The sequence below is a fragment of the Leptinotarsa decemlineata genome, unplaced genomic scaffold (assembly GCF_025532065.1).
Source record: "Leptinotarsa decemlineata unplaced genomic scaffold, Ldec_3_MD MMD2_tig00026282_RagTag_RagTag, whole genome shotgun sequence".
Classification (NCBI taxonomy): Eukaryota; Metazoa; Arthropoda; class Insecta; order Coleoptera; family Chrysomelidae; genus Leptinotarsa; species Leptinotarsa decemlineata.
The window spans coordinates 19,335,494-19,438,879 of NW_027412668.1; the positions used below are offsets into that span (position 1 = coordinate 19,335,494).

The 103,386-nt window shown below is 32.8% G+C and overlaps 5 protein-coding genes across 6 annotated transcripts; 3 read left to right on the top strand and 2 right to left on the bottom strand.

Moving 5' to 3' along the window:
* The first annotated feature begins 1,999 nt into the window (after positions 1 to 1,999).
* On the top strand, positions 2,000 to 5,066 carry LOC141484714 (uncharacterized). Its single transcript, XM_074179979.1, has 2 exons — positions 2,000 to 2,087; positions 2,147 to 5,066. Exon 2 carries the CDS (start codon positions 2,973 to 2,975, stop codon positions 3,537 to 3,539), a length of 567 nt encoding a protein of 188 aa, XP_074036080.1. The 5' UTR covers positions 2,000 to 2,087; positions 2,147 to 2,972; the 3' UTR covers positions 3,540 to 5,066.
* Positions 5,067 to 8,834: 3,768 nt separating this feature from the next.
* Rep (Rab escort protein) lies at positions 8,835 to 12,237 on the bottom strand. The gene has a single exon (XM_023169027.2). It carries the CDS (start codon positions 11,982 to 11,984, stop codon positions 10,422 to 10,424), a length of 1,563 nt encoding a protein of 520 aa, XP_023024795.2. The 5' UTR covers positions 11,985 to 12,237; the 3' UTR covers positions 8,835 to 10,421.
* A 2,479-nt stretch (positions 12,238 to 14,716) lies between these two features.
* Positions 14,717 to 49,607, top strand: LOC111515892 (ovarian-specific serine/threonine-protein kinase Lok). The gene is made up of 10 exons (XM_074179980.1): positions 14,717 to 14,979; positions 19,540 to 19,800; positions 23,096 to 23,236; positions 33,842 to 34,102; positions 34,151 to 34,278; positions 34,328 to 34,453; positions 36,026 to 36,229; positions 39,615 to 39,847; positions 39,903 to 40,080; positions 49,051 to 49,607. The coding sequence occupies exons 1-10, from the start codon at positions 14,886 to 14,888 to the stop codon at positions 49,195 to 49,197; spliced, it is 1,773 nt and encodes a 590-aa protein (XP_074036081.1). The 5' UTR covers positions 14,717 to 14,885; the 3' UTR covers positions 49,198 to 49,607.
* Positions 49,608 to 51,470: 1,863 nt separating this feature from the next.
* CycE (Cyclin E) lies at positions 51,471 to 65,915 on the bottom strand. Of its 2 annotated transcripts, none has more exons than XM_074179981.1 (4): positions 65,692 to 65,915; positions 58,187 to 58,708; positions 57,299 to 58,099; positions 51,471 to 56,073 (listed from the first exon to the last, which is right to left on the bottom strand). In XM_074179981.1, exons 2-4 carry the CDS (start codon positions 58,670 to 58,672, stop codon positions 55,618 to 55,620), a joined length of 1,743 nt encoding a protein of 580 aa, XP_074036082.1. In that variant the 5' UTR covers positions 58,673 to 58,708; positions 65,692 to 65,915; the 3' UTR covers positions 51,471 to 55,617. The 2 variants fall into 2 exon arrangements, with proteins under 2 accessions (XP_074036082.1, XP_074036083.1); XM_074179982.1 differs by lacking the exon at positions 65,692 to 65,915 and adding an exon at positions 65,246 to 65,659.
* Positions 65,916 to 71,656: 5,741 nt separating this feature from the next.
* Gart (trifunctional purine biosynthetic protein adenosine-3 Gart) lies at positions 71,657 to 102,584 on the top strand. The gene is made up of 14 exons (XM_074179983.1): positions 71,657 to 71,799; positions 74,960 to 75,555; positions 83,476 to 83,723; positions 83,774 to 83,954; positions 90,676 to 90,889; positions 91,818 to 92,072; positions 93,653 to 93,872; positions 95,350 to 95,572; positions 97,266 to 97,464; positions 97,592 to 97,843; positions 97,936 to 98,289; positions 100,659 to 100,924; positions 102,026 to 102,283; positions 102,383 to 102,584. The coding sequence occupies exons 2-14, from the start codon at positions 75,388 to 75,390 to the stop codon at positions 102,563 to 102,565; spliced, it is 3,021 nt and encodes a 1,006-aa protein (XP_074036084.1). The 5' UTR covers positions 71,657 to 71,799; positions 74,960 to 75,387; the 3' UTR covers positions 102,566 to 102,584.
* Positions 102,585 to 103,386: the final 802 nt, after the last annotated feature.

Sequence of the window (103,386 nt, forward strand, 5' to 3'; positions counted from 1 at the left end):
TACATATCCGAAACCGATATAATTTTATTCTTGTATCCATATACCTACGGTATCCAGATCCAAAATTTGATATCCATAACATCCCTGCAGTATATCAGTTTTGTGACACAGTTAACTTAAGTCTGTGGCATTATCTGCTACATCCAGCAACTCAAATACGTCTATCCTATCGCACACGCAGATTTCCAGCGAGCTACAATCTAGGAAAAATGAACCTGTTAAATTTGCAATGATCAAAATGATTATCGAACAAGTTCATCTCAATATCGGTGCTAAAATTGATATGAAGTTCTGACAGTTGCAAGCATCAATTGTTGGTTTGAGAAAATGATAACTAATGCAACTAACCTAACACGAATCGATCAGAGTCGATTATCTTTAACAATATTCTCGTAGATGCAATTTGAGGATTTTTGAAGGCTCAATTAAACCTGGATAGTCAGATTTGTAGTAGTCTGAATGAAAAATTCAAACTAATGATCTCTCCATCTGATGTGGAACTTACTTTCAAACTTTTTGATATCGTCTTTGTCAAGTTTACCTCGTTCTAATCTAAAAAAGGTGTTTAGTCTTGAAAGCATGCTGAAAGGGTCAGAAATTACCGTTAAAAAAATTAACACCTTTCAGCCATGAAGCCCAGGGCTTAGTTGTGAAAAAATACGGATACAAGAATGTATGGACAATTGATGGAAATATACGTGGACTGTTCAAAAAATAAGGTGAAAGTTCAAATTTTGCTGGCTACATACCTACATATTATTAGCGATTTTTTTATGTTGATACACTCGTCTCGAACATATGTTCACAATTTCAGCTATTTAGCCTGTTTAGTTTGTTAGTGAGAGGCATAAAAGTTACAAGTATTTTGATTGTTCGGCGATTTTCTGCTATCGAAAAAAAAAGGGTCAAAGAATGTGAATGACGACGCTAGCCCTGGACACCCTAGCACATCAACAACCAATGAAAGTGAAGAAAATTGTTATGTAGAATCAATTAATCTGTATTAAAGATGTTGCTGATAATGTCGGCATTTCGATTGGCTCATGCTATGCAATTTTTTTGGGAAATTTTGGACATGAAACTTGTGGCCGCGAAAGGTTGACCCGCGCACCGCCCCAAATATTGTATTGTATACCAAGTACGTATAAAAATTCGTAGATGAGGTATACCATACCTTTATCGATTGAAATAATGCAATTCAAATCTAACTTAGTACGTATTCTATTTCAAGTTGCCTAGTTAACCTGTTTTATCTACTACTGATAAGTTTCCTATCTAGCCTGTATGTGTGCGAATCAGACTGATGCGATTTAAATATTTTCAAATCTCTGTTATGCACACGAAACATCCATAGATTGAACTTCGTACCATTTTTTCGGAAATATGTGCAGGAGCATTCCACAGCGCACCGCGTAGGGGAGAACGGGGTTGGTTGGGCACATGGGTTGGTTGGTACATTCGTGAAATTTCGGAATCCGTTCGGTTAACACCAGCGTTGCTCGCATCTATCGGAAGTTGTTTAGTTTGAATCCGAGTTTGAATACGCGCCAGTTGAAGACAGTTATCGTTGATGTGTGGGCGTTTTTTTTTTAGTTTTACTTGGTGCACGTGGTTTTGTCACCCGTAAGTAAATATTTATGAGTTTGAAATATTTGTGATATCAGTTTTATTGCTTTTTCGATAACAACAGAGTATATATATTAAGAAAATTTGCACTTTTGTCAATACTTACCAAATATAAAACTTTGATTTATAATGTTTTAACATTTAGTTTTGACATTTCTAACGTAAAAAAATTCATTGGGGATGGTTGTTACAAACTGCAAGGGGCTGGTTGGTACAGTGTACCAAACAACCCCGAGGACATTTAAATGCGTACGTTTAAAAGAAGATCGGAAAGAGGCAAAACACCCCTGATATTATGCTAAGGGCGGTCAGAGCCGTAAAATTGGATGGGCAATCTCTAAGATCTGCTGCCAGTGAATTCGAAATTCCATTCAACAGATTGCTTCAAGTTTACGCTAGAGGAACTGCAATCAGAAAGAGAAATGCCTTCAACAGTTGTTGGATACTTTAAAAATAGACAGGTAGGTTTTATAAAAAATATACTTGATGATCTAGTTTCTAGTAAAATTTTCGGTTTTAGATTTTCACCGAGCTTCAAGAGTCCAATCTCACAGATTACATAAAAAAAGATGCCGATATTTACTATGGTCTTACGCCCAAAGAAGTGAAAAGATTAGCTTATTTATAAGCAACTTCTTTGCACATGACGGTTCCAAATAACTGGAAGAAAAATGAGATGGCAGGCCCCGACTGGTTTACATAATTTTTAAAGCGAAATACTGGATTGGCTATAAGGACACCTGAAGCCACTAGATTGTCTAGAGCCACGAGCTTCAATAAAACAAATGTAGACAGATTTTTCAGCAATCTAGAAATTGTTCTTGAAAGGTATAACTTTAGTCCTGTGGGCATCTGGAATATGGACGAAACAGGAATTACTACAGTTCAGAGACCTGACCGAATTGTGGGTAGACGTGGTGTCAAACAAGTGGGAAGAGTTACTTCGGCAGAACGCGGTACGCTTGTAACTTTGGCGTGTGCTGTTTCTGCTGCTGGAATTACTGTGCCTTCTTTCTTTATATTTCCTCGTGTTCATTTCAAGCCCCATTTTCTCAGAGATGCCCCGTCTGGAAGCAATGGAAGTGCCAATCTATCAGGCTGGATGAAAGAAGTTCATTTTATACAATATATCCAGCATTTTATTCAATACTCCAATGCGTCTAAAGAAAACCCTCTCCTGCTTTTGATAGACAACCACGATTCGCATTCATCTTCCGAAGCACTAAACATCTGCAAAGATCACGGCGTAACATTGCTATCCTTTCCGCCTCACTGTAGCCATAAGCTCCAACCTCTGGATCGCAGTGTGTATGGACCGTTAAAGAAGTAGTGCTTGTGATTCTTGGATGATTCCGGGTGCAACGATGACCATTTATGACATACCCAGTATTGTTCGTACTGCACTACTATTAGCGGCAACTCCAAACAACATTACAGCTGGATTCCAGGTTTCCGGAATTTATCCATTCAATAGGGATATTTTTCCGGACAGTGAATTTATGGCTGCTTATGTTACAGATAGACCAGATCCTGAACAAGATTTGCAAGATATTGAGCAAAACGTAAATCCTGGTGAAGTATTGGGAGTTAAAGTAAATCTACCAGAACTTGGTCAAATTACACCCGTCGAAGAGGCTTTAAACCGTGTCGACAACCCCTTGCCAGACCAAGAGACTAATCCCAATGAAGACGTGCAACAAGCTGGACCAAGCAGAATTGCAGAAAGTAAGACGCCCACGCCCCAGAATTCTCAGTGTCTCCAGTCATCTAACAAGGTAGCAACATGTAGTTTTACAGATCTCGAAAATTTGAAGCCGTTTCCAAAGGCCGCAGAAAGGAAAGTGCAACGGGGTCGCACAAAAAGAAAATCTGAAATCTTGACAGATACGCCTATTAAAGATGCATTAGAATAAGAAAAAAAGAAAAAAGAAAATAAAACGAGAACGATAAAAAACAGGTATTTGGCAAAACCAAAAAGAACACAAAAAAACAAGCAAATGCGAAGAATTCAAAAATTAAAGACGATTCAAGCAGTGATGAAGAAACCTTCTGCCTGCTTTGCGTTGAACCCTGGTCGAATAGTTTGCCTAACGAGAAATGGATTCAGTGCACCCAATGCAAATTGTGGGCACATGAAAAATGCGCAGATGCGGGCTTGTTCTACGTTTTTTTTTTGTATTATAATTTTTTTTGCAAGCTGATTCTTACATAAAAAAATAAAAACAATAATTATTTTCTTAGTTTTTGCCTTGACCAACCAACCCCAAGGTATGTACCAACCATCCCCAAATACGGGGTTGCTTGGTACACTTGCATCCTTAAGAAAAAAATTAAATTGTGGATTTAGGATAGGTCCGAACATTATGTAATTTGAAATTTATATAAACAAAACAACACTTATCTGGAAATCAAATGTATTTTCTCACTATCTATCAATAAAAAAATTAGAGGGGCTTCAATTTGAAAAGCGTACCAACCAGCCCCGGTCTCCCTTACTTACCTTACTTCAGCGTGCTTGCTCCTGTTTTGTTTTGTTGAAACAAGCACGAGCGCGTATCGAAATCGATAGTGGGGGAGTGGGAAAGCACTGAAAGCAGACTGCCAGTCATCAGACGCAGCACAAACAATGGAGTTACCGGACATTTGTTTTATGATTACTGTCGTTTTCGTTCGTTTGATAAAAAATCTTTCTATACCTACGTTGATATGGATCCTAAAAAACTAAATGTCGACAGTGAAAATAGAAGGTTTTTGGCAGAATGGATTGAACAAAATACTGTTTTACGCTGCCTGATAGGCTTCAAGCGGTTCCAGTGTGCCTTATATACAATAAAACTCTCGCTATTGTTAAAATTGAAAATTTGAAGCGACACTACGAAACAACTCATCAGCAATTCCACAAAAACTTCACTCTTGGCAATCAGGTTCGTAAAGAAAAAACTCAGACATATCTCAGTTCTTACGAAAAGAGTATAAAATTACTAGTTCGTTGCATAAGCGACCAAGAAAAATCCACAGAAGCAGCGTTACGTGTGTGCTGGACGCTTAATAAACACCAGAAACCATTTTCAGATTCTGAGATGGTGAAAGAATGTATGTGATCCGATACAAAGCGTGTGTGCTTTTCGTCGTAAGCTGGATATCTTCGTAATTTTTTGGCCAAAAACAACAGCCTCAGTCACCGTATTCATCAGATTTGGCCTCCTGCGACTTTTTCCTGATCCCAAGATTGAAAAGGTCCATTAAAGTACGCGTTTTGCGAAAATTGAGAAGATAAAAACCAAATCGCTGAGAGACCACAAGGACATACCCAGTGACGGCTCGTGCATTGGAGAACAGGGGAGGCTAAAGTCATAAAGACTATATACACACAGAAAAGCCCGCCGAAGGCTCGAAAATTTTTATGTTGTTGCAGTCTTTGCTTAATACTAAAGTTAGGGTATGGGCATGACAATGCGTAAAAAGTGCATGAGGAACTATGGATTTTATTTTAGTTTGTAAACCATTCAAATGGCCGGTCATGACTGCAGCTCCATCATAGGTTTGCACAATTAACTTTTGCCTAAAATTATAGGTGGCACACGTATGAATTAAAAAATTGAACAAGTCGTCAGCTGTGCGCCCAGATGAAACATCATGAAAACCCATAAAACGTTCTACCACATTACCATCTTTGACATATCTTAAAACGATTCAAAGTTGGGATGTACAGGTAATATAGGTAGTTTTATCAATTTCCTATGCAAAAAAAGAAACACTTTCAATCTCCTTGCTTATAATTTCCTTAATAATATACGCCACACTGTCTATAAGCTCATTTTGGATGGTTTTTGAAGTGCCCGAAAAAACGCTACTGTTTAAAAAGTGCCAAATTGTGAATCATATTTGCCCCATAACATTAAAAGTTCCTTGTAATTGCTGCGATTAATCGAATCTTCGATTTAATCGTGTCCACGAAAAAGCTAATTCTTGGGAACCCAAATGAATCGTAATATCGATAAGTTTTTCCCTAACCTGATTATTAAAAGAAATTATGGCCTCTTTTTGTGCTGTGTCTAGAGCTGTTGCTATATTTTGTTTGCTAAACAATTTTAATTTACAAGACGAAAATATATGCTCCTTAGATTTATAAAATGTCTTTCTATAGAACGAGGTAAATTTTTTAAATCGGAGTATCCTATTTTAGACCACGTTTTGTATTCGGTTTGTACGGAAAATAAAACACAGGGCCAACAAAAAAGTTTTTCTCGTTTAATGGAGCCGATTAACCAATCTCATTTATTGTACCAACCAATATTAAATCCTCGATTTTGTCGATTACCTGACGTTTTAATTGAAATCAAATTTGGTTGAGGACTTCCCAGAGTTTTAATAATGTAAAATTTATCATCATAAGATAAAGACTTAAAATTATTTGTCAGCAACCAATCGTCTATATCGTTAGATTTTTTAATTTCGTCCAACTTATCCAAAATAAATGAAAAAAAAACTTAACGGAAAGTGAAAACCTGAAAACATCTTGAAATTGAAAGAAAACACTTTAAAAACACATTAAAAATATTACCAAAAAGCACTGCTATAATACAATACTGCCTGTTTTATACACAAATAACAACACGGCATCCCGTCCGAATAATTAAATAAAAAACAAACGCAGTCGTACACTAACGGAGACCAACTGGAGGCTAGCCTCCTCTAACGCTATAATTTCTGCAACAGAAATTAAAAATCGCGACGTATGTCGCTGGTTGGATCGATCTCGTGGAGCCTGTGTTTTTTAAAGCGGTCGGAGGCTTGGCACCCTTGCAACGTATGACATTTATTATTTCGGGTTGATGGTTTTCTCGTTATTCGTTCATGGGCGGTGCTTCTGAGTTTTGTTGATGCAGGATACAGTGTGGTACGTACTACGTAGTGAGTGATGTTGTTTTTTCGGGCATATTATGTATTTATATTAAAAATTAATGGTAAAGTAACGATAACCAAGCAATTTTAGAAAAAAATAATCATAATTATTTGTCAATATCTTTTAATTTATTGCGATAAATAGCCTCAAATTTTATGGGGAGTCTAAGCTTCCCTTGCCTCCTCTGACGAGCCGCCGCTGGACATACCAAAAAGTGCATATCAGAACTGCTTCGAGGATTGGAAAAAAAGCTAGCACATGTATATTATATCTGGGAGGGGGGCTACTTTGAAGGGGACAAAATAGAAATTGATGAATAAATAAATATTTTTTGAGAAAAATTAAAATTCATTTTATTTTCATTAGGGATGATCGCAAAATCGCAAGAGCGGGAAGGGGGTATAGTTTTTTATTAAAAATCCAATTTAAAATTAAAAACGATCAACATATATCAGACTCACGATTCAGTTGAACAATTATTGGCAACTTTCAAAATAAATAATGAAATAATAAACCATAGGCGTAGGTGGTATCTATAATTTTAACACCGATATGTAATTACTATTTTTTCTCGACTTTCTTTTTGAACTCCGAACGCATTTCAAATTTTTTCAACAATAAAATGTTCAGTCCTCATTATTAAAGTGAAAGATATATTAAAAGTAAAAGTTTGGTTTATGAATTAACCAACACTGTTGTTTATGAAGAATGAAAGAACCAAGTAGACTTACAGTATACTCGTATATACAGTTCATAACAGATAATCGCAAATTATAATTAATATAAACTAAAAAATAGTTTACTAATCCTCAACTCGCCTACCATGATGATAGTCATATAGACCGAAATGGTTGATAATACATTAAGTGTGATACATGGTTAAATGCAGGATATGATCAATGGCTTCAAAATGGCGGATAACAACGCAGCTGACTTGTGACCAGTCAGACAAAAACGTGTTGTACAGCGATAAAACCACCAACTATTGTGAATATCGGTTCAATCTCAACTCTAGGCCGATGGATATTTATTTTACTCATGTTTGGTTTATAGTGGCCACAATCGTGGATCGTTTCAGTAAGTAGGCTCTTTAGCTATAGGTAAGTCTCTCATGAGCGTCTCGTGTATAATCTAGGACTAATTCCTTCCTAATGATGACTTCCTTTTTGTACTCGCCAATAAACAATCACGTGGCCCCTTTCACCAATGTGGGACTTTCCACATTCACAATATATTCCTTGGAACCTCTGTTTTTGTCCGGCTAGGTCTTCATGACATTGCTGTGCTTTGGGTATACGAATCTGAAACAGGTTAGATCTAAGTTTTCTGATCTTCTTCAATAGTCTTTTCATAACACTGAATCCCACGCCTTTTTTTTCTTGGTCAGTCCCCTGTAGTCTTCTGATCAATTTTTGTTCTACCAACTTATTTCATTTTCCTGGAGACCTCTCTTGATATAGTCCTCTTTCTTATTGGGACCTTACTTTTTGTTGCAAAAACCAAATGCAAGATCAATCATTGTCTTAGTGATTCAACTCTTCCCAGATGGGCAGCTGTTGGATTCATAAGTCTCTCTTTATGTACTCTATTGGTGATCTTATACTGTTAAGTGGTGCAACAAGTGACAATGACGTTTCTGTTGGCCAAATAATATGAAGAAATTAGTTCTCAGGAGAAAGCAGTCATTTTGATTACAAGATATTCATCCTTCAATAGCCACTTCCTTTCGTGTTGTTAGATTACTTTGCATATTCTTGACGATTCAGTTATTGCAATATTTTTTTCAACTAATTCATTTTCATTTACAGTATTATTTTTCAACGATTATGTCCCGATACTATACCAAATTTAATTGAGATGTATTTGCTACAAATCAGGACTGAATGGTTTGAACTCTATCTTTGAAAAAAGTTCATTTTGAACTTGATTGCTATCTTCCTTCCTTTAGAAGTTTTACACATATTTTGTATAAAGATGTTGTTGAAAACAATATTTAGATAATATGAAACAATTTTTGGCCTGGAGTTAAGTTTCAGAGGTGGTCAGAGTTGAAATTATATTTATATTTCATTACTAATTTGAATACCTCTCAAGATATTTTGGAAGATTTTGAATAAATTCACCAAATAATTTTTTATATAAAAAATGGTCAGGGTGTTTTTCCCAGAATAGATTTTTGAATATAACTTACTCAAGCAAAAAACATACAGATTGGGTCAGAAACGAAGTGAGACACATTGTATATACAAATTATTCAAATGGACAATGAGTTGCAGATTGAAGGAAAAAAAACAGTGAAGTGTATAATTATATAAGGATATAATCTATAGAGCGAAATTGGAATATGAATATCATAAATAAACAGGTGAACTTACATTAAATTAAAATTACAACTAGCATCACATGAAAGTTACAAGATAATCTAAGAAATGTCGTATACTTTTAAAATGAAAAAATATTTCCAATATAATAAAAACTATACTGTCAAGAGATAGAAGCTGGTGTAATCCAAGCATGTAGCATACTTTGAAATAAACTAGTCATTATGTTATCACTCTACCAAATAGTATTTTTTTGTAACTTTTGTTTATAAATTAGGGAAATGCTTTTTCCCTGTATAACGTAACTTTTAATGAAGTATCTTTTTCTCATTTCAGTTCTAAATTTCAGTTTTCATAACCACTAGAGCTGATACACAACAAACTAAATAATAGAATGAAAAAATGTATCTCATTTGAAATATTTCCAAAATTGGCAATCTTCACAAAGTCAGGTGATTTAATATTCAATTGAATAAATTCAAAAATATATTGAAAATAAATAAACTTGAATTTTGAAAATTTTTATTCAGGATGTTTCTGGTAATGTTTTTCAAAATCAGTATTGAATATGAAAGTAGCATATAACAATAGAAAGATGAATTTGTCAACCATATTCTGCAAAATATTCATCAGGTTTGTGGGAGTTCTGAAACCTTTCAATTTGAATGAAGTAAAAAGACAATTAACTGGATTCTAGTATTTTATTTCATTTCTGTCAATTATTAATGAGTTGATAATAAAAGTTTATATATTTAATATCACCTTATATTCAAAAATCATCGATTCCGTAAACCGATAACAGTTTAACCATTTTTTTTTGGAATTGTGGGAGTGTTCATCGTGAAATTTTCATATTTACGCTTGAATATTCAATGGAAAAAATTGATCTATTTTAAATAATTACTCAAAATTTGTGAAGTTTTCTTCCAGTTGTTGAAACTGATTTTTGCCAGTCTCTTTGAGGAGTGCAGCTTGTCTTTTCAACTTTCAGCAAATGCCAAAATTAACATAAATTGGTTATATCTCATAAATAATTACTTAGAATGTTAGCTCTTGACTTTTGAAATATTGTCTTATATTCCTATTAATAATTAATAAGAATATAAGAGAAAAGGGCCTTCAAACACATAAGAATATTGAAACGTCAAGAACACAAAAATGCTAACTGAAATATTTATATACCAGAGGCATAAGCAGACATTTATAGCTCACTTTCCTACAATGTGTATATGATTAGTAGCGACTAACCTATTTTTTCTGTAAAATTTGGAGTTTACCTGCCCTTCTTAACAAAGTTTGGGAGAAATCAAAATATAATGAGATAAGATCTACTGAACATAACCCAAATTTGATCTTCTATTCAAACTTATAACCAGGAAGTGAGATGATGAACAAAGTAAAATGCAATTATTTCAAAAAACTGTGATTGACTGAATCACAAAGTGGAAAATCATCAGGAAAGAGGTGGTACTTCATGTCCATTAAAGTTGAATTTACTAATTGTGCATGTGCTTTTTGGAATCCTCTAGACATAATAAATATAAATGACTTTCTCTCAACATTTATACTTATTCTTGGGTGTTATCTTCTCCCTCAATTATAATTTCTTCTGGATCTGGAGCTCTAGGCAAAAATTCTAAATCCGGGTATATTTGTCTGAATATTTCTTTGGCTTTATCAACAGACATGTCATAATCTAAATCAAGATCTGGTCCAGGACACAAAAACACATTTTCAGGTACTCCCACCCTCAAATTACAATTGCTTGTATCTGAGAGTGAAAAATACGAGGACCATAGGACAACTGGTTTCTGATCAACTTCTAGGCTTTCTTTTTGATTATGAAACACAAATAAATTTTCGATAACATGTTTGAAGTCTTCTTCTGGAGAAGTATTCTGTTTAGAAATCAAATGAACAACAAATAATTTTTTTGGGCAGGTACCCGTTAAGCTTCCCATTTCAATAAGAGTAACAGTGCTCTTATTTTTTTCAGGAGGGTAAAATAATAGTGTTAAATGCTCCTTTTCACTCTTCATAATTGATCTATCAGTTATAAAAACTCCCCTTGAAATATATTCTTTTTTTATGGAGTTGACAAATTTTTCAGGGGCCTTCTCTATACCCATCACCAGATAATCAGCCTCAATATGTTGTGTGCCAACTACTAGTGACTTGAATTTATCATCAGATGTTATGAAACCTGATAGAGGTTGACTTAGAGCAAACGTACCTCCAAATACTGCACTTAATCTACAGAAAGCTTGTGTTATTTCACCACTTCCATACATAGAAAACAAAAAGGGTGTTTTACCAAATCGTCCAATACTATTCAAAAATCTCTTTGCATTTTCAACTCCCTGATAACAAGGTGTCTCATCAGAACTCATTGAAATTGCATAGAGGACGTAATGAATCAAGTTTGGAGTCAAACCCTTATCACTCAAAAAATCTTTGAAAGTTTTATTTTCATACTGCTTCACTTCCTCTTCGGCTTCGTTCAGGGATGTCAGCAACTTCATTAGTATTCTTTTTTCAACAACGGTGACCTTGGTGTTGGAGAACACATCAGATCGGGAACATGGAACAGCTTCCAACTGACCATTGTACCAAATAAGGATTCTGCTGACACTTCTATATTCAGAATATCTAGCAACATTTGAGGATATAAGCAAATCTACAAATTTCCCTCGAGCATATTGTAGTTTTGGTGAAAGATCAAGATTGAACTTTCGGGCCTCTTTCAGTAGATTTTCCTGACACCAGTCCTCACTTGAATCAAGTTCTACATCAGAACCTTTTTCATTTTTATCTTCACTGGATATAGGTGTCAATTTATCTGGTATATGCCATTCTATTTTGAAATTTTCAATATTGAACATTTGGTTACCAAATGATAGCATGTCTTGATTTTGACTTGTTTCATCGGGATTTTTTTCTGCACCAGAAATGTTTCCAATTTTTGTGAAAGCATCCAAATTGAAAGAGGCCCATTGTCCCCCATAATAATCATTTTTGTCAATCTGTAGTACTTTCTTTCCTACCCGACTTGCAGCTGCAGACAAAATCGATTCAATAACGCCAGTTCCCACAATTATTATATCAAAATTTTTAGGAAATTCGTAATCCATCTTGGCACAACTTTTCTTGACAGTTTCTTATTTTACCTTTAGGGTTTTACACAATTTCAACATATTTTGTGAACATATGTTAATGACAACTTCTACGGAAACTTCTTTGAATACTTTTAACGGCAATATTGCAAAATAGATTACGTTGTAAAAGTAAAAAAGCAAGGCAAATAATGTATGTCTGCAAATCCCATTAAAAATTGATTAGGAAAATCGGAATTACAGACCGAATCGAATTCACATCACAGAACTCAATCAAGTTCTGCGATTAACATTTGGCGTATGACAGTCGATAAATGTGTCAATTGTACCAAACTTTGGCTGCTTTGGCGTAAAGTTATTCGAATTTTTTCGAAAATATTCTATGTATTTAGTGCGTTCATGTATATTAGTGCCTTCATGGGCATAAGAATTTGATCAATATTTGAGCAATGGTATTAATCGAAGTTATATGTCAATATTTAGCTTCACAAGAGGTAGTAAGAAGTAGTCAGAACATATGTACTCAGAAAACATAACATCAGTTGTCAACAATGCTAGGATGCTGTGATGTGATGTGATGTTTTCGGTAGCCTAGTGGTTCGACGTGGGTATTCTGTTCACTCAGTCAATCAGCCGATGTGTGAGTCGATGGTTCAAGCCCCAGGCTGAGCGCTTGATTTTCACTTGCTATCGTCCAACCCGTGTTAGCGATTACACGTTCAAAGGTAAGACCTCGTTAGTCCTTGGGTCGCACAAGTTTCGACTTCTGAGGGTTGTCGTTCGTACGGGTGCGATAGCTGGTTAACGGAAAAACATATCTTCAACATATTTTTTTAATTTGAAGAAATCGACTACAATAAAACAAAACATGAAAAGTGAGCACACACAATTATCAAAATTTCTTATTCATAAAAGGTCCCAAAATATCCAAGTGTAACCTGCTCCATGGTTGAGTAGGCCATGGCCACGGGTTCGAAACTCCTTTTTCAGGCGACTTTTCAATAAACAATTTTTGCAAGGTTCACAAGTCACTTCAATCCTGGAAAATAAAAATAGCAGCGCACAAGACTCTCCATTTCTTCTACATCCGAACTTTCCAGTATTTTTCTATATAATTCATTATGCATGGCGATTCTTTTATAACATATTCAAAAATCTGACTTGATAGTCAAACCATTCCGTATTTTACATGAATTGCGGAAATTTTCATCTTAGATAAACCTGAAAGCCAACCATATCTAACAAAATTTAGGTTTATGTTTTCTTGAGAAATTTCCTCTAAAGTTTGTGGTAAGCGTGACAACATATCGGCTGGATTATTTTTTGAGTTGACCACTTCAGTGTGTCAACTGGAAAGAATTATCGCCTATCTACGTAATCTACATGCAGAAAACTGCGGGATATTTCATTTGTAGGCTTGTTGTCCGTTACCGATGTGAAATGTCAGCTATATGAAAAGGTATGGAACTTAATTGATCCGAAAATTAACCGCTAGTCCTACTTTCTCTGACAAAATTCGTGAAGCATGAAATATTACTTTTTCTATACCTTCTGAAATTATATGTGCTAACCGCACCTATCCTGTATTCAGTCGGCGTCCGTAACCAATCGTAATCGTTGTAAACAAAATTCATGAATGCAAGTTACTGACTAATTGAACTCTTCACTAATTTACATTACGCAGTAACTTTTTGGGGTGAGCTTTTTCAGTTTGCCTTTTTTACGCTTCAGCAAATTCTCTATTGATTTAGCTTCGTTAATTTTTCAAATTGTGGATTATGAACTTTACTTCATGATTTATTTAATTTTTAAGATAATAATCACATTCAAGGACGAGCATTTCACAAAGTAGTAGCCTTACAAAAATAATTTGCAAGAAATTTATAATTTGCAAGAAATTTGAACATCTTTATTTCAATTTCAATCTGACTTTCGAAGAAATAGATTTTCTACGATTTACAAAATCAACTAATAACTGTTTTTAAAAAAACCTGTTTATAATCTGTTTTTCCGGTAATCAGCTGTCGCCCCCATACGAACAACTCTCAGAAGTTGAAAAACTTGTGCGAGCTGAGAACTAACGAAGTCTTACCTTTAACCGTGTGATGCCTAACTGATATTAAAAAATGGTGTCCAGAGTGGGTTTCAGTTCCATTTGAATTCAATAGAAATTATTGATGTTTCATGTTCTACACGAAAATATTTATCATATACATGTGAATGCATACCAAAATTCGATATCAATAATTTTTATTATGATTCGAAAGGTCGTAAGAACGATTACCACACCAACCAGATATTTTTCTCGTGAGAATGTATTTTGTTGAAGTTGGGATGATTCTGCAACGTTATATGGCTGATGGACTGTGAATATCCACGATGCTTCTTAGGTGGCTCAGGGAGATATTGACATTGCGTTCTCAGCACACGAGGTTAATGACCAAAGTGGACGATGTCATTACACAAAAAAATGATGGAAAAGAAGTATGAGTGTCAAAATATTTGACATTTCTCTCTAAGCATTCACGGCCTTTGCTTCCATATAGGCGCGTTAGGCACGTTTGTTCAGAATTAGACATTTTAAAAATGTTTCTTTATTATTTTATAAACGTGAGATTATTTTTTGGTATTGAAATATATGAGTGTGAAACATTCGTTCAATGGCCAATAAAACGTACTTACATTAGATATGCCCTGTTCGGAGAAAAATAAAGTTAACACTGGCAACGCCTACTTCGATTCTGTATTGTTTGGCGCTATTATGTTTTTTTGATTCGTAGAAATTGCACGTGTTTTAGTATTGACATTTTGCCTATTATATTATATCTTTGTTGTGTTACTTTAAGCACAGATTAAGAATCCTTTAAACTATTCTAAACGAGAAACATTAGTTTATTATTTCACCCAGTTAGTTTAGTTATGACTGACAATAACGAAAATCTTCCCAACTCCTCACAAGATCTTCCTGAATTGGGAAGACTTGTTTCTTGTATTTCTACTTTGGAAACAGTTGGTAAGCATTTCATATGTTTTTAATGTTGAAAGACGTCATTGAGAAAATTTGATGATTTTGGTTTGATATTGAAGAAAATTGAAGGTCAAGGAATTCAAATTGCTTCTTATATTTTGAACCTGGATATATCTACGGGGATGTGAGTGTTTTCCTATTATTACAAATATAAACACTCACAATATTGAATTTCATAATAGGCTCCCATGAATTTGATAAATACAATAAATTTAATAAATTCCTGTGGGAGTACCTAGTAACAATCATTTTGCATGCATTCATATTTTTCAAGTTATCTTGAAGATATTTTCCTGTTGAGTATCTAGTGATGAATCAGATATTGGTATTTAGATACGTACCTACAGTGTGTCAATTTGAAGACTTCCCACCCTCAATATCTCCCTTCCAGTACATAATATGAAAAAATGGTCAGACAGGTCAACTTTATTTGCAAGGGGGACACTCTGAATGAATATTTTCAACCCTCGGGGTTCAACCCCCTAGGAGGGGTGGATGTTACCCTCAGAATTTCAAATGGAAAGGGGGGTCAAGTGGCACATCATTTTGAAGGGCATTCAATTCTCTTGCCAATGATACCTTTTTCATTAGTTTTTGATGAGCAGTTTTTGAAAAATAACGTTCCAAACGAACGGTGATTAGAAGTGAATAAGAATAAATGATTAAAACTCGCCCGCACTAGATGTTTGGTATTCAGGTTGGTATTCAAAACAAATGATTGTAATGGACTATTGGAAAAGGTGAGCATCGTACTAGGTAGCATCGTTCCAACCCTTGAGTAATATTCGAATTCGTGGATGTGAGAGGAATGTAGAACTACTTAGTTAACGAAATACGCATCGAGTGCAAACAAAAAATACTAAATTGCAAAAAACAAATTTCAACCATCTTGTTACGCTTTATCTGATAATATGTTCAAAATGTTGTCCATTCTGCTCTAAACAGTAATACAGTCTGTTTTCGAACTCCTCTCGAACATTTTGGAAAACTTCACCACTAATTGACTGGCATGCTGCTGTAATTCGTCCTTTGAGGTCATCCATATCAGTGGGCTGTGTTTTATAAACGACAGATTTGAGATATCCCCAAAGAAAAAAATCTAATGGAGTCAAATCCGGTGATCTCGGTGGCCACTCAATTGATCCCCTTCTGCCAATCCATCTCTCCCGGAATCGCTCGTTCAACCATTGTCGGACGGGGCGAAAATAATGAGGTGGCGCACCGTCCTGTTGGAAATGTAACAAATCTTCCTGCAACAGTAAATTACCGTGTGCATCAATTTGAGTTTCGAGCTCGTGAGTTATAAGTGGATCGATAGGTGCTTGAAGCATATCTAGGTACAGATCACCATTCAAGTTTTCTTCAAAAAATAAAGGTCCGATAATGGCATTTCCAAGAATACCAGCCCAAACATTAACTTTTTGTGGGTGTTGTGTATGTCCTTCTCGAAAATTGTGAGGGTTTTCGTCACTCCAATAGCGACAATTTTGCCTATTAACATTGCCATTCAGGAAAAATGAACATTCATCACTGAAACAGATATTGAACAGAAGATTAGGTAAAGCATTGATTCGAAGAGTCATGATTTCACAGAATTCTATTCTTCTGTCATAATCATCCTCATGGAGCTCGTGGAGAATCTGCATTTTATATGGATGAAATTTGTGCATTTTCAGTGCTTTCCTTACAGTCTCGTGTGACATTCCCGTCTGTTCTGCTACTGATCGTAAGGAGCTAGTCCGCTCTGCAGCAAATGTTCCCAACACCTCAATTTGAGCATCCTCATTCAGTACTCTGGGGTTATTCCTTTTTTTATTCTTCACCGAACCAGTTTCGGAAAACTTTGTCACCAAATCAAGCACATACCGGTGACTTATATTAAGATTTGGATTTCTTTCATTAAAAAGAGATGCCGCCCTTCGTGCGCACTTGCCCACCTCTCCATAAATAAAAATTATTTCAATTCGGTCTTGGATAGTGTAAACCATTCTTACAATTTATACACTTTCTAAGGTATCGCTGATCAGCTCAACAAATGAAACTGAAATGATAGTACTACCAAATGGCTTGAATGCGATGAACACCTTTTTTGCTCAAAAAACGATACTTTTTATAGCAGAAGTAACAAAAAAGGGATAAGAGTTTTAAATCCGATAATAAACCCAAATGAAAGTCACCGAAATCAGATAACTAATTAATGTAAATTTTTTGAGGCTTGTCTAATTTTACCCCTGATGGAAAGTTGAAAAGCTGACCCGTCATCACAAGTTTTACTTATAAGAGAGTCAATAAATTGTATTTCTTTGCATACTAACTTGATAACCAGGCATTTTAGTATAGGCCAATTCTAATTACTTCTATTAGTTTAGAACTACATTTTCGGATACTGCTGATCGGAAAATAATAAATGAGGGCACCGTCGGCAAGCGAATTGAATGCCCTTCAAAATGATGTGCCACTTGACCCCCCTTTCCATTTGAAATTCTGAGGGTAACATCCACCCCTCCTAGGGGGTTGAACCCCGAGGGTTGAAAATATTCATTCAGAGTGTCCCCCTTGCAAATAAAGTTGACCTGTCTGACCATTTTTTCATATTATGTACTGGAAGGGAGATATTGAGGGTGGGAAGTTTTCAAATTGACACACTGTATATCTCAAGGAATGACATTTCTGCATTATTTACCTTTATTTCTTATAATTTAAAACTTGTTGCTGGTGCTCAATAATTGTTATTAGGTATGTCAGTCAACAGAACCTTGCTTTGTTTTTTATAATCTCTTCAGTTTGAAAATAACTCTGAACTCTGAAACATGATAATAAAAGAGAATAATGAAGAAAAGGGTATTGAAATATTCTATTTTTTTTACCACTTTAATTTGTAACTAACTAGTTACAAATAAAAGTGGTAAAAAACATAGAAAGTTTCAATTCTCTTTTCTTCATTATGATTTCCTACAATGTAGTAACGGCTACATCCATCAATTTATTAAAAGAGAAAAATAAATTGAAACTTGACATAAAAATCAACAATAATAATTTACGTAACAAGTCCAGAAAATACTGTTTCTTGGACAGGTAGACAAAATTCTAGTACGAGCCATAGGCGAGTTCTGGAAGTCTGCGAGTCCAAAAACCTTCCAGCCACCCTGTGTCTTCAAATTCATAATGTTTCTACCATTATCAGCAAGTAATGTCACTGAAGTTCGACTAATGCTATGGCCTGTGTAGTTTTTAGAATTTGATAAATTTGAAAATTCTGTCATTCTTAATAGAAGATTGCCAAAACTGTGGATAGCAACAGGCAGAGTCAAACATTATTCTTTTTTGAAATTCACAAATGATCTGGTATGTCGAGTATGGGATGACCTAAAGATAAATATTCCCTATACAACAAGCAGGTTTTCTTGCTCGAAAACAACAACAGTTCTCTTAATATGTGTTTTGGAATTTGGTAGTTTCACAAGCAACTTGTCTTCTTTGCCGTTTATTAGATCAATTAACACTTTTGTTAGTTCTTCTTGTCTACAATACCTACTGACTTTATAATTGTTGTTACCTGAAAAGAAAGCAAATTAGCTTGATACTTTTATATCCTATAATTGTAATAAGTATTTTGTTAAAGTTACCTTCAGCATTAGATATGTTTAATAGGTATTTGCTTCTCTAATGAATTTGTTGATCCGCTCTTTATTTAAGACTTCTGATTTCTTTACTCTATAACCAACATTCTTCTTTTGAAGAAATGCAATAACCTTTGGGAAAGTTGCTATTTTCTCATGTTTTTTCACTCAAATGGTACTTTTTAATTATGGTACATGCTCCACAAGGTAGAGGATTTGACAGTTTCAGATTTTTCCTCCAAATAAGCTAAAATTATATCCATCTATTTTGAGAAAAAATCATAAACGTTTTCATACCTGGACTTTGATTTTTCAGACAATAATTGTGTTATGGCAGCAGATGATGCATTAGAAATTTCAAATGCATATTTTCAAACTCACTATCGCTGCTGCTTTCTATAGTTTATTGCGATTATTGCAAACAAAATCATGCCAACTTTCAAAAATCAAAATGTCGAATAGCTGCCAGTTATTATTCTGTTGCTATTGTAATGTTCAACTGAATTTATCAAAACCATACCTTCTAAGATTTTCATATTTACAGAGACAACAACAAAAAATACTACTTTCTCCAAAAAAAAAGTGTCCGAAAAGTGGGTACCTCCTGGAGGTTTGGCAAACCTCCACTAAGCACCAGATGTAACAAGATTACAATCATCTCTAAAAACTATACACGTTTAATATATCTGAGGAATAGTAACCTATCAAAGCAGTATACCTGCATTTATTAAGGAAAACATACTGCCGTAATTTCTACGATATTTCAAACATCTTATAGTAAAACTAAACTTATAATTAAACTAATACACATGTACAAGGTATAATTTTAAACATAATGAAGATTTAAATTTTATCACTCCTAGATAGATATTTCATCTTTTTATTTGAGCCCTTCCTATTTTACTTACTATTCATTTTTTTTCAGTCATCAGGAAAGAACCATTCAAAGTTGGTAGATCATTACATTGTGATTTAATGATCGAAAAACAAAATGTTGAGGGGAATATTCTGAATAATATCAGCAAAGTGCATTTTGTCATCACTAAAAATCCAAACAGTTCTGTTTTATTTATAACGGACCTCAGTAAGAACGGAACATATATATGTGGTACACGTTTGAAGAAGTCTGAAAAGAAAGAATTGAAAGATGGAGATGCAATTGCTATTGGTCAAAAAAGTTATAACGGTATGTATCAATACAAAGAATAGAATAGAATAGGTTATTTTTTTAGAATAGAATAGTTTATTAACTACGTTACATTTTCATGTTTGTAGCAAGTCAGGTGTATAGGCATTATTAAATAAACATATAAAACAAAGAAGTAAATTGTAAAAATGTAAAAATATTAAGCAATGCAGTGGTTGCCTATGTACATATATGAACAAATAAATATTCACCTATGAAAATAGATGTATTTACAAACTCTGTCTGTTCTGTCTGTTTTTTCCGTTAACCAGCTGTCGCACAGTACAATCGATACCGGTGCGTATGTTTCATCTCGAGTAGACATAGCTGACGTGAACTTGCCTAAAATGATCGTAGTATCCCGAGACTGAATAGAAACATTTGTTGAGTAGCATTTCCTTGATGGCTCTTTTGAATTTGGTGATACTATAAGCTCTTTAAAGTTGATTAGCAGAGAGTTGAAAAGATTGTAATCAACAGAATTCATTTTTGATCTGGTCAAACGATAACGGCATGTTCTTACCTTGTCTGCATTTCTCGTGAAGTGTTGATGTATGTCAGACTGTTTCTCTAGCAACTGAGCATTTTTTCTGATTTCCAGTAGCGTCTGATAAATATATAATGTTGGTAACGGCATTATATGTAATTTTTTGAATAATGGTCTACGGTGCTCCCGGAAACCTGCACTTGCCAGTATTCTTACAGTTTTTTTCTGTAGTTCGAAAATTCTCATCGAACTAGGAGAGTTTCCATAAAGAACAACACCATAGCTGATGTGTGAGTGGAATAATACAAAATACGTCATTTTTAGAATCTCACCGCATGTGATGTTTTGCAGTTGTCGAAGGATATATATTGCACTAGATAGTTTATTTGCGAGAAGATCTGTATGTTGATGCCAAGAAAAAGTATAAAACAAAGTCGCTTTCCGCTGTCTGTCCCTATGTATGCTTAGATTTTGAAAACTATTCAACGGATTTTGATACGAGTTTTTCAAATAGAATGATTCAAGAGGAAGGTTTATATGTATATAACATGTATAAAATAATAGAGAAACACAAATATTTTTAGAGGTTTCTAATGTCATAAATAAACACATTTTTTTGCGCTTACATTGCAAACGCTGGCTGAACCATAGATGAGAAAATCTTAACAATAATAAGAACACATGATGAAAAAGGAGAATGGTTCAGATACGTTGACGATGGACTGTACATATCACAAAACAATGGAATAAGAATAGAACAAATAACAAAAGAAATTAACGAAATAAATCAAAAACTATGTTTCAGCATTGAGGAAGAACACAACTCAAAACTTAACTACCTGGAGATAACCATAGGATATAACCACAACAAAACACAATTTCAAATGGCAATATACAGGAAACCTACACAAACAAGCTCCACCATACCCGTGAGTTCAAACCATCCACCATCACACAAAATGGCTGCCTATAACGCATTCATATATAGAATGTTAAGGATACCACTCAGCAATGGAGCCCGAAACAAAATACGGAAAATCATATACCAAATAGCGAACGAAAACGGGTACACCCAAAAGACAATAGATAAACTAGAAAACAGAATCATACGAAAAATACAGAACAAGGATCAAGCTACCCCAACAGACAAAACAACACAACGATGGACAGCATTTACGTACTTAGGACACCAAACCAAGATACTAACAAACATCTTCAAACCACTGAACATCAACATCACATACAAGCCGAACACGAAGATAACACAAAAAATAAACAACTATGAAAAAGAAGAAGGCAAAGACCACAACGGGATATACAGTATACAATGCTCGGACTGCAACAAATTCTATATCGGCCAAACCAAGAAAAAACGGATCTAAAGGTACAATGAACACAAAAAGGCATACATAAATCCAACAGTATATAAATCAAACCTTGCAACACACGCCATACAAAATAAACATAATTTCCCCCCACCAGAGAACGTAAAACTAATAAAACAAATCAACAAGGGAAACCGCATGGACATTTGGGAAAACTTGAACATCCATAAATTAAACAGTCATAAATCACTTATCGAGGAACAAGTACAAATCAAAACACAACAAGATCTCACATTCAATATATTAAACAAAACCATACACATTCCTAGAGAAGATCTAACACGAAGAAGAGTACCTGATGCAGAACAAATACAGGCAAATTTACCTAAAGTACCTGAAATACCTGAGTTAAGACGCTCTGACCGTATAAAGAGACAGACAACAGGATGACCAGTTCAGTTTGAGGAGTGCCAGATGATGACAGTACTACCAACTGTCGAAAGCGCTCGCAGATAATTAATAGAAAATATTAAGCTTCAAATCCTTTTTAAAATAAAGGAAAATTAGTTGCATCAATCAAAGATATATATATATATATATATATATATATATATATATATATATATATATATATATATATATATATATATATATACTGGTACAGGTTGATTCCAATTTGAAATGGATAGAACATACTGATAATGTGAGCAATGAACAAAGTAAGTCAGACAGTTCAATAATCTGTTAACAAAAAATCTCAAATCTGCATTTTACAGAAAATCTATATTTTACAAAGGAATAATTGCATATTATTGAATTACCAAAAGACGTTAAACAATTTTCCAACACAGAAAAATTCGAAATAGCATTAAATAACTATTTGTTTTATTAATTTATATTTGTTTTTTTTTTTTGTTATTAATGAGACCAATTCTGAAATCGCTTCCTCTGAAGTTATATATTTATGTATGAATATTTCTTGTCCAAACCATCGTAGTTTTTTGAGAATAATTAAACGAATAAGAAAATAATCACCCTATCATTTGCTTCTTGTTCAACATAACTCGGAGAATGTACACCAGCATACGAGAAATAAATCAAACCTTGTTTCTACAGCTAATAGGCTGAAGATAACAGATTATATAGGAATTAGGCTATAAAATGCATTGCATGTTGAGTTTGCCTTGCCATTCAGAAAATTCGAAAGATAGTTATAATCCTCCTGAACATTTAGTAAGAGTGCCCCATTAGCTTAAATTCAAGGCGCGTTACCTCAAAATATGCTAAGCAAATATTTTAAAATGTTGAGCAAACATTCTAAAATAGGATAATTGAATATAGTTTCTTTCTTCTTTCCGAATCAATAGCATGAATTTTGATAAACCTTTTCAAGTGTAATTTTCCTGTTTTGTTGATGTGAAACATGTTTGACATGAACAAAATTATGGTAATTATATTTCAAGATTCAAGTATTGCATTTCAGTATTCACATTTCGATCAATCGAAGATCTTCCTGACACTGCAACTCCTTTGAAGTTGTCGGATTCTCTAACTCCCGAGGAGCCAACGAGAGTATTACCATGGGGCCGCCTTATTTCCTATATCATGTATCTGGATTCATTCGGTAAGAACAACAAGCATTTATATATACGTATTGATCTCGGAGACATGTTATAATTAATAAATGTATTTGTAATTATTGAATTTTCTGCCTCCAAATTGTTAGTATACAGAATAACATCTTTCAGTGCCCTGTAAATGAATGACTGATCATTTTATTGTACTAGTGGAAATTTTCACTATACTTTATTATTTTGCTCAAGTAATCGGGAAATAAGTTATCATGCATTTTATATGTATATATAAGTGTCATTAAATGGTACTTTGCCTTTATTCGCCGTATACCAGTAAGCGAAGGTTAAGGGGTAAGCTCGCTTAACGCTTCAGTTTTGTATGCACTGTGTCCACAAACGCCTTTAAGTTCGCTTAAATGTAATCAGCCAAATTCGGTGGCTTTATATGTAAAGCCAAGCTTATGTAGACATCAGAACCTCACTTTTTATTCTTTAGTTTTGAAAATAATCTATGTGTCGTTTTGCTGAAACGTTTCAGTAAACGGGCCTTGTGAAATTGAAATCAGGATGATGGATCTAGAAGATGAAATAATGCTGGAAGCCGATAATAGCATTTTACATATTATGGATTTTGGATATCCACGAAGAATTTTTAGGAGGCCCAACTATTTCGAGGTGATAGATGATATGGCCTTCTATAGAAGATTCGGACAGACCAAGCTGACAACACTATATGTGCTGGAGCTATCCACTAGGACTATACACATCCGTCTTTCAGTCCGAAGTGTATGCCATCTTGCAGTGTGCAAGGCTTATTAAATTGAGACCTCAAAGAAATGAGCGGATCAATATTTTTACAGACAGCAAGAGCGCACTAGGGGCTCTGACAAACCCGAAGGTGACATCAAAACTGGTCTGGGAATGTCATGAAGAACTGAATGAACTTGCAAACAGGAACAAATTAACTTTGTACTGGGTGCCAGGGTATTCAGGAATCACAGGTAATGATCAAGCTGATGAATGCGCTAGACACGTATTATCAACTTCATATATAGGTCCTGAACTAAAATCATTTGTACGAAACCAGATTAGGACATGGACCAATAAGAAGCCCACAGAGTACTGGACAAAAGTACCTGGCAACACACACAGTAGAACCTTCATTAGGGAACCGTCCGAGAAAATAACCGAAGAACTACTTCAATATAAAAGGTATCGGCTCAGAATAATTACAGGGTTACTAACCGGTCATTGTCCGCTTAGAGGACACCTGAATAAAATGGGGCTGTACAACAGAGACCTCAGCTGCAGATTATTATGCAACGAAGGGATAAAAACAGCTCTACACATCTTATGCGAATGTGGGGCACTGAATCACAGGAGGCAGGTAATATTTGGACGTACAAAATTACGCCCAGAAGAATATGACGAACATCCAACACGGAACCTGTACAAACTAGTACTGGAATGGGTGTTATGAGACAGCTGCTAGTGATTCCAATCTGGAAATGGTACGTCGTTTAACAGGAGACACTCTACACTAGGCTTGTACGAGTTGTACATTCACGCCATTGCATGTTTCAGATCTCATAAATATGGCTGTAGCGCAGGCAACTCAACTTCCATCTCAGAAAACATGCAAACTATAGTGATTCTTTTCTTCAATGGAATGAAATAACCATCGAAAAGAATTGGAATTTCTTTGGACCATTTCAAAAATCTTCTTTGATGTCTTTTTGTACCTCAGTATCCTATCCTGTTTTCAATTCCCATGTCTTCTGCAATAATATCTTGGGATAAAGAGAAACTGGGCATGAAAATCCAATGGGATCGAATATTCGGTGAACTATTGACAAAATAACCCATTTTGTTATCGTTTCAGTATGAATATCTCGAAACCATGCAATGTATCAGAGTTTCTATTCCAAGAAAGTCCCAAAACCGAAGAAAAACTGTTGTCATCAGCTGAAGAACCATCGAAGGTAGAATGCTCCCACCCTCTCAGATCAAACTTGGCATCGACAAAGAGCCTTGTGGAAACTTCAATGAAATTCTGGATTTCTTCTGTAGTGTCTAAGCTGACAAAGCAATTATCTACGTAAAAACCCTTTAGTAACTTAGTTATGATGTCACTATTTTCGGAATTTTCGAGGCAACTTTTCAAATGGTATTCTATTACAGCTCCTAACAGAAACGGGCTACAGGAAACCCCGAATACAACCGTTGTATGTCGATATGTTTTCAGCAATCCTGTATCATCTAGCCAAAGGAAACGCAAAAAATCTCTTTCTTTGGGATTCAAGCTTATTTGCAAGAAAGCTTTATTTATGTCAGCTATGAGTCCAAATCATGAAAAACGAAATCTCATCAACAAAAACGGTATAATAATAATAATAACAATATTTATTTCTTTGGTTGAAAAGTTAACAGAAATCAATGCACAATAAACAAAGAAAATGTCAATTATAAAAATAAATGTAAATAACTACATATAACCATTTTATAAGTCAGTCCAGAAATAATGTCCAGAAATATGTAAGTGTTATAAAAATAAATCAGCCGAAAAAGCATTAGGTCTACAAAAACCATCAACATCAACTGATAGAGGATCACAAAAAATAAGAGATAACAACCATGGAATCTCCAAACAAAAAACTGGAGTATTGGCAGATAATCCTAATCTCAACAAAAATCAGGAACCTTTAAAAGACAGGGTGGCCAACTTAATCAAAATGCCCGAAAATATCAAACAAAATCACACGGATATTGTTACACAACAAAAAAATCCTATTTCAGCGCCATCAGTAAGTCAAACTATCACTGATATAGAAAAACATCAAAGAGCTATAATGACAGACATCATAAACCTAGAATCTCAGACAATAGCGAGTGATACCCATGAGGAATGGACAGTGCAGAGGAGGAAGCGTAAAAAATCAACTAGGAAAAATGTAGGACAGTCCGAGGAACATAGTGGCAACTTCAAAGGTGCAAACCCAAAATGCTACATTTATTTATACAAAGTAGGAGGTGACGTAATAGAGGAAGATATATTATCTTTTCTCAGTTACAAAACCGATGATAATAAAAAAGAGTTTATCGTGAGGCTTTTACAACCAACCAATAGAAAATACAAATGCTTTCTAGTTGTAACAGATTTTAAATATAAAAACACGTTATATAACCCCAATTTCTGGCCGCGAGGCGTGCACTACCGAAGGTTTGATTTCAATAAATATTACGAGAAATATAACATTAGAGATGTAATAAACAGTGGTCTGGGCAACCCTGAATCAAATAATGAAAATGTCAACAATGTTGAAGAGGCAAGACCATCTTTTTTAGATTATCGAATAACAGAAGTCATCCAGACCTAGACCAGATTATTAATAATCACAAACATATCCTGATTTTTTATCAAAATGTAAGAGGATTGAGAACTAAAACTAAGGAATTTTATGAGAATTCCTTGGCAAATAACTTCGATGTCATTTGTTTATCAGAGACGTGGCTCAATGACTCTGTTTATGACTTTGAGATGTGTGACGAACGATATATTATATTCAGGAATGATAGAAATTATGAAGAGGCTGGAGTAAAACGAGGAGGCGGCGTAATGTGCTGCGTAAAAAAGAAATATAAACCAACATTGACTCTGAAAAGTGATAATGTAGACTTTCAGTCTATTTGTACAAAGTTGAATATAAATGGAACATTTCTGGTGATATGTTGTATTTATATAAAATCTGGTTCGAACCTATCAGTGTATGAGAAATTTTTAAATTTTTTAGAGCAACATGACGACTTACAAGTTTGCAATCTGTTTGTTGTAGGTGATTTCAACGTTCCTGAAATTGATGGAGCATCTTATTCACTTAATCAGGGGTCAATCAAAGCTAAAATTATTCATGATATAGTCAGCCGGTATGATTTGTACTCTTTGAATGACATTTTAAATTACACGAATAACACATTAGATCTGGTATTGACGAATGTAACAGAAGCAAAGGTGACAAAATCACAGACACCCCTCGTAAGCGTGGATAATTACCATCCCCCATTAGAAATATATTTTAATTTAACTGTTAAGCCTGTTTTTAATAGTAATAGTAAGGATCAAAATCTTCACAACTATAATTTTAAAAAAGGAGACTATATAAAGTTATATCCATTATTGAGCAATTGTGATTGGTCTCAAATTACTTCCGCAGACAATCCTAACCTGTGTGTAGATCAGTTTTATAAAATTCTATATGACATTCTTGATCAATGCGTACCTGTCAAGAAAAAACTGGATAACAACAAATATCCGGTCTGGTATACAAGAGATTTGATTGAGAAAATAAAATTAAAAAGCAAATATTTCAAAAAATCGAAAAAAAAATTCTTCTTATTTACTTAGATACCAAGAGTTGAGAAAAGATGTTAAATTGGCTATAAAAGAAAATTACTCTAACTACCTATCAAATATTGAAGAAGACATCAATAATAATCCGAATAATTTCTGGAACCACATAAAAAATAAGCGACAAAACTCTAATATTGCCTACAGATTTTCTTATGAAAATCAGTATTTTGATAATGAAGTCGATATCGCTAATGCATTTGCTGATTACTTCAAGTCTGTTTACACTGATAGTGCCCCACCACCAACTGATCTGCATTACCAGAGTTATGACTTAGATCATTTGAACATTTCAAATATTACTCAGTCTGAAATAGCCGAAGCCATTAAAACATTGAAGCCTAGGTCTGCTATAGGTGTTGATGGTATTCCTGCTTATTTCTTTAAAGCCTATACTGACAGTCTTTTAATACCACTACAGAAAATATTCAACGCCTCAATAAGAAACAAGATATTCCCAGACAAGTTTAAAATTGGTCGCATAACACCCATACATAAATCAGGAAACACTAGTTTAGTTTGTAACTATAGGCCCATTACAGTTCTGCCATCGCCATCAAAAATCTTTGAAAAAGTTTTATATAATCGGATATATCATCATGTGTCTCCAGTCATAATTAACGAACAACATGGTTTTGTACCAAAAAAATCAACTATTACAAATTTAATCCTCATTAGTGATTATATTGGTAATAATATTGAATTTCAAGTTGACACGATATATACCGACTTAGCAAAAGCCTTTGATAAGGTCAACCACAATATCTTGATAAAGAAATTGCATGCATATTCTTTTTCAGAAAACTTATTATCTTTACTCAAGTCGTATCTTTCGAATCGCGAGAATTTTGTGAAATTCAACGATAGAAAATCAAATACCTTCGGAACATCTTCGGGTGTACCACAGGGCTCAATACTAGGTCCTTTGCTCTTTGTTATGTTTGTCAACGATATATCTAATTATATTAGGTATACAAAATTTGTGTTATACGCTGATGACTTGAAAATTTACAGATCCATCAAATCATTTGAAGATACTGATTTCATACAAAATGACATTATCTCCATATCTGCTTTCTGTAAGGATAATGACCTGGCTTTGAATGTATCCAAATGTAGAATAATAACTTTTACCAGGAAAAGAAACCCTTTCAAGAGACTCTATAACATTGATAATATTCCTATCGAGAGAGTCAATGAAATCAAGGATCTAGGTGTAGTGTTTACTTCAAACTTCAACTTCAATGAACATATTGAAAGACTGCAAGCGGAATGTTTCAGACGGCTTGGATTCATCCTCAGGACTTGTCATGAATTCACCTTTAAGACTTATGAAGTACTTTTTAATTCTTACATTCGTTCAAAACTCGAATATGCGTGTGTAATATGGTCACCCCAAACGCTGACGCATTCTGATATGCTGGAAAAGGTACAAAAACGATATCTCAGGTCAATGTATCTAAAAAAATATGGAATATACCCTTTTATGATATCCTATGTAAAACAAATGGAAGATTTTAATTTAAGCACCCTTAAGAAACGTCGAGAAAATTTTCAAATATTATTCATATTCAATTTATTACGAAACAACATTTTTCTTCCCGATGTACTCGCTTCCATCAATTTCAGTATACCAGATATCCGCCTGAGGCGAAGAGATTGCATATTTCATAACTTCAACGTAAATTCTCCAGTTGATTGCTCCTTGATAACTACAAACAAATTAGTTGAAAACACTGACATCGATATTTTAAACATTACCGCAACCAATCTCAGATCTCTGTTATTCACTATTCAATAAGAATGAATTAATGTTACATGTTTCTTTTATTTTTAAAGATATGACATATATATTATGAATTTACACACTAGCCCGTATCTATTTCCTATATTTTTTAACACCTATTTGCAATGATTTCATATATTTCATTATAGGGATTTTATATTTATAATAATTTTATTGTCAATTGTATCTTTTTATCTATATATGTGTTAGGTTTAGTGTAGTTTAGGTACTGTGTATATGTAATTGGACTCTGTCTGTATATATTCAGGATAAATGAATAAATGAAAAATATGTAACCATATTATAAGTCAGTCAAAATAATATAAACAACACAATAACACAAACAGCCAATAAAATATAATCAACACACAATTTCTCAAGTATTTAAAGTAAACACTTTAACCAAATGTATTAAAGCTCAAGATCTCAGGTTAGTTGAGTGGTGAATTCTTGAATGGTGTAACAAGTCCTTTGAAGTAGCATTTTTTTCAGCTGTCTTTTGAACACATTAATATTTGGGGAATTCTTAAGAGTTATTGGAAGCATATTGTATAATTTACACCCACTGTACTCTACGCTTTTTTCATACAAAGAAGTTCTATGAGCGTCTGGTACGATTAGATCTTTCGAACGAGTATTGTGGTTATGATTTGGAAGAGAGGACTGAAAATTAGATTTATTTTTGAAAACGTATGCACTAGCCTCTAGTATGTAGGTGCTGGCAACTGTAAGAATTTTTAGCTGTTTAAAAGCATCTCTACCTAAATCACGATACCCTAGCTTAGCTATTATTCTAACTGCATATTTCTGGAGGAGAAATATCCTTTTAACAGAAGCGCTCATACCCCAGTTGAGAATGCCATATCGAAGGTGTGAATGGAAGTTAGCATGGTACAATGCTAAGAGTATACTAGAGCTGCAATGATTTGACATGAGATTAATACTTAATACAATGAGATGAGATTAATACCCTTTTCTAGGCATTGGTTTAAGGATGGCTGATTTTTCTGACGAGAAGAGTCATAAAAAACAGGTCGGATTTTTGTAGTCACGCTGTTTTCTTTTACCACGTGGTGATGTGGTAGATAATGCCCTTCTTCGAGTAAGTCTGACTTGGGTACCTCTTCAATGATACCCTCGGTTTGAAAATCTGGGCATATTGATCACGTAAACCATCTGAATTGAGTTTCTTCAGCAAGGATTCTAATCGTCTTCTGGCTATTTCATAATTACTAGGTAAAGGAGGGTGATCTTCGAGCCAAGACAGACAAACTTCGTATCTGCCATCTTCGTGCCTAACATTGTTTTTCAAGAATCGAGACATGACAAATTCTTCGATTTCTTTCTGTGTCCTCTTTTCTGACGGATCAGAAATCCCAAGCACATCCAATGACCATACGTCAGCAATCGATTCGTATTTGGAAAACATGGACATCACTATCGATGATTTCGGAATTTCTTCATAGTTTTCTTTGAGTTTTCCCATCAGGGTCCAACCTAATAGAGTTTCAATTGCTACTAGGCAGCATTCCAACTTGTATCGGTTACCAGTGAATAATTTTCCAGCTATATCAGCACCAATTAAAATATCGATTGGCCCTTCTCTGACATCAGTAATTTCGATGTCAACAGACTGCAATTTATTTATCCAAGGACCTTTACGAATACAGTTCACATTACTGCATATGATTGTTTGATCAAGGGCTTCAAAATTGCAAGAATATTTATTCTTCGAGTCACTCAATTTTATGCGATAACAATTATGTTTGACAACATTCGTTCTTGAACCACCAAAAAGGGCGTGAATAATTTCTTGCCACAAGCAGTTGTATACCATCCCTACAGCTGCAGATTTCGTGATGTATGATTTTTGAGAACCGGTATCAAAAAATATTCGAGCTGTTCTGGATTTGTCGAATCCATTCAAATTGACGACTAATGTCTATAGAAAAATTTCGGAATGTGAACTGTTTGATAGACTGTTTTCTACACTCGTACTCATAAAACTTGCTTTTGAATCTGAATCTTCGGACTTGGGACACATGATGGCATGATGTTTACCACCTCAAAGAGTGAAAGTTATGGACACACAACATTTCTTGGAAATATGTCCATAATTCAAGCAGATATAACAGAAGGCTTTTCCAAGAAGTTTCTTCTTGCGGTCAAATAATTTCCACTTTTTTGCTTCGGTGCAGAGTTCGCTTGGATGATTTCCACTACAGAAATTACATTTTTTGTGTAGTTTGTTATTTATCAATCCAGTTGCGGTTGGTAGAGAAGAATGATGTGTAGAATTCTACAAGATTTTTCCTCCCAAATCTTTTCTTTAGGCTTTCAATTACTTTTGGGTAATTTTTTGCACTGGGAGGGTAACTATCTATGAGATGACGAGCTTTCGAATTAGGTATCAATGCTTGGATCAGATACTGAAATTTGTCCTCTGGTGCAATGTCTTCATCATCATTCACCCTCTGAAATTGACTACAAAAGGGAAACCATTCTTTGATTTTACTACCAAACTTCCTAAATTCAATTTTTGGTAGTTTGAAAACTTGAAAAAATATACTATACTATAGAGTAGTCCAAGTGGACTACTCCTTTTTTTTTGGTAGTTATCAGTATTACTGATATTTGCTTCTTGTGTACCATTTCAATATTGTGCCAGATATTCAAATATTGAATCTTAAAGAGTGGTAGAATTTTTGCAACTCAATAATTCTTCACTCTGATGTGTGTCATTTATTTTTCAAATGTTTTATCTGAATTAAATGGGGTATGTTTCTGGGAGAGTGAAATTTTTATCTCTTTCATTTACTATATTGTGTAGCAACCCTGTGAATGGTATCTGATTCGATTCTATAACGAATATTTAGAATATAAACTGAATAGAGAATTTTTTTTTGTATAGTTCAGTGTTCATATAAAAGTATTAGTTTCGAATCTATATTTATTTTGTGTAATTCAATGTTTATATGAAAGTAGCTGTTTCGAGAGGGCTTTTCTTCCAGTTTGTGTCTGAGTTACTTTTTTGCATGATCTACACATATATAGTTACTTTTTTGAAATATATTGCTTCCTTCCCTTTCTTTGGAAAATTATCACATTTTTTTCTATAAAGATTGAGAAGTGGAAAGCCAAAACCTTTTGTTTTACCTGTTATGTTATATGTTAGACTATTTGTACTGTTTGTAATTTTATTATGTTATACACATTATGGACGTTTTCCTTGTTTCTGTGTACTATTTTGTAAAAGCAATTTCATACTGTTTCATTATCATTATCTAGTGTTTCAAAAGTACAAATACTGCTCCCATTACTTTATCTTGAATCAGTACAGTTGATTGTGCCTATGTACAGAGGGGGCCAAATTGGATACTTTTAAAAGTAAACTCCTGTTTTCGGATAGATGAAGACTGATGGCTATGTCTGAGGGTCAAATTTTATCACAAACTTAATGGTGAAAACCGTATATCAATATCTATCATCGTTTCTGAGTTAAATGTGCATTTTCTGTAACTTTTTTCCTGTCTAAAATTTCTTGTTTCTATGAAAACATTTCCAAAACACATTTTTACATAGAATTCAATGGCGTGAAACATTTATTTTTTCAAACGAGATCAATAGGTAATGATGCAAAACAATTTTTTATGAGACACCCTGTATATAACTGCATATTTCAAAAGAGCTTAAAATTGAGCAAAAATGCCCAATTGACTTTTTAATATATTTTTGATTTTTTGTAGTTTTTATCATTCATCCATTTATTTTGAATATTTTATTTATTTTTTGTGTGTTTGTATATATTTGACAATCATTTAATGTTAATCCATTTATTAATTCATTTTTTTCAAATTCATAATATGTTTGCTTCACAATAATTTTAACATTTCAAATCCTTTTTTAGACAATGAAAGCCCAAATTTGTAAAATTCACTAAGAAACATTGTCAACCATTTTCAAACAAAAGTTGCAAGAGATATAAAAAAATATAATTACCAATTTCGGCTGAACATGATTGGCAAGAAGTGAAATGTTACATATGACGCATTTTTGTATATTCCTGCTATCTTTTTTTATATATAGTTTTTCATAGGTGTAAACTTTTAAAAACGCTAGTAATTCATTAATACAATTATTATCATTGTTAGCCAGAGCACCCTGATAAATTGAATAATTCCTGTTGGTTAACAATTTTTTGTCGTATTGGGCAAGTTTTTAAATCTATCAAAAAATGTCTGATAAATTGACTCAAACAATTGAAACAAGATAATGTTACAAATGGACGAATAAATGAATTCATCAGATCAATCGTTTGACTCGCTGATGAAAATAAAAACTTGCCCACAATGATCAAGTTGGTGGTAATTTCATCTCTGTTTTTATGCACATATGAAATTGATCCTATATATACAGACTGACAACATGGTTATACTTGTTTTGGCTGAAGAATTGCATTTTCAGATCTGCATAACAACGAATTTAAAGTAGGAAGATCCCAAAGATGTGATGTAGTTATAGAAAGAATGAACATAAATCAAAATATAAAGAATATTTTCAGTAAAGAGCACTTTGTAATTTACAAAGACCCTGACAATGCCTTGGCTTTTATAAGAGATCTCAGCAAATCTGGTACTTATCTTAATGGACATCTCATTGGAAAAAATAATACGAATGTTTTGCAAAATGATGACGTGATTGCTGTTGGTTTAAATAAACGAAAAGGTAATTTATTCAAATGAATGTCAAACTTTCTTTTCATATATTTTTCAGTTTTTGTATACAAATGCATGTATTCGCAAGATATGAATTATTTACCATTCGAATTGAAACAAAAGTATGAACCTTCTACACTACTTGGACGTGGTGCAGCTGGGGAAGTGAGACTTGCTCTGGAAAAGGTAAAATAATTCTAGGTCGAGTTTAGTTTTGAACAATCAACAATTCCAGTTTACTTGTAAAATGGTGGCCATCAAAAAAATTATGAAGTCTAGAAGTACATTATCGCAAATACACAAGCTAACTCATCCCAGTAAAATCAAGACTGAAATCAGCATTCTGCAAACCCTAAAGCATGTAAGTACATTTCTAAGCTAATTTATTTTAGACGAGTACTGAAACAATCTGAATAGAAGAAAGTCATAGTAGCACCAATTTTGAACAAAATAAACTCTGCACACGCAGAAGTGTTAGATACAACTAACCATTGAAGACACACTACTCTTGAAGGACAGGAGTATAAAGTCAAATTCATAAATATTGAAGAAAAAGAACTTTAATAAATGTCAATTTCAAAGTTGAATTGAGTTCGGCCAATTTCTGACATACTCCTACCAGAAGTCTCAGTTTTAGTAGATGAGACCTGACTACAGTAGAATAAACTTTGGGAAGGATTTCATTCGAGTTCAAAGTTTTCATCATTTGAGTTCTGGTAAATATAATCTTTCTATCGGTTTCGATGCTGTCTTCATATTGTGAACATGTCTTCTCTAATGGCTTACTTAACATATGTTTCATAATTCTAATGAGTATCTCTCTTGTCAACCGCCCCACCAGTCCTCTATCGTTGGATTATAGCAATCAAGTTTTTCCATTAGTTTCTCAGCATTATTGCTTTATATGGTGAGTCTTTCTCTTCTTGTCATCTAAAAGAACAATTCGATACAGCCCGAAACCTGTCTGCAACTGTGTTCCAGTAATTGAAAATCTATTGCAGCAGTTGTATCGCCAACAGCAGATGCATGAAAAACTTCAGTGAAGAATCCTGCACTGACACCTGTCGGAGGAATTGAGACTGGCCTGAACGAATTGTTCTTTTAGATGATTTGATTTCTAGCCAGTCTTCAATTATGCCCACTGACTGTATGTGAGAAATTTCTCTTCTTGCACAAAATTTTCTAAAATCTCCTAGAAAACTATCTGTTGGCAGAGAATTGACCAGTTCCAGATAATCAAAATAGATAGGATGGCGGTGCAAGTGAATAAACAGATCCAAACCTTTTCTGTATTTAAAAAAAAAGTCCAGCAAAATCTATGCCTGTTAATTTGAATACCTCTATATCACACGGCTTTCTGATAGTGAAACAGGATAATATTCATGTTTCTTGGAAATGAACCCTTTCAGTGTCACTTTTTTTTCAGGTTTGAAGGCCGATCTCCGATGGAGATTACCTCAAAATAAACCTTTGAAGTAGCTAGCCACTCGAGCAAGCGAAACGTCAGGAAAAACCATTTTGTCAGTGAACCTTTTGTATTCTGCATATTTCGAAATCATATTTCTAATCGTTTTTGTAGCATTTAAAATCCAAGATCGCTCTTTCTATAAACAAAGTAATCCTTATATTCTTACATGACATTTGATGATATGGAAATTGTGTATTAATAGTGTAACTCTTTCCTTTCAATTATCTTTATACTTAAGTAAACCTTGTTCATTTCAAAAGGAATATAATGAAATCAATCTTTTATACTATGGAGTCTTCTTTCTTTATCTTCATTGTGTTTCTCAATATGCTCCTCCAGTAGTGACATACTTGTGACTTGATGCCGGGGTCACGTCACCTGGAAAGTACCAAGTACCTGCCACTATCTTTTCAGTTTTTAACTCATCGTTGGTGGACGAGCAATTCAATTTGTTTACATTTTCAGCCGTGTGTTATAAATATGGAAGACATTGTTGAAACTCCTGAAGAGGTATACATAGTTCTGGATTATATGAAAGGAGGTGAATTGACCAACAGAATTTTGTCCAATATCCCATTGAGTGAATCCAATGTAAAATTTCTATTTTATCAAATGGTTTTAGCGGTGCAATTCCTTCATGGTAAAGGTATAACGCATCGGGATTTGAAGGTAGGTAAAAAAATAGCCCAATATCAAATTAGGAATATATTGTCTGTCAAATGTAAAAATATTTCATAGGCTTTAGTCATAAAAATTTTAATAGAAGTCAATTTCAACCTTCTGTCAGCTATCAGACTCGAAGGCTTCTACTTGAGTAGTTACTCTAGTCGATCCTACCTTAAATATGAAGGTGTAGATATTTGAGTAAGAAATAATTCAAGAATTATTGATCTTTGAAATGTGGGCCACTTCTTATGAATTTAATAACTCCAAACACAATTTAATGAATTGTTACAGGTCTCCGTCGAAGGATTCAAATTTATTTTTCACCAAAATTTGTGATGTACTTGACCATCTGTACAAACCAGCTATGTAATTATTTATTTATGCTGACTACAACTTTGATCGATATATCTATAGTAATCTCAAAAATGTGTGTTCTGTGATGTCTTATTTTAATCTTTTGCCAAGTAGTGGGTTGGCCTAAAAGACTCGGTAATACAAATTGTACTATAATTGATCAAATTTCCTCAAGCAATTGCTATGTTCTGGATAGTTTGATATCAGATCACTGAACGGTCTATTTCGAAATCAGAGACTTCGACATGAAAAAAGGTACAGAGTCCATGAAACAAATAAATGTTTTAATGAAAGATATCAAACTAATAAGAAGATACCAAAATAGTATCGATATTCAACAACCATTTTTTAAAACTCTGTTGGCATTAATGAGTAAAATTCAAAGAGAACTATTAAATACTGGTGATTCACATCTAAATGATAACAACCCTTCCACAATAACCCTATTTTTCAACTGAATGTTGGACATGCTTAGTAACGGAACGAAGAATAAAAAAATCTCAGTGTCCCAGTATATTTTGAAAAAGATCCTACCTTTTATAAGGTTCGTTCCAACCACCGTCAGAAACAGTTTCTGACAGTCAGGATTCTGCGCAGTAATGTGATTGCGTTCCAACGTGAGTTTCCAACCATTAGTAAACTATCAGTTTTCTGTTCCATCCAAGATTCAAACCTGTTCGAAATCTATCAGAATGGTTTGAGGATTATCTTCTAACCATCAATCTGACGCATGCGTATTCCGTATTACTGTTTCTGTTTTATGTTCATGCAACTTACAAACAACATAACCTGCAAAAATTGTTATAAAATAAATTATGTATTTGCTGGCGCAGGAAAAATTGGGAATTCTTTAAGTGAACCTATAATATGAACATCTTTAATTACACAAATTAATTATTGCGGTGACCTCCCAGTTCCATGTTGATAAGTAAATAGAATAGAGATATAAAATACTGCAACCTTCTTTCACTCTCCAGAAATACACTTGAATAGATTTATTTTTGAAGAATTGAAGGGGTTATATTTTTAGGAGTGACATTCGTTGTGGAATGTTTGAAATACAAACTGAGTAAAGAAAAGTATCTTTTGTATAATTCAGTGTTCATATAGAAGTATTTGTTTCGAAAGAATTTTTTTTTTTCTTTCGTGTAATTCAATGTTTATATGAAAGTAGCTGTTTCAGGAGGACATGCTTTCAGTTTGTGTCTGAAAGTTACTTATTTGCATGATCTACACATCCATGTATAGAGTTGCTTATTTTCAAATTGATTACTTCCTTCCTTTCTTTGGGAGATTGCCTCATCCCCTTTTTTTGTATTAAGATGGAGTAGTAGAAAGCCAAAAACTTTCTTTCCCAAATTATTTTTAAAGGTTATGTTGAAATTCCATGCCAAACTTCAGTTGAACTATCAGCTGTTCCAATCAGAAATTTCAAATTAATCAGAAACCAATATTTACCAGACATGCGCGTTGACAACGATTTACAAACAGTTGGAAATCTGTTTGTGACTCAATGTTGGAACGAACCTATAATCGAACCCATTCTATTTCTTGTCAACCTTTCTTTGTCTGGAGGGTTTCCAGTCATCTTGAAGATGGGAAAAATTGTTTCAATTCAAAAAATGAATTGTATAAGTTTAGACCAATAACTGTTCCACAAAGTTCAGCAAACATTTTTGAATATTCTTTCTTAGATTGTGTCATGATTTTCATAAATAAACATAATATCCTGAGTCAAGTGCAACATGGTTTTCGAACTAGGCAAATCAATATAAGTTGCATTGATAAGCTTTGTAAATAATTTGGTGCGAGTGATTGACACCGCCGAGTGTCCTGCTACAGTTTGCGATTTGAGAAGGGCATTCGATTGCGTGAGTCACTCAAAGATGTTGAATATTTTGAAGTCGTACGAATTGAGGGAAAATCGAATGACTGGATTTCTTCCTTTTTGAAAGATCGTTCACAATGTATTGAACATCACATCACAAAAAGTTACATCTAAAGGAGATCTATATTAGGACCTATTTTATTTAACCGATACATTAATAACCTAGGAACTGAGATTGTCTATTCCAAATATTTGGCATAAGCTGATATTTTTTTACTGGTGTCAGCTGGGAGTACAAAAGGTTTGAAAAAATAAATGTGAATAGGTTTTACTTGCAGCTTCAATTTTTTCTGTAACCACGATCTCTTTTTTGATACTCATAAAACTCAAATCATTCGTTTTCATAATGTTCAACATAAAATTGAATTTGTGAAATCGAGTATAGATAATATAAACTTGCCAGAGATAAGTAATAATGTAAAATTTCTTGGCATGTTCACATGGACGAGCACCTGAACTGGCATTCACACTGTGGAAGTTCATTTTCCAAAATGAATTCTGCTCAGTATATGTGTAGGAATCTGAGAACAATATTAAACACCACTCAACTTTCTACCGTTTATTTTGCACAAGTTGAATCTGGGTTAAAACAAGTTTTGATAGCTCAAAATCTATATTACGTTTTATTTTTATTATTCATAAAAGAGCGTCTTGTAGAAATATATTCACTACTTTTCGTATTTTAACTGTAACTTGTCTTTTTGTTTACGAATTATCAGTCTATATATTCAATTACACAAGCAATTTCAAATCGAACAAAGATATAGGTACCTAATATAAACGCTCATAAAAAAATTATTCCCGCGCCCTACTACATCAAATCTAGTAAGAACCTCAATAAATTCAAGTTTATTCTAAAGTCTTATATACTTGAAAATTGTTCTCATGCTGTTCAAGATTTTTTTTTTATCAAAGTATACGTTGTATTGTTTTTTTATTGTATGTGATTGCATTTTATTATGTGTAATATTAATTGCTATATGTAGTTTTTTTTTTGTTAAATTGTTTCTCTTGACTATTCCTATGCTGCACGTATTTTTGTCTTATAAAGTTTGTTTTTCAACTTTTAACAAAACACATCCTCGTTTATGCATATTAGCACACTTTGAGAACTATAATGCATTAACATAACACTTTTTTTTCCAGCCTGAAAATGTTCTATTATTTTCAGAAGAAATAGAGACTCTGGTTAAAGTATCAGATTTTGGACTAAGTAAAGTAACTGAAGGTGACGACATGATGACAACCATTTGCGGTACCATGAACTATATAGCTCCAGAAATACTTGACAATCGTATCCCTGAATATAATAAGCAGGTTGATGTATGGAGCTTAGGGGTTATATTATTTTACATGCTTTCCAAAAGACTCCCTTTCCAGTAACATCTCGATTATACATGTTGTTATTATTATTATTGAATCATTGTCTTTTAGGAGTTCTGATAGAACAGTTCATCAGAAACTGATTATATCTGGTTGTTATATGATGGAAAAAGAAAGTTGGGACGGCATATCAGCCAGCGCAAAAGATCTTGTTGAAAAAATGCTTAATGTCAAACCGCAAAAAAGAATCTGTATTCAAGATGTACTGAAGCACTCATGGCTTGAAAGTGTGAGTATTTTTCTTTAAACTACATATAGCTTGTCCAAAAAGAAAAATTCAATACATCTGGTCGGATATCAGCAGGTTGACTAGAGATTTTCACTCTTGAAACCATTGCTATTGCGAAAGTTGGTTTGATTTCAAAGACGAGCGCAAGCGTAGCCGTCTTATTGAAATGACGGTAATTCAAAACATTCGTACTGTTTTAATCAACAATGGCTGGGCAAGGAATATTATCTCTACAAACAAATAAATTATGAACAAATGAAGCCACCATTGATGGTGGCTTCATTTGTTCATAATTCAGTTGAGGCTAATAATTGTGAACAATTAAAAAGGTGATTGAAACGTCATGGGCGTCCGCAAAAAGGAAAAAAGTGAGCTGATTGAGAGGATAGGTATCAGCATTTGTTTACTATCTAAAAACCTATAAAAAAATAGTATTTACAGTTTTATTCTTATTAATAATGTCAATTTTTTTTATGTAATTGAAAATATATTTCAGTTGACAAGAGTATCATTTATGGGACTAATAAATAAATCAAGCCATTAATATTTTGAGGCTGTACATATGACATTAATTAATTAGACAAATATGTAAATACTGAATTGAATATGTTTAGTAATTTTTATTAAAGGAAAATATTTAATACAACATAATATATATGAAATTTACAGTCAAAAATGCAATAAGGAATAATGTACGTATTTTGAAATTCCTGATAGCTTAAAGGATCATGGTTTTGTTCAGTTGGACCACTTTCTCCAATGAAATGTAGTGAGCAAATATAAGTATCCTTGGTAACATCATCAATAGATTTAAAGCCTCGGTCACTCCTGCCACATTTTTTCATTCATAATTCACATTTCGCACATTTTGCGCATGCTTTAATATGTAATTTGCTTGATGATTTGATTATATTTTTTTGCGATATTCAAGACAAGGCTTTGGAAAATTTATAAAATAGTATGTGTTGGTTTTGAATGATTTGTATCGTGTATCACTTTCACATACTCCATAACAACACCGTTTTGTTGTTTCTTTTCGTACAGATAACATAATTATAATGGAGTATAAACATTTCTTTCTGATTATTTTGACTTACTACTTTTTTTTCACTTTTTTACAATTGATAAACTTCAATTTATATTTTAATTTTTAAAACATGAGTTGCGGGCTCTTTAACATGGTTGTTTACAAAACACAGTACGAAAAAGATGGCTGATACTGACAAATGCGCACCAAAAAAAAAAGTGATGAAAAGGCCTATTTGATAATATTTTAATGTGAATTAATTTTGGACTTTGATTATTCCTTGGTTATGATTACATGTTGAAAGGTATCTGTTCGTTGATAGATGACATTCAGAAAAGCAAATTGAAATAATTTAATGTCAATTTCTAAATGGAACATCATTTCACAAAAGACACAATATTTCACTTATTAAATTCACCAATGCCTCGACCTTATCGTGCTTTTCTCTTGCGATCTTCATTTTCCTGTGCTGAAATAATCATTGTCAAATAACTACCATCTTGTGCACATCCATTTGCATCCTGTCCTTATTTTACTCTTTAAGCTTCAAAAAATCTTGACTACAAATCACTATATATTTCCACGAAGTTTCTTTTATTTTTTAAACAATGATTATAACTTGAATTTTATGTGTTTATTATGATACTTTACATATAGCATCAGTAAAATACATAAGTGAAAGCGCATCTAGTCAGGAAGAAAACGAACTATGCAGATCATGAATAAAACATTACACTGGAACTAAAAACTGGCTTAATGAGAGGGCTGTTTGGTCAAAATATAAGATAAATTTCAATTTTTCTCAAAAAATATTCATTTATTCATCAATTTCTATTTTGTGTCCTTCAAAGTAGTCCCCCTCAGATATAATATAACATTGTCATCGGTTGTTGATATGCTGCGGCGTCCAGGGCGAGCGTCGTCATTCACATCTTCTCGATCTTCTGTGAAAAGCTTGTACCACTTGTAAACATTTTTCTGACTCGGAGTACAATTACCGTATTCCATTGTCAACATTTCAAGTGTTTTGGACCACTAAATTCCATTTTTTTCACACAATTCAATGCCTATTCTTTGATAAATTTTTTTCGATAGCAGACGATCGCTGAACACGTAAAACACTTCCAACTTTCAAGCCTCTCACCAACAAACTAAACATGCTAAACAGCTCAAACTGTTAACACATGTTAGAGACGAGTGTACCAACGTAAAAAAATCGTCAATCGGATTTACGGAGGCTGCAAAATTTTGCGAAATTTGAACATACACCTTATTTTTTTCAACACACACACACACACATATATATATATATATATATATATATATATATATATATATATATATATATATATATAGAATAAATTGAACACCCTGTGTGACCGCCAATATTTGTATTTTGTCGAACTCGAGTAATAAGGTAATATTATAGAAATTTAGATTCCTATCTGTTTCCTGAATAGAGATGTGTAACACCGCGTCACTGTTGGAGGACCTTGTGTGTGTGTATATATATATATATACACACACACACACACATATATATATATATATATATATATATATATATATATATATATATATATATATATATATGTATATGTATATACATACATATATACACATCTCTATTCAGGAAACAGATAGGAATCTAAATTTCTATAATATTACCTTATTACTCGAGTTCGACAAAATACAAATATTGGCGGTCACACAGGGTGTTCAATTTATTCTGGGCGGATCCCAACTGTGTTTTTTCTAATGGTAACCTATATTTTTTATCGTTTTTTCGGTTTCTACATAGAAAATAAAAGACACTTTATGACTATCTTCACTTCGAAAATATTGTTGGTTTTCGAGATATCTAGCATGACAGATTTTTTTTCCAATATTCGTCACTCAGAATATTTGAAATTATAAAGTTGTGCCAAGTCTTATTGAATTTTTTTTTGGTCAAATATTCTACATTGGTAACTCTCTCAACCGATATATCTGAAATCTACCTGTGATATACAGGGTATGAAAAACCGCTTGCCACATATTGTAAATAAAAATTTGCAGAATCTTCCTTATTTTAAATGGAACATAAGGAGCGCCAACGAAACCTCTACAAATTTCATCAAGTATTCCCTATGGCTAGGTTCTATAGTTTTTCTTAAAAAAGCATTTTTTTCGAAAAATGGTCGTTCTTCCTATTTCTACGCCATAAACTCGATGAAAGGCTTTTTTCAAAGCGAAATCCATTTGACGACTGATAAGAATGTACGAAAGATATCTTGTTTCAATTTTGTACATTATAGCGTGTCCTGTAGTTTTTTTTTTTTCAAAAACTGACAACTCTCTATTGTATCGCCATAATGTCAATGATTTTTTACTGTGAAATCCATATGTGACGGCTGTGATCGAGATATATGTTATGTTTATAACACATTTATTCTCTAAATAGTACACCGTGCAATTTCTTCATTTGATGCATAGTTTTTGTCCAAGCCTTTCCTTAAAATATCGCCCCATGCCTAAAATTACCTGTTGCTAGATAAACAAGTTTTTAATTACACCGCAAAATGTACGTTCTTGAATAATTATAACAATTTCAATAATCTCGAAATTTGTGTCATATTTTTTCGGTCTAAAACAACCTTCAGCGAATAAACGATTTGTTGAAACTGGATGTATCAATTATTCTAAACATGAGCGCATCAAGCCAGCTACTAATGAAGATAATGAATTGCAAGTTCTTCTTGCTGTTGAAGAAGATCCTAGTAGGAGTCAACGACAAATTGGTGAAATAATGGATATAAATGAGAGATCAGTGCAACGAGTTTTGAAGAAACATCGCTTTCATCCATCTCATACTACTGTAAGCCGATTTTGAGAAAAGAGTGTGATTTTGCAATTGGGCCATGGGAAAAATTCGTCGAAACGAATATTTTTTCAATAACATTTTATGGTCGGATGAATCGACATTCCATAAAAATGGATTTGTGAATCGACATAATTACCATTATTATTCCACAGAAAATCCCCACTTGTTGAGACAGGTGGACTATCAACATAGGTGGTCAATAGATGTCTGGGGAAGCATCATTGGAGAATATGTAATTGGCCCATACTTTTTTCAGGGACATATGAATGGAACAATATGTGCACCTGCTCACTATTCGGCAGAAGTGAGAGATCATCTAAATGAATGATTTCCCAATAAATGTATAGGACGGAATGGGCCTGTACGGTGGCCCGCTGGATCACCAGATTTAACAAAACTGGATTTTTTCTTATGGGGATACATAAAAATATGGTTTACGTCGAGCCACCAGCCTCTTCCGAAAATATGCGACTTAGAATAACGAATGCTTTTGACAGCATTACACCAGCTGTCTTGTGCAGGATAGAACAGTCTTTCAAACATAGACTTCAGATCAGCATTCAAGAAAATGGAAGACATGTTGAACATATTTTATAAAAGTTTCATTATCAACTTTCATTGAACTCTTCCTTTTTTAGTTTTGTAGTTTGTCAGTTGACAAATTTAAATATCTAGAACTTGAGCCTTGAATTCATGAATATACACCATAATATGAAAAAAAAATAGTAATATTCATAATGTTTTTTCATTTAATCTTGTTTGGTTTGATATTGCACGATTTATGGGAAAAATTCTGAATCCAATGAAAAAAATAATTTTTCATTTAGAAAAATGTGATAGGTACATACATTTATTTCGTAAAAAAATATTTGTTTGAACACGCTATAATGTACCAAATTGAAACAAGATATTTTTTGTATATTCTTATCAGTGGTCAAATGGACATCGAGTTTATGACGTAGAAATAGGAAGAACGACCATTTTCCGAAAAGCATGCTTTTTAAAAAAAAACTATTGAACCTAGCCATAGGGAATACTCAATGAAATTTGTAGAGGTTTTGTTGCCGCTCCTTGTGGATCAATAATATACAGGGTATTCCATTTAAAATAAGGAAGATTCTGCAAATTTTTATTTACAATATGTGGCAAGCGGTTTTTCATACCCTGTATATCACAGGTAGATTTCAGATATATCGTTTGAGAGAGTTACCAATGTAAAATATTTGACCAGAAAAAAAAATTCAATTGGACTTGGCACAACTTTATAATTTGAAATATTCTGAGTGACGAATATTGGAAAAAAAACCTGTCATGCTAGATATCTCGAAAACCGTCAATATTTTCGGAGTGAAGTACCCTTTATTTTCTATGTAGAAACCGAAAAAGCAATAAAAAATATAGGTTTCTATTAAAAAAAACACAGTTGGGATCCGCCCAGAAAAAATTGAACACCCTGTGTGACTGCCAATATTTTTATTTTGTCGAGCTCGTGTAATGAGGTAATATTATAGAAATTTAGATTCCTATCTGTTTCCTAAATAGAGATATGGAACACCGCGACCCTGTATACATATATAATTGACAAACAGTGATAGATGAAATAGCCGATTTTCTAACCATAGAGTTAACAGTCATCAATTTGACGTTTGTTTGTTTCAATGTTTTGAACTCAATGGAAATTACATTTGCGTACAAGAAATTTCTCATTGAATCTCAATAACAGTTTCAATAGGTTCAGTTCGGTAAACTAACATCCTTCACTCTATGATGAGCAATTAATCAGTTTTACTGATCATGTCCTAACTTTTACAACACATATTGAAATTGTGGTTTGAATAAATTGAATAATGAACTACTTTAGGGCTCTGTTTTGGCTCTGCTCTGTTCAGTTTTCATATTGCAGATAAGGCCAATATGAAATAAAAAAAGTTCAGATATGCAGAAATTTAATAATGAACTCCCTCAGGGCTCCATTTTGGCTCCGCTTTGTTCAGCTTTTATATTGCATATATGCCCAATATGCAATCAATGTTCGGATATGCAGATGACTGGACATTGGCATTCAACTCAAAAACTTCTGAGAAACTGAACTAACTCTAATGGCTGATCTCGTCACCCTTGGAAGATACTTCCAAAAATGGAAACTAACCAAAAAAAAGTCAGAAGCATGCTGTTTTCATTTGAGTACAACAGAAAAAGAGCTCGATGGGTCTTTGAAAAAAAAACAATTTATCTGCAACAGATTTCCGATGTCACATTAGACAGAACATCAACATTATAAGTATATCTGACAAAATTTCGCCACGAAAATCAAAATTCGAAATAATACTCATCACAATCTATGTGACACTACATGGGAATTATCTTCAGTTGAGACTTTATGAATATCTGCACTTTGTCTAGGCTTCTCAGCAGCTGAATATTCCTTTTTTTTGGTCAAACAGCGCTCACTTCAAGAAAATTGAAGTAGAACTACAACAACATGCGAATTATCACCAGCCCCTATTTACCAACTCCTCGTCCTAAGCCATAACCCACCACTAGATCTTCCAAAAAAACATGTTCTTAGGAAGGAATACGAGAAAGTTATCAGCAACCCCTAACTCCTGCTTCATGAAAATCTACAGAGATCTTGACCAGCAAAAACTGAGAACAATTTCAATGTTGTCAGCACCTTGCAGACGGAATGTAGGCAGAAATCATCCCTACGATTTCATGTGTTACACAAAAGACAACTGATTTTGAACTACCAAGAAAAACATGGACACGCCTCGATAGAGTTGATACAAACCATAGCAAATATGTAAACTTCTTATACAAGTGCACTAAACTTCCATCTCCCATGTGCAACCTGTGGTTTTGGCAGGCAGACATGCATTGGAAGGACTTATGAAGTCAATCACGAAAGTTTCTTGTTGGTGTATTTCATCAGTTCGGACTTCCATTGTCTAATATAATATAAATTGATTTGAAATCCCTGAAAAAAATTAAATGGATTAACCGAAAATAACAATTTTATTAAACAAGCAACAACCAAAAAAAAAATTGAAATATTATTTTTTATTATTATTTGAATTTTTTATTTTTTTGGTTGTTGCTTGTATGTTATTTCTTTGTAATTTCAGTTTTTTTGTTTGATAAAATTGTTATTTTCGGTTGAAATATTATTTTTTATTATTATTTAAATTTTTTATTTTTTGGTTGTTGCTTGTATGTTATTTCTTTGCAATTTCAGTTTTTTTGTTTGATAAAATTGTTATTTTCGGTTAATCTTTTTAATTTTTTTCAGGGATTTCAAATCAATTCATATATTAGACAATGGAAGTCCGAACTGATGAAATACACCACAAAACATTGTCAACCACCTTCAAACGAACGTTTCTTGTTGGTACCGTGAGCTATTTGTTATTTGGATCAGCAAGCTGTATGTTTGTGACTGTATTAGGTCTTGTTTTATACAACTTAGTTATTTTTTATATTGAAATATTAAGATGATGTATTTGTGATTCCAAACGACAAAAAAAGACTGGCCGTTAGCCATTTTCCAGTATTGCAGGGAAGTTCAGTCGCAGAGATTTTGCAGCAGGAAAAACCAGTTGGCACTCAAATTGTACTGCATTTCCTGAAAAACGTTATCAGTTTTTCTCATTACCTCAACCATATGGGTGAATATATCGATGTAGTTTTTTTAAAAATGTCTCGAGGAAAAAATCATAGTGACAGCTAAAAAATAGTTTTGATTTTTTTTAAAGAAAGAGTATCTAGGTAATCGTAGGGAAATGAAGGCTCATTATAGAAATAGGATGGAAGAAAAGTGAATGAAACAGAATATTTTCGTTTCTTTTTTCCTCTGTTATGTTTTTGGAAACTTTGTTATGGACTATATTTTTCTGTGTCGGATTTTCATACCTATCTTCATTAAAATGTCTCAACTAATTACCAATTTCATCCTCAGAAAACGTATTCAATAGAGGAAAATTATTATTTATAATTTTTTTTTCAATTTATTGTTTAATTATTCTTTCGGAGCATTCTTGTTGAAACCAGAGCCCTAAACTACCAGACAGCACTGTTTCGGACCGCCATAGGTCTCCTCAGTGGTGCGTATGTTGAATTATGAATGCATTAATAATAAATAATAATAATCGTCTTTATTGTTTCGCAGCTGTAGTTACATACAAATATTTAGATAAATTACAGACTAGTTGCTGATATAACAAAAGGCGAAGTTCAACTCAGTTAGCACAAGTGCTACTGAGTTATTCTTACTGGACATAACTTTCCTTAAAGGACGAACTTCAGTAAGTAAAAGCATTGGTTGGCATCTTTCCATAGGAAGCCGCAACCTTCGGTTTTAAAAGAAGGCTTTTCAATACAGTTGAGTCCAGAAATGCATTCATGGCTCAGTCTAGCATCACTGATGAGACCAACGGCGGATCAAAACAGTCTCTCTAGTTTCAATCAGTTATCTTATAGTAAAGGCTGCAGATAAAGAGAGAGGATGAATATCGTTCGGTGATCAATATCCTTTATCGTTGATATTCATAGGTTGGGTCTTCTCTCGGTCCAATAGATAATGTCTTCATAGTGGGATATGTCAAAACAGTTGCTTAGAGTATTCTAAAAAATTTTAAGTATTTTTTGTCAAAGAATGCTTTGTGTTTTTTAAAGAATGAGCAATATAAAAGTTGAGACAAGAATCCATTTCAGCATATAGTAGCCGCATTCAATAGTAAGTTTTAGAGACCAATGGATATTCACTTTGTTTTGGACATAGATGCAATTGATACCATGTTTTATTAATAACTACAGAAGCAATCAATAAACTAGGTCTATCCAATATCAAGACATGCGTGAAATTATATTAAATTAAGACCTGGAGTTGAAATTGATATTGATTTTTGAAAGATTTTTTTTAGTATTGTCTCATCTACATAGGTTCTTTATAATAATAAGTAATCTATTTTTGATTCTCAAGTGAATTTTGAGCACTATTAGATGATTTATATCACAAACTCTCATCATCTGCTTCTCAAATATTGAAAGTATTTATTTCTATTTAATCGTTACCTATTTTCAGGATCTGGTGATGAAGCTAAACGTACATTCTCTCTTAGAAAGCCATGTGGGTATAAAAGATTCATCTGAGGATACAATTTTTACTTATGGCATGGAACCTCCATTGAAACGAATCAGATTATTATCATCTGATGAAACTGTTTTGTAGTGTTTATATAAATGAGAAATAATAATATGTATATGTTCAAGAAAGTTGTGGTAAACATACCTCAACACTTTTTACAAAGGTATACCAAATGTTTGTTTATTTTTGTGCCATTTTTTGTGATATTAAGTATTTTGTTTTTGTTCCTTACCTCTACATTCCTTTGTAAATGTTTGATTTATTTTTTCATAGATGTTTGGTCGACTTGTCAAAACCAAACATTGAAGTTTTTGAATGAGAAGCAATGATGAAAAAATTTATATTTTTTGACAAGGTAATCAAATGTCAATGAGAACAAGCTATGTGTAATAATGTTGTTCTTTTGTATTTTTATATCTCTATATACTTATTGAAAAGTGAGATACTTCAACAAATTTTTTTGTATTTTTGATAAATAAATGTACTTCAAATATTATCGCCTTTCTCTCATGATTTTTTTTATTTATTATCTCAAATAATTTTATTTGTTATAGTGTAACAAATTCGTTTTTAAATTTACTATTCATTTTCAACCTAGTTTTCATTTTGAAATTTCATGTTTTTTAATCTTCACCAATTGCGACAATCTATCTTCAATTTGCTCTACATAATAAGTTATGAGACGCATTAATAAAAATGTATTTGTAATTTATTGTTTTTATAATAGTAACAATCCTTCTTAGTATCTCCGCATTAGAAAATATACAATGAGTATTTGAGCAATACAACCATATGTATGGAAATGAAGGGCAAAGTTTATTTTTCCTTTATGTGAACACCTCAAAAAATATTCTTCCATGTATTGAATTATACAGAACTACTTCGAAACCTAACATGGAAGTATGAAGGGAGGATTTTTTACTTTCTCACTTCCAGTGAGAATGTATTCTATGAACACGTAGTCACTCCTTAGCTCAGAAAATCAATACAAACAGATAGCTATTCAATAAAAACTTCAACCACCGGCGAAGACAAAAGAGGGTAAACGTTTCAGTTCTCTGCTCAAATACCAACAGGAGGTTGACCCCACTCAACAATAAGTTTATTCATATTCAAAAATGTAGCTGTTGTCCTAGAACTGGTTTACAAATTCTACCTGGTATTGCCTTCATTATTAACAAATTAAGTACCTACTATTGTTGTATATAAGAATTGTTGCTCAGTGTGCAATATTGCTATGGTGTTATGAGGAAACTTACATAATGTAATTTGTGAATCTATATAAAAAAAATCAATGAAAATCAACTGTCAAATAGGTAAGAAATGTCTTTTGATTTGTATAATCTGGCAATTTAATATACCTAACAGAATTACAGGTATTGCACATTGTATAACTTAGGGATTTTTTCATTATATTTGTTAGTAGAACCCAAAAATTCAACATATGTAACAATTGACAGCAGATAATGATATTGTTTATAACCTTGAATACAAAAGAAATGAATAATATTTATGCCTTACCTGGAGCCTTCAAAAATTGTGAATTTCGAGCAATTCACAATAGAGTATTCCTAAAGTTTAAATGACATATATTTTAAGAAACGCCTCTGAAGGACTTCTGATTAATCTATGTGAGCCTCATAGTAAGACCTCACACAACAGATACATATTCCAGCCTAGATTGAACAAAAGTGAAATAAAGTAATTTGAATGATGAAACTTTTCCGATGTCTTTAGTATTTCTAACCAAAAATTAATACATGTGATAAGCAGCTGTGAGAGTAGTGTCAATATGTTTATTAAGAGAGACTCCATATCCTTGATTGTTTATGATGTAGCAGATTCATTTTCAGTGAGTAAGTCATTACATTTCATTTGGATATGTTAAGAGATAAATTATTCCAACACCATATAGCAACACAATTTAAATTCAGGGCCAGACGTTCACAATCATTAGAACATGTTATATTGTGATAGAGTTTCAAGTCATCCGCGTATAGAAGGTAATTAACATCAATCTCAGCTCCTGTATCATTGATGAACATATTGAACAAAAAAGGTCCTAGGTTTTACCCTTGTGGCACACCAATCTGCTGATGGCAGATCAGGATAATCATGTAAACTTTTTTGCAATATTGAAATGATTTAATTCATCCCCCAATGACCTTTTTTGGTTAGTTTTTACTTTCACACCAAATTTTTGTCATTTTCTTTAATTATTCCACTGCTCTTTTGAATTACCATCAGTTTTAATATAAACTCCACTTTTGATGGTTATTTATATTTTGTGCAGTATAAAATATCTTACGTAACGTGTTTTTCTCCTGGAATCATCAGAACTAAATAAAAACCAGTAATTTCTTTGATTTTTAATTTAATAAAAATATGCTACATTCATCAACACCATTAAAACTACATTTCTAAATATGTATATCATAAATTTAGAAAAAACAAAAATATATTTTTTAGTTTTATACTAGAGATCACATTTTCCAAGACGAAAGAGGACCAATCAGTCGACGCTAAATGAAAAATTCACGAAGTATAGAAATTTTGAAATTACATGTTCATTTCAGTTCAATAGAAATAATATCAATAACGAAAACTAGAAAATTTTCCCATTACCTAACTAGAACAGAATAAAAATTGACAAAATAGAGGCTCGGAACAAATTGACATTACTAATTTCACTGGGAAGATTTTGCACTAATCTTAACGGTCAACAGATTGGTTACATCAATAAGGCAACCAGTTACATCTTAACCTAGAGAAGTCTATCATACTGCAATATGGTTATTGCAAAATTAATTAGATCTTCGAAATCAAAAATTAGAACCGAATAAAGTGCATAAGAACATTTTTTGAACATCTGTGGAAGTTTGATGCAAAAATAACTGTAATATATTCAAGAGTTATACCCCGAGTGCACCAAGTTTAATTGGTTGAATAAATGTGTAGAAATCTATGATTTTCTAAATTTTACTTATCAAATAAAATCCCGAGATTATACATCTTGGAATTTTATCTTGAATTATTATACACGAAAGCATTTTCTTAAAATCAAAATTTTTAATATCAAGAGATTTCACGATTTTCATAGATTGAGCTTGGTGTTCGAGAGACATACGTAGAGATTATTTCCAGAAAGAAAAACGTCAGTATAAATTCAAGAAAGTCATTTTCAGAATTTAAAGTTTAAGATTTATGTGAAATAAGAGCACCAGTTTGTTAATTTTATTTGATTAAACAGGCAAAGCAAAATTGTCTTAAAACTCTGTAAATGCTGGCTAGCCTTCAATGGTTTCTTCGTTTTTATGCATTGATGGAAATAATCTTGATTGGAAAATATGACAAGCTTCTTCATTTTGTGTAATGTCTTAAAAATGGATAAAATATTATAAATCTTGAGTATTTTGAAGGTTTTTCATTGATTAGGTTAATAATTGAGGACAAAACATCTTGTGATACCTCATCTTCACACAAATGAAAAATGATTCACTTGATAAGCAAGCAGTTTATCAATATTTGTATTACAGAATTTCTGACGTCCAAAGGTATCAATAGTATTATTCTTTAGAAAATGTCATTGTATGCAAATACTGGGGTTCAAATTCTACAAATACATTAAAATAAACACATTTATCCCTCAAAGTAGAATTGAAGCCTCTGCTGTTAAATGGACCCAGTTAAAACATTTTCCCACACACCAGAGCTGCAACACTTTTCTAAACACGCATTTTACCAACCAATAAACATGGAAAGAAAACAGAGTTTTTGTATGTGGGAAAATATGTTTGCTGGAGTGTTACTTTCCATCACTCATACCTTTATTCAAGTCATTTTTTATTGTGCTGTACAATTTTCACTCAATCGAACTGTGTTTCATATTAAACAGAAACAAAGCACATAACAATTCGGTCGCCAATATTATGTGGATCAATTGAAAATGATTCAGATATCATTTGAAACTTATCCAAATATCCCAGAGCAGTCAGATTAACGTAATTTTAAAAAAGCTAATATTTTGATAATTAGTCATATGTCAAGAATGTATGTGTATTTGCCACCTATAAAGCAAACCCTTCTACAGATTTTAGGCAGTATAACATGAAATCACTACGATTATTAATCAACAATGTCCTCAGAATGTGTCAATGCCAGTCATGATAAATTGGTTAAGGCTTTCACAGCTGAGATTTTCAGAGTTACTATCTTCATTTGGGTTTGATGGCCGTCGTAGTTTGGAACTGCATTCTTATGCAATGTTACGGCTCTTAGACACGACAGGTCACTCATTAATAAGTCAAGTATTAATAAAGTAATCAATAACAACCCACTAACAGGTACATTGGAAAAAGATATATCATTAACAGGTAATAACACTTCAGCCAATAGCAACACATCAACAAGAAAGGAAGAAAGGCGGATTACCTAAGTCAACATAAATACAACCTACGAACTAGAAATCACCAGTCATTGGTGAATCATCAAGATTAATGAACCTCTGAAGAAGCCAGCCACTCATACTGGCAAAATGTTAGGATGCAGTTCCAAACTACTACAGCCTTCAAACCCGAATGAAGATAAAAACAATGGAATGCCAGACATTTTCAATACTCTCAACGCTTTGCATCAACGATATTATCTTATTCAGAGGATCATGATGTTTATTAATAGCAGGAGTCACAGATGGATTCCTTTATGTCTCCAAGAGGACTTCGCTTTCACACTAGCAAGTGGGCGTACATACTCAACTACATGTTGCTCTAATTGATGTCTAAATATTAGCTTTGATTAAATCATGTAGCTCTGGAATGTTGCACTATATTGGCATTAGATTGTGACAAGTCACTCTTAGATACAAACTCTACCAAAATTTTCAGGAAACATATACCTAATCTAAATTTTACTGTTTTGAAATGAATAGAAAGTGAAATGTCCATATTTATTGAAATGTAACATTCTTTATAGATTTAATTTTCAATTTTTTAAAATAAGATAGCCAACTTTGTACCGAGTTTTAATGTTGCTATTTCATTATGGTTTCAATTTTTTTTTGTTTTATATTCATGCTGGTGTTCCACCTATTTTTCATCTTACTTGTCATACCTATATCCAACATATTACATAATTAATTTAAATATATACATTATATCAGGATTGATGTTACGAAATTTATGACGGATTAAAAATTGTTGAATCTCACTTGAAAATTGTGCTTCAAGAAAATTTTTAGTTTTTCAAAAACAAGTCAGTCTTGACAGTAAAGCAAAAACCAGTTTTATTTCAGTGAAGGATTGTTTTATTTTCATGATATGTCCAAACATTATTAAGTAATGTTGAACAGGACAAGAAATAATGGCTCTACATAAAATTTCAGAAATATTCAACTTCTTTGATTGAATTATCATTGCTCTCTGTACAATATTTTTATTGAAAGTATCTTCCAGCGCTATCTGCGATGGATCTGTGGGTAAAAACAATGTTTAACTTAAAAATAATGGCGGTTTGATCAAAGTGACTAAATCTTCCTGAAATTTTTTATAGAAGCATAATTTCTCTTCCTAAACACTTTCTTGCAGTACCATTTTGACTAATCATGAACAAATATATTGCCTGAAAAGAAAATAACTCAAACTTCACTATCAAAGCCAACTCGTAACAATCCTGGGACACATTTTATATTATTGAGTTTCAATTGAAAATAAACATTTCAATTCTAGCCCCATTCTATTACTGCTAGATCAGAACTGAACTGAAACTATATCTGAATTTAGAGTAATTTTCACTTCATTGTTAATTGAGATCATTATTACATTCACAGAGCTAAAGTGGATGTAACTTCATGGAAAAATCATATTCCCAAAAATCTATAATATCATTGAATGATTTCCTGAAAATTTGATTATTTTCTACTTTGTTAATATTATATCAAATCTGACTTCATTCAAAAATCATTAGAAATGACAGGTAAGTTTGTTAAGGTAAATGTCTTACAAAATTTGTTAATGGTCAATTGTAATAATGCATCACCCAAAAAGTTATATCAACTAGAGTAACATAACAGTTGAATAATTCTAAATAATTTAAATTAATCTGGTTTCCAGGTACTAGTATCAACATAAGACTTGTATTTCGAGAATGAAATAAAATAAAGTGATATATAAAATGAAAGATGAGCATGTTGCATAAATAAAAATGAAGATATTCATCAACAATATATGGGAAGATAAATAAAATTTAAAATCACAATTTACAAACTTATTACATTACACTAAATTATTGAATGATCAGTTTGAGTACTCTCTTTTGAACAAAAAATTATTGACACCAACAACTTTGAATGAGAAAATGAAATAAATAACTGAATTTGAAACTATCAATTTATAATGTCATTACCAACAATTCAACTAGTAGTTTCTGAAAAATTTAAAAGACACAGAATGAAACTCAGTACATTACAAAGAATACTCAAATTGATCATAAAAATCAAACGAATAAAGGCTACTGCTCGAGCCTATTAACCGTTTCTTCTAATAAGTCATTACTCGTTTGTAATTGAACAGGAATATTTTTGCTATTACATTTTACTATACCTTCCAATATTTCATCAAAACTAAGAACAGCTTTGCTGTCTTCTGGCATGATCAGATCAGCATCTGATGTGGTCGGGGCTATAACATTTACATCTTCATCGCTTAAAGCAGTTGCGTCACACGAAAGTTTTTCTAGTTCGTACATACAAACCAAGTTTTGTGCTTCTTCAGTTTCCTTATGTTCTTCATCCTTATTATCAGGTGTACTATCTCTCTTCTTGTCATTTTTCTTCTTTTTAACATATGTCCTCTCCACTTTGAGGCCCATTTGTTCGAGCCTAATTATTGCAGATTTTTCAAAATATTCCATGTTCACCACGTGGGTCTGGAGAGAGTGATTTTCATCTTTCACCAAATTCTTCACCTGGAATAACAAATTCATGAATTCTACATTGATTATGGTAATAAATCAACAAACATAACTCCTAATATACTTTAATGTTCATTTTATCAAATTAATTAATGATGTAACTGTTTTACAACATTAAAAGATCAAAATCATCAATGATGAATCAGAGTCTCAGGAGTACTCATGATTGGACAGCGTAAATGAGTATGCACTCATTCTAGAAGTCTCTATTCTGAAGAATCACTTTCATTTCTGTAGATTTGTTTTCTTATAAAATTTTTCCTATTCCTGATTTGTAATCAAATTTAGATAAATGTAAAAGATATATAGCATTTTGAAACAAAATCCAAAAACATAGTTATTTCCTAGTTCCTTCAGTTCTACGTTACAATTTGATTTCCTTTAAATAATAATAATAATAATAATAACTTTATTCGTCTATTCGATCATTTACATATCAGACATGTGATTAGAAAAAATATAAAAAATAAATAAACAATAATAATGGTCCACAGTATAAACATAGATCGGACACTTACGACAAGTACTTGATATAATTTATTATAGAAAATAAAAAACACATACATATACACCTATATATACATAAAAGTCAATTAACCTTTAACTAAGGTAAAAGAAATGCAGTAAAAGCAATAATCACAATAACAGTGTATCCTTTTCTAAAAATTATATGCAGCTCTTTATTATCTTGAGGCAACATATTAAATAATATTATGACAATATATGCAAGTGATTCCTTGAATGTCGATGTTTTATGTTTTGAAATAGATAATAAATGTCTCCTTTTCAAAGAAACTTAATTTTCAGTAGGTATAATTATAAGTGATGTCATGCTATTTGTGTTCCTTTTTGAAACTTTCTAAATTTGATCAGAGAAACATGTTTTATCCCCCTCCCACGGCTATATTAGTCCCCTGTATTCTCTCTCCTTCTCTCCTGTTTATATATCTATATACATATATATCTGCTTATCCCACTATTGCTATCTCAAAAACAGTAAGATCTTCAAGGTTGGTTAAATTGGAAATCCAAACCTTGATTATCCATCTGAAGGGCATTGGTCCAATGGAGATATTAACTCCATTGATTCATAAATCATCCAGGTGGATGAACCTTCAGTATATCTTAATGACAGTCATTATTTCATTCCTCCACTGGAAGTTTGTCAGTTGCCAATTGTATAATACTAAATATTACTGAACACTTTTTGTAAACTTACCGTGTGTCTAATACTATCCAACGATGTGTTAGGTTGCTCTTCCACTGCTGGATCCCCTTTACATGACTGCAACCTAGGATCTGGACTATCCCGTAAAACATGGTAAAATACTGCCATGTACTCTGCACAAGGTTGCAACTGCTTCCAAGACAAACCAGAAGTAGCTAAAGCAGTTTTTTTCCCATACATAAAGTACATTGCTGCAGCAGCAATGGTACTGTAACTAAATTTAAGAAATCCTGGATCTAAACTGAACATATCGGTAAGTTGTGACGCTCTGGTGAACTGATAACCAGAATATTGTGGAAAGAAAAAGCCTTTGTTAATGTCACAATGTAATTTTTGCCTGGTAACACTTCCAGCTTGAAAATGTATTTGCATGTAAAGATTCAACCAGTCGCTAGGGGTCATAATATTCAAGTCCCAACCTAAACTGTTCAAGATTAACAATTCACAAGCAAGAATTTCTTCTGGGCTACAAGCACCATCACAAACATAGGAAAATTCTGTTAAACGAGGAGGATAAACTTCCTCAAGTTTGGATGCAAGAAATAGACAAGTAACACCCACTAGTTGAAGTTGATTTTTTGGAACATCAGGCCTTATTGACAAAAATCTGTCAAAGTAGTCAATGCTAAGGTAGTATGTGACCCTACGTAGATGATAGACCTCGCATACTTCCATTATCCAGTCCAGCAAGATTGCTCTCATCCTAGGCATGAAATTTGTAAAATCTTCAAACAGGCTAGGATTTCGTAGATTCAGAGATGCTTCTTCTTTGTAAACCATAAACAGCCAAACCTTTAAAAAAATGTTATTTGAGTATTTCGATATTTTTAAAGTACTCCTCAATTTTTTTATAACATACAAGCCATATTTCATACTCACATCTTTAGAGTCTGCCCAGTCCATCAAAGGCAATGGAGCCCTACGTGTTTTTTGGGGTGATTCAAAATCATTATGTTTTGAACTGCTTTTCCTTTTGCTGCTTCTTCTGGCCCCTGTTCGCTTTCTCGAATGCGGTGTCTTATGATCTTTTTCAGTATAAGATATACAACTACTACTACTACTGGCAGTATCATTTGAATCAATGATAGTTTGTGTTTGATCCCTAACTTCATTTACATCAGATTTCTTCTCCAGATTACTCTTTTCTCTTGCCAAAGTACTATCACGCAGTTCTTTCCCGAATTTGAAGCCCCAAACTGTTTGTTTATGGTGGATTTTCAGCAAGTCTTGAAAAGATAACTTGCTGGAATCAACATACTCTCCTTCATTATATTGCCCCATGCAGGTGAGTTTCTCAGGATCATAGTCTTGAAACTTTTCATTGGAATGTAGGGATCTATCTTCATCAGACCTGCTGTCGCTCATTTTGAGATATAAATATATTTCGTCAAGGAAGTTACTCTGCAAAAAAGAAAATAATATAAATAATAAATTGAAAGAAACTAATATAACAAGGAGCCAAACTCCAGAAATAACTGAAATAATTTAATGATTGATTTGGCCATTACTTGATGAAGATCCATAGTAATTTCATAAACTACATCTCACGATTTGATCGCCACAAATTTTATTTGAAAAATATATCACGACATGTTTCACTAACACAGTAGCTTTATCAACAATGTTTTGAATGATACAAGTTGCTTCTTACGCTAATATTAGCGTAACAATTTTAATCACTGTTGAAGAAGCTACTGTGTTAACGAAACATGTCGTGATATATTTTTCAAATAAAGTTTGTGAAGATCGTGAGGTATAAGTTTATGAAAAATAATTTGAATAACAACTAAAATGCCAGAAAATTCAACCGAATTTGAACGTTTCTCTAATGATGCATTTCCAATATAAACTAATATAAACTGCCTGAACTTATGAACATGATAAAACCTTAGGAAAAAAAAAGTAAAAATAAAAATATATATGAGTAGAAGTCTAACCTGATGAAACCGATTCTAAAGATTCGATAGAATACGCAATAATGAACCAAATAGTGAAAGTATTATTCCCAAAAAGCTAGTCTGAATTCTAATATACTTGAGGACCCAACTGAAAAGTAAGCGGAATAGCTAAATCAGATTTCAAATCAACTCTCTACAACAAATATGATAGAGAAATATCTAAAATACCAATATAGAAATGATAAATAAAATAATTCAACTCTTAAAAAATCGTATTTTTCCTTTTATCATGAAAATTTGATAGAAACAACTAGAAATTCTGTCGTAAAATGAATTTAATATAAAACACTTTTACCCACACATCAGAACTGGAATAGAAGTGATTTCAACAGAATAAAATGGAAATGTGATACAATTATTTCAGAAACTTATATTGAAAGTTCATAACCCATAATCCCTGCTAGGAATCGCACTTCAAAAGGTAAGACCTGTTAATCCTCGTTCGCAAAGTTTCGATTTCTGAGGGTTGTAGTTCACAGATAATTATTTACTCATTGTTATTCAATCAGAATTATCTGAACCTATCATGTATGATAACACTGGTATGACTGATTGGTATGACAATAAGTGAAGCTATCAATTAAATGTAAAGAATAATATACAAAAGAAATAAATTCGATAATAAATAAATGGGGGCATGTTTGAAAAATCTTTTTTCTTCAGGATGAAGAAAAGAGAATTGAACTTTCTGTGTTTTTCATCACTTTTATTTGTAACTAACTTTACTGCAGTATCGTCCTATAAGGACATTTCCAAACTTATACATTGAGTACGTTTAATGTATAAGTTTGAAAATATCCTTATAGGACGAAACTGCCGTAACGTTAATTACAAATACAAGTGATAGAAAACATAGAAAGTTTCAATTCTCTTTTCTTCATTATGATTTCCTACCATGTAGTAACGGCTACATCCATCAGTTTATTGAACCAACTTTTTCTTTGAATTAAAAACACCTTATATTTCAATCTTTTATTATTTAGAACATTCTAGACATATTTCTATTTATTTGATACAATGATAGCCACTCAGGAGCTCGTGCAAGAAGATTTTGAAACTTGAACGTGTTAATCAACAAAAGTGCTGCTTGGGAAAATCTTTACTGGATGAGAGAAAATACCTAATTTCTTTTTTTATTATTGGTCATTTGAATCGAGCCAACCCACATATCCCAGCAGATATAATATGGTTTCGGCAAGATGGAGTGCCATCCCACTACCAAATCAATGTCCGACGGTATCTCACTGAACATTTACAAATCCTAGGGTATGGAGGAGGAATGGATAGATCCCATGATCTGACTCGTTTAGACATGTCAAAAGTATTGTATACAATAAACTGATGGATGGAGATAAGTATGAAAAATGAGAAATAAAACTTCCTTTCCTATAAGGAAATTTTCAAACGAATACAATAAATAGATAACACATAATACTGGTTTCAACGCAGACACAATCCAGAAGTTAGTTAGATAACAAAACCTCAAATTTACGTACAGATTAATATACCCTCAGATCAAACAACCAGAAATCAAGAAATTTGTAACTTTAACATATTTTGGTAATAGAACAGAAACAATTGCGGGATTTTTCAGAAGTGGCATTCAGGCCACATGCCAGTTTATTTAATTTCCTTTTTAATGGCAAAGATAAAGTGAACAAGATGGAGAAATCCGGAGTTTATATGCTTAAGTGTCTGGAGTGTAATAGTGTTTATGTGGGACAATGTGGCCAAAATTTCTCAAAACAGTATGCTAGGTGAAATGATTCAACATTTTCAAACCATTCCTTGGAGTGCAACCACAAGTTCCCGAATCTAAACGATACGGAAATTTTGCACTATGCAATCAAACTGAAAGAAAGTCCTCCTGAAACAGCTACTTTCATATAAACATTGAATTATACGAAAGAAAAAATTATTTTGTATAATTCAATGTTTATTGTCAATGTTTGTGTCTGAAAGTTCCTTCTTTGCATGATCTACACATCCATGTATAGAGTTACTTCCTTCCTTTCTTTGGAAGACTCCCTCATCCTTCTTTTTTTTGTATCAAGATGGAGTAGTAGAAAGCCAAAAACTTTCTTTCCCAAAAATTATTCACTCCTAAAAAATATAACCCCTTCAATTCAGTATTATTTCATTATTTACTTTCATGTTCTTGATTTTTCAAGTAATATTACTATATTCTATGTGAGTTGAGATTTATAATAATAGATAAATTAGTGTTGATAATAGTATTGATAAATAACAATTTTGTATTGAAGTTATAAAACTTTCAGGCATGACTATCAAATATCTACTACATTTTCAAACCCAATTTCCAAGATAATGACGAGAAACTATTATATATGTAGGTAGGTAGGTAGGTCTAAAGTGAGTGGGTCTATTCGACCCTCCACCGCAACCCACAAGGGTTTATTCTGGCTCACACCTATTCACACTCGGCCAAATAAACCCAGCTTCTTAACGAAGCCTATTAGTTTGTATGGTGAGTGGTCTTTCAGGTCAGATGGTGAGAGTACGGATCTGCCGAACTCAAAGAACCTGATTCGGTCCCCAGCGGGGTAGGCACAAAGTATATACTCTGCAGTTTCATCATTTTCCAGACAGAGGCGACACACACTGTCTTCCGACAGTCCAAGTCTCTGCATATGATGATTCAAATGTAAGAAGGCCTGTTAGACATCGTAGTTCATCCCTACTGTAGTCCAACAACTGTTTGGAATCAAGCTTTGAAAGGTAAATAAACACCTTGGAGTGAGCCAATTCTGGAAGATTCTGCCAGAAGTCCATAACTCTTCTTGCCATCCAGGTGTTAAGTGTTTGTTTGGCAAAGCCCAAAGCGATGCCAATGACAGGTCTTGGTCCAATGAAGCCGCTTGCAGCACCCTCCTTTGCAAGAAAGTCAGCAGCTTCATTGCCTTCCAGGCCAGTATGGCCAGGAATCCAGACCAGAGACAATCTGTTTAGTTTTCCTATCGAGGAGAGTCTTTTTTGGCAGTTTACTACCAATTTAGACGTTGCTCGGTAGGAACCAAGAGCTTCCAACGCCGCTTGACTGTCCGAGAATATTTTTATTGACTTGTGAGGTTGGATTTATCCAATCTCTCCGCACACAGTTCAATAGAGTAAATTTCCGCTTGAAATACAGTCGCATAATTTCCTAGGCAGGTAGATAACTCTGTCCTGGGTCTGCGACTGAAAACACCTGCACCAGAACCGGAATATGTTTTTGATCCATCTGTGAACCAACAACTATCTGCTCTTAATATTTCCTTCTCCTACAGGATCCAGTCCTCATTACTCGGGAATAGTACTTTATAAGGCAGTTCGTAGTTGCCGGTTGGAGGCATAAAGTCAGAGGTCATTTCCAGAATGCTGTGACTTCCAATGTCAACCAACAGTCTCTTGCACTCTGCATTGAATTGATTTGTGCAATATATGTACAATATATTTAAATATATATGTACATATCTACTTTTCTATTATAAATACTTGCAACATTTGAACAGCTGAAAAATGCACTTGAGCCCTTGATGACAATAACACTAATTTTGATCAGGTATAACTAGTTACCGATTTATATACAATTGTCAGAATTAGAGGGATAAAGTGCTTTTTCATATTTTTTTCTCTAGACTTTAGAGGTTAACAGGGTTGCTTGTTATCATACGCACTCATCTAGGGTTCAATATTCATTCCAAGCGGTCAAAGTGAAACTAAAATACTTCCAAGTGTAGTTATTTCTTAGAAACACATTACTGCAATCAAGAAAACTGAAGAAAATAAATCAATGAAATACTTTTAGAAAACTCACATTGCTCTCATATTTTATTGGTATTAGATCAAGTTTACTTGTCTGTTATATTACAATATCATCTGATGTGAAAAATGTTGCTAAGAGAGCAGTGTTAACCAATTCCCCATTCCTTGAACCCTATTTCATTATCAATTGTATGTTTCAACAATAAAATAACATCATGAAAAATGAGAAATGAAACTTCCAATGTTTTAATTCCTCTTGTATTTGTAACTAATGTTACTGCAGTTTCGTCCTACAAGGACATTTTCAAACTAATACAATAGTTTGAACTAATGCAATAGTTCGAAAATGTCCTTGTAGGACAAAACTGTAGTAACGTTAGTCACAAATACAAACATAATTAATTAATTTCTCATTTTTCATAATGATCTCCTACCACATAGTAACAGCTACATCTAATTTATTAAAAAATATCATGTTTATTCATTGAAACCACAGTATCCACACTCATCAGATGCACCAAAATAGATCTACATATTAAGAGGATCTATCAAATCACTTGTCTGTATAGTTTTTTGTACTAAAACTAAGGAATCAAGATGGTGCCTCTGCTCATAACTATCAAAAGTTAATTAATAACCTTGCAATATATAAAAGGTAAAACAGGAACCTCTGGCATAGAATAACTCAAAAAAAAGCACAAGTTGGTGGAGTGAAGACCCCAACTTGGTTGAGAAGAGTACTGCATATCTGGTGATTGGGAAAAGTGCCTGTTTTGGACTCGGAATGTATATTCAAACAAACAAACTGTAATACCATTTTGAGAAATAATCCCCCAAAGTTCATGAGTGCAGACTCATTACTATAAGTATTTTTTTGGCAACATGAGCAACATAAATATCTAGACATTCAATTCGGATAAAAAGAAAATGCAATAATATGAACTAATTTATTATTATGTTGGATGTTCCACATCAATGAAACGAATATATAATAAGTTCTCTGGAATGTAAGAGTTATAAACTTTTTTTTTAAATTGAATATTGTAAATAAAAAATAGAATTGCGTTTTAACTTGTTTATTTCCAACTTTTCTCCCATATACTTATTTTGCCTGTTTTTATAAATCATGTATAATGACAACCGCACTAGTTATATTTTCATTTCAAAATATCTCATTTCATTTTCAAATGAGTTTGAATATGGTAGCGAGAAGACATATATACATATAATTTCATATTACTTCATTTTAATAACATATTGTTCAAAAACATATGATGCTTAAATGAGTGATCATTGAATATCTTACACTTATTTCACTTCCCACTGGTAACCAGGATACAAGGTTATGAGGAAAAATTACAATTGATACTATGATTCTATGTAAGCAGTCAATTGATACCTATCTTATGTTATTTTATTCTCCCCTAAACTATTAGGCAAAAATGCACCTCAACCAAGGATTAAAATCTAGTAGCACTACTACCTTAGATTTCATGTCAATTGACATTAAATAATTCAGTATATTTTAAATAAAATCTCTCAATCAACTCGGTGAAAAAAGATAATTTTATAATCATATATTTCTCAATATGGAAATTTTCAAGATATGAGGTAAGCAAAGACAGCAAATTCAACACATCCAATTTAGAAACTTATAAAACAAAATATTTTCACAAATTCAACAGGGTGTAAATAAAATTGCTTCATTTTGGAGTTATAAATTACTTAATCAAAACAATGCAATGGCTCCAAAGTTCAATGAACACCAGCAGTATCGTCCCTTTAAATCCTTTTAAATCCCTTTAAATCTATACTTTAATAGCTCTTTAACTATTTTTGACACTGTTTTCATGTATAATGAGTATAGTGTTTTGTGAAGTCTACTGATATCCTTTAAATTAATATGGATATTCATCTATTAATACACGTCCACACCTAAAAATAATTTACTCCAAACAATACCAAAAAAAAATGATTACACATTATCTTGGATTAAAAACCAAGTCCAGTATAATAGACGAATAATAGAAAATTGTAAATGTGCCAGGATGGCACACAAAGTGAATATTAGACCCCCTGCAGGCCAACACACGGTTAGTTTGTATTCGAATTTTATAAAAAAAAATTATCTTTTGAAAAGCAACAAATAAGGCAAATTACTTCTTGTAAAGAAAAAACCTCTAATATCAAGCCCATTATCGCTACTCCCACTTACCTTTAATATTTTCAATAAAAATTAATAAAAATTTCACATTCACTTCGAAGTTATCGGTTGTAAAGATAATTTTTATTGTTAATTCAGCAGTATATTTTGTACTCTTTATTTAATATAAAGGCGAAGAATATAAAGAATGATTCCAACTTTGTTAGCCGCGAGATTTTTCTACGTGTAACTTGCACATAACCAAAGTAAAAGAACCCTCGTTTCCTGCTCATCCCGCCATACCGAAAAAGTCATTCCATTTGTCCCGCCAGAAAAACGGGGATCCCGCGCATGCATTAGTTGATTTTCTAGCTATATGCATATGTACAATCTCACAAAAATAAAATTCTATTTGTTTCCTAAGCTACAAATACTCTTCAAAATGCACAATGCAATCATTAACCGAATGTGCTTATATTTTATTTATCAACTGTATTCATACCATGAACCATACATACTTGTCACAAAACAGCTGCCGCTTCTTCGATTTTGTTTTTATGTTGAATGGTGTAATCTAATTTTATTCTGTTTTTGCATAAACAATTGAAAAACTGAACTAATTCTCGATTTTGTTCATCATATATTTTAACGATAAACACAGAAAATGCCAATTTTCCTTACTATACAGCCATTTTTAAATACTCGTTTTAAGCACAGCTGACATATCGTAAACAATAATGAAGATAGCTATATACCCGTATGTGTATTTGAACAAGTTTGGAAGGGGTACGTTGATCAAGGCGCGTTCTATTTCTCGTGCGTTATGGTGAAAAAATCTGATAATATGACTGAAGCAAATTTTAGAACTGAAGTCAGTATTTGTTGACAACTAGACCCTTCTCAACTTCTTGACGAAGCTTTTCATTATTTGTTGGATGAATTATCATCAGTTCTTCATGAATCAGTTCAAACAATCCCTTTTAACTTCATATTTCTCGCTTAATATATAAAGAATATTAAATGAAAGTCAGTTGTACTATTATTTCAACATTAAGTTTCTTTTTTATTCATTACTTTTTCAATGTATATTTTCATGTTTTATCATTGTAACTTGTTTTATGCTTAGTCCCATAAGGTTATATGATGTGTGCTTTTTATACATTTATAGAAACTTCGATCATGAAAAAAATTGATTCCATTCCTTGAATACACTGACCGTTGTTACTTGGATGAAAATTAATGCCACCATTTATAATAATAATTACAAATTTTCATGATATGAAATTTACTTCCAATAGGCGTTTTGATACAACAGTATCTTCCCCATTTGGACCCTAATTATCGACCATGATTTTTAAGGTCGACTTCATTTGCTTTTGATAACTGGAAACTTTCAAATTCATTTAGAATGAAACGGAAAAGGCCATATGAAAAAAAAACTACTTTCAGAAACTGATATTAAACTATACAAAATGTTTTTTTTATTAATTAGCAACCTAAATATACACCAAAACAAGAATCACCTTTGAAATCAAGTTTTGTGCATGAAATTAATTTTTATGAATTTCAATACTTGAAGGAAAATTCATTTATGTCATGAAATTAGCATATAATTAATGAACATCCATGAATAAATCAAGTAACACTTCATTGTGAGATCTTCACTGGACAGTTTATAAAACTACAACACGTGTTTTTTATAGGTACAATAACTTCTTTAAGTTTGAGGAAACTAAATAATAGCACGTGTTGCGGATTTATGAACTGTTCAGTGAAATTTTTTTTTATGCGAAAAATGTTCTTTTAAGCAGTGTCTTCCGATGGTATTCGATAAAAACATATGCAGATGATCTACATATTTTCCTATACCTATAGTTATCACTTGCAATTGTACTAGTTTCTAAATTAGTAGGTACTGGATTCTTTTAAGTCGACACAAATTTTTTAAGAAGTATTCGTTGATGATATATCTGGAGAAGGCATTGTAGTCAAGATTAAATAAAGAAAAACGTTTCCATATCAGTGAGACACTAATAAATATGGAAATTTATCGTTCAAGTGTGCTGAGTTTTATGAATGATTATTCACTTGAACTAATTTTTTTGTTGTCACACGTTATTACCACGAGACATTTTTCGTGGCAATGACATGTGTGATGACTATACATTTTTTGTATCAATTAGTATTGATGATAGTATTGATAAATACCAATTTTGTATTGAAGTTACAAAACTTTCAGTCATGACTATCAAATATCTACTACATTTTCAAACCCAATTTCCAAGATAATGACGAGAAACTATTATATATGTACATATCTACTTTTCTATTATAAATACTTGCAACATTTGACCTAACCTTGTTGTTGTCACATGTTATTACCACCAGACATTTCTCGTGGCAATGACATGTGTGATGACTATAGATTTTTAGGTAGCTTCATAGTTATCACACAGAAGCCAAATTTTCATTTAAACATATTGAGATTTGGACGGGATTTACATTCATCAAAGTAGCTTTTGAAAAAGCGAAAGTGAAAAAAGTGAACAGAAATACGATAGCATTTTTGTTCATCCGTGTATACTATATGCTGCTGCTGCTTTGGAATATGCTTATTGAAATAATTCGATGGAAAAATTAGACATAAAAATAAACGAATTCGAACATTCAGCATTGTAGCGTAATTATTCGTGATCTGTTTATAGCGTTCATGAATATATTAAATTATGTTATATACCGTGTGTCAACTAATCGATTAAAAAAGTCCAAACTTCTAAAGTAGTAGGTGTATCAAAATACAATTTGGTTTAGACAAATCGTATGAAAAGAGTTTCCGCAATTCTTTCAATTGTTCTACAATAAGAAAGTAATTTGTCAACAAATTCTGTTTTACAAAATATAATAAGAGGCGTTCAACTGATCGACAAGTGATTCTGGACAAATATTGCAAAGCTGTTAACGTAATAGTCTACAAATCACGTTTTTAATTACTTATAGTTTGACTCTAACAGTTTATAAGGGAACATAGATCATTTGGAAGTAGTTACAGTTTCTCTCTGACGCTTAAATGAATGAATCCAAATTTTGTTGTCCACAACCAAAAGGTACAACAATTATTGGATTATCAATGTCAATCATACTGGAATTAATCACGCCCCATTGATCAACACACAACACGAGAATTGACCAAATCAATCATCTTCTAGAAACATATCCAGGAAAATTCAGTCGAGTAGAAAATATATCACGTGTTCAACATATATCATGATAAGATTCCAAATTTTTTTTCATAATGATAGAAAATTCGCTATCGTGCTGAAAGACACGATTATCTAAAATGAAACGATTGAAAGACATGGAGGTAATTCGAAAAGTAACTGAGACTACAAGCTGAATTATGAAAGGTAAATACTGGTAAATAACTTTGAAAGAGAAAACTCTTTAGCAAGCACTTTCAAAATTCCAATAGGCCGTTTTCACTATCTACGGTTACCTTGTGAACTAAAAATTCAAATTTCAATGCCAACTAGACAAGATGTGTCATCAATATCTGATGATTTTTATGTATTTATAAACTATGAAGTCACTTTAAACATGAAAAGCAAACTCAAAAAACCCGAAAGTAGAATTTTTTCCAAATCATGTCCACAAAAAATCGTAGGACGTTGAGATTACCGGCCAGCCTCTAATATTGGAAAAATAATAAATAGTGTTTTTATTTCAATTATCCCAAGTCAATGTTTCTCTGTAACAATTTCAATAGGGAAATATTTTTATTTCAACGAACACATTAACCTCAATAAAGCTCCGAAAACTGTTTGAAATTACAAATTGAAATTTAATTTTCTGATAATACAAAATTGTAAGCGCCGAATTTTTGACCCAAAATACCTGGCGGTATTTAGTGGATGAATGGACCGTTACTTTCTTAGTTTCAAATTTTCACAGAGAGGACCATTCAGTTGCGGAAATACTTTTTCAAAGATTGTTTCTATTATTATTGTTGATCAGATGATAGAAATAATTTGAAGTAGTTTTCCTATCATTATATTGATACTTTACCATTATTATTAATGAGTGATTATGTTCATATAGTCGGGGTTTCTAAATGGTTATGGAATAATAACCACGAGCGGCACTAGCGTTTGGAGACAGTAATTCAAATTCTAGGTCAATTTCCTTCACGTTTTGGGGTGTCTAAGGATCACATCCATTATTTGAAAGAATAAAAGAATACATGAGTTTTTTCTATAGTTCCAACAGTGAACGTAAACATATCTGATCAATGATCTTACAGAAGGTAACTTGTATGTCATGCACTGAACGAGAAGAGGAGCTATGTATCATTTACATTAGATGGCGAGTTAGAGGATGAGATTCCTCGAGCTTATGAAGGTAATGGTTTATTAATTATGTTGTTTCAGTAGTAGATATAATTTTCAGCTTCATAAATGAAAACTTCACTTGTCGTCTTGGGCTGTTATGAAAACTGTTTAGGATACTATAAATTCCGACGAAGTCTTTTAGGTATTCCATTGCTCCATGGTAGCATACCACTTCGAGAGAAAGATACTATCATATTTGTTAATTATTTGTCAAAACTCATTCTCTGATGTCATTGAAAAATTTGATCAGGAAACCTTCTCCGAGGTATCAAAGAGAAATGAGTAGTAGTTCTAAAGTTAACTAAGTGTCCCTCCTCTGGTTAATTCCATCAATTCGACGAGTGAAATTAATCAATTTACTGAAATATACCTTCTGTGCTCTTAATAAAGGGTATATACAACTCAAGAGTAGGATAATGAAAATATCCGACTTCAAGTAACCCACTGAAATTATAATTATATATAGTGTATATCTATGACGTGACCACAGAATTCACTCCCTAGTGCGAAAACGAAGTGTTTTTCTAGCGCAGACAGGTAGTCATCGTCTTACGACAAATTTCTCATCGGTTTTGAAGAAGATAAACACACAGATCAAATATTTTTGGAAATTGTGATCAATAACAAAGGATAGTTTATTGTTCTGTGTCACAGTTCACTCAAAATATTAGTTTTTCTGAACCTTAATTGGTTTGAATATTACTGGATTTAAAAAAGGTGTTAAAACAACGTTTTGGTGTTGGGAAAAAACTCCAGTAATACTCATTGCTACACCAAAGGTTCCAAACAGTGCATCGCAAGTACTTAATTTGTTTCCTTACATCACCCTGTTTATTTATTATTCTGTGGTGTGAACTCGATATGACAGAGAGGAAAGTTCTTGATTTTTCCATCCTTATTATCAGGTAAAGCAACAGCAAAAAAGGTAAAAATACTAAAAAGTGGAGAATAATCAAAATGTATTTTTGAAGTAGGTAAATATGTACTTAGCTGACATTGAAATCGGCAGAAACAAGTTAATGGAATTACATATCAATAAAAACAGTAGACAAAAAGTTGGTTTATTATTAAAAAAGTTAGAAAATTATACAAAAACATACAAACAACTACAATTTATGTTCGAACTGTGAACCGCCTTCATCATTACATTTTTGGCATTGCTTATATATGGTAAATCAGCATTAAACCCTGTGGTAAGCCCCTATATTTTGTTACTAATTAGATAGACGAATATTCCTATAGAGGAAACAGGTGAGTAGTATAGAGAATCTTCGACTCTAATATTTTTCGATTATATTAAAACCAGGTGAACCTTATTCATTGTTTCATGGGGTCGTTTTATTGGGGTGCCTCCTGTGTAGGAGCGTGTGAAAAGGGCGTACAATATTTCTGTAATTTACTGTAGATGGTGTCCAAATGAGACCAGTTAATTGGGAGACCCTTTTTCAATACTTTCATCAATTGAATTTCTATAAAAATCAAACGTCAAACGCACCTCTGCCTCTCCACACTAATGAGCTACTCATTACTACTATTTTCTTGATAAAATAATAGAATAGCAAGAGTACGTCATAATGTCATAATCGATGTTGCAGTAGTGTTAGCATGTATCTTCGCGCCATAGAAAGTTTTTGCTTTCTTTCATTATCATTAATTTTCATTTGAAATTTTCATTCACTTCTGGTTTAGCAAATTTCTTTCAGCAACTTTTTTTCTTGTTAGATAACTAGGTTGAATTCAAATAATTCCTCACAGATATATAAGGTGAAATAAATGAACTCATGTAACTAACAGGAAGGATGAGATATAATAAAAATATCAAGTCTCTGAAAAGTTGTATGAGATGTTAATAAAACAAATAAAGGTTTAAATGTCACAAAATGCTTTTGTAAAACATGGTGGGGGCAGATCCTACAACAATGATGATGGTCTATAACGGTGCGGGCACACGAATACAATAATATAAAGATGTAGAAAAATGGAGAAAGTTAAAAGTTCCCGTAAATCTCAGAATTCCAGAAAAATCCATCAAACATCAATTGATCCTTATTCAATAACTTTAATTCCAGTGAGCACCACAAAAACAGAATATAAACCTATAAACAATATAGGTTTCAGATATTGCGCAAGGCACGACGATCTGTAACCAATGACGAAGGTGCTTTACACAACACGAGAAGAAGAAGTTTGAGGTTATTGATGTTTGAAAACAGAGTTTCAAACCTTCCAAGAGAATAACAGGTACTTGATTTTATTTCTCTTGTATCTAGTTGACTTTTTGAATGATTTTGTACTTAACTAACCTATTAAGGGTGAGATCGAATATATTTTCTTCAAGAAGTTTTTTCAGTAACAAAGTAAATTGCTTGCTGGCTAAACCATTTTTGGAATAACTTTTTTCTGTCCCTTAGCAGAATACTACGATTATTGACCATATCTTTGACCACAACAATTTTATTAATGACAATCGTAGTGTTGCTAAGTGACCCAAGACAAAACTTAAAATCCTTTTCTGCAAAAGGCAATAACTTGAATATCTTAACTCCAACTAAATCATGTGTGTACATAACTACACTTCCCCGATCATTATTACTTCTTGAGAAATGATTAATAATTCTGTAGTCATCTAAAACCTTGAACTCACTTATGCCTTGTGTTCATATAAATTGTGTTCAGTTATACATTATATCTAGGGATTTGTGACACTTGTGAATGAAGCATCCAAGTGATTTGATCAGTACTTTGAGCTGTTGATAATTAAATGAAATATGTGGAGTTTTTTTGGGTTTCATTTGTAATTCTAGTGGGATTGTAACGATTAATACTTATCTCATTGTCATTAATGAAGCCGGAATAGAAAATGGTCTATTGCGAACCTCCATTACTTGAGGCTTGCTTGGTATTCAAAGCTTTCCCTATATTTGGAACTCCCGCTTACATCTCACTGATGAATGAAGAAATGCAATTTATTTAATTATTTTTAATTTAATCAATAAATTTCAAAAAGAACTCGAAAAGTAGCTACTTCCTTTCATTAGTTACCTCATCGTTAAACCTGAATGAAATATTTCTATTCAATGCAATATTACAATATTATCACACTCCGTAGGGTTGGGTACTTGGGTGGGTTAGTATACTTAAAAGATAGAAGGTACTATAAGTATTTTGTAAACGCCGTTTCCACTTTTTTCCGATTTTTCTCTTGATCCATCTTCTCTACTATGAAATCAGAGTGTGTATTTTTTAGTTCTTTCGTTCAATTATTACCTGTTTTCTGCTGACTTTTTTGTGCCTCCTGTATTCATTTTTGGATTTATCTGACAAACTTGGCATTTGAATATCCCCTGTGCCCACAGTTGAGTTTTCTTTTTCAAGTTTAGTATTTGTAGGATCCTTCATATTTTCTTCAATTGAGTGAAGGAATCCTTCTCATTGATACATACTATACAGCCAGTAGGAATACTTGAAAGATAATGCAAGCCAGTTTGTAGTTTTTATTTGTACCTATATATGTTTTATGTTTGTGACATTGACTTAAATAGTAATTGTCCATTTATATCTTTATTTTTTTTAATTACCTACCATTTGTACTTATTGCACCCAAATCGTCAAATAAATCATTATTATTATTAAACATTATTTGGTAAAGTAGTTCTAACAAGATGACGATTTTTGGTTTGGTTATTAAGCAACAAGTTATTTTTTTTGTAGTGAAAAGTTGATTAGTCATCATTCACTTATTTACTAATACAATTCTTGATAATAATCACAAATCTTCACAGTATAGACTTCATTTCCAATACGTTTTTCACTACAACAGTAGATTAGCATTATATCAGCGTATTCAAAATTATTTATTAATGGCTGTCCCATAGTACAAATATTTATTCCTTTTTTTTATATATTCAATTCTTAACAGTTTTGAATAGTGCTAGTTCAAATCCGCACCATTTATCAGATAAAATTTTTTGTTGGGCATTTTGAAAATTTATTTTTTGCTTTATGCTCATTGCACTCCAATGAGAATCTAACAACTCGAAAATGCACGTGTTTGAGTTGTTAGTCTTGAAAAAATATGAAAATATAAAAAGTGTATAAAATAAGTAATTCCATTGTTCAACACGTATAAGGTTATTTGTGCTTTTATTCAAGTTTTTTCACCTCTATAAAGAACTTTGAATTATATGAGATTAGATTTTAATAAGTTCTCTTACTATAAATTGATGGATGTAGCCGTTACTACATGGTAGGAGATCATAATGAAAAGAGAAATGAAAATGTCTACGTTTTTTAGCACTTTTAATTGTAACTAGTGTTACTGCAGTTTCGTCCTATATGGACATTCTCAAATTTATACAATAAACTAACAATGATTCATTACATTCGCCAATATATACCTTTCAGGTACTTGATTGAGTACCTGAATTTACAGTTCACAATGTGGATGTGCCAACAGGTTGCACCCGCAATGTTTATGCTTGTGAATTTCCAAGGATTCTAAATAATTGAGTTTGCAACCCTTCCTTGCATAGTGCAGAATTTCCGTATCGTTTAGATTCGGAAACTTGTGGTTGCATGCCAAGGAATGGTTTGAAAACGTCGAATCATTTTTTCCCAGTCTGAAGGACCTTTCATGTTCAGCATACCGTTTTTGGAAATTTCGTCCGCATTGTTCCACAGGTCAAACAACCAGAAATCAAGAAATGGGTAACGCTAACATATTTTGGAAAAAGAACAGAAATAATCGCAGGTTTCTTCAGAAAAAACAATGTGAAAGTAGCATTCAAACCACATGCCAGGTTATCTCATTTCCTTTTCAATGCCAAAAATAAGGTCGACAAGTTGGAAAAATCTGGAGTTTATAAGCTTAAGTGTCCGGAGTGTAATAGTGTTTATGTGGGACAATGCGGACGAATTGGCGAATGTAATGAATCATTGTTAGTTTATTGCATAAGTTTGAGAATGTCCATATAGGACGAAACTGCAGTAACATTAGTTACAATTGAAAGTGGTAAAAAACGTAGAAATTTTCATTTCTCTTTTCATTCTCTTACTATCTTTATCTCCAAAACTAACGTTTGATGATTTTCAAATTGATAAATCGCTAAACTTATAGTAAGTTAACAGATTATTATCGTTTTGAAATGTGTTGACAGTGTTTACCGTTGAAATGAAAATTTCGAAAAGTATAAAAATAACACGATAGTTCGAAAGAGCACTTTATCAAAATAATAAAACTAAGAAATATCAGATTCTGTTGAAGGATATAAAATTCAACCTCATTCTAAAAGATTTTGTATCAAAAAAATAAAACTTAGAAATGTCTAAAGTATGTTGCAGTATATAAAAGTCAACTTCATTCTAAAACATTTCATTTTGTTGACCTATTTTATCATTTCAGGGTCAAATATCCATATGATAAGTTTAGTTGAACTGAAACCTAAAACCAGACTGGAAGAACTAATGGATAATTACTGAAGTTACAGAAGACACTAATTAGTAGGAATTTACCTGCCTAAACTCTCCTGAGATAACCCAAGAAAATTAATATTGAAAATCAAATACTCTATTCTTATTCTGTTTGTTCTATATCGTTATCTTCATTAGGTATTGGCTTATAGAATCGACCTTTTATCTACTTCATAGGGGGTTATCAATAAATTATTGTTTTTTCAATATTTGTACATTCATTGCGCTGATTCAAAACAAGTCTTTTGAAATACATTTCATCATTTGGTACGTCCAACAAATTGTTTTGGAACACTGATATTTTACATTTTTCAATCAGTTGTTTTGCAAAGAATCTACCAGAAACAAGCCTAATAAAAAATGGGTAAAAATGTGTTGGTCATTGGTAGCGGTGGTCGCGAACATGCTATTGTTTGGAAATTATCTCAAAGTAGCCTCGTGAAAAATATTTTCGTAGCTCCTGGCAGTTATGGCATTCAGCAGGTTGATAAAACTGAAAATGTGGCTCTCGACATCAAAAACTTCAAGGTAAGGTAAATTAATCTATTTTGACTCTCTTAATGAATTTATGTATAACTTAATCACTATCAAGGGAAGTACACTTGGAAAATGTAAATATTGAAAAGTTGGAGATAAAACCAAATTTTTAGGGCTTTCTTTACATTGTTGAAAGCCTAAAATGTGATTCCTATATCGACTACTTATGTAAAAGACTAGCAGCAGAATGCCATGCAGTGAGAGTTGTTGCTATTACAAAATCAGTTTATTTTGCCAAATTGAGTCCTATTTAGGTTATGGAATTTGAGAAAATTTTGCACAATTTCATTTCAATATGGTATTCTCTCTTCAAAAAAGATCCATCAGATATTTATACAAGGATTCATGCCGCCCTTAACTTGTGAAGCGAAAAATTCAGACCTTGGTATATCTTTTCATTTTTGAAACAGTATATCTTATCCACAAAAAATATAAAAATCAATTCATTACCACCTCAAAGTATAGTACACGTCAGTCTCACTTCATTTCCCTTCCAACACCTGTTTAAAAAAATCTGTTTAAAATCTGTTTTTTCCGTTAACCAGCTGTCGCACCCCTACGAACGACAACCCTCAGAAGTCGAAACTTGTGCGAGCTAAGGATTAACGAGGTCTTACCTTTTAACGTGTGATTCCTAACACGGGTTGGACGGTAGCAAGTGAAGATCGATCGTTCAGACTAGGGCTTGAACCACCGACCAACACGGCAGTCAATTCGAGTGAGTGAACAAAGCACCCACGCCGAACCGCTTGGCTACCGACTGACCTACTCTAGTCCTTACATAAAATTCTATTATTTTTAATAGCAAGAAATTATTCAACCACCTTCCTATTCATTTGAGGTGAATACATTATGAAAAAAATTCAGAAAAACGTAAAAGAATTCCTTGTTGTGAGACCCTATTATAGTGTGGACGAATTCTACCAAGGCTCTATCGTGTAATTGGCACGTAGTGGTATCTTTGCGTAAACAAGTTATTAAAATCAACACAAAATGGCTATTAATTTTCAATACGTAGCATTGTATATTTATATTTATTCAAAATTCATATACGGTGCTTTTTTTTTTTTAATGTCCCCCACATTTATTTTTTGAACGGGTCAACTAAAAAAATTGACATTTGGGATAATGAAATTAATGCATGAATACTTTATTTTGAAGTGATATTAACAGATGAAACTTACAAGATGGCGACTGGGCGCCATCTGGAAAAAAAAATTTAATGGAAAGGGGGATCTTGTGACATATCTTTTTGAAGCTCCTGACAAATGCTTCACAACTCTAGAATATGGTGTCAATATCTTCAATTACTACAAAATGGAGGAACTTTCAATAATTACCTGAATACATTGACATTTAACTGCATAATATGAGGTAATAAGCTTAAGGTCAGCTCAGAAGATGCTCGAAATGGTTGCCTTGAACTTCTTATCATATGAACAACCTATCGGATATTTCACTCCGAAAATTTTCGAACACAGTAACGTCAATATCTCTACAAATATTCATTATTCTCTGCCGTTTATTCAATAATGAAGCAGGTTCAGTTTCGTACACCTTTTGCTTCAAATCTGGCGAGCGGCCTGGCCATTCTCGACGGCCAATCCAACGACCAGGAAAAGTAGTATCCAAATAGAGTCTTACTTGTCTGGAGTAATGTGGTGGTGCTCCATCTTGTTGGAATACAATATCCATATCGAATTCATTAGGATTCGCTTCGACGATTTCAGTGATGAGAGGGTCAACAGCAGTTTCCAATATATTCAAATACAGTTCCTCTGTTAAATTTTGATCAATAAATAGAGGTCCTACAATATGGTTTTCCAATATTTCTGCCCAAAAGTTAATTTTTTTTTGGATATTGGGTATGTGTTTCCCGGAAAACGTGAGGGTTGATGTCACTGCAATAACGGCGATTTGGTCTGTGAACATTGTCGTTTAAAAAAAAAGTACTCCCGTCACTAAAGAAATATTGTGGATATGTGTAGGATGCCTTGCAATGGTTTCCGTCATGATTTTGCAGAAATCTGTTCTTCGATCATGGTCATCTTTAGTTAATTGGTGTACCATTTTAATTTTGTATGGATGATACCTATTTCTCTTCAAAAGTCTCCACACAGTAGAAGGAGACACCTCACAAACATTCGCGACGGAATAAGTAGACTGTTCAGGATTTACTACCATCTCACCAATTATTTGCACTTGCTGTTCTTCCGGAATGGACGGATGACCTGGGGGCTTTTTGTTATCTACACTACCGGTAGTTGTGAATTTGGATACAAGTTCCCTCAAATATTTTCTACAGATAGGACTCTGAAAACATTCATTGAAAAGCCTTTCGGTCTCGTGAAAGTTACGCGTCGCACCGTAAATAAAAATCGCTTCAATTTTTTCTTCCAATAGACGAGAATTAACCATTTTAGAGACTGTTGACGTAGTACCTTTCTACTAGTAAAACCGAAAACTAAATAAGACTATTCTAACTGAACAATGATGTTCATTGTCGTGCTGATATTTTTTGCCGTTTTTATAAACAAAAAGTAACTTAACAAACCTTATCGGGTTGTTGGAATTGCCATATGGCAGATAAAAAGGAATATTTCTAAAAATATCGATATTAATGTGTTTGTCTTCAGAAAATTATTAAATGTTCCGCCATTTTGTAGTAGGTGAATATATTGACTTCATATTCTAGGGTTGTGAAGTATTCGTCAGGAGCTTCAAAATGATTTGCCGCAAGACCCCCCTTTCCATTTAATTTTTTTCACAGATGGCGCCCAGTTGCCATCTTGAAAGTTTCATCTGTCAATTTCACTTCAAAATGAAGTATTCATGCATTAATTTCATTATCCCAAATATCAAGTTTTTGAGTTGATCCGTTCAAAAACTAAAAGGGAGGGAAACATTGAAGAAATGCACTGTATTCATGTATTTATATTTGTATCTCTTCAGATGGACTTAATATTATTCTGTCCGTATATGCTGCTCTTATCTCTAAGCATTATTTTATAGCTTGTATTTGTTAATTTGATGTCCCATAGGTATACATGTTTTACTTTACTAGACTTTTCCAATAAAAAGTTCAAATCTTGCCACAAAATTAAAAAAGGTTTAAGATTGAATCAAATATTAGTAGAGACCAAATGACTCTACATTCGTTCTGAAAAGTTAATGTAATTGAATCCCATTTACGTAATATCAACAAGCAGAAAATGTGACCATTATTTGCGAGAATGAAGTTTGATGATAACAGCTAAATGCGAGCATCAAATATCCATTGGAATAAGAAATAACCATGTCCGATTTCAAAGTAAGATTCATTTGTGGAGGATATCCCGAATGAGAATAATGTCATTAATTTTCATAACAAGAAGCAACCTAAAAAAAGCATTCAGAAATATTTTCTATATAGGTTATTTTATTCAAATAGTTATAAAATTGAGTGATTAAAAAATAGATTATTTGATGACAGAGGATCACTTGAGTGACGAGCTTTTGAAAATTATAAATTTTTCCCACATTCCAAATTGATGGTTAGATACAATCGTTTTCACTTTTTCAATCCATGTTTTTTTACTGAAAACCATATTTTTTTAAACGAACTGTTAATTCGATGATTAAATATGACGTTTAAGAACAATTTTGAAGTAGTTGAGTTTTCAAGGCTTACTTGCGAACGAAAATTTTAAAGTAACGAATTTGCTCATGCGTGACCTCGACCTCAAAGATGTTTAGTGATGTATTGGGTCAACTGTGACTGTTTCCAAGGTGTTGAGTAATGAATTATTATCTACCCATTTGTTTCAATTTTTTTGTTTCAATTTTCTAAATTTAGTGTTCTAGAAGTCTCACTCGTATTAGTATGACCATTTAAACAATAATTTTGTTTTTTTATATTTGTTCTCCAACTACTGGTTTCATACTGAAATTATTCTTGTTTGCAAATTTAGAAATTTGATAGAATTGACCGATACTTGATGAAAATCCACTACTAACATATTCAAAGAACACACTTTAATGTCAGATTTCCTCTTGAAACTTTACAAAATCGGGACACGTGTTTCCCTATACAATAGTATTCTCAGACGTATTGTGACGCCCGAGGATGCTATCGTATAGCGTAGGCAAATTACAAGTTACATTATGAGAGAAATATATCAACTTTCTCTACAATATGCAGTTTCCATATTCAAATTACTTTCATTAACAATGTTCTTGAATATGATGCCTATATGAAAGATATTGGTATAGGCAATTATAACAATCATAACAGCCTATTTTTTTGAATGAGATACCTCAACCCGTATTTAGAGTATTTTGTTGTGTGTGTGAGTGTATGGTTAAACATACTAAAAATTAATATCTACTAGAAATATTTATTTTTCAATATGCGAGTGCGAGTTTAATCATGCCCTCCAATTTATCTGACCATGAGGCAGTATTCAGTAAAATAAAACTCAAATTGCACAAATCAAGAAAAAAACCTCACCTTGGTAGGATCTACTCTACAAAAAATTATAATAGGTTTCATCACTTATGCTCATGTACTGATTGCAATAGTGTGTTGTTGATAGAGACACCGTTGAAGGTATTCTATAGAATACTTGTTGAACATTTTGAGACCGCGTTTCCCAAACAAAAAATTATCAAAAAGAAACGGAAACATTGGATCACTAAGGGAATACGAACTTCTTCAAAAAATATAAGATCTCTTCATCAAATCAGAAAGTTTACTAATAGTTTATTTTTTGACTGTTACTTCAATAATTATAGGAAAGTCTATAGAATTGGCCGCGGTGGTAGTGCGCCCGACTCACGATCGGAAGACCGTGGGTTCGATTCCTGCCTCGACCAGATATTTTTCTCGAGAGAATTTATCTGGTTGAAGCTGGGATGATTCTGCAACCGTGTTAGGAATCACACGTTAAAAGGTAAGACCTCGTTAGACCTAAGCTCGCACAAGTTTCTCAATTTCTGAGAGTTGTCGTTCGTATGGGGGCGTCAGCTGATTAACGGAAAAACAGATTTTTAAAGGTAATCAGGGCTGCAAAAAACTTGTACTATAGTAACAGAATCACGGAAGCTGACAACAAAACTAAAGAAACACAACAGATACATCCTTGAATCCGGACCTTCTAAACAGCTATTTCAGCTCTGTCGCAACAAAACTCAGTCAAAACATTGTACCTACTCACAATCCCCTAGAATATCTCAGTGATATCTATGTAGTACCTTTTCATTACACCACATCAGTATAAATTAATTGAAAAAAGTGATAGGAAACATAAAAAATAAGAAAGCATCTGGCTTTGATGAAATTTCTATTGAAATTCTCGAAAGTCTTCCTGAGACTGCGTTCAATATACTTGTTGAACTGATTAACAACTCCTTCGAGCAAGGAACATTTCCTTCACTTCTCAAAACCTCAGTTGTCATTCCTCTCCATAAAGGCGGCAACAATGAAGATTCAGCAAACTTTAGGCCTATATCGCTCATCCCAACATTAGCAAAAATAATTGCAAAACTGGTAAAAAAAAAAAGGAATTTTTGACCAGTAATGGGATATTGAGTACACATCAGTATGGCTTTCAGAATTTTAAGAGTACAAGTGAAGCTATATTCAACAGTATTGCAATTGGTGTATAAGCCACTGCAGCAGTGCTTTGTGACTTATCCAAAGCTTTTGACTGTGTCAATTACAGCATATTGCTTCGGAAACTCATAAGATATGGTTTTAGGGACAACAGTCATATTTGGATTAGTTCATACCTTTCTGACAGAAAACAATTTGTAAGAACGTCATCTAACTCGGACGTGGGAGAGATAAATTGTGGAGTACCCCAAAGCTCTGTGTTAGGTACTATACTGTTTCTGTTATACATTAATGATTTGACCAAAATATCGATTACAGGAAGCTTTACCTTATTTGCTGACGACACCACATTAGTGTGGCATGACAAGGACAAAAACAGATTGCATAACACAATGTGCCAAGACATGAAAAAAGTGAAGAATTGGTTTAACTCGAATCTTCTATCATTGAATACTAGCAAAACAAATATATTAGCATTCAAGTGTAATATACCTGATATACCCCTAGATAATAACACAATAAAAAATAACTCCACTTTGAAACTTTTGGGAATTTATTTAGATGAAAATTTAAAATTCTCTTAGCATATTGCACACATCAACAAAAAATTAGCATCAGGATGTTTCGCACTGAGAAACATCTCAAAGGAACTGGGGTTTGCTGCAGCGAAAGTAGTGTATTATGCCTTAATAAACTCTCATCTAAGTTATGGTATACCATTTTGGGGTGCTTGCAGTAAACAACTTATGCAGTCGGTTTTTGTCTTGCAGAAAAGGGCTATCAGGTAATTATGTAAAGCGAAATGGCGGGATTCATGTAAACCCCTTTTTCGAGAACATAGAATCCTTACGGTTATTTCGATATTTATATTGGAAACCGTGTCAATTATACATAAAAATAGGGAGACCTATGAATCTACAGCTACAGCCACATACCACACAAGGCGGTAAAATGAACTGAGTCTACCAATTCCACTTCAAAACTCGTTGATATATAATGGAATCAGGATATACAATAAACTTCCCAATTAAATCAAAGAGACTCCTTTCATCATATTTGGAAACAAATGTACAAAACTATTAAGTGATAAAGCCTATTATGACCTACAAGAATATTTTAACGATGCCCTGTAATTTAGAATGTGATTGAACTGTGTGTGAAACATATATTTTTATTCGTTGTCCTTGTTCTTGTCAAGTAACCTCTGCATATGTATGTATTATATACAGTTTATATTTTATTTTAATCATTTATATTTTATACACTTATATTTCACATCTTATACTTTATGTTTATATTGATATTTATTTATGACATTGTGTTTGTAACAAGAATTTATTCTTAAACAATAAACATATTATCAATCAATCAATCATACTTCTAGACGACACTAAAATTCTGATGATCGAATCAGACAAAATCAAAATAAAATTGAAGGAAATGTTGAGTGGAACTGAAAATATGGTGTCACATTCAATGAGTCCGAATCAAATATGGTTACTTCTTGTGGAAAAATAAAAGAAAATACGCTTCAAAAAACACAATTTTTTCAAGACCAATTGATTTTAGAATGGCCAGAGGTTGTTTCGAAATGTTCATAGAAAAAGTAATTGATTAATTTCACTAGACTAAGTAAGTTAGTATTTTTTATCAATCTGTCTCACAAGTTTTTAGCAAAAGTATAAATTAAGTAAAATATTGTGTTATAATCAGTTATAACTATATTCAGTAATCAGATGAAAATTGATTATTTCTTAATGTTTTCTGAGACAAATTTATTTCATATATATGAGTACATAAGCTTAGTATGTTTCAAGTTTCAATAATAGCCAGTTTTTCTTGCTTTTAGTAATATTTTATTTTACGAATTCTTTTTCAATCTATTAATTTCTGCTAATAATTAATTATTATAAAGTCTTTTTCAAGTTTTGAGCTATCTGGCATCCGCCATATTGGATTTAGAAATAAGTTACTTTTCTCTTCATATTCCACTCATCAAACATTGTCAAGTTTTGTTCCGCACTGATAAACATACTAACAGCTTGCGTTGATTAAAATCTTATAAAAATACAATTTTTCCAAGTGATTTTTATCGAGATACTAGAATCTCAAAAGATATATTTTTAATTTTGATTAATTTTGGGGTAATACAAGAACCATCAATGTCAAGAATAACATTATATACTAGTTTGTAAACATTCTATTTTTCAGATATATCTAGTTTACTAATGAATATTTCATTACAATTATCCAAAACTACTTGTATTAATATTTTTGCGTATTTCTTATTAGAATAACAAGTTAATATTTTCCAACAGGATATTAAACAATTTTGCAAACATCATGATATCTCCCTTGTGGTAGTGGGTCCAGAAGATCCATTGTCGAATGGAATTGCAGATGCATTGGTATCTGAAGGAATTAATGTATTTGGCCCACAAAAAGATGCTGCACAAATTGAATCAAACAAGGATTGGGCCAAATCCTTTATGGATAAATATAACATTCCCACAGCTAGATGGAGATCTTTTCAAAACTCAGAGGAAGCTAAATTATTTATAAATACGTAAGTATGAATCTTGAAAATGTGTTCTGTGTTAAGGTAAATCTTTTCAGTGCTCCCTTTGATGCACTAGTTGTTAAAGCCAGTGGACTCGCTGCTGGAAAAGGAGTTGTCGTTGCAGCAAACAAGGATGAGGCTTGTAGAGCTGTTGATGACATTTTAACTGAGAAAAAATTTGGTGCAGCTGGTGAGACGGTTGTTATTGAAGAACTTTCATCTGGAGAAGAAGTTTCGGTAATTATTTTAAAAATCTCATTTCACAGTGTCAAAAATATTGAGAACTACAATATTTGAAATAATATTAAAAATTTGAAGGGTTTAAACCGAAACAGATCTTTTCAATAATGTTGTAGGCTTGTTTAGAGTTGACATCACAGTGCCGATTATTGTTTTTTTCAGGTTTTAGATGGTAACAATAAAAATCTATGTATGAAAAAAAGGAAAAGGAAATTTATTAGATTTATTCATCACCATTCTTTACTGACATGAGAATAATATCAGTTTTGTTCAGGAATCAGATAGATTGAAAAAACCTAAAAACTTAGGTATTAGGCTATACAATTTACTGTTGCTTCGTTTTCGAGTGATATGATGCAAAAATTCAAAGGAAATCTAAAACCCATTTTTTGAAATAATTGAAAGGGATAGAGAATTATTTGAATTGATTGCATGAAGTAGAAATTTCATCTTTCAACTATCATGATTTTAATTCATAACAATGATTTTTTTTTAATTCTGGAGTACTATTCAGATCTAGTGCTGTATCCATAAACTTAGTGTTTCTCCAGATCTGTGAATATTATAATTCCTAATATTATTATCAAGCAAAAATATGTTTCTAATATATTTGATCATTAGCAAATTTTTGTGATCAATAATAATCAAGCATGTTTCTCTCATTTCGATCCAACTTACCCAAACTATTTTTGTTAATAGCGATCTTCGATATTTAGTTTTGTTTACATTTGATATACGGGGGGTTTATTAAACATGCGGCAATAAATTAAGGATATTTTGTCCTCTGATAATTTTTGATAGGGCGCTTTGTTTGGAAGATACGGGGCGAAAAAGAATTTCGACAATAACAATTTTGGTACTTTTAAAATTATTAACGTAGCCGAAATAAAAGTATAATTTACTACACTGGACCTACTAAGTAATAAAAAATCTAAAGTCATTAGTTCATACTACTCCAGTGGAAGATGTGGAATATTTGAGAAATCAGATAATTGTTGTGGGTGTAACACAATCAGAAACGATCCTGGTGTTTTTGAAAGAGTTCGGGAGTCGATGAGGAGACGATTGGATTCTTGCATCCAAGCGGGGGGTAGTCATTATGAACAGTTCTTGTAGATTAAGAAACATTACATGTAATGTTTGGTAATATATTGTTGTCGAAATTATTTTTCGTTCCGTATCTTCGAAACAAAGCGTCCTATCAAAAATCATCAAAAGACAAAATATCCTTAGAATAGTTCAAGGAATAGTCCCTTAAATTTTTGCCGCATGTTTAATAAACACCCTGTATATCATATTAGGTTGTTTTAAAAGTTTGTATGAGTCTACTATAAACTGTAATATCTCAGTGAATACTCATTCAATTCAATCGAAATAAGCGCCATTTGAATCAGTGCACTTTTGCTAACGTAAGACAAGTCGATTAATTCCGTCGACTTGAAAATTGCGTACTTGGAATTCGATAAAGTCGACGAAGGCCGTTTTTGCCTGGTCCTGATTAGCGAAGGTTCTACCCATTCGGACGGTAATTTGTAAAACGGGCGTTGTCGTGGAGAGCAGGATCGGACCTCTTCTGTTGACCAGTACCGGCTGCTGCTGAAGCAATTTTCAATATATTACCTCGATTTCCACACAATAGAAGTCTACTGTGATGGTTTGGCCAAGTTGCAGAAAGTTATAGTGAATCACATCAGCCTCTGACCACCATACAGTAACCATTTTTGTCATATAGGATCCACTTTTCAGCACACCTGAGGATCCGATCTAAAAAAGAACGTTTTGGTTGCGCAAAAGCAAAGAAGAACAGACCTCGAAATGTGATAATTTCTTTCGATCGTTCAAATCGTAGGGCACCCACTTTAAGAGCTTTTTGACCCTTCCAATTGCAACGGCTTATTTTTCAACAGTTTTCCCAGGAGGAAATGCGTCAACGCGCTGCAAAACAAAGTGCACGGCGCGCAGTCGGAGAGAAGCCTGGGCTTAAAATATATATGAAAAAAAAATTATAATAAAATACAGAATACTAAGGGCGCCACCAGTTTATTTTCGCAGATTCAAACTGGGAAACCTCCACTTTATAACTTGGATATACAATTATGCTTATGTTGTTTGTAAAGACTATGATGATTTGTCGAGAGAGACAGATAGCAAGCTTCACTTTGAACCATTTATTTATTCAAAAAAAGTAAACGTATATCAGTATTATTGATAAGTAAACTGATATTCTTTAAAATTTAAACATATAAATGAATTAAAAAAAGAAATATTATTACTAATAGTAAATACTGATTTCAGCATTCTATCATACTCGAGATTACTTCTGAGCTTACCACATTTGAAATTTCTATTTGCCAAAATCAAATTAATAATATAGTCATGTATATATACTCAACGTGCGTACGTGAAGCTTATACTTTAGGGCAAATTCGTATTGAGTGGTAAGATTTCGAATAATTGAACATGGGAGATTATATAATAGATATCGGTTTAAAAAAAAATATCAAATATACATATGCTTTTCTGTACAGTCACAAACGAATATAATGCATCTTATCTGTCAAATAATTCAGAATTCAGGTTCAGATGTAACTTGATAATCGACGGGTAAACTGCATTACTGCACTCTCTAATCCAACTGCACAAAAGGGATTTTGTCCAAATTCGTCAATGTACATCAAAATTTTGTCACGGATTCAAGTGACTGAGACTGGCCCTCTTTAAATAAATCAGCCCAATAGTGAGACTAAGTGTAAGACTTACGAGTACGACTCTAAAGTAAGACCCTAGAATGCACAAAAAAAATTGTAACATATTACATAATTACTAATTAGATTGAAACTACCCCTTTTGATGAGGGTCTTCAATCATATATGAAACTCGGCAGCTTCTGAATTTTTTTGAAAAGTGCTACGATTTCGTAGGAACAATGTAAATCCCTCTCAAGGTACTAGTTTTCCACCAAATGTCACGAATACTTTTATAACGTATCTACAAAAGAAAATATGAAAACCGGTGTCACATAGGATTCAACAAAGAAAAATACCAAAACTTGGATGAAACAATCACTTCAAATTCTTCATGAATCGTTCGCTACTTTATTCGATTAATTATCTCGTCCAAACTTTGAGAACCCGTTTTTTCAATCCCCTGGCATTTAACACTTTTTTTGGAGTGCGTAGAATGTTTTGTCTGCCGAACTTCCTACAATCTTTAACTGTCAGTAGGCAACCACAAATTCATTTTGTTCAATGGCTAGTACAAGGTGTTCCTGAACAGTCATGCTCATTTTGTTGTAACGCTAAACTAGCCATTACACAACTCGTTGTAATCCTACGAAAACCGCACGGGAGCTGACGCCCAGTTCTTCCGCCAGTCTCTATACCACTTCGGGGCTCATCTTCGAAGCTTAAATCTCCGGGACGAAATTTCACAAACGAACATCGCAACCAACGTCGAACAGTGCGTTCAATAACATTATCATTGCCAAATGCCCGGTTACTTTTCCGGGATGTTTCGGCAACGATTTTATGTAATAAGTATCCTATTTATTTCAGTAGCATTTCCCCATAACCATAACCTGATGTGAAATGATAATGCAGAAAGTACTAATGCATAATAAACTTGGATAAGAATAGTCTCATGAAATTCATACCTCAATGGCAAAATAGGATTTGTACAGTTTTTTGATAAACTTTCAACATGCTCAGACATTGAGAATGTTTCATCAATCATTACACCTAGAAACATAGTGGAGTTATGTGTCTGAATGACTTCACTATCGATCAGATTGTTCTTATTGAAATATATATTTATTATTTTCATTCAGCATCAGTTTATTGGAATGACAATATTTTGTCATTTTACTAATACCAAGTTCAACTGATAGAGACATATACTCCATAGATGATTCGGCTGTACCAAATATGTCATCAGAAAAATCAATGAGATGAAAGCGTCCATCAACATTTATTGGGAGGTCATTGAGAGATAGTAAGGAAAGCAATGCCCCCAGAATTGAACCTTGCGCTACTCCAACATCAACTGAATATTTATCTGTCTCAACACCATCTAATTTTACAAAGAATTGTTCATTTCCCATAAATAAAATGATCCAGTCAAGAATATTTTCTCTAATACCAATATTATTGTGACGAATTAAAGAATTAACTGTCACAATAAACAAGTTTATTTTTAACAATATTTCACTATCACAACTAATCTATGTACAACACTTAGCAACTAACGCTTAATTTATCTTTACAGTTCGAATTATTTATTTTAAACGCACGATACACTTTCTAGGTACAGACTCACTGACTAGATACTGACTGCCATCTCGACGTTAACCATCTTGATTTTATTCAGGTTGAAGCCTGGCCTCCTTCCCCTTTTAACTGAAGTTTGTCAGAGAGACAAATGGGTCACAACTGATGTTTGATGGTGGCATGAAAGTCCTTAGACATCCATACCGCCCTTCGCGTTTTACCCCTACCTGGCTGGGGTGAGATAGATGAAGATATTATTCATCTGTTAACGGAGGACATAGGGGCCTCATACGACAGAGTGTCGGGGCCTTCTATATCGGGAGGGGTCGTCTACAGCGTAATCTATAGCTTCCCTGTCTAAAGGATTTTCGTGAGTTTCAGCATAATCTAAAACTCGCCGATTCCTCGACTGAATGGACTGCTGAATGGAAGGCAGCTTCAAATCTCTGCGGATGGCTTCATTCCGCACGAACCACGGAGCATTCACAATCATCCGTAAAATTTTATTTTGTAAAGTCTCCAAGATGGAGATGTTAGTCGGAGCCGCTGGTCCCCAAACGCCTGAAGCATACATGATGACAGACTTGAACATCATGTTATAGATCGTGATTTTGTTCTTTAGGCTCAGCTTAGATCTTCTATTGATCAAAGGGTACAGGCTTGCCACCCGACCCTGGATCTTTGCCTTCACGCTTAACAGGTGCGGGTTCCAGGTGAGCCTACGGTCTATAATAAGACCTAGGTACTTGACCCGCGTTTGCCAATCAATCTCCCTTCCAGAGATTCTCACTTTCATGGCCGGAGAAGCTATCGTTCTTCCCATGGTTATTGCCCGAGTTTTATCCGGATTCACTCGGATCTTCCACTCGAGGTACCAGCGCTCGAGGTCGCCCAATGCACGTTGCATATAGACGATCCCGAGCTCCCGACCCATGGAAGATGAGAGGAGAGCCGTGTCATCGGCGTAGAGGGATACCTTCACATGCTCGGACCTCGGAAGGTCGCTGGTGTAAAGAGAATATAGCGTGGGAGAGAGCACGGCCCCCTGTGGCACTCCAGCGAGGATCTCTCTGTTGTCAGACAGAGAGCCCTCTACTCTAACCTGAAATGTTCTGCCTCTCAGGAAAGACCCAATCCACCGGATCAGGCCCCGAGGCAGGTCGAATGCGATTAGTTTGTGAAGAAGGCCTTCATGCCAGACGCGGTCGAAGGCCTTCGAAATATCTAATAGAACTAAATGGACTTTTTTGTTCCTGTTCAACTCCGCGATGGTGTTTTCGACCAGTCTCAGAGCCTGCAACTCAGTGGAATGCTCTCTCCTGAAGCCGAATTGCTCATCAGGCAGAACATTTCGGTCCTCAACTTCTTCGTTGAGCCTTTGGAGTACGACTCTTTCAGCCAGCTTAGCCGCCGACGAGAGTAGACTAATCGGGCGATAATTCTGCGGGAAAAGCCGGTTCTGCCCCTGTTTTGGGAGCATGACGACGACCGCATGTTTCCACCTTCTGGGGAAGTATCTTAGGGCCAAGGAGCTGTTGATGATGCTCAAAAGGCTCTCAACGCAGTTTTCCGGGAGCTTCTTCAACAACTTGTTGGTTATTGAGTCAGCCCCCGGGGCCTTCTTGGCTTTTGCAGCCTTGATGTAGCCCTGACTGCCATCTCGGGACGAGAGGCCGGTTTATATATTGGCAACGACCGTTCTAGATTTCTCTAGGTGTTTCGGTAGTGGCCGAAACTGTTCGCAGCGACTTGTCGAGATCATTCCTTTCGCGATGAGTCATGTGTTTACTGACTGAGATATCGGTCAGGGCCGGCTTCAGATTCATTACATTATATAGTTTGGGGCCAAAAACACTTAATCAATACAGTCAAAAGCATTTGAAAGGTCAAAGAAAATTCCTGCCAAGTACTTCAATTATCCATATTTCTAAAGAGTAGTAGAAGATTCTTTTGACCTGTCAATGCGAAATCCATGTTGAGAATCAGATTCAATTTTATGACTTATTAAAAATTCCATAAGTCTGTTGTACATTAGTCTTTCTAAAATTTTTGAAAATATACTGAGAAGACTAATCATTCTATAATTATCCATATCTGATCTATTACCACTTTTATATATGGCGATCACTTTACTCAATTTCAGCGCATCTGGGAATTCACCTGTTTCAATTTATTAGGTCAGTTAGGGCTTGCACCACACTATCGGAAACTAGTTTCAAAACATTGGGAAATAAATTATCAGTAACACAAACAACACAGATTTCATCCCCTAAACATAGTAATTATTTCTCTATGAAGATCACAGAAACTGTCCTGTAATTACACCACTTTCCTGTTTGACACAAATTTAGGTTTCACGAGAGTCAGTATATTGCGCAACCTCATATAAACTTGTATTGAGCTAAATCAATTTTCAAATTAGTCTTGAAAATAAGATCTCCAATTTCGCTCAGGTCCTGGCATTTTCTGATGGATTCACTGTGAAAGCAATGCTACCTGCTCAAGATCATAAAAGAATTTTTGATAATGATCTTGGACCTAATACTGGAGGAATGGGAGCATACTGTCCCTGCCCCTTGTTGAGTTCTGAACAACTCCAATATGTACAGAAGGAAATTCTGGAGAAAACACTCGAGGGATTCAAAAGAGAAAATTTGAAATTTGTTGGTCAGTATAATGTTATAAACGGGGTGTCTCATAAGTCATCGTCCAAACTGAAAGTCATTTTGGATTGGAAAGTGAGTAGTAGGATTGTTGGTTTTTCATTTGCAATCTGTTTGTGAAAATTTCACTTCACGGCTGGGAGCCCAAATTCTTTTTTTACATTTCTGTTCTTAAAAAAGTTGCAATAATTTAAATGTGTATAACTTGAGCCGATACTGTCAACAAAGGTATTCCTCTTGGCACATTTTATGCTGATCCAAAATAAAGTCTCATTTACTAGAAAATAAATATTTTGCAATAAAATTTCAAAATATTCATCTCTCCCAACTACCTGCTGGATGAACTGGATGATATTTTGTTTCGAAATATATTTTTTTGTATGTATATATATATATATATATATATATATATATATATATATATATATATATATATATATATATGTATCTTTCCTCTATACAGTCTTCAGACAAGGTCTCATTTGTTTAAAAATACCTAGGAAGTCAGTGTTTTAATGTGTTGTCACTTTTTATATGAAATTGAAAAAATTGTGAAATTTTGTAGAGAAATGTTTGGAAGAATCAGAGCTGATTCAATTTTTTTTAATTCAATTTTATGGACGGGCTAGTGACTCGCCCAGTTTTTTGTGACAGCTCACAGTTGGGTAAATTTTTTTTCATTAAGTATTGTCATATTTCAACCGATTTACACAGTTGGATTCTTTTTTTTTTTTTTGTAAGAAATAAGTTTTTTTTTGTAAAAATCATACAAATAAAAAATTTGCGAAAACGGTGAGGAATTGGATCCCATGTTATGACTTTTTTTATCAGAAATGTCCTCCTTTTTCACATTCTTCAGTTTGGACGGTGACTTTGTAATAGTTTCGTCATCATCAAGGACACAATGCAATTCCCAATTCAAAATTTTCTAGGGGTTTTGTATGCCGGTTTGATGTTGACTAGAGAAGGACCAAAAGTGTTGGAATTCAATTGCCGTTTTGGTGATCCAGAAACTGAAGTCATTTTGCCCCTGCTTAAATCTGATTTGTATGATATTATGTTATCATGTTGCAATGGAACATTAAACAAGCAGGAATTGAAATGGGAAAGTGGTATAAGTGCCGTAGGAGTTGTAATGGCATCCAGAGGTTACCCCGAAAGTTCAAGTAAAGGGCAAGTCATAACAGGTTAGTATATTTACTTGATTTTCCATCCATATATGGATGATCTAAATATGTTCTCAAAGAGTTTGCAATGCAAATCTGATTTTATTTTTTATTTCACATTGTACGTTGTGGTCCATTAGGTGTTCAACAAATGGGAATTATTTTATTTGTCGCACAATTGAAATTTGAATACTATCAAAAGTTATTATATGTTGAACAACTATATTAGATGTACATGAAATGACTTGGCTTCAAACCCAACAGTATACAGGCCTGGTCAAAAAATATTAATTCAAGAATCAAGTTGGCACTTGAAGATTCTGCTGAACTTTGGCATATTACAGTATGGTTTTTGAGACTTCACTGTTCAAAATTATTTTGTTCATTTCAAATAAGAATATGATTTGAAATATGATTTTTTTCATTGGAAGTTTAGAGTGAAATAACAGTACAATATAAAAGCTTTCTACTTCATCATTACATAGAAACTGGAAAACTTTTGAAGGAGAGAGGAAAAAAATTAAATATTTCAATAAAAAAATATTTATAAAGATTTGTAGAGAGATCTACAAATATGAATGAACGCAGACGTTTTTTTTCAATACAAAATAACAATTCGTAATGGCCATGAAACAGATATTATACGCAGGAAGCTTACACAACATAATATGACCAAGTATTGATATAAAATTTCACTTACATGAAAACTCCTCAATTTCTAGGTGTACTTTTAAATTTTGGATGATAATACTTCCATCAACTTCTCATCAACACCTTTTTAAATAACTTTGAGAGATGATTCACTCAATCTTAGCAAAACAATTTAAGTATAACTGAGATAGAGAGTTCTCTTTGTAGGAGAAATTTTATATTGATTCTCTTCCATGTATTAAGACAGATGTGTAAAACTCAATTTTGCAGAGGGCCATATATTGAATTTAGAATGTGTAGGCGGGCCATATTCAAATTGAATAAAATACAGAATTATAACATTTCATTTATTTAATTATTTAGTTAAAAATCATAACAAAGTTATAAAAGAGGTAACTATTTTAAGCTCAAGCATCCAGATACCTGACTTCTCTTGTTTTTGACAAGCTCAATGATGTTAGGTATCATATTCGTTGTAATTATTGCAGATGTTCATTAGTAAGTCTTGTGCGATGTTTGTTTTTACTTTATTTTCATGACGGAAAACATCTGCTCTAAAACTCTTGAAATATTGTGTATAAAACGTAAGAGTGTTATAAAATTTTACAAACAATAATAAAAAATAGGTCATGCCTTCTTTGTATTTGAGCATAATTTTTATATTAAAACAACTTTTTTAAATAACATTTCATTGTATTTTTCATAAATGGATGATACTTTATTCCTTGAATGAGTTATTTTTTGTGTGCAACCATTAAAAAATTTCCATTTCTTACACAACCAATAGATAGTGTACATTATTCGAGAAGTAGAAAGCTAAATGTTTCCAAACATTACTTTCTTTCCAAATATTTTTATAGTTATGAAAACCCATTTTTGAAAGAATTTCATGAATGAGACATATTTATATTGGGCTCAAGATGGAAACCAAGTACAACCTAAACTTTTAGGCATAGATCTTGTATCTTCGAAACAAAAACACGTAGTTTTCCATTGTGGAACGGCTTCAAAAGACGGAAATATTGTAACAAATGGAGGAAGGGTTTTGATAGCTGTTGCTATGGCACCGCAACTCACAGTTGCTGCTGCTCAAGCTACACGAGCTTGTGATATTATACAGTTCGAAGGAGAACAGCATCGCAAAGACATTTCTCACAAAGGCATTGCACGGTAAGTGATTCATTCATTTTTATATGGTTTTTTGGGGATTCGGCCTGTTTGGAAAGTAAATGATACTCTTTTTAGCTGCCCGAGCTTTCGCTATGTTTATTAGCTTTATCGAGGGCTGCTTATAAAAAAAAGAACATAATAAATACATATAAAATGTAAGAACAGATTAAACAGTTACATACCTGTGCTATGTGAGGATATTTCCTTTAAAAAAATTTTAATTTTGAAAGAAATCTTTGACATGAGAATGACAATTTTTTGACAGTGAACACTGTTCAATAGTTTTTTATTTTTTTTATAATGTTTTTTATCGTGGTGATTTATATTGTTTCAATGCTATAGGATGTGTTCAGATTTTTTTATTTTAAAATTTTTGAATAAAATATCCTCACAGCACAGGTATGTAACTGTTTTATCCGTTATTATGTTTTATATATATTTTACATTTATATATATATATATATATATATATATATATATATATATATATATATATATATATTTATATTATATTTTATATTAGCGTAAACTCGGGCAGCTAACAAGAGTATCATTTACTTTCTAAACAGACCGAATCCCCGAATTTGACTTCAATTTGAGAGCTACTGGTAGCTCTTAAATTGGGGTCAAATTGTGAATGATCAGAATAGTACTTATATAATTATGTAACTTTTCATTTTCACAAAACTATTTACCAGCAGTTCGACTTCATTAACCTTTCTTGATAATTTTCACAATTATACTAATTGTCATCCGAAGCTGTATATGTGGTTGTTTTCAGGCAAAGGAGAGATGATCTTGAGTAGGGTCATTATTGTAGTTGAGGTTGTTGATGAATAAGGGTTCAAAATAAGTTATAGTAGGATGTCCATTTCGAGATTTTCTGTAGTCAGAAGCTCTGTTTGGGTTTTTGTTCATATTTGAACTAAGTTTGACTAGGATTACTGGATAGATACTGATGCCAGGATCAGACTCTGTATGAAATAGTGATGACTTGAATGTGTGATGTTTTTACATTTATTTTTGGTAATTCAAAATAATAATGGTAAATGTCAGGAGCAGGAGATCATGGACATATTTATTAATTTGCAATTGAAAAGTTTAATTAAATTTTTATGTAAAATATTTCTCACCAGTCATATTACAAACATTATTGTACAAGTTTTACATGTTACATATATTTTTTTAAATCTTATTTGAAGGCGGTTCCCATTTTCTGAAATCAGTCTGATTGAGACCACTTAGTATTATTTTCAAAGGTCAAATACTGAAAAATCCATGATGCAGTCTTCACAGGTGACAATGTATATATATTAAGATTTTTGTAGATAAATAATTCAAAACAATTTAATTTTTTATCGATAGGTTAAAAACCACAGAGAGGGTTGAAAACTTTCTTTTATAACTTGTGCTTATTTTTAACAGAAAAAAAAATGGGGTTTATTTCTAAACACGTTATGGTTAAATTTATTTCTAGGTCTATTTTGCAGACAGGAAAACTAACTTATAAACAGAGTGGTGTTGATATTACTGCTGGTAATGATTTAGTTTCACATATCAAACCAGCAGCAAAATCTACTGATAGAGCAGGTACTATGGGCAGCTTAGGTGGATTTGGAGGTCTATTCGACACCAAACTAGCAGGTTATAAAGATCCTCTGCTTGTCTCAGGTACTGACGGTGTCGGTACCAAGTTGAAGGTAAGTTTACTATTCTCAAACAAAAACATTTTTTCAATATTATAGGTCTGATTCTTTATATTGAAAGTGTTTTTTAAGAGTGACTTATTTTTTGGAAAGAAAGTTTTTGGCTTCCTACCACTCCACCTTGATACAAAAAAATGTGGGAATCTTCCAAAGAAAAGAAGGAAGCAATCAGTTTTAAAAGAAGTAACTCTATACATAGATGTGTAGATCATGCAAAGAAGTAACTTTCAGACACAAACTGGAAGATTTAATCAAATAAGTGAATGAATGTCATTACGATGACATAAGTAGATCAAACTTATTCCGTGACATAAAAATCGAAATTTATGAATGAATTGTGTGGTTTTTGCTTATAATATTATCCAGATTGGCACTGAAGAGCCCTAAGGTAAGTGTCTTATGAAAAAACATCGACGTCTACCAGTGAGGATGACAATGTTTCATAAAGTGCAATTTTTACCTTTCATTTAATGTATTGTGTAGAAATACTATGATATCTGATTTTATTTCATAACACATGTTTGGAATACAAACTGAGTAAAGAAAAGTGTTTTTTGTATAATTCAGTATTCATATGAAAGTATTTGTATCAAAAGAATTTTTTTTTCATGTAATGAGTCTTTTTCCTGAGAATAGTACAGCGAACGTGTCACGAGAGGCAGCACTAGTAGTAGGACAAACATAAACTATTCACATGAAAAAAAACAGTGTTATTTACTTAATATTAATTTATTATTTAAAAATATAAATCTGATATAAAAAATTATTTTGTTCTAGTGTAATGTCAACAAAGCATTGCTGTTTTGCGAATTGTACGTCGGATAATCGATATCCGGAAGAAAACGTGTTTTTTATGCCATTTATAAAACCTCATATTAATGAGGTTAGATGTAAGAAATGGATACATACTTTGAGGAGAGTAGATTTAACACTGCAAAAAATAAATAAATATTGATATGTATGCTCTAAACATTTATTGAATAGTAAATTTTTCATAGTTAATTACCATTGATTAGAATGAGATATAACCTCAATCGTTTATTAAACTATATCCATTTATTATATTTAATTTACTTTATTTCATTACCATCTATATTTGATTCATATTTCATTCAGAAATAAATCCGAAATTCATAATTATTTTAAATTTCTTTTAATACAGTTTGAATCTACCGCTACTCTTTAACTAGAGTCTGTATACTGACCTGTCTATTAATTTACTTTTCCTTTAGTTACTTTTAAATTACGGCATGCAAGCCAACATTTTAATGTTACATTGTTATCCTTTATAGTTGCAAATTTTAGTTTTGCTCCAGGAACATCTTGTTTTAAAAACATTCTTTTTTAATTGTACACTATATGTTTATATGAGGATTAGGCAGTGTTTGTCCCTACCGAACTACTAGCGCTGTTAGTGAGTAATTTTTCATACTTCAGGAAAAAAGTTCATTCAATGTTTATATGAAAGTAGCTGTTTCAGGAGGGCTTTTTCTTCCAGTTTGTGACTGAAAGTTACTTCTTTGCATGATCTACACATCTATGTATAGAGTTACTTCTTTTGAAATTGATTGCTTCCCTCGTTTCTTTGGAAGATTCTCACATTTTTTTGTACCAAATGGGGTAGTAGAAAGCCAAAAACTTTCTTTCCCAAAAAAAGGTCTGATTATATTATTATATTTTTTTATAGATTGCCCAGGAAATGGGAATCCATGATACAGTTGGAATAGATCTAGTTGCAATGTGTGTGAATGATATCCTTGCACATGGTGCGGAACCTTTATTTTTCCTAGATTATTTCGCATGTGGATATTTAAATGTCGACATTGCAAAACAGGTGGTAACAGGGGTAGCTGAAGGCTGTAGACGAGCTGGCTGTTCATTGATCGGTAAATTTTGTTGTGGTTATTATAATATAGACTTCATCTTCAATTTCGTTAAGTCAGAATACAATTTATTTTAGATAACAACACGTGCAATTAAAACTCATATGATTTTGTAACTGGATTTTTTTAGGGGGTGAAACAGCAGAGATGCCTGATATGTACCCTCCTGGGGAGTATGATTTAGCAGGTTTTGCGGTTGGGGCAGTGGAAAGAAACCAACTTATGCCACACATTCAGGATATTAAAAGTGGTGACATTGTTATAGGATTACCTTCCAGTGGTATACACAGCAATGGCTTTAGTTTGGTGAGAAAAGTATTGAAGATATCTGGAGCTACTTACAAGACGATTGCCCCATTCAGCAAACATAACAGAACAATTGGTAAGTTCTATTTCTGTTACTTACTTTTATGAGTGTTATGCTCTTTTGTATTTATTTGCTCGGAATGGATGTTGAGATAATACATTTTGCAGGAAATGAACTTCTCACACCAACAAAAATTTATGTGAAAGATGTAATACCAGCTGTGAAGACGGGTAAAGTGAAAGCATTCGCCCACATTACTGGAGGTGGTTTGGTAGAAAATATTCCAAGAATTCTACCAGGTGATGTAGCAGTTGAGCTGGATGCATCAAAATGGAATATACCTGACGTTTTTCCTTGGTTAGCGACTGCTGGTGGGGTTAATGAATTTGAAATGTTGAGAACTTTCAACTGTGGAGTGGGAGCTGTAATGATTGTTGAAAATAAAAATCTTGAAGAGATTCTTCGAATGGTTGAGCCATGTGGGGCTTCGGTTATTGGAAGAATAATGAAGAAAGAAGGAGGTAAACTTATTAAAATGTTTGAAAAAACTCCAGTTCTTGAAAAATTTTTGATGAATTATTGTTACTCGATATCTGTTTACAGTAGATCAAATCACTTTTATTTAAATCAGTTATACTTTTTTTAGTAGTAGTAGTAGTAATAGTCATTGTTTCTCAAACAATTTTTATTTTTTCTAAAGAAGTTTTTTTTTTTTTTTAATATACTTTATTGTCTGAAGAATAAATTCTTATTGACAAAGCCTTGTGCGAAATATAAATAACATATACATGAAATCACAAAAGTAAAATCACTAAAAGTAGGTTATAACATGAACTGAAAAGAGACATGTAAATAATAACAAACGTTCAGGATATAAGAACATGGTCAACAAAATGTAAATAAATCAATTTAAACTAAATTGAATGAAATGAAATCAATAAAATACCGTAGATATTACAGTTAGTCTTCTCAATTAAAATTATCATCATAGAATTCTGCTAAGCTATAATAAGGTCTCCCAGAGAGCAAGTCTTTCAACTCTTTCTTAAGAGCTCTAAGGTCATTTATGGTTCTTATAGCTTGAGGACGGTGATTGAACATTTTAATATGCATTTTACATGCATATGCATTTTACATAATGCATATAATAATTAAATAAATATTTGAAATGTTGGGTGTACTTTCCAAAAAAGAATACTCTAAAATAGCAACTCTCAGGTGTCTCAGCAATCAAAAATTGGAAGCATACCAATGCTACAAAGAAAAGTTCAGACTATATGTAAACCACATGATAGTAGATTTTTGTCGGTATATGCCTGAATATTCTTTAAATTTTTTCGACAAAATATGTTCCAATGAAATAATTAAGGATGATGAATATGCAAGTTTTCATAAGTATTCAATTGTTACTTATTCAATCTTTAAATATTGTTTACTCTCATATGTTCAATAGAGTTTTTGTAATGTCTTTTCTATACAAGTTTTTTACGCCTTTTCAGTATTTTTGGTGTTCCTCTGTCGCGCCTTTGAATTTTCGAATAAAGTTTTGTTACTCTACTAATAAAGGTTGCTCCATAATGTATAAATTCATTATAATAATAATAATCTTTATTTGAAATCCTAATAAACAAAAATTTTAATAATAACTATTATATAATTATTTGACTAAATGAATGAACCACATCTGCTATTACTAAATACAATAGTTTGTGAAACAATAGTACATATACAAGACGAAGGTTATTTTTCATTGATATACCCCAGAAGATTGCATTTGAATGAACTCAGGGTTGCACTATCCTGGATATGAATGGGTAGATTATTAGATTGATTCAATTCTTTGTGTAATAAAGAATTCAATTTTTTTTGTAATTGGTTTTATTTACATGAAAGTTTGAACTTCCTCTGGTCTGGTAATTGTGAATTTGATTATTGAATGTGATAAATTGATTAAAATATAATGGTAACTGTCCCTTCAACATTTTATAAATGAAAATCATTGAACGATAATATAATCGGGTTTTTAATGGATTCCAGTTCAGTACAACTAACATCAATATCAATAGGAGAGGACTTCTTGCATTTGAGAATAATTCGCATTGCTCTATTTTGCAATTTTTGTATTCCAGCGATACTGTTAGAATCTAGTAACGACAGTAAACTTGGACAATATTTAAAGTGAGGTTGGATTATAGTTGTATAGACCGTTATAGATGTAGATTAGGATAATTGTAGGCGAATTCGTGAAAGACAGAATATTTTTTTACTTATAGAGAAATGCATCCCTATAATTTAAAAGTTTCTGATAGTAGACTGACACTCTAAAAACAGGAGGTTATGTAATCTACAGTTTGAATTTTCAATTTTGAAATTAATGTAGTGTTTTTCAAATTGAAACCATATTATTAAAAAATAAAATGTTTATATTTATTGGAATATAATAATTTTTCTCATAGAATAAAACTCAATAAGTTCAAAGAATTAAATGATTGTAAATAAAATATAATTGAAATCACCACCCCTACTCTCGCTTGAGTGTGAGTCAGAATTCCCCAAAATACTTGGGTATTAAATGCTTCGATAAAATAACAACTTTTTTAGGGATTAATAAAAGTAGAACTGTAATGAGGAATGAACTATACGGTTTCTTGTTGGATAACTGCTACAGTATGAATGAATTTCTTGCTTTCAGTGCTTAGATAAATGGCATAGTTTCGTTTATACATGTAGTCTTTTTTAAATATGTTCAAGTTCAAACATTTGTATTTAGCTTTTAGCATTTTACTTTTTTGACTAGTCCAATAAGTTTTCTCATGTATTTAATCTTGTAATTGTGTATGTGTGAAAATTTTTGTGATGAATAAAACTATTTCTATTTCAACACTTTCAGATTCAGAACAGGTCATAATAAAACATTTTACTGAGATAATGGAGATAGCTATGAGAGCTTATGTACCAAGTATAATAAGCATTTGTGGAGCACCCAAAAAGAAAGTAGCAGTTCTGATATCTGGAAGTGGAACAAACCTTCAAGCACTCATCGATGCAACTCAAGATCCCACTCAACATATGGGATGTGAAATTGTACTTGTTCTTTCGAACAAACCTGGCGTACAAGGGCTAAAAAGGGCAGAGGGGGCAAATATTCCTACAAAGGTAATTACAATAACTGTAACAAGAATTATTAAATGTCACTTGTCTGTGACATTGAACGACTGCATTTTTGGACACCTCCTTGTTATTAATTATGCCCAAATCATTTTGTAACAATTCTCAATGTGGTAACTAAAGAAACATGCCATCCATTCAACAAAATTCAATTTAAAATATGAGATGGAAGAAATGTTGAATCACTGCTGTTTTCATCGAGAATGTATTAAATTTATCATCGTCACATGTTAAAATATGTATGTATATGTTCATTGTTCCATCTATTCTGTTACTATATTGTGTTATATTATTACAGCTAATTTCTATCCTACCTATTAACAATTGAATTTTTAGTTATTTCATTACTGTATTTATTAGTGTCAATGTCTTCCTTGAAGTTGAAACAAAGTGTTCAATCACTTATCAAGATTACTTTATTCACATAATAATTTTCCTTAGTCTCATATTGTACTTTGTATTGAATTGTATTATTGTATTGTTGGAAAAGAACGTTTATGAATAAACTTCTACTACTGAGTTATCAAAATCTTCCTGCAAGAGCATAGCATTGTGAGGGGACTTCACAAGGTGAGAATAAATTGAGAGTTCTTGATATGAAGTTATAAGTTATTATTGAAAATATATACCCAGAGTAGTATCGTTGTGAAATTTTGGAGGATTCTTCAATCAGATACGCATCGAGTACATTTCTTTAAGAAGTTTAGTCCTTTGAATCCCAATGACATCAATTTGGATATTAAAAATGCATTGTTGAATTTATCAAAGACCTTGGAAAAGTCTATAGGTAGAGGAAACTTAAAATTTGTCCTTAGAGTTGGAGAGGATATAATTTTAGTACAATAATAGTATTTGTGAACTTATCCTGCATAAAATCAGGCATTATGTTGATTATTCATACACCGACGTATTTCAAATAAATTGAATTTGATATACTTGTACTTGTACACAAACATACTCTACTCTGCTATACTCTGCTTATTTTTTTTAATATGACACTTTGAAAATCACTATATTTTATTTTGACAACTGACTAAATAAAATTTTCTTTTTTTGACCATTAGTAATTACCTTTACTTTATCTTTGAGGTTTTGAGCCATCGAGATTATCCAAATAGAAGTGAGTTTGACAGAGCCTTGCACAACGAATTGGTAAATGCTGGAATTGAAATAGTTTGTCTGGCCGGATTTATGCGAATACTGACTGGCGAGTTCACTGCAAAATGGAAGGGCCGCCTACTTAATGTACATCCAGCACTATTGCCTTCATTCAAAGGCGTGAATGCTCAAAAACAAGCTCTCGAAGCTGGAGTTAAAGTAAGCGGATGTACCGTTCACTTTGTTGAGGTAATTTTTTATTATAACTACTACAACCAAACCTATTCATCATTTTTATTACTTTTTGATGGTTCAGGTTGACTGAATTTCTTTTTTTGAAATTTTTAGGAAGCAGTTGATGGTGGAGCGATAATTGTCCAGGAAGTAGTTAATATTGAAAACAATGATACCGTAGAAGAACTTACAGAGAGAATCAAGCTAGCGGAACATAAAGCCTTTCCTAAAGCTTTAAAATTACTAGCAACTGAAAAAATTGAATTGAAGGATGATAAAGTAATTTGGATAGGATGATCTATAGTAGCAAATATATATATATATATATATATATATATATATATATATATATATATGCTCGAGTACAGGTGAAACCACCTCACACTTGCCTCACATATGAACCTACGATTTGGTAGGTTCACATTGAAATCTTCCAAATGGAAGACTTTGCACAGGTGCCTGATGTTTTTGCTTCAGCTTTCTGCCACATGTAACTACAAAGTCGTAGGTTCACATGAAAGGCAAGAGTGAGGTGTTTTCACCTGAACTTGAGTATGTCATATGCACCTTTCCAGAATACAAGGGTCGTGTTTGGATTCAATTATATATTTATTATACATACAAAACATCTGTCAAATTAAATTGTTGTCTAACTTAACAAAAAAATACACAGAAGTTATGGTGCTTTTATTTGTGATTTTGAAAAACACAACTTATGAGGATTCGAAGATATTCGAATAAGAGTTTTAATCGTTTTTTTTTCCTGTTACTGTTTCAATAAAAATACGCAAAATATTACAATAATCTTAGTATAAAGAGTGAGCAGATAAAATAAACTTTCTAAATAAAATACCTTGGCATTTATACTTAGATGAATTGAAATGAGACATACATACAGTCATTAAAGAAATATCTGCCATTATTCGAGCACTGCAGATTTCCGAAATCGAAACAAGGAGTATCAAAAATTTTTTGGGTCCACACATTATTAGTAGTAAAGTCAAATATTTATTGAATATTCGTCATCCTTGCATGAATTCAAATTACATACCGTGATTCGTTAGGTCAAAAACAATCCCGAAATATTTAACCAACACGGCGGCCGATTTGAATGAGTG

What these genes read in the sequence shown, in the direction of transcription:
- Gart (XM_074179983.1), top strand. Translation starts at nt 75,388, where the DNA reads ATGGGTAAAAATGTGTTGGTCATTGGTAGCGGTGGTCGCGAACATGCT. An exon ending in AGCTGGCTGTTCATTGATCG is followed by an intron (nt 97,465 to 97,591) that starts GTAAATTTTGTT and finishes GGATTTTTTTAG; the next exon opens with GGGGTGAAACAGCAGAGATG. An exon ending in GGGCAAATATTCCTACAAAG is followed by an intron (nt 100,925 to 102,025) that starts GTAATTACAATA and finishes TTTATCTTTGAG; the next exon opens with GTTTTGAGCCATCGAGATTA.
- LOC111515892 (XM_074179980.1), top strand. Translation starts at nt 14,886, where the DNA reads ATGACTGACAATAACGAAAATCTTCCCAACTCCTCACAAGATCTTCCT. An exon ending in TTCTACTTTGGAAACAGTTG is followed by an intron (nt 14,980 to 19,539) that starts GTAAGCATTTCA and finishes ATTTTTTTTCAG; the next exon opens with TCATCAGGAAAGAACCATTC. An exon ending in AGCACTCATGGCTTGAAAGT is followed by an intron (nt 40,081 to 49,050) that starts GTGAGTATTTTT and finishes ACCTATTTTCAG; the next exon opens with GATCTGGTGATGAAGCTAAA.
- LOC141484714 (XM_074179979.1), top strand. Translation starts at nt 2,973, where the DNA reads ATGATTCCGGGTGCAACGATGACCATTTATGACATACCCAGTATTGTT.
- Rep (XM_023169027.2), bottom strand. Translation starts at nt 11,984, where the DNA reads ATGGATTACGAATTTCCTAAAAATTTTGATATAATAATTGTGGGAACT.
- CycE (XM_074179981.1), bottom strand. Translation starts at nt 58,672, where the DNA reads ATGAGCGACAGCAGGTCTGATGAAGATAGATCCCTACATTCCAATGAA. An exon ending in ACTGGGCAGACTCTAAAGAT is followed by an intron (nt 58,100 to 58,186) that starts GTGAGTATGAAA and finishes ATTTTTTTAAAG; the next exon opens with GTTTGGCTGTTTATGGTTTA. An exon ending in TGGATAGTATTAGACACACG is followed by an intron (nt 56,074 to 57,298) that starts GTAAGTTTACAA and finishes TTGTTATTCCAG; the next exon opens with GTGAAGAATTTGGTGAAAGA.